General features: G+C 40.9%; 4 protein-coding genes and 1 long non-coding RNA gene across 10 annotated transcripts; 2 read left to right on the top strand and 3 right to left on the bottom strand.

Moving 5' to 3' along the window:
- Positions 1-19,479: 19,479 nt before the first annotated feature.
- Positions 19,480-26,658, bottom strand: socs6a (suppressor of cytokine signaling 6a). Its single transcript, XM_074622522.1, has 3 exons — positions 26,310-26,658; positions 25,795-25,868; positions 19,480-24,617 (listed from the first exon to the last, which is right to left on the bottom strand). Exon 3 carries the CDS (start codon positions 24,489-24,491, stop codon positions 22,881-22,883), a length of 1,611 nt encoding a protein of 536 aa, XP_074478623.1. The 5' UTR covers positions 24,492-24,617; positions 25,795-25,868; positions 26,310-26,658; the 3' UTR covers positions 19,480-22,880.
- A 6,366-nt stretch (positions 26,659-33,024) lies between these two features.
- Positions 33,025-33,685, bottom strand: LOC141759765 (uncharacterized). Its single transcript, XR_012592188.1, has 3 exons — positions 33,608-33,685; positions 33,331-33,501; positions 33,025-33,215 (listed from the first exon to the last, which is right to left on the bottom strand). It is a non-coding gene; the product is annotated as an uncharacterized LOC141759765 (long non-coding RNA).
- A 4,858-nt stretch (positions 33,686-38,543) lies between these two features.
- On the top strand, positions 38,544-74,891 carry rttn (rotatin). 2 transcript variants are annotated; one of them, XM_074622521.1, is made up of 49 exons: positions 38,544-38,730; positions 38,846-39,033; positions 41,216-41,405; positions 41,570-41,668; positions 41,806-41,896; positions 42,102-42,216; positions 43,907-44,057; positions 44,911-45,079; positions 45,695-45,885; positions 46,078-46,193; positions 47,113-47,280; positions 47,385-47,597; positions 47,779-47,891; positions 47,978-48,104; positions 48,441-48,566; positions 48,900-49,016; positions 49,571-49,704; positions 50,367-50,538; positions 50,624-50,723; positions 51,665-51,750; positions 52,361-52,478; positions 53,463-53,559; positions 53,658-53,723; positions 53,829-54,020; positions 55,383-55,625; positions 56,430-56,586; positions 57,549-57,715; positions 58,431-58,650; positions 59,629-59,757; positions 59,933-60,043; positions 61,452-61,610; positions 61,988-62,065; positions 63,292-63,484; positions 63,573-63,670; positions 63,765-63,852; positions 64,130-64,331; positions 64,887-64,977; positions 65,874-66,024; positions 66,254-66,391; positions 67,177-67,379; positions 67,494-67,599; positions 69,131-69,228; positions 69,470-69,547; positions 69,977-70,103; positions 72,307-72,500; positions 72,912-73,203; positions 74,130-74,233; positions 74,543-74,612; positions 74,728-74,891. In XM_074622521.1, exons 1-49 carry the CDS (start codon positions 38,700-38,702, stop codon positions 74,805-74,807), a joined length of 6,747 nt encoding a protein of 2,248 aa, XP_074478622.1. In that variant the 5' UTR covers positions 38,544-38,699; the 3' UTR covers positions 74,808-74,891. The 2 variants fall into 2 exon arrangements, with proteins under 2 accessions (XP_074478622.1, XP_074478621.1); XM_074622520.1 differs by having other exon boundaries at positions 41,216-41,468.
- A 1,667-nt stretch (positions 74,892-76,558) lies between these two features.
- Positions 76,559-86,137, top strand: cd226 (CD226 molecule). 5 transcript variants are annotated; one of them, XM_074622531.1, is made up of 6 exons: positions 76,559-76,755; positions 77,388-77,711; positions 77,876-78,217; positions 78,689-78,791; positions 80,177-80,231; positions 80,588-82,235. In XM_074622531.1, the coding sequence occupies exons 1-6, from the start codon at positions 76,692-76,694 to the stop codon at positions 80,705-80,707; spliced, it is 1,008 nt and encodes a 335-aa protein (XP_074478632.1). In that variant the 5' UTR covers positions 76,559-76,691; the 3' UTR covers positions 80,708-82,235. The 5 variants fall into 5 exon arrangements, with proteins under 5 accessions (XP_074478632.1, XP_074478630.1, XP_074478631.1 ...); XM_074622529.1 differs by having other exon boundaries at positions 76,562-76,755; positions 77,876-78,259; XM_074622530.1 differs by lacking the exon at positions 80,588-82,235 and adding an exon at positions 86,006-86,137 and having other exon boundaries at positions 76,563-76,755; positions 77,876-78,259.
- dok6 (docking protein 6) lies at positions 83,547-132,530 on the bottom strand. The gene is made up of 8 exons (XM_074622535.1): positions 132,183-132,530; positions 107,822-107,929; positions 102,756-102,870; positions 98,993-99,112; positions 96,108-96,297; positions 95,577-95,715; positions 94,362-94,467; positions 83,547-86,194 (listed from the first exon to the last, which is right to left on the bottom strand). The coding sequence occupies exons 1-8, from the start codon at positions 132,246-132,248 to the stop codon at positions 86,046-86,048; spliced, it is 993 nt and encodes a 330-aa protein (XP_074478636.1). The 5' UTR covers positions 132,249-132,530; the 3' UTR covers positions 83,547-86,045.
- Between the last annotated feature and the right edge of the window lie 11,649 nt (positions 132,531-144,179).

Here is a 144,179-nt window from a genome sequence, read left to right as displayed (position 1 = left end):
GAGACAGCGATATACCTCCCTAGCAATCTTCAATCCTTCCAAACAGAATACAGAAAGAGTGCTTTGAATGTCCTCAATACTGTACAAAATTAGCAGATAGAAAAACTACATGCCAGGTGTTTGTTTTAATCCATTTTAGTTGCTATTGCTGAATAACAAACATCAGGTCAAGGTCAGGTTTCAATAGCTTGCTCAAAATAATATTCCATTAATGGATTTCAAAAGTCAAATTCTATCCTTTTTTGACAGCCTCAACTCTATTCAACTCATCTCTATTTTATGCATCATAGCTACGTTTAGTCCTTGACTGACTCACCTCACTAGACAGTAGTTAAAATCCTTCCACCCAGGCAGGTTTGCAGCATTTCACCTGCCACACCCCTTGAATGAAGAAGCTGTTGTTGTCAGCCAGTTAGGAATACGCTATTCTATCATGACTGTTCAGTCTGTGAGGATCTACTTTGCATTCACATCATACTGGATATATCAAGGAAAACACATCACACATGGAAAAATGTGTGATTTGTAATCATGAAACCTGCAAGTACTATCCATCAGAGGTATGGATTCGAGTCACAATGGACTTGAGTCAGACTCGAGACTATTCATTCGCAGCAAGTCGACACTTAATTCCCCAGATCCAGCATCCAATCAAGTTGCAGGAGAAAACCATGAAGAATTAACATTACGTTACTGAGCGCCAGTTGGAAAAAAATTATACCAAAGATAATTTTATTTGCGTACAAAAACTACGCAGTGGTCAACAAAAACAAATTGTAGTATGCAAAACATGCGGGTTGAAAATGACAGACGGAGACGCAAATGGCATTACATTTAGAGAAGAACACATTATGACTTCTTTAGGACTCAAAACTCAAAGTTTAGGACTTGGGACTTGACTTGGGACTTGTCAGTCTTGACTTGGGACTTGACTTGGGACTTGTCAGTTATGACTTGGGAGTTGGGACTTGTCAGTCTTGACTTGTGAATTGACTTGGGACTTGTCAATCTTGGGACTTAATTTGGGACTTGTCAGTCTTGACTTGGAACTTGGGACTTGTCAGTCTTGGGACTTAACTTGGGACTTGTCAGTCTTGACTTGGGACTTGTCAGTTTTGACATGGGAATTGACTTGGGACTTGTCAATCTTGGGACTTAACTTGGGACTTGTCAGTCTTGGGACTTAACTTGGGACTTGATTTGGGACTTGTCAGTTTTGGGACTTAACTTGGGACTTGACTTGGGACTTGTCAATCTTGGGACTTAACTTGGGACTTGTCAGTCTTGGGACTTAACTTGGGACTTGACTTGGGATTTGTCAATCTTGGGACTTAACTTGGGACTTGTCAGTCTTGACAAGGGACTTGACTTGGGACTTGTCAGTCTTGACTTGGGACTTGTCAGTTTTGACATGGTACTTGACTTGGGACTTGTCAGTCTTGACTTGGGACTTGTCAGTTTTGACATAGGACTTGACTTGGGACTTGGCAGTCTTGACTTGGGACTCGAGTGCAAAGACTTAAAACTTACTTGTGACTTGCAAAATAATGACTTGGTCACCATGCTATAGCGGTTAGGGGAGGCTGATTGTCTGTACCAAAGTTCATTGAAATTTACCGAAATGTATCCAACTCACCACCACAATTGTCAAAGTCATGGTGGTGCTCGAAGATAAGTCATGGGATCACCATGAAGTCATTAAAATTCATCGTCTGGAAACCATGATGCCATGATTTCATTGCCATATATCCGATAGTCATATCCGATATTTAATTTGGGCCAAAGTGGTGAATCCCCCGTCCAACCATTACCATCCATAGAGCCCCGTTGCTAGCATGGGTAAAAATAGGTACATTATAAAACCCAATGTCAAGCCAAGCGAGAGAAGATTCTTGCATATTTAGGGGACAAACTACCACAGCTTGTCGCCTCTTAATATCGGCCACCCACTAAGCAGGTGTAACCAGGAACATGGCACACACAAATAAACAACACAGCTTGACCGGGCAAGTCCTTTCCTTGACCCCAAAGCATGTGTTTGACTCTGCAAACATTTTGGGAGAAACTAATGAGAAGTGACATGACAACTAGCAGAAGCAAGATGACACATCTACCCAACATTACTGTGGGCAACATCACTTTTTTTTTTTCTAATATCCTAAAAATACACTTTAAACAGGATGGGGAGTCTGCCAAAGGATCAAACAGGCACAAGTGGTGCACCAGCTGGTACCGTGGAGAATACCTTGGATTCCTGCGGCACAGCGACTGACGTAGCTCTGCACAGGTCAAAGGCTTAGCAGGTTTGTTAGTGACAAAGATGAGTAACAGGAAGGAAGAGGGAAGGTAGAAAGTGAGTTGCTTTTGTTTGAGCTGCTTTCAGCTGCTTCCTTATTGTACTTCAGTAAGAGCTGTACCGAAATATCTGATTAAATATCGGGCTTAAATAAATTAACTTTGCGTTCTTGAATGGGCTGAAAGCAAATGTGTTTAAGGAAGTTCTTTTCCAACAAAATTAAAAGTAAATGAGCAGTAAATGACCATCATAAAAATGTCAAAACATATTTGTGTACTTGCTTGGAGGAGCTCTGTCCTTTCTAGAGCCGAATATAAGTGAGCGTCCCCATGGCTGAATCATGATTCCATAAGCTTATATATATAATAACAGCATGACATGCTACATCTTCTCCTATAATTAGGTTACCATTTCCTGTCCGCAAGGAGCCCAGTGTCAGCTGGATGAATATGGCTTATTATTTCCTTCTTCTGCTCTCCTCTCACTGGATGTCTATCACCACACCTGAACAAATAAGAGCACAGCTCTGTGCATATCACTCCTGCCGGGAAACTCATACTGGCACAAAGACACAGTCAGTTGGCCGGGATTCTCCTTAAGCCCCAGTTTAAAACGGAATCGGCTGTGAGAAAATCCATTGAGATTGTGAATTCATGCTGTGACAGGTCCAAACTGGAATTCTGGGTACACCAAAACGTCTGGTTCATTAAGATTTTGTCACTACATCTTTCAAATGTTTCTGTTGTGCTTTTTTTTCGTCACGATGTTGGAATTGGTTCCATCTGTGATCTGGGTGGTTTTGAAATATTGAGGTTTTTCACAGCATGGATACAAAAGCAAAGCAGCAAAACTGGCATGCAGTTAAAGGTGCAATGTGTAACATGTAGCCACATGCTCCAAGCAAATAGGGGTCAGGATTTCACCTCTACAACTGGGTCCATACATACAATGTAAATTTACAGTCATCGGTTATAAAAAACAAAGCCAACTAGTAACTAGCAGCAGGGCAAGAATACACACAATACACAATTTAAGCAACTCTGAGAGCCTGTCACAATAGCACTGCTATCTTATAATTTTCACACGTGGCATCAGCCTAGGTTTACGCAATAGGCAAGTTATAAATAGACACAAATCCAGTTAAAAGCATGTTAGAGTTAACACCAGTTCATTAAAATATTCAGCAACCGGCACCTAGAAACCTGAATTTATCTCAAATTTCTACATATTAAGATTCTGGTCTTCATCTCTACAACAGTTACTTCAAAAAATGGCATTTGCAGCAGTGTCAATGACAATATCTCTGATGGAGCCACAAATTATACAGTTTGAAAACATCTAATTGAGCATCATTTCATAGAAGCTTGTAATTATGATGTTTCTAATAGCCTATATATAAGTATTCCCTCTTTTGCAGTAAGTAAAATCAGCCCTAACACCTTTTGTGCATGCACATCTGTAGCAGGGTGACACAGTGAATAGAGAAATGTCCTCAGGGTGGAGGACTGAGGTTCATCCTCCGGTCTAGCCCCAGTGCAGCTGCTGAAGGCTGAAGTGTCCCTGAACAAGTCTTTGAATCTCTTCCAGCTCCATGGGCACTGCTGTGTTTCTGACCCTGCTGTGAGGAAGTGGGCAACCAAAAAGAGAAGTTCCCTATAGGGAGACATGGGAGGAGACAGAGGATGGTTGTAGCACTGTCGGGTTTTGACCAGTCAGGAATGAACGGCGGTGGTGTGATCAATATTTTACACGGCTGCTTTCTTCTGAAGCTCGCAGGCAAAGTTCTATAGTGTGCCGCACAGAGACAAAGAAATACAGAGGAAAAAACATAAACAAGTACACATTTGGAGGTAAGAAAATAACATTTCTGATGAGTGTAATATTTGAGTTTAATTATTTATCTTTTATCAATCAATAACTGTGCTACTGGCTGAATTTGGCCTTGCTTTTGCTCTGTATTTCTCTGTGACAGGATGCTGTTCTAAGTAATTTCATAAAGTGAAAAGAGTTTGAACTTTGATTCAGTTGATTTTCTCATTGATATATCACTCCACAGCTACTTTTATAATTCTTTCTAGTAGCCGGTTTTTGACAGTAAAATTCTGATATTGGCAATAGCCAAAGTGATTATGTAGACAGTGGGCATCTCCGGGTCTGAAAAGTGAAGCCAATGCTGAAGTGCCTTAAACATGCATTCTTTCTAATAGCCAGCAGGGGGCGACTCCTCTGGTTGCAAAAATAAGTCTGATTGTATAGAAGTCTATGAGAAAATCACCCTACTTCTCACTTGATTTATTAGTAAACATTGTAAACATGAGTTTATGTTCTCAATCGTTAGTTTCAAGTCTTCTTCAATACAGCATGATGTTCATTTAATAAATTATGGTCCCATTTAGTGTAAAATAGACTATAAAGCAGGGTATGCTTTAGGGCGTGGCTACCTTGTGATTGACAGGTCGCTACCACGGCGTACGCCGGTCTGGGAGTTGTCCGTGTTTTCGTCTTAGAACTTTAACACTTTCACAGTGTGTTTTCAGTTCATCAAAGTTAATTGTAACATTAAAGTCTTCTAAAAATGTCTTTTTCAGCGTTCGGTTGTACTTAGCTCCACCCACGCGTGTCTCTTCTGGTTGCAAAATAACCAAGATGGCGACGGCCAAAATGCCAAACTCGAGGCTTCAAAACGGCAGTCCGCAAACCAATGGGTGACGTCACTTCTTATATACAGTCTATGGTATTAGATCTAAATCTGCATTTACCGATTGGCCAATTGTGGGCAGCTGAAACAAGCTGTAAACACATCATTATTATCACCATTGATATGCTGAACTTGTTAGCAAACAGTTCCCTATTTAAACATCAAGCCGATGAGCAACATTATCATTCATTTCTAGTCGTGTTTCTGGCCACCTGTCAGAAAAACAACGCTAATATAGAGCAGCGAGAGTGAAATGAAGCAATAAAGTTGCCTAATCTGCCTGCTCCTAGGTTGTTTTTCCTTGTTTCATTGTCTTTTCATCCATTCATGTTTTCTGTTTTATTTTGTTATTCACCTCTCCTCTCGTTTCACATCACTTCCTGCCTTTGTGTGTTTTCCCGCCAGTTTTAATCGTCTGCCCCGCCCTGATTGGGTTTCACCTGTCCCTCGTCAGCCCCGCAGAGTCACCAGACATCCTGCTCACCTGTTCCCACTTCCCCCTTAATCACTCAACATATATTTATGTTAGCTGATAATTCCATGTGGGTTCATGCAAGCAACACCTTTCACTTACATGTGATCCATTCTTAATCAAGATATAGCTGCTTTAAAAGACGATTAATTGTGGGGATCCAGAGTCCAGGTCTGCACAAAACAACTAGAGATTTATGGGAGCCAAACATGCTACAACCTCCTCAGTTTTCTCCAATATCTACCCCTCTATAAGAGCAGACCTCGTCCAATACAGGGTAAATGATTTATTGGTGACTCAGTGAAGGATGTGGGTGAATTTTAGAGGTACTGAGTGGATTGGTTGGAACAGGAGGGAGGATGGGTGGAGGGTGATGGTGGATGAAAGGAGATCTAACTAAGAACCCAAGGCTGGACAGGACTTTGGATGGATGCAATGTCTGTGGAGTGGTCCTTCACTGCACCTCCTTGTCCATCATGGCTTCGTAGAGAACATACAGTAGAGTGAGGAGAGAGGATTTTTTTTTTGTATCAGCCCCATTTGCTTCACCTATGATCAACCACTGGGAGTTTACCAGTGCAGTCACAGTCACATAGCAGGTTCATTGGAGCACCTCACTCAGACAAGAGTATTAAATTATCCTTATTGTTGTGCCAAACTGGTTCATATAAAACCCTCTTTCTTCCCTCTTTGACGTGGAGGATGTTATTCTTTCACCAGCCTCTGTAACTACCGCCTTTCAGAACTGCACATTCACTTGAACTACAGGTGAATTCCAGGTTATATCCGCCACTCTTGAGAAAGAAAATCTCCTGTAACTGCTGCAAAATGAACAATGAAAAGTTTCTTTCCTGTTCTCATAAGAGTGGCGTGGCAATAGCAGCCTTGCAAATCCATAATTTTTGGGGTGCTTTTATATTTTTTGAAAGCTCAATTTGAATAATTTGCTGTAAAGTGTTCCTTTATGGCTGCCATTCGTATCCATTCTCTAAAGTGATGAAGGAAAGGTAACTTAAATGAAGGGGATACCACTTTAAACCATTCCTCTTTTGCATGAATGAGACAAACTGTATGTAAACATGCACCCATATGAGTCACAGGTGCGATCATACCCAGCGCAGTGATAATTATAGCGGGTTAAAAACATGTAAACATTTGTGTAATAAAAATATCAACGCTGAGTAGTAGAAGAGAGATATAAAGAGTCAAGGCTAAAGCAAATTAAGCAGCTTGTCCTCCATTTGCTCTGTTTGGATTCATCTTGCGAGAGATAGCTATCAGCTCAGTGATGTAGGTAGGATTTATTTATTTATTTTCACCTTTTATTTATTTATATGTAGTTTTAAATACCACCCACGTCTGCTCCACATTCCTCTTGTCTCCTCACTCGTTAAGATCTAGGCACTGCAGCACCGCAGCTGACAGTCTTTTTACCTTTGTGATTCATAGATCCAACAGCCTTACGTACTGCATATTTACGCCTCTAAACGTGGGTTTACAGACATTTTAGGTCTGACAGGGGCTTTATATATATATAAAATGTGTATATTTGAGGGTGAAAAATCATTTCTCGATTTCTGAAGTAAACAAAATCACCTGCAATGAAAAACAATTGGTCCCCAAGGGTTGTGATTTAGTGATGTGACCTTAAAACTGTCAATAGAAACAAGTTGTTAGTCTTTTCATAATGACTTTAGGCAATAAAAAACTGCCAGGGGCTTTAAAGGTGTTATTGATAACATAGCAACATAAAATTCAGCCACTCTCCTCCGTTCCATTGCATTTACTTCCCAACAAGTGGTTGCCAGAAACAGTCTGTGTTGGCTTGAAACCCAGAATCGCCGCTTGCGGATATTTTTTCATTTTGTTGACATATTAGAGTCAAAGGTTTTTACAGAGAGAATTTGGGATTTCTCTTTTTATCACTCCATCAAATCAAAAAATAATACATTTTTGCCATGTTTTTAGGAATAAAATGTTCTATAAATCAGGTTATGAATGATATATGAACAAAACCCTGTGTAAAAACCTTCAGAATATAGAATGAAACTGGAAGGTTTGGTATTTGTAAGTGCTACTGAAGTGGAAATTTCTGGCTCAGAGTTTTAGAAAAACATTAGGTGAATAGGGTAAAAGACTTCACCATGAAACTTCTTCAGTGGATTACTTACATTAAGAAGTTTTGTTTTGGTTCAAGGTGTAAAATAAATAAAGGATGTATTCTTTCCACTAGTCTGAAAAAAAACATGTTATGGAAGCAAAATAGCCCAAAATCTCTAAATTGATCAGTGCATAAAAAACTATGTTTTTCCTCGGTTGTCTCGCCTTAAGATTGTGTGACAGAAGTCACAGGCAATGATACTTAGACAAAGTTTAAAACAGTTCAGAAAGTTCTATTAAAAAAGGCTTTAATAGCACTCTGCTGAGCCGCAGCAATAATGAATAATCGTGATAATAACTAATCATACCTGCAAGTTAGATCTGTTACAGCCAGTCTGCACAGAAACTGGGGGATTATGATTACATTTTTTTTTTTTGTTTGGATCAACTTGATACTGAACCACAGAAACCCCTGTAGAGGTTACAGAGGAGATGAGTCTGCACCGCAGCGTCCAAAAGGCTTCCCTCTGCAACTCATCCTTATTTAGAACAGCAATAAATGCACGTAACACAGGAGAGAGGCTGTAAAATTTTAAATTGGACCTAACTATGAATCTCACCAAAGGCTCACAAATCATAGACAGCTATATTTATGAAAACTCTTTTGGAGACAGAAAAATAGAGACATAAACAGAAAGAAAAGGAGGAACACATGTTGAAGCCTTTCTTTCAGACATGCATGTGATATTAAGTCAGTATTGTCTCTTACTGAAGGAAATTGATGTATTTTCATTTTATTCTCTGAAACAGAGGTAACATATTTTTAGAACAGTGTCTGAGCAGAATGACTTGCTGAACAAGGACATCTATGGGTCACATAGGATAATGCAAAAATCATGACAGTGATTGGACCTTTTTGTGCTTGATAAAGTACAGTAAAAGGGGGATGAAATTCTACTAATATAATCTTATAATAATCTAAATTTGTCTTCAATAATAAACAACGAAATTTCCTGTTATTTATTTTTACTTTTAATACTAACCTTACCAAAAATAAGTTTATTCATGTGCTATTAGTATACTTCTTTTAAACTTAAAATAAGAGAGTATACTTTTTATGTACTTATGAGAGATATACTTAACAAAAGTATACATAAGTATACTTGGCTCATACTGACAAGTATACAGAAACAGTCTAAGTATACTTGGCTTATACTGACAAGTATACAGAAAAGTCTAAGTATACTTGGCTCATACCAACAAATATACAGAAAAAGTCTAAGTACACTTGGCTCATACTGACAAGTATACAGAAAAGCCTAAGTATACTTGGCTAATACTGACAAGTACAGAAAAGTCTAAGTATACTTGGCTCATACTGACAAGTATACAGAAAAGCCTAAGTATACTTGGCTTATACTGACAAGTACAGAAAAGTCTAAGTATACTTGGCTTAAACTGACAAGTATACAGAAAAGTCTAAGTATACTTGGATAATACTGACAAATATACAGAAAAGCCTAAGTATACTTGGCTTATACTGACAAGTATACAGAAAAGTCTAAGTATACTTGGCTTATACTGACAAGTATACAGACAAGTCTAAGTATACTTGGCTTATACTGACAAGTATACAGACAAGTCTAAGTATACTTGGCTTATACTGACGAGTATACAGAAAAGTCTAAGTATACTTGGCTTATACTGACGAGTATACAGAAAAGTCTAAGTATACTTGGCTCATACTGACAAGTATACAGCAAAGTCTAAGTATACTTGGCTTATACTGACGAGTATACAGAAAAGTCTAAGTATACTTGGCTTATACTGACAAGTATACAGCAAAGTCTAAGTATACTTGGCTTATACTGACGAGTATACAGAAAAGTCTAAGTATACTTGGCTTATACTGACGAGTATACAGAAAAGTCTAAGTATACTTGGCTTATACTGACGAGTATACAGAAAAGTCTAAGTATACTTGGCTTATACTGACGAGTATACAGAAAAGTCTAAGTAAACTTGGCTCATACTGACAAGTATACAGCAAAGTCTAAGTATACTTGGCTCATACTGACAAGTATACAGAAAAGTATAATTAAGTATTCTTGCCTTATAGGCCTACAGAAAGGTATACTTGGCTTGCAGTTATGCTTACTCTTTGATAGAGTAGCCTATTAAAATGTGTATTTATTTGTCACATCTGCAAATGTATGAATGTATAACAAATTGTATACCTGTCAGAATGAAAGCTCCATGAAAAGAGTTGCCATTTTCCATTAAATGCATATAGGTCACGTCCTTCTGTCCCTTCCACTCACGTCCGGCTCACAGCTTGCACGATAGAAATGATTCACATCCTCCAATATAATCTTACACAGAGTGGAGGAAGCAGGGATAGCGAACATTAACCTTACTTAAGCTGCTGTTTTTCTCGAGGGGATTTGGAAAGGATTTTATTACTTAAAATCGAATGGCGCTCTTCAGTAGGAGGAGCAGGACACGCATGGGCTAAAGCTACTTAGTCAAACTGACACACTACACTGAAAAATGTAAACAGTTATGACTGCGCTTTTCTTTGTCTCTGTGATTTATATGTTTTTTTTCCACTCAGAAATTACATCACACACCACAAAAGGCCACTCCATGTCTCTTAAAGCTCTCACTCAAACAGGAAACACTTTTCAGGAGCACTAATTTTCCTCATCATGTTCAATCAGCGCAACATTTAGTGGATTCGATTCTGATTCAAGAGGCTGCTTTGACCTTTTGAGACCTGAGCAAAGAGAGATGAAGGGCTTCTATATTAAATGTTGTATAAAAAAGGTTCAACTATTTGCTGTTGGGCCAAAGAAATCATTTTTGAGTTTATATCTTTATGTGTATCGTAATTAAAGCTGCAATGGGTAGAAAAGGAGCAAATATGATTTTTAAAAAAGTTATTTTTATAAAAACGAGCATGAGACAGGTAATCTGAAAAAAATCACGTGCCTCTGTGTCCTCCGGTGCTCCTAATGGCATCTGCAAGATTTCACAGACTGGAGGAAAACAACCAATCAGAGCCGAGCTGGAGTCTTGCCGTCTCTGAGCAGCTGTCAATCACTCCGACCAAACAGTCAAACTAGGCAACGCTGATCAAATATGAATCAATATTCTGTTACTGTAATGCCTATTTTTCTCGCCTCAAATGTTTGCATCAATGCATCCATGTTGAGAACAGTTGAGTAAATACCAAGCACCGCCCACCAGCCGTAGCACAGCCAATAGCAACGCTCATTATAAACGCTCCCTCTGAAATGACCTGTGATTGGTTAAAGTGTCCCGTGACGGGTTTGATTTTTTAAAGCCTGAAAACAGAGCCATGAGGAGGTGCAGAAGTCTCTCAGAACACTTGAATTACAATATGCTGAAAGGTTATTACCGAATTTTTGCCCAATGATGCCCAAAAATATTCTGCCTACTGCCACTTTAATGATTCTTATACTGAGGTTTGTACGTGCTGAGTCATAAATGCCAAAACCATTTTTGCACCATTATGTACATACACTCAAATTTACATTTCTGTGAGTGTGCCATCAGCAAATTATGTTTCCCATCAAACCTCACTCAAAGCATTTTCTCTTCATTTGCACCCTGACGTTAAGCAAACGTACAAGTCTTTAGAGCCCCTGACAGTTTGTGAGATGAATAAATAAAGGAACACATTCTTTTATCCGAGCACATCCCCCGTAGATGTGTCTAATGACAGCTGTGGATATTTAACCGTCCTGCTCAAACAGAATTATCTCAGTTCTGCTTGAGCCCGTGCTCCCAGTCTTCATTACTATTGCATGGCCCATGGCCACTTTCTACTCATCAACACTGCATTTACATTATTTACAAACTGGAAACAATTGAGGGAGCACTGTATTACTGGACTGGGAGTCACCCATTAAAAAAACGGAATCCTGAATTATGAATGAGTATTTCATTTACTGTGTCATGTTGCATTAAGCATCTTTATATGGTGACGGTGTATTTAAGGGACTTGCCCTTTCTCTCGGGCTGCTGTTTGTTTTTTTGGAAGAAGAGAAGAAGAGGACAGATTCAGGACAACTCTATTTGAGTTGTTCTGGGCAGACGTTGGGCAAAGAAATACTCGCAAAGCCTAATGGGATTGAAGGATTTCGAGCGGGGTCTACGTGGCTGCGGGGATGACAGACGGACGGGCTCAATAAATGGCTGGCTGGAGACAACGTCAGTAAGATTAGCTGATGTAACCAGTGAGGAGATCAACTCAAATGACCTGAGTCATGATTCAGATAATGACTGGGTCTGCCTCGGATCCCATCATACCTCCTAATAGCTTTTGTTCATAGTATCTGACATTAAAGTGCTGATTAATACCCAAACATGAGATGGAAATAACAAGAAATCAGCTGGTGATGAGGAGAGGCACTCGTGCTGTATATCTACAAGTGGGCACTGGCCAATATTCCTCACAATTCCTTCAGTTTGGATCTGATTTTAAAAGACTTCCCTCCAGGCCCACTTTCAAGCCAGCTACCCGTGTGTGCTTGTTCAGATTTACATCAATGTTAGAGATAGAGCCTGCTCCTCTGATCTCCTCCATCAGAGGGGACGAAAGTGTGTACACAGAGGATAAACACCATATTTTAAAGGGCAGGCACAACCAAATCACAAAAAAACAACATATTTTTCCCTCTTATCTCTTGTGTTATCTAGGTGAGAGGGTAACATGTTCATAATGCTTACAAGCTGATGTTAAACAGGTATGTTTCTCATGTTTACCATCTTAGTTTAGAATGTAAGCATGCTAATATTTGCTAATTAGCACTAAACAAAGCTGAGGTTGATGGGAATGTCATTTTTTACGGTATTTACTCATAAACCAAAGGGTTTGAATTTTGACGTATTGATGGCGTTAGATGAAAGGTCAGGGATCAAAGTGATTACACTTCACCGTCTGGGAACCGTGCACATCTCTAACCAAATTGCACAGTAATCCATCCGGTGGTTATTTCAATAAAAACAAAAAATGTCAACCTCATGGTGGCACTAAAAGAAAAGCCAGGGGATCAGCAAAGTCATCAGGATACAGGTTCATCTGGGAGCCATGAATGCCTGTGCCAGTACATTCAGCAGATGTTGAGCTATTTAACAGAATAAGTAAAAAAAAAAAGTTGACCTGCTGGTGGCTCTAGAGGAAAAGTCTGAGGACTACCAAAGTCATTCGAATTTATCGTCCAAGGAGTTTTGAGTGTCTGTAGCAAATTTCATGGCAATCCATCCAATAGTTGTTGAGATATTTCAGTCTGGACCAAAGTGGTAGTTCTTCTGACCGACCAACAGGCCAACATTGCCAACCCTAGAGCCATGCCGTGGTTTAGCATGGCTAAAAACCACAAGTTAAGTTAAGTCAAGTTAAGTTAAGTTTAAGTTTAATACCACAGGGACTTAGAACATTATCTTGAGTATACAGCTGAAGCAATGAAAAAGAGGTAGGGTACCCCCTTATAGATATGAATCATGCAAGTTTTCAGTATCATCCATTGTTTACTATTTCTTGAGATTTTACATTAAAGGTCCAGTGTGTTGCATTTAGCGGAATCTATTCGCAGAAATGGAATATAATAATAATAATAAGTATGTTTTATTTAGTGTATAATCACCTGAAAATAATAATTGTTGTGTTTTTGCTACCTTAGAATGAGCCGTTTATATCTGCATACAGAGCAGGTCCTCTTCACGAAGCCAGCCGCCATGTTTCTACAGTAAACTGGCATTAGATAGGACCATTCACATTTTCACAATTTCGCGTCAACCACCGTAGTTCTCCTACACGCTTGGCACACGGGAGAAGCTTCAGTTGGTTGCAATCTGCAACCTCACCGCTAGATGCCGCCACACTACACACTGCACCTTTAAGGTAAACAAGCTTGTCAAAATTTCAAACCTTTTTCTTGGGTATGTGTAAATGGAACACTAGACAGGCTATGATATATATAAACCATTTACATAGATTATGAAAAGTTGAGGAAAGTATATTCAATAGACTCAGAATGTTCTAATGAATGGGATGCAACAACAAACAACAATATTTTAGTTTTTCCCTACACATTGCTACTCAAAAGCTCTCGTAAGAATTTATTTTTCTTTTGATATTTTGATGAATATCAGCAGCTGATGTACAGCAGCACAATTAGCATACGTCTCAGTGATTAGACTAAATGCAGCTGTCCTGAAGCTGTGACTGAGGAGGTGAAATCTATGAGCCTCGCTGTCACGTAGACTTAAAAATGATGGATACCCATTTTACTTGAGAAAAGATCACATCCAGGATGAGAAATTACAACTCTGGCTTAATTGCGTGGTAGATGTAATCAAATAAAGAACGGATGGCAGCATATACGCAGAGAAAATTAGGGTGCCTTTCTTTCTTACAGCTACAATGGACTGAGGACGCTCGCTGTGTGGCAGGCAGGTGCCGTGTAACCAGAGGTGTGGCGGACTGAGAGATTGAGCTCATCATTGCACCGGAGGTTCAAAAAGGGCCTGAGCTTCTGTATCGCCGACACATTTAGGTGTTGCAGGAGAAAGGATGTGGGGAGAATATTAGAAAGATACGGCTGCAGAGGAGGTGCGGGGCCCTGCTGAGTAATGCACACTTGGAGGTGGGGGTGCTGTTAATTGCCATGCAACATCTCAGTTGAGGGAGCCCTTGTGGAACAGTGGCAGTTCAAAGAGTGGTGGGGAGTGTGACAATACGCAATTCAATCAAAGTACAAAATGACGGCAGCTTGGCCCTTGACCCAAAACAGATTGGAGGCTTGCGTGTCATTAATTACACATTGTCTTCTGTGCAGAGCACTTTATTTGTTCTTTGGTAATATGGATCCATTTTGCAGCAGCCAAAATAATTCAAAACCAGCATTGTACAGTGTAAAGCTCTTTTGTTTCGGATGCAGCGTGACGCCCACTGAGACGTAGCGAGCAGTAGGGTAGGGTAGTCCATGCCGCTCTGTTGGCTGCGCCTCCTCAGATCTACAGGGGAACTCCACTCCTCGTTAAACGACAAACCACCACCTGTTCTCATTTCATCTCTCCCATCCTCGCTGTGCCTCTTGGACCACCGGTGAAGGGCAGACACCCAGGTACTCCGTGAGGAATGGAGGCAAGTTTCCCATTCAAAACATTCCCCATCCATTTCCTGATGGCCGCCACCTGTTCACTCCCCCCTCTTCCCCCCACCACCACGCCGCATCCACACACACACCCCTCTCGCTCTCCAGTGTGAGGGATGGGCAGATTGTTGGGGGATGAGAGTGGATCGTCTGTCACAGGGGGCAAAGGAGGGAAAGGAGGTGTGTTACTCGATGGCCCCCAAGTTCCAGATGTCACTCTTTTTAATGGCATAATTATGACCGTCTCACGGCTCCCCTTGGCCTTCAGTCTGCACTGGAAGCAAACTGCACACACACATAAACACACATTATTCCTGTATTATCATTCAAAGCCTGTGTCTCCATTCGTAATTATAAAGACGTCTTCCTGACAGTCTATAGGTAGCTCATGTTTACATTTCCTCCTGCTGTCAAATAATATCACAAAGAACATAATAGTTGACAAAAATCCGTTATTAATCACACATAAAGTGAAGCACGAAAGAGCCTCACAGTGATTTTCTTGACAGATTATCAATCAAACATCAAACTTGCCAGCTTCTTCTTTGCTGACACCCCCGGAGCTGAGGCCATCTGGATCGGCCATTTTCTGGTCATTAAGCGCGCTCTCTTCTCGAGAATCCCGAAGTGCTTGCTCTTTCCTGAAGGAGCGACTGAGACTGGTAACTATGTGCTCACAGTTTGAACCACTTTGTTTGCTAAATTCTATTTTTGCTTGGTGTGGGAGAGATGTCGCTTTTTAGAGGGAGGGCCGTGATGAAAGGCGTTTTTGATCTGGAGGCATACAGCCTGACAGTGTGAGACATACATAAGTGGTAGCTACCAAGCTGAACTTCAACAAACAGGCACTCCACGAATACATAGGAAACTGTGAAGAATGATCACAAGGAATGCCACGATGAGCTGTTGTTTCAGTGGGGACCTGATAATGATGAAGGCAGTCCCTTCTCTAACAGGGCTAATTGGGGTTCAGAGGTATCTAATGCATGATAGATGGAGAAGGAGAGGGTCTCAGTGGTGCGTGGCACTGCTGGCACGAGATCACAAGCATTAATAGAGCCGCACCTTTCACTCTGGGCCGAAAGACATCTGTTGCCAGCGGGTAACCTCGGCTTTATCATTACCAGCTAGACCCACCGATGTTTCCCTGGCATGACAATTTAAAGCGATATATATGTTTGCCGGCTAATTCAAGCTGTCAACATCATCCCTGTTTGTAGGTGAAAAATGGGTGCACCACGCCGCGCACCAGATGGCGGGAATGCATCATCAATCTGCGACAGCAGACATGTGATGGATGGATTCTCCAGAGTAAACAGTTTCAAACTAAGAGCCACACTGAGAGGAAATTTGCTCACAAATGAGCACTTTTGTGTCGACATTATGCACTGAAAGAAACGCAAATGCTGTCTTTTGACTTTATTCATGTTTTGGACTTACAATTTTTAGGCACGGTGCATGATCCAAATGGAAATAAGAGGCAGTCCCACCACCGAAAATAAACAAGCAGGTCAGATGCCTCCTGTAACAAGGTCGTAAAGCAGCTATAATCAATATTTTTATAATAACAATGTATCAAATGACAATGTGAAAACAGGGGTCGCTTGCAGTGATGAACCTACGGAGAATAAACACCGGGATCTGCAGCTCCCTTCGGCTTTATGGAGCTTTATAGTGAGTTTCAGCTCATTGTTAATCTGTCTGGCCCGCAACTTTACTGTTTAGGTTCACTGTCACCGCTCTCGTAAAGTCCTTCTCTGCCGCAGAAGCCAGCTGTTTTCAGCAACAAAAAAAAAAAGCTTTAAAAACCAACTGCACGCGGTAGTACGTGCTCAGCACCAAACCTGCCCAGACAGACAGCTACTAGCTGGTGAACATAGTGGAGTATTTATTAATAATGATAAACTTTATTTTATACAACCTTTTTCAAAACAAAATTCCAAATTCCTTTACAAGGTTGAAACAGGAACAAAAAAACATTTCAGGACTGCAATGAAATAAAATCAGACAATTACAACAACACAAATTAAAATCGAAATAAAATACCCAAAAGTAATATAAAAAAGTAGAAAGCTATAACATTAAAAAAGTGATTTAAAAGATTGAGTCTCAAATCCTCAGACAGGGAGTTCCAGAGCAGAGGGGCCATTACTGACGGTCACCTTCAGTTTCTTTATTTAAAGAGCCAGATATTTCCCTCGGGAGAAGGTGGGGACCAAAAACAGAGCTAAAAGAGAGTGACTATTATTGGACTTACATTTGCCAGGTGGCCACGGACTGATGTTGACAAATGAATGATGTATAAATATGTTGCACTGTAACCTCTGTATGTATAAGTAAGCAACTGTTTGTTGAGTTCACAATTTGTTTTCTGCAGCCCCAAACAAAGTTATTGCAGGTTTAAAAAAAAGAAATTCAAAATTTGGGGAAATACGCTTATTTGCATTCTTACTGAGAGATAGATAAGATCATTACCCTCCCATGTCTGTATGATAAATATGAAGCTACTCAACTGTCTCTTGGCAAGTCTATATGCGTATTTCCTACTATTCTTTTAAGGTAAAATACAGTCTCCGAAATCCCTATACGTACCTTTTCACATTCAAATAACACTGTATCCAAAGCAGACTGACACAAGACCTACTTCTATATGGCTATAGTTGTTAATAAACATATGTAGGATTTCTTGTCAAAAATCTTTCCTAAGGCCCAGATTTACAGTATGCCAGGACAAACTGTGCATGTCGCATCTCATGAATTGTTAATAAGACTTAAACTGAGGTGACAAAATATGCTGAAATTTTTACTTGTTTCATTTTAATGTTTGCTGAAACAGCAACCGATTTGACATATTGTCACCTGACAGCTTCCCTTCAAAGCCAAGAGAAGCACTCTGGGTAAGTAGGCGACATCCTGGGTACGAAGTGGCAAAGCGAGCCGGCTGAATATCACAATGTTTGCAAATTCAAAACCTGCTGAGATGCCGTGTCACGTCATGACAAGTTGCACTCTCCGAGCAAAGTAAAAATCTCTCCCACTAAATTCGGAGTATAAACAGTTTGAAAAGCTGCAAATTCAAAAAAAGTAACAGTGGAAGGCAAGAGATGAGTCCTTTTATAATGGAGGCATCTCCATATGACATGCGACCACCAGTGTGTGCCATGAATAAATCATCCGGAACCGGGCAGAGAGAGTAAACAGTTGTGTATCTTCACCTCAGATGCCTGGAGAGGCCTGTCAGACACAGTAGTTAACAAAGCCTACCTCCTCATCGCCATGCAGGCCGTGTTTTCAGCAGATCCAAGTCCAAACCTGACACCATTACCCCACCCCCATCTTCTGCTACAGAGCAGGAACTCACCCATGTTTCTCCAGAGTCGACTTAAAGTGAAGTCAAAGCGAGGACGGTAGAAAATGCTGCTAATCTTTCCCCAGAGTCTCCGCTTCACTCGGTTGTATTTAAAGACCGCCTGGATTGTCTCTGTAAATTAGGCAACCTGAGCTCTGGGATTAGCTGCCAATTTGTACCCAATGTGGAGAGAAATTCAATGAGACCTCCATGATTTTGTCTAATAACACGACTGCAAGCATGATCAGGCTCTCGTCGTGTGCATCACTGACTCCAAGCTTTGGCATGGTGAACTCTGCATGCGAGGTGCTTAAGCTAGTGCAATGTGAGTGATGACGGTAACGCTTTTGTCAGTGTGAATGCTGTTCAGAAAAAAACTACTTTCTGTCTAACGAGAATTCATTTCAACTTCCACCATTTGACAGTATTAGTTTATCTTTCAGCTTTTCTAACGAAGTATCTCAGCTCTTAGCTTTTTTTGGGTCATGTATAGTTCAGCTTTCAACTATGCCAGTTTCACAATTCAGTTTTTCAGGAGTGTAGTGCAATGCATTTTAAGTGGGGCTGTCAATCGATTATAATATTTAATGCGATTAATTGCATGATTGTTCATAGTTAATCGCAAATTAATTTTTTTTTCTTAATCTGTTCAAAATGTACTTTAAAGGGAAATTTGTCAAGTATTGAATACTTTTATCAACATGGAAGTCGGCAATTATGCTTGTTTTATGCAAATGTATGTATATATTTATTATTGGCAATCAATTAACACAAAACAATGACAAATATTGTCCAGAAACCCTCACAGTAACTGCATTTAGCATAAAAAAAGATATGCTCAATCATAACATGGCAAACTGAAGCCCAACAACAGCTGTCAGTGTGTCAGTGTGCTGACTTGACTATGACTTGCCCCAAACTGCATGTGATTATCATAAAGTGGGCATGTCTGTAAAGGTAAGACTTGTGTGTACCCATTGAACCCATTTTCATTCACATATCTAGAGGTCAGAGGTCAAGGGACCCTTTTTTTTAAATAACCGTGATAGTTTGGAGCATCATTGAGCTTCCTTTGCGACAAGCTAGTATGACATGGTTGGTACCAGATTCCTTAGGTTTTCTAGTTTCATATGATGGCAGTATCTTTACTCTTGCTTTAAAACTGAGCCCGATACAACCTAAAAATCGCAAGTTGCTTTAATGCGTTAAAAACAATTGTGGCGTTAAAACAAATATGCATAACTTTGACAGCCTTAGTTTTAAGATTTTTGTATTTTGAGCAGTGCTTTGCAATTAATTTCAGCTTTTAGCATTCACACACATTTTCTGCAGGAAATACATTTTCTAGTTTCATATGAGAACATACAAAGTGTACAAAGATTTTTTTTTAGAATATAGTTTTTTTATTTATAATTTATAATTGGCAGATACAAAAAACTCTTGAACTGTATCCAAAGTGTGCAATAAATCACTTGATTTTTTTCCAAAAGAAAAATACAAAAAGACCATCTACTTTGGAAAGTTGACAACCAATGTAAACTGGAGTAAACTGGTAATTCTACAAAGGGTTTTTACGAATCGCTACTAATGCTCTTTTAACCGACTACAGTTGTTAACAAATTACAAATCTGCTTTGCTCTCCCAAGATGTCATTATGTGTACATACATCTACATTGGTGACATTCTATTTTCCCCGTTGTTAAATACAAGAAAAGGCAATCATATCCATAAGCAGCACAAATGTGTATAACACATTAAAAATGAAATAAAAAGATTTTTCAAATTGTACCAAGATGTTCGTGTGAGAGAGAGGGTAAACAAAGAGGGGAAGGGAGGGGCATTTTGAAACATAGTGTTGTAAACAATCACCTTCACTCACGGAGATGCACAAAAAAAAAACGTTGGGAGCTTGTTAAGTGCTAAACAGCTGTTATTAATTCAAAATGCTTCAGCAGTCTGAACAAGCTTCAACCTCTGGAATCAAACATTGAAGGCAATAATGCTCAATAATGAACTAAATAAGTATTGAGAAAAAGTCACAGCAGCAACACCGTATGAAACTGCTTGTCAAAAATCGGATGACAAATTGCAAATTAAAATGGAAATGCAATTAAAAGAACATTGTATTAAAAAGACTAACATTTTACTTTCACATTTCAACTGAAACACATACACACACAGCCCAAAACAAAAAGTCAAATTTACATCCACGTTCCTGCCATGATCCCATTCCTTGACAGCCAATGAGCATTTAGCAGAGGCTTTGATATGATGCTGGTGCCTTACCCTTTATATCCCACAGATATGACAAAAACAATCTTGTTTTAATCTAAACAGTTATATGAACACATAAAAGGACAAATGTGTGACTTTATCTTTTCTTTTCTTTTTTTAAACTGCCATCTGAAGGAAAAACTCTAGGCAGGAAGAGGATCCAAGCATGTCAATGGAGAATTATTCAAGTGCAAAAAATGTGACGTTTTACGATTCTCATGCTTTCTGAAACTGGTCTGCAGGCAGATAAAAATGGATACCTCAAACAAAAGCGTACATTCCTTTTTGTACAGCCCCATCCCCCCAGATGGCAAATGTCACAAAATAAAAAACTCACATAAAAGGATTCTAAAAAGAAAAATACATTTCTTGTACACAGAATGTCGAGCCAATGTTTGTGACAGAAAAAAAAACATCCCTCTACACAGCCAAACGCACGACCTAGATCCTTCATTCCTATACAACTCAAAGCTTTATAAGTCTTTAAAACATGCAACACCATTCAAAGTTCCTATCTAATTTCTGCTGTGCTAGATTCATGGTAACTTCCTCAGACACCGACATTTCCAGCTAACTAAAACTAGAACTATGCGCTAACGACCTACCAAAAGTTGTCCGAGAGACCATTTTCCAAATACTTTTTTTAAAAAGGACACTGATGTCAAAAAAGATGCTCATTCATAATGTGAAAACACAATTCCCTGTCAAAGTATCCATATAAAGCACTTGCGTAGCATACTGTGTGCTCTTCCCTTTACTCTGGCACAAACAGCCAAGTAGAGACAATCTGTGGGGTAGTGCAGCTCTGTGTGGGAACAATGTGAATAAGCAATGGCGAAAAATTGCTTTTTTTAAATGTCCTTGAAACCCATATGACACTAACGATGCCATGCAGCTGTGATGGAACTTTTGTTGTACGCTGAAACCCCTGGCATCACTCCGAGATGGCGAGGAGGACTCAACCCTGGCTTTCCCAAATCCTTTTACCTAAGCTCACACATTTTCTGGGATTCTTTTGATCTGGGTCCGGCTCATTGCAATTGACTAGAGGTCTGTTTTTTTTCAGTTGTAGGTTAACTGAGGGCAATTTTCTTCACTTATTAACAGCCTAAGGTAAATGGTAATTGTGCATTAAACAGCCTTAAACAATACTCTATAACCGTGACATCCTCCCTCATTTAGAGTAACTCTACAGTGCCCTTAATCGACCGTCGTAAAGCCTTTTACTTACTACATGCACATACAAGCATTAGATAGTGACAAAGTTGTTAGGCCTGAGCTGCGGTGCAGTTTTTGTAACATTCCTAATGCAGAAAGATTTAAATTTGAACGGTAAAATAGTTATTTCATACATCAACTTGATGCCGTTTCTATAAACAGCACATTAAAATCCAGCATCGTCAGTACCTTTAGGCTTGCACATTATATAATGGCTACATGCAGCCGTACAATTTAAAGTTACTTTTTCTCTGACCGAACGGTTTAAACCCTCTCACAGACTGGCACATTTTGGACATCTTTTGCAGAAAAATGTTGTTAATGTTGTGGACCTGGTTACTCTGATTTAGTTTTTTATTGATATGGTGCTGAGGTTAGTGTTAAGAGTTTTTTGTTTGACCAATACGCATCCATTTCTATTAATGTCCAAGTTTGTACAACTGAAAGTAGGAAGCATGACAAACTCAAAAATCAAGCCTGCACTAGGCTATGCATACTGATGCACTAATGTATTTGTAGTATGTCAGCTGCATGACATGACAGAATCAGTGACAGAGTCAGATAATACCTGAGGAAGAAACTGCATCCATTGGATAAGGAGTTAAGTTTGTACATTTTTCAAAAATCTGGTTAATATGAAAATCATAGGCTGGCCATCATCACTTGTTACATACGATGAAGCCTAGCTTTGCGATTTGACAAATTGCACAGATTTGCCGAATGCAGTCTGGTCGCGCTGAAAAAGATGGTTCATAATGCACAATCTGACAAGTAATAAAAAGCTAAAGATGATCAAAATTGGTCAGTCTGCAGAGAGCTTAACATCTGATTTACAAACTTCATTGTAGCAATACTTTTCTTCATCTTTTAAAATGTACAATTTGGTGGATAAAAAGTTAAATTAATTTTCAAATTCAGAGTGGAAATTTATTTTTTCCTACAGGCTCAACTTCTGCTCTACTTGCACAGCTGGATGTTACACTTACCATACATCCCAATGCATGTCTAATGTTCTGCACTCAATCTATGCAACTAAGACAACTTGGCTGTATATCTCTTCTATAGATTATTTGCTGGCCTATGTTTCTGGAAGCAGAGCCTCCTGAAACCAGCAAAAACAAACCCAGAACAGTGGAATGGAGGACTTAACAGTGACAGAGTCACCTGGACACAAATCAAGAGCCACCAGAACCAATCGTCTCAAAACTGTGGTTGTCTGTAAACCTTGTTTAAATCTCTTAACTGAACACAAAAGTGCAAATTGCTACCACTGTCCTATCTCTGTGTCCTCAGTAGTGCTTCTCCTGCAGATAATCTTTCATCTTGTTAGGTAAGGGCAGTTTCTGGATCAGGTCTATCCTTGTGTATTGTCTAATGACAAAGCGACAGAGATACTGCAGCGAGCGCACTTGCATAAACCGAGATACTGGGTTGGTTAGTCTGACGGGGTAGGTTGCGGACCCTGGTAAGCGAGACCTGGAATAGCAAAAAGCTCCGTTCTCCGAGTCTCTGATAGAGTGTTCGATTAAGTCAACGATGGACGTGTGTCCCTCCACGTCGGGCTGCTCGTAGAAGCTGAAGCGTCCGTTGGAGTGTTCGATGCGGGTGTGGAGGGTTTTGCCCTGTGACCTGAAACTCAGGCTGAGCAGGTACCTGTCATCTGAGCTGTCTCTGACCAGGAATGAGCCGTCGGCCAAGTTGACCAGCTTTTCCTCCGCCTCCCAGCGCGTGATGGGGCCCCAGTACCAGCCCTGCCTCGCCAGCTTCTTCAGCTCCTCGGTCAGACTGGTGACGACCATGGGCCCGCTGGTCTGGACCGAGTCGTACACCCGACTGACCCCAGGAGCTGTATGCGGGTCAAAGTTGAGGTGGTGTCTTACCCTCTCGGCCATCTGGCTGTCCAAAGAGCTGAACCCTGAAAAAGTCCTCGGAAGAAGTCCATTACTTATCATGGGCGGCAGGAGTGGAGAGAGGGGAGGTGGGACCTCTGCTCTACAGCTTTGGAGCATCAAACCAGCGGAACCGATGAGAAGACTATTAACTGAGGTTTCCATGAAGAGATCTGGAGGCATCCCACTAACCAGTTCATGCTCCTCCTGTCCCTGGTCTGTGTGGAGGGACCCATTGTCTGCTTCAGTCACCACCTCCATAGGAGAGGAGCTGTCCAGGCAGAAGGAGTGGGACCCTTCTGGGTACATTCCCTCATCTAAAGGCATTGTGTACTGGATGTAGTCCTGGGGAGTCAACCCCAGCACCACAGGCACGTCATTTTCATCAATATCTAGATGCAGATCCCCGTTTTGTGTCTGCTGGAGATTCTTGAAGGATTCTGCTTGGTCCGGAAAGAGCCCTTCCATTTGAAAATCATGAAATTCTTTCCGGACACCATTTAAGTTGGGACTCGGGCTGGGAGAGTGAACCATGGCTTTAACTTTTACCTCCATCTTTATGCACGCCTCGTCAGAGTTGACTGACCGCAGAGGCCACGGCGAGGGGCTATAATGGTGACTCCGTAGGGATGCAGATCTAAGGGGTCTCTGGGCTTTCACCTCATTGAAGCTGATGGGCACGGAAGAGGATGAGAAGTTGTCGTCGTCATCCACTGAGCCTATGGCAGAGGAGCTGCCTTTCACTTTTGCCTTCTGCTTAGCAGACAGTCTCCTCTTTAGCGATCCCATCAGGCTCTCGCTCTTTGAGCGGCCCTTATTCTGGCCTCCTTTGTCCTCCTCACCACCAAGGTCGCAGCCAGAGAGCTCTTTGGTGTAGCAGCCCCCAAAAAGTGACTCTTCCTTAGAAAACTCTGTAGTCACCGAGGGCTGCTGGAGCATGACAAAGTCACCCTCCTCTTTGCCCTTTATGCTGAGGGACTTGCGGATGGTCTTAAGGCTTATCTTCTTCATTCTGACAGGCCCTCCAAAGCGGGGGCATGGGTTGGCTCTCCTGGTATCCTGATGAAAGTACTATCCACAGCGTCCTCCCATCAGGCCGCACGAAACAAGTCATGCAAACAGTGGAGCCATCAAACCCTGCAGGAAAAAAAACACAAGATTATAGATAGATTGACTTATGCCCATTAACAACATAATAAAAAATTCAGAAAGTAACACACATCACAGCATACTTAAAAGATTTAACTCAACAACCGTACAGTACATTACAGTCAATTAGTGCAGTCCCCAGGTATTTGGACGGTGAATATTTTTTGCTATATTAACTCTGGTGGGGCTGCAACTAATGATTACTTTCATCATGAATTAATAATGAAAACAAGATCTCAATTAATCATTTGATCGACAAAATATCCGGGGGAAAAAAACAAATGAAAAAAGCAAATTATAATTTCCTGAAGCCCAATGTAAGACCAAAATGTGTCAGTCCAAATATTCACTGACCACACTGTATTAGAATTAGGCTTTTATGAAATCATTCATTGCTTTGTTATCTGTCATAAAAAGGAGCTATGACAGTTCTGTCAAAACCAAGATTAAAACAGTTATCTAGAGACATGTACCATGTATGTTTTGCATCACTGCCCTGCGGCATTGTTTACTATGGACCATACAATAGGGGCTAGAATTCCTACATGGTTTCCCCAATATAGATGTTAACACCTACAAACAGCTTTATAACATAAAGCCAGCACTTAACCCACACAGTCAATATTTCATTATAAATCTAATGTGCTCGGCTGTAGTGCCACACGTTAGAAAAATGTGTCAGTCCAAATATTCACTGACCACACTGTATTAGAATCAGGCTTTTATGAAATAAGATGAACCTTTATTAATCCCTGGAGGGAAATTCAGGTGTCAAAGCAGCAACATCAGCAAAAAGAGTGAAACACAGGAGAGGTAAAGGTATACAAAATTTATAAAAACAATAAGAGATATAAAACATAGAGTGAATGGGTGAACATAGTGTGTACATCAATAAATAAATGTAATATGTACAGTCTATAAAGTGGTATATAGGATGTATAGTGTGGTTTGAGTCCAAGATGGTTGCAGATAGTGCATGTTTAAAGGTCTTAAAGTCCTCATAGTAACAGTAAAGAAATAACATCCATTCATTGCTTTGTCATCTGTCATAAAAAGAGCTGTGACAAACCAACATTAAAACAGTATCTAGAGACCACTTCGACTACTAGAGCACCTAAAATAAAAGCTGCTTGATAATCAAGACAGCTGCAATCTGATTACTCACCATTATGTGCAGGGAAATGGTGACTCAGTTGTGATGGGTCAAGTTCCACTTCCACCACCACCTTTCATTTGATGCTGGGAAAAAAACAAAAGCCAGATCTATTATAAAAAAAAGTTCTTCATGTCTTGATTTTACACTTAATTTTATACAAGAATAACGCATAAAATGTACCTATACAGTCACTTAAACACAAAGTATGTAGAAATAAAGCAAGGTTTGTCCTGACCTGGAGAGGCCTACTGACACAACAGCATGCCTTGTAGCTTAGCTATTTGTCACTTTAATGACTATATTTTGAAACAATCTGCAACAACTACCATTTAACTGGTACATTTTAACTATTAAACCCATAAAAAGCAAAATAAGGATGTTAAATATAACATTTAACTTGCCCTATTTAACATGTGTTGGCTTTGCTTTGTATGCTAACATGCTAGTTTGTTAGCATGTCTACTTTCAAAGTAGCTACAAATCTGTAAACATTGATTAAACATGCACATTATATTGTGTCTTACCAGGTCTGCTCGTCTTATTTTGCAAAATAACCAAGAGGTGTTGGCATGTGTCCTGTAACAACACGAACCTCCTTCACGAGTGTTGGCTAATGTTAGCTTAGCTAGGTCAATCAGCTAGCTTTGTTAGCATCTGCTAGTCGAAAACATCCCCTTCCTCTTTAGTCAGCTCTCTGCTCCCAAACGACAGTGTTATAACATGTTCATGTCAGGCCGGGTTGTTGGTTCTTCTTTCTCTAAACGTGCGGGTTTATGACACAATAAGGTGTCTTCTTTCTGTCCAGGTTGGCTCACACTTTATTGTAGCTCACGGCCTCTTCTTCCTTTCTTCCTTTGTTGCCTGTTGAATTGTGGGAGCAGATTGAGATGCAGCGAATCAGCAGCAGCAGAGGCAAGTTTCTACATCCCAGAGGCAGAGCAACCCTAAAAACACTGAAATCATGGGTTAACTAAATAAATAAATGGGGGGAAAAATACAAAATTTAAACAAAGAATTTAAAAAATAATTTGCAAAATATTTGAGATATAACAAAATAGACAATTAGTTTATTCTGTGCTTTGCACATGTCACAGCTGTTTCTCATCAGTTAATCACCTTGATCCAAATTACAAATCAGGAAAACCACATATGAAATATAAAAAAACATGCAATAATAAAACTGGCAAACATGCATAAAAAACAACATAGGAAATACATGTACACACATGATAAAACCCATAATAATAAATAAACGTGCAATACTGCACTGTAAACAATTGCTGTTAATTTACAGCAGGATTTCAACAGTATTAACCTGTTATTGCTAAAAACAGTGCTTTACTGTTAATACAAAAGAAAACCTGTTAAATTACGCTCATAGGCCATTTTTCAACTGAACTAATGCATTCTTAAAAAACATCACTTCACTGCTGATCAACTGTCTAAAGTATCATCAGCAACAGTTTCATGCAGTATTTCTTTAATTCTGGGACCTGATCTGCACATGTGAGGCTTGTACATTGTACATGATTGTAAAATCAGTGAATTAGCTCTGTTCTTCACTCACATGTTGTTCTGGTTTGCATTCTGTGCTTGTAGCCAGCTAGAGACAGACATTTTTGGAAAAGTGTCAACAAGTCTATTATAGCCTTTTTCCTAACAAGTGCCTTTAATTGTATTTAGTGTGACTATTCCTATGTCTGTAACCTGCTAAGTCTATTCATCTAGGAAAAAAAATAATGTTTATTAAAATGTATGTAAAAAATGCAACCTAAATAGTGCATTAAAACAAATCAGTACGATAATGTAAAAGAAAGGTGAAAAACAGCTATATAATGTATCTTTAAACAGTAAATTAACTGTAAAATACTGTGAAATTAATTAAAAAAAAACAGTTCAAACTGTATTTTTCATTGACAGTACAAAGCTGTAAATTTCAGCAACAGTATAATAATGTTAATTTTACAGTAACATAAAGGCAACCCTGCTGCCAGTTCTTTACTGTTATTTTACTGGGAAATTCTTAACAGTGTGGACACGTACAATTTAAAAAAAAAAGCATGCATTAGCCTTTAACCAAACAACTAATCTATGACATGCATTTTAATGTCAGATACTGTTATCATTTGGAGACATGTGTGGTTGGAATAATGATTTGTACTTAATGACGATAAATAAATATAAAGAGGATATGTAATAAGATAAGATATTCCTTTATTAGTCCCGCAGTGGGGAAATTTGCAGTGTACAGCAGCAAAGAGGATAGTGCAAAAAACAAGATGCATCAGCTAACAGTAAAAAAAAAAAAAGAGCTAAATAAAGTGTAACTAAATAAGAACAAGATCAATAACAATAATAATCAGATCAAAACAACATTTTAGGACAGTGAAGTGTAACTCACCCTTCCCTAAATAACCCACCACTATTGGGCAAAGCATTTCATTATAACTGCTCTAATGGGGCTGCTCAGTGGCCAAAAGTAGAAGGAAGTGGTTGTGCAAGGTGTTGCAAAACACATGCATGTTCTACATCCCAGAGGCAGAGCAACCTAAAAACACTTTGAAATCATGTGCATATGTTAACTACATAAATGGGGGAAAAATACAAACATTTAAACAAACAAAGAATTTCAAAATAATTTGCAAAATATTTGAGATATAAAAAAATAGACAAATAGTATATTCTGTGCTTTGCACATGCAATTAAAAAAAAAAGAAGCATGCATTAGCCTATAACCAAACAACTGATGCATTTTCTTGTCAGATACTGTTATCATTATGCTGTGCAATATGCTGCCATTCCACTGTGTAATGTCTAAAATATGTTAATTATTTATTTAAAAAAAAATGAGAGTTACAAGTTCTTTTAACATGGTCATGGAGCATATACTGTATATTTGTATTCTGGGGGTATCGTTCCTATGCAGAGGGTAGTTTAGTTTATTTATTGACTGCACTGAGGGCGTTTTATATTGTAATAATTTATTTATTTATTGTGTTGAGTTGAATGTGCTACTTATTTTGTACTGTAATTACCTTGTGCCTTTTCCACCTTTTTTCTTTTCTTAAAGCTGACTCGGTGTAAACTGCTCAGAATTCCAATGTACTTATATGCAAATGGAAAATGAAACTCTTGAATCTTGAATCTTGAATGTGGAGACATGTGTGGTTGGAATAACTTAATAATGATAAATAAATATAAAGAGGATATGTAATCAGATCAAAACAACATTTTAGGGCGGTGAAGAGTAACCCACCACTATTGGGCAAAGCATTTCACTATAACTACTCTAATGGGGCTGCTTGGTTGCCAAAAGTAAAAGGAAGTGGTTGTGCAAGGTGTTGCAAAAAAACATGCATGTTCTACTGAAAAAAAAAGTTGAATTAAGAAATAATGAGACATAAATACATGGCCTTAACTGACACTATTGTAGTATTTATTGCCTTTATTGAGTGTCCAAGCACAGAGGATGTAAATATACATGAAAATTCACAAAGGTCTTAAAGGAAATTCAGAAAGGGAAATGAATGTGTTGCATCACAGAAAAAAAGATTTATAAAAAAAAGACTGAACAGGAGATAAACTTTGAACAGGAAGTATAGTTGCAGCAGAAAGTTGCCTATTCATACGCAGTCCCTGAAATAATTTGCATTTGTACAAATGACTGATGATTATTTTTGTTGCTAAGGTGAACTTAATAATGTCAGAATTAAAATAATTATGTTATAGTTAAGAATTTAGGGTTGGCTTGTTTGCTTGCTGTACACCGTGCAGTTTAGTACATAACTTTCCCCCAGTGCAATAATCAAGAGTCTATTTTCCACTATATAAGAGAACTGTAGAAATATCAACCACTACGCTTATTTCCCCTGAAGCCGGCAGTGCTTAGCCTTTATGCAGAAAGATCTTTCTAATTTGTATTCCAGAAACAGCGAGTTGGCTCTCCAAGTGTTTTTTTCAAGTATTTGATACAGCAACTAAAACTTGAACTCTGAAATGATACATTGGTCGCCTAATTAGTGTCAGTATTGTTCTAAAGTAGATTGTGTTTACCACTGCCAGGCTAATTTGATCCATACACTGTACATTACGTTGTTTTTCCACGCTGTCAAGTGTATGGCAGTCCTTCGCCCAACCTGCTTAGGGCAGACCGTGTGCAGACAGGCTCTATGCAAAGACTCTAATTACCAGGCCCTATTAGGGTTGATCAGGCTGCCTTCACTTGATGTGCTGGCACAGGAGGGGAGGGCTGGCGTAGAGGGGTGGAGGAGGAAGGAGGAGGTGGGGTGGCAGCTCTTTAGATATAGCACCAAGGACATTGGGAAGCAAGGATGCAATGTTTCTACGAGCTAAATTAGCCCTGACAAACAAACTTTAGTGTGGTTGATATTTGTTGCCAGACAGGAAAAACAAGGGCTGTGGGCAGCGTGTGTTGTCCTGACAGGACAAACAGTTACTAACAGCGGGCTATTTACATTTTACATGCAATTAAATCTAAGAGTTTAATAGGAATCGAGTATCCGCATGATGTTGTCCAACACCACAGAGCACAACATATGAAGCACTACTCTCTCTCTCTCTCTCTCTCAAGATCAATATCTCCAAAAGGATTTGAATTTATGTATAAGCACGACTCAAAATCTCAATTCAAGACGGAACATTGTACACATGGAGTATAGGCCACACTGTTTAATGAGATATACCTCCACATGTGGGGGGATCTTAATTTTAAATGAACACTGTATCAGCCATAAATTATTTGCACAATATGTCTGCGCCCGCTTCGGTTTGATTCAGTCCTTTTTGACTTGTCTCCTTTGCCGATTGGGGGGTGATTGTCGGGGGGCCCCCCTCGGTGCCCACGCTCATATCCTCAACACTTGCAGTGGAGCGGAAGACGGGTACAGCAGGCATGTCAAACAGTGACAGGGCCGGTGGGACCACTTGGGTTTTTGTCTCAGGGATGACTGTGGAATAACATACAAAGCCTTCAAATACAGTCTGAGCATATACTGTATGGTAAGGGTGATGTCTCACTGTGATTTCAGTAGATTCATTTATTCATTTTCTTCTTTTTGTTGTTGCGATATTTTAAAAATCAATGAGTGCCCCATGGCTGAATCAGTCCATCATATCACTTTTTTTTTAGCCTGCAGGTAAGAGGTCTTCAAATATGGTGCATTAATTACTGTTACACAAGCTGCATCCACATGTAATGTAATGACTCAGCTAGAGACTTGGGCCCAGTCCAAATGGCTGCTTGGTTAAAACAATGAATTAACTGCCCATGCTTGCTTAAGTTCTTCGGGTAACGCCACTCTTGATTATTAATTCTGGAAGTAACTCGTTGTATTTTGTCGCCATATGGGGTATTGAATTTTGGACAATAATAATATTACTAATGAGCTGATTTGACTTTGTGTTATGCATTAACATGCCATGGGAAACAGCTAATCCTTTTGCCCAGCAGCCTTTCGTAAAACATTTGGTGATAGACTAACTGTACGTCAGCTTCCTCACATTTAAATTTACAGTCACGTTTTAATGTGCGTGAATGTGCAAACAGGGACTGTATGAAAATTATTAGAAAGGGTCAAAAAAAAGGGGGAGGATTATGTATTTTTTCATACATTCCCCAATTTGTTGCAATTTTCCTCCATGTTTTTATCTTGTCTGTGGAAAAACTATACATTTATACTGCTTTTCCAGCTACAGTATTTCGTCTCTACCAGTTATCTCCAAAATGAAACATACATCAGCAGTGTCGTGCTCCGTGACCTCTGTCCAGGTTGGACCAATGTGGTCAGGCAGGCACATCATGATTCATGATCAGCTTCTTATTGAGAGTCCAGAGACAGAGATGCTTCGAAAGTAGGCTAAATCTGGCTTCAAAATATTTAAACTGGCATGATTTCCACTCAGACATCAGGCTTACATTCACAGGCATATACATTAACAGCCCGAGGTGGTTTCTGACATATGAGTAATTTCGCCTGAAGTCAAATAAATGACAGATTTTGCATATGATTTATGTAAAAAAAAATCTTTAAATTACATTTGAAAACAAAGGGAATTAAAGGTTGAAAGCACAAAACAGAAAATATTCCTTCAAACGAAATATGTACTTATACAGCTTAGAGCAATGTTTCCCAACCTGGGGCTAAAACGTCACGGGGGGTAGCAAAGCCTTCTGGATTTTAAGGGGTGTAAGACTACTTTTTTTTAAAAATATACAGTATGCATATTTCAGTATTTCATTCATTTCTGTAAAGAAAACTAGATCAAATTGTTATTTTTAAAGTCTGCATTATTATTTAAGATATAAGCAGGATAAGGGCACGGTGAAGACCTGAACACAAGCTATATTTACAGAGCCTTTGCTTTCTGCTAAACAGACTCGTCCTGCATTAGAAAAGTACGCAGTTAAAACGACCAAAGAGCTAATAGAACACTCGCCAAGCGGCATGAAGAAGAAAACATTGAATTTGTCAAAAAAAGAAGCCTACACTGTTAAGAATTTCCCAGTAAAATAACAGTAAAGAGCTGGAAGCAGGGTTGCCATTATTCTACTGTAAAATTAACATTATTATACTGTCGCTGAAATTTACAGCTTTGTACTGTTAATGAAAAATACAGTATATACAGGTTTTTTGATTAATTTCACAGTATTTTATAGTTAATTTACTGTTTAAAGATACATTATATAGCTGTTTTTCCCCTTTCTTTTACATTATCTTACTGATTTGTTTTAATGCACTATTTAGGTTGTATTTTTTACATACATTTTAATAAACATTATTTTTTGCCTATATGAATAGACTTAGCAGGTTACAGACAAAGGAATAGTCACACTAAATACAATTAAAGGCACTTGTTAAGAAAAAGGCTATAATTAAGGCTATGATGCCCAAAATGTCTGTCTATATGGCTACAAGCACAGAATGCAAACCATAAAAACATGTGAGTGAAGAACAGAGCTAATTCACTGCTTTTACAATCATGTACAATGTGTGAGAAAAGAAAATCTACAGCTTATCTTATTGCACTTTACTTTTTATTTTCATATGAAGTTCAACACAGCGCCAACAAAAACCTGACACAGATAACAAACCAAATTTCAGAAGAAATAGCATTTCTGAAGACATCTGTCAATCTTACTAACCTTACTTTGTGGAACAGTTACAGACAGTTGAGCTATATCATAGTTAAAACAAAACTCTCAAATAATATTTTGCCTTATATCATAATGAGCACCAACACCACCAGACATGTGACATCATGTCCAAGTATGAATATTCAGTCTCTAACAAGGCACATGGATAAGTGTGGAAGTCCAAGTATTGGGCGATGGTCGGGGAGTGAGTTAGTGAATGACTTATGGCCCACTCAAAGACACCAGTTCTCTCAATCCAGCCTTGGTAGCCCGCTGACTGTGTGAGAGAGAGATATATGAGTTCCAACACAACTTTCATTGTAACTTCTCACATACAAAATCAGCGTGTGTAGCCCTCATTTCCTCTTATCATGTATGTAATGTAAACTCACCATTTTAAATGAAGTCCCACTCAAGTCCATGAGTCCCATCAGCAGAGTGGATACATGTGGATATACGGTTGTAGTCTTGTCTTGTAGCTCGTGAATTTGCCAGTTTTCTTTGAGAAGACTTTGCCCTGTCCATCCTTGGTGCCTCTCTCAGGGTTTATTCCTACGGTGCACCTGAAAAATGATAGTGTTTCTTCAGGCACTGTGTAAAAATCAAGTTGTGTGAATCACTTAGATTAATGCCACAATAAAAATACAGGTTTTACTGAAAGTATCTAACCTTGAGATTAATTTGAGCGTGCAGGTGTAGAAGGTGGAAAATAATGCAGCAAGCCCCATCGAGAAGGTGGGCTGGATCCCTTCACATATGAAGTGGCCCTCAAGGCTGACCATCCAGCGCCAATAGCTTCCTGCTGTTTCACCTGAAACTTAGAAAGAATTTTCCTCAGTCAACTTCATGGATTTTTAGTCAATGTTTTAAATGAATTGTGTTGAGTGGTGTGCATTACTGGTTGAGAAACCGTTTTTTGATCAATTATGAATATTCTGACCATCTGATCTATAGAACATGTGGTTTTCAGATATCATTCAAAAACACTAGTTAGCTAGTAAATAACCTTGCCTTCAATTTTGTATCTTCTCTGCTGAATTACCACCCAATAACCAACATGCACTGAAGTCTTAATGTTACTTTAAATGTTGAAGGGACTTCCATAGACTGTAAAATGTATACACCGTCGTTATGCATGAATTCACTGGCAAAATACATGTGTCAGCACATTAACTTAGATATTAACTTGAATACATAGATATTAAAATGAGCTCCTTGTGTTGTCCGATTAATATGCAATCATCTGTGAAATTCTAGCTAGCTGTTGAATCCCTCTATCATGACATGCACATATTCTGTAATGCAAACTAACTGGAAACATCACTGATAACCTTTGCACAGATTTATTAATTAAATAACATTACTACTTACCAAATAATCAGTAAGATGGGAATGGATGAAGAAAAGAACGGATCCAGCCTCACATGTGCAGATCAGGTGAAATTGCTCTTCCCAGAATTAAAAAAATACTGCATCAAACTGTTATTCATGATACTTTAGACAGTTGATCAGCAGTAAAGTGCTGTTTTTTAAGAATACATTATAGTTCAGTTAAAAAACGGCCTATGACCATAATTTAACAGATTTTCTTTTGTATTAACAGTAAAGCACTGTTTTTAGCAATAACAGGTTAATACTGTTGAAATTCTGCTGTAAATTAACAGCAATTGTTTACAGTGTATTAAATATGTTTTTAAAATAATAATACACAATACAGACAAAGAATTGTATTAAAAGTTACTAAAAATAACAGGAAACTCATCTCTGATGCAATATTCACAGGAAATAATCTACTAAAAATTCATTCAAATTGATTGTTTTACACAAACTTCCTGCAGTTATTGCGTTCTCTATTTGAGTTAATTGTACAGTTTATCAGTTGCTCTCTACTATTATTGTTATTAATTGAATATAAATTTCCATGAAATATGGCACTTAATCAGGGGTTGTCCGTTTACTCAATAAGGGGTCCCTTAAGGAAAAAGGTTAGGAACCACTGGCTTAGAGTCACAGACATGTTATATGAATAAAGGGATAACTTCAGTTTTTAAGACATGAGGAAAAACATCTGAAAATAAACGCATACCTTATGTATTATGGTCAAAAATACAGGGCTAAAAGACACACCGTAGCCCATGTTTTCAATTATTTAAAGTGAAGATTTGCTTCCTCTCTGTAGCCTATGCCAACAAAAGATCCAAGACACACAGTGGTTGTCAAACAGAAAATGATGTGATGTGATGTTTGAAGCAGACTCAACAGCTATAGAGACCTCCTAGTCTGACCTAGGGCGATGTATTTTCACACCAGGCAAAGAAAACCTCAGCTGTTTGGATGTCAGAGCTCTCACTCTGTATTCTCATTATACAGCTGGAGAAAGTCAACAACATTCATAAAAACTCAGTCATATATACCTACTGTATCAGAGCTCAGGCAAACTGCGATATATATTTTTAACCTCCTCATGACTCATGCTGTGCAGACGATCTCTGTTTCAACCGCACACAACTTTGTTTTAAATTCTGGTCATGGTGCAAAGGTTTCCAACAAGTTTCACACAGAATTACAGGGATGTGAGTATACAATATTGACCATCCATCCAAGCTTTCAGATTTGAATATTTGGCTCAGTGTGCAGTAAATATGATGGATGAAGCTCTGGAACAAGGATATATATGCAGTATGGTGTATCTAAAATTGAAGTTAGTACTTAAAGCAGCAGTGGGTAGAATTGGCGCAAACATGATTAAAAAAAGTGGGTTTTTTTAAGCTGTTACTATAACCTGATAGTAGTGCATGAGACAGGTAATCTGAGAAAAATAATTTGCCTCTGTGTCCTCCGGTGCTCCTAATGGCATCTGCAAGATTTCACAGACCAGAGGAAAACAACCAATCAGAGCCAAGCTGGAGCCTTGCCGTCTCTGAGCAGCTGTCACAAACTCCGATCAAACCAGTCAAACTAGGCAGAGCTGATCAAATATGAATCAACATTCTGTTACAGTAATGCCTATTTCTCGCCTCAAATGTTTTCAGAAACATCTTGTAGTGTACTGTTTAGCTGAAAAAGTTTGTGACCCAGCAGCCATGTTGAGATCAGTTCAGGAAATACGAAGCACCGCCCACCAGCCGGTGGTACAGCTAAACAGTACACTACAAGATGTTTCTGAAAAGATTTTACGTGAGAAATAGGCATTAGAGTAACAGAAGAAAAATTCATATTTGATCAGCGCTCACTGCCAAAAACATTCTGCCTACTGTTGCTTTAAGGATAATATTAGGATATTGGTAAAATGTACCTGAAGTAAAACAGTCCTGGATTATGAAAGCACAAATTATAATTTTCCTTCTACCCCCTAAAGCTCTTCTAGGTGACAGTAGAATATACAGCCAAATTAATTATGGGCTTAAATCCCTCCAGAATTCTCAAAAGCTGTGTCATTACGTTATTATCATATCAAATTACCATTTGCTAAGTTTGTTAATTATCACCCTGTCGGCTGATCATACCCACATCACATCTCAAGTGTGAGATCTCATGCAATTGGATTAACTTACACGCAGAGCATGAAAAGAATTTATGCCTGCACTTGTGTTAAGAGGCGACGCGCATCAACTTTGATTTTTGAGAACATCAGTGTTTGAGAAGATTAATTTAGTGGCAGGATAATGTGGCTGCTGTCAAAACTTCTTTCAATATTTAAGCAATGCAAAAGCCTTCAGTGATTTTGAAACACGCCTTGAAACACTGATGATCCTGCGAGAAAAATTGCTTCAACATATTTCAAAAGATCCGATGAGAGAGATATGCCACAAATTGGCACATCGGTATGTCATGTCACAAACAGTGTTTAAAGAAAGGCCCACCTACAGGACAGGACATGATCTGATCAATTGTGAACTAGGCTATACCGCATGTTAGAGGGTCCTTGCCAAAGACATATTAAGTCCATGTCATAAACTGTAGGCTATATAAGAAGTGGACATAGTCACCGTGACGCCACCCATTGGTTTGTGGGCTGCCGTTTTGAATCCTCAAGTTCGCATTTTGTCCGTCGACATCTTGGTTATTTGCAACCAGAAGTGACATGAGACATCAGTAATAAACCGGAAACTGTCAAGCATGTTCTTATAGAGTGCAACAAATATGACAAAGAAAGAAGGGAATTGCTATCAGGAGTAGATGATGGAAATATTACTATGGGGAATCTGCTAGGAAAGACATCTAAGAAGGTACACAATCTTCTTATTAATTACTTAAAGGGACTATTTGTAACTTTCAGAAATGCTTGTTAACAGCGACACCTGTGGCCGTTAAGTCAACGAAAGTCAGCGTCGGGCTCGTTGCGGAGCCCCGTCACTTCACAAGACAGGGGAAACCTCTGTTGGTCTGGAGGAGCTGCAGCATTTATCTCTGCACACAGGTCCACTGTACATTCACTAGATATTCTCAGAGCTAAACTAACTCTTCTGCAGTGTGTAGTGAGCACGCATTCACGTCTAGAGGTGGAGCGAGACAGCGAGAAACTGCGCGCTGTCTGAGTGAAAGCAAGCAGGCAGGCAGAGGAGCAGAGACTTCAGCCACACACGTGAGCGCGCATATGCGAGCATGCATGTGTCCCGACCCGGTACATTTATACGCTCAAAAAGTTACAAACAGTCCCTTTAAGGCAGGGGTTCTCAACCTTTTGTAACTCGAGGCCCACTTCCGATTGTTCAAAAATTTCCGAGGACCACCTTCCCAAATAAATAACAAACTGGCCTGTAAATATGTGTTATGCCACTGTCAGGTGTAATGACCCACATAGATATTCAGCTTACCCTCACCCATCACTGCCTGTCATTATGATTCCAAAGTATTCAGGGTCATATTTCCTCACCACACACTTTTACTGGTTTCAAAAATTGCTCAATTTTGTGTCACTGCATCTGTGACATACTGTATATGTCTGTAAAGGGGAGACTCGTGGGTACCCATAGAACTTATTTTCATTCACATATCTTTAGGTCAGAGGTCAAGGGACCCCATTGAAAATGGCCATGGCAGTTTTTCCTCACCAAAATTTAGCGTAATTTTGGAGCGTTATTTAGCCTCCTTCCCGACAAGCTAGTATGACATGGTTGGTAACAAAGGATTCATTAGGTTTTTCTAGTTTCATATGATGCCAGTATCTTCACTCTAGCTTTAAAAGTGAGCCCGCTATAACCTCTGAAATACAGAATAGCTGTTAATCTAAACATAAGGGAGCACCTTCGCGGCCCACTGGGTGGCTCTCTGAGGCCCACCACTGGTTGAGAATAGCTGCTTTAAGGGCAACAGGAATAATGGAGAGAATTTGATTATTATTAGTAGTAGTATTATTTTATTTTAGTTAGTTATAATAATATATATATAAAATAATTATTAATTTGTATTTTATTTATTTATTTCCCCCCCCCCCCTGCCAATCTACTGCTCCACACTGCAGTCCAATAGGTGGCGGTAATGCACCTATAAGCTGGTTTGCCAACAGCCAATAAACACCAAAGAAGAAGAAGAAGAAGAAAACACAAAAAAAAGTTTGTCCGACACAAAGTTGTACCTCTTGAACGCACCATGGACCACTACCGGAAGTGGACTGACGTCTGGCGCGTTCGTTGAAAGCAGACGTTGTTGACATGACGACACTGGCTGCAAAAACACACATGAAGTGACCAGCTTTGGTCGTTTATGAAGCTTTTAACCTGTTTTTTTACACACAAAGGAGACGCAGAATACACTGAACATGGAGTTATCTCCTCTCATAAAGAAAATAGGTAGGTTAACTCACTAGCTGTCGAGTAGCTTCAAAACAACACGTTGCTAACTCAGCTGTGTTATGTTTATCATCTCAACTTAATACTGTGTGTTTCTCTTTCTGCAAACCTTTAGGCCACTCTCTGGTGGAGATAAGAGTCCGAGCATTGAAGAGCATCATCTGTAAGCTGGATCACTCCCTCATATCCGTCTCTGACATCGTCCAAGAGAAGATGCTGTTTGTGTTTCTTCTTGAATGGTTCAATTTCCCCGAGGTGCCCATGCAGGAAGAGGTCCTCCAGTTGCTCTCAACTTTATCAAAGGTAGATGCATTTCTTTGCTAAGTTAGATGATGGGTGCATTAGTAGGTGAGTCCTCTGAAGGACAGTGGTTAGAGAGGAGGAGTCTACCTACTGTCAAAATATATTGATAGACTTTAAGTTTCATTTTGGCCAAACCAAACTTTAACCAGTTAATTGAAGTAGGATCAGTATTTGCCTTTTACCAATATATGATGTGATAATGTTTCATGGCATGGCAAGGCAAGGGAAGGCAGCTTTATTTGTATAGCACATTTCAGAAACAGTTTTGCACTTTTACTTGAGTACAATTTCGAGGTACTTGTACTTTACTTGAGTATTTCCATTTAATGCTACTTTATACTTCTACTCCACTACATCCCAGAGAGAAATATTGTTCATTTTACTCCACTACATTTATCTGACAGCTTTAGTTACTTTTGTCGATTCAGATTAATAATACAAAATATAAATCAACTAATAAATGATGATATATCACCATCGATTAAGGCAAGGCAAGGCAGCTTTATTTGTATAGCACATTTCAGCAACAGGGCAATTCAAAGTGCTTTACATAAACATTCAAGAACATTGCCACAAAGTGCAAAAGAACATTAAGACATAATTAAAACAGTTATAAAAACATTAAATATTAGAAAATATAAACAAGCTAAAAAATAAAAGCTAGAATAGAAGCTAAAATAGAATATAACACACAAGAGTAAAAGCTCTAGTGCAGTATAAGATCATTATCTGGTTTAATAAAAGGCAGCAGCAAACAGGACAGTTTTAAGCTTTGATTTAAAAGAACTCAGAGTTGGAGTTGGTCCTGCAGGTTTCTGGGAGCTTGTTCCAAATATTTGGTGCATAAAAACTGAACGCTGCTTCTGCATGTTTAGTTCTGACTCTGGGGACACTGAGCAGACCTGATCCAGATGACCTGAGAGGTCTGGATGGTTCATAACATAGCAGAAGGTTAGAAATGTATTTTGGCCCTAAACCATTTAGTGCTTTGTAAACCAGCAGGAGTATTTTGAAATCAATTCTCTGAGAGAGACAGGGAGCCAGTGTGCCACTCACGGACAGTGGTTAGAGAGGAGGAGTCTACCAACTTTCAAATTATATTGATAGACTTTACATTTTGGCTTCAGCCTTTCTTTAACAAGGCTAACCAAACTTTAACCAGTTAATTGAAGTAGGATCAATATTTGCCTTTTACCAATATAAAAAAGTTCGGAAACTTGTGTTTGGTGGATTATTTCTCTGTTGTTACAATGCTAATTGGCATTGCATTTTACATGGTTGGAAAGCCTGTTTATTTACCTTCACAATGATGTCCAACTTGTAAGGATCATGCATTTGTGGGATGAGCAGCACAGCTGATTATGTGGGTATCGCCCAAGAAAAATTTGCCAAATTGCTCTGCCAATGGTAAACAGTGTATTCTCCTGTTGGTGTTGGTGGTTTGGCCTGGCACCTCCTCCTCATGCTGGTCACCAACCCGGTGTGGCTGCATATGGATCTTCCACCGCTACTGAGGCTCCTGACGTGGTGTATTCAATTAATAAAGTGTAAAATAGTCAATATGTCTTGTTTGTTCCTTGCTACTGATAGAGAGTTCAATCATCCAATCCACCAAACAACTCAAAACAAGAGTCAATACCAACAGGAGAATACACTGTTTAGCATTGGCAGAGCGTTTTGGCAAATGTTTCTCGGGCGCTACCCACATAATCAGCTGTGCTGCTCATCCCACAAATGCATGATCCTTACAAGTTGGACATCATTGTGAAGGTAAATAAACAGGCTTTCCAACGATGTAAAATACAATGCCAATTAGCATTGCAACAACAGAGAAATAATCGACCAAATACAAGTTTCCGAACTTTTTTCCCCCAGTTTATATTGATAGACTTTACATTTTGGCTTTGGCTTCAGTCTTTCTTTAACAAGGCTAACCAAACTTTAACCAATTAATTGAAGTAGGATCAGTATTTGCCTTTTACCAATATATGATGTGATAATGCTTCATGGCAGGTTAAGTTTCCTCCACTTCACACACACAATAGCAAGAGCATACATGCATTGAGATTTGCCCAGTGACATTTTAACATCAAACACCCACGCTGAGTGATTTTACAGTGCTACACTGAACTATAGATTTTTCCATTTCATGCCTATTTATTTTGTCATTTTGTCTTCCAAGCATCCAAGCGCGGCCCAGATGCTAAGAGACGTCGGGGCGGTGGACTTTCTCACTCAACTGTCTCCTAATGTGGAACCCAGACTGCGAGCTGTCATCGACGGAACCCTGGACCAGCTGTTCCAGCTACCGGAGCTACTCCCTAGTCATATAATGGTCTACTCACATGGACGGCGTACTACAACTCCAACAGGTGTTGCAAGTGAAAGCCAAAGGATTGTTTGTTTTGATTCTGTCAGAGAGGTGGAAGAGGATGGTGTGTTGGTTGTCAGTTTGCTTTACACAGATCTCATAACAGTTTGATCAAATAACTGCAGTATGAAGGGTATTTTAACAAATCTGGTGTCTCTGCTGTAGTACCCACAGTTGTTCCACCTGAAGACCATTTTCCTAATATGGGCTACTTCCACAAGAGCGTGCCAAGCCGTACAGATGTACCACCTCAGAAGATAGCAGGTGCCAGTATTTTGAATACTCATCCTTAGATTTCTTAGTGTGCTGGGTCTCATCTTGAATTTTTCGCTTGCACTTTTTGTCTAAAGGCAGCATATAAATTACTTGATTTACATGTTTTATCCGTCTGTGTTTTACAGTGCATGAGTCTGTGAGATGTCTCAAGTTTTCTGTGTTTCCGTGGCTGACTTTGACAAACACAGACAGACACATACTTTCATCCAATGAGAGGTGAGAGACAATATATATCTTAACAAATAATATATGCCGTGTTAGATTAACACAATTTTGATTTAAATCAGGAAACGAGTTATTAAAGAAGACCAGACTAAGAAACAGTCTGTGCCAACTTTTGACAGTTTGAGTTACAAAAAAAGATGAATGTGCAGTGATATTAAATGAGTATTAAACACATACTTTAATTCTTTTGAAACAGTTCTCTGAGGAGCAGCAACCCCAATTTGGTGCGGACGACATGTGAACTGCTGTGTGATGTCATTATGCAAGACTTTCCTGCTGAGATCTTCCTGCAAAGGCCCAGTATTGTACAGGTAGGTGTCATCACATGTCCACATCACCACAAATCACCATGTTCTTGCACTAGTAATAGTATTGTAACTGTGCATACATTTATGCTCAGCTATACTGGTGTATTTTAGAAATATATGAGCGAAAAGATCAAACCCAAAATTGTACCATACAGAAAGTGTGCTGTAGTGGTTGCAGTTCCCATTATATGCCGTCACGGGTTTGATCCCACACTATAACAGGGAATGTCAGAATGACTGCCAGATCTTATCATCTTCAATGGGTTTCTTCTGAATGTTTCAGTGTCGGTGTCAAGTGTAAGGGCATACTGAGTTCAAGTATGTCATTAAAAATATATATATGTCATTAAATTGAATGTTTAATAGTTTCAGCACCTTGAAGAAGAACATTTATGGCTGTCGATGCTATCATTTTTACTCAACAGGATGTATGATTTTTGTCAGTTTCAATGCTTGTGTTTCAAGACAAAAGCCTGTATCTGATTTGACTTAAAAATGCTGGCTTGTTGCTGACCCTAAAATCTCTCGATGCACGATTCAACACGGGTGTCCAAAGAGACAAAATTAAAGATGTTACTGAAGAATTGTTCACAATGTTTAGTATATTCACATCAATTAGATGACATGTCTTGTTTTGAGTGGCTAGCGTGACCATCCCATAATGGAATTTTATGGGATGGTCACTCAAGCCACTGTCAAAATAATAACCTGTCAAATGGTGCCCTTGAACCAAAACACCAATTTATAATTCTATGTCCCTGATCTTATAGGAGGTTGTGGAGGCCTCTGGAGGCTTACTTTGCTTGAGCAGACACTAGATTGCTGTGAGAATATAGTTTGGTCAGGATGCACCTCTTGCAGGGTTTGAGAGACCTTGTAGGAATGTTTTGCTTCTTTCCTCTTAAGGCCTCCTCGAATATCAGAAATTCTGTAAAGCTGGTCGAAGTTGTCTGCAAACTGACCTCGTCCTGGTCTTGCTGGCTTTGGAGGAATGTAAACTGTCCTGTGTTGCAAATGCAAAAGGTCAATGTGCTTGTTAAATTAGTGGTGGCCTGCACTTTTTGCTGTATCATGTCAGCAAATCAAAGTGCATCGGTTATCTGAGCTCTTCATGTCATTGGCATGGACAGAGTGTTGGAGGAGACATCATTTAGCCCTGATGAGCCACACTCTGAACATTACTATTCGGTTAATAAAGTGGTGCATTATGCTACATTGGTCTCAAGGCAGTATTAGCATACTGTCACCCAGCAGTCTCATCATCAAAAAGAAATCATTATGGGAAAGTACTTTTCTATTTGTGGCTTTACACAGCCCTCCTTTGAGTTACTAGAGCTATTAAGCTAAATTAAAAGACTCGGATTTAGAAACATGACATCATTAGCTGCAGAGGGCAGGGAATCTGAACTTGTAACAAATTGTTGCATCAATAATTCAATTCTGCTTGCCCTTTTTATTTAGCGAACGTTATTACAACTTTTCTATCACTGTCTGAGCTTAGGTCCTGTTTTTACACAGTCTCTGTACATCGATTTTTTTTCACCTTGGGCTCAGTTTTTTTTCTGTTTCTACACAGAGCCGTAAACCAATATGTTTGCCCAATTGCAATAATATCCTAATTGGATGTTATTGGGTGTTAATCATGTCCTCAGAAAACCTTTTTACAGTAATAATTCTGCTCTTCTGTTTTCAGAACCTCCTGGCCCTGTTGAGGCTGGGTTCAGGTAAAGGTGAGGCAAGCTACCTCCACTTGCAGGCTCTTTCCTGCCTGCGGCAGCTTTGCGTGGGGCTGAAGAGGAGACTACGCTTTCATCAAGATCCAGGCTTCTACTCTACAAAGCAAGGTAGCACGCCTTATGAGTTGCAGCTGGTGATCAGTAGATTTTGGATGCTTATTCTGTTAGTTTACATGTGTTCCTTCTAGGGCTGTCAATACATTAAAATATTGAATTGCAATTAATCACATGATTGTCCATAGTTTTTATCTGTTCAAAATGTACCTTAAAGGGAGATTTGTCAAGTATTTATTGCTCTTATCAACATGGGAGTGAGCATATGCTTGCTTCATGCAAATGTATGTATATATTTATTATTAGAAATCAATTAACAACACAAAAAAATGACAAATATTGTCCAGAAACCCTCACAGGTACTGCATTTAGCGTTGAGCGTTATTTAACCTCCTTCATGACTAGCTAGTATGACATGGTTGGTACCAATTTCTTAGGTTTTCTGGTTTCAAAAGATACCAGAATCTTCACTCTAGCTTTAAAGCTGAGCCCGCTACAACCTAAAAATCACAAGTTGCGTTAATGCGTTAAAAAAATTATTGGCAAATTTTGCGTTAACGTGTTATTTTTGCGTTAACTTTGACAGCCCTAGTTCCTTCATTACAAAGTATTTTTTTAATTATATATTTCACATGGGCAATTCCCAAATCATATCACATTGTTTTACATTTTTCAAGTGTAGACTCCAAACATTTTGAACTATTCATTGTAGTAGTTTTAATGACCTACAGATTTACTTTTTTCAAATTCAAATCAATTCCATTTAAAAAGATGTAAGGGCTATTGCTATCTAATCCTACTGATTCATTTCTTACAATAAGGCATCTGTACTACCACAACTGTAATCTTCTATTTGCTTTATCATTCAGGGTTTACGTCCTCTTTTTTTCTCTTTGTGGTTGTGTAGATCCAGTGTCCCAGAACTCGTCCTTTTCCTACTCCCAAGAAGTGCGGGGGACCCAGCGTTCCCAGGCCTCGTCCCCAGGGGCAGAGTGCTCTCCTCGGCCCTCCGTGGTGGGACGCACAGGCCAGAGAGCCAGGGGAGATGGCCAAGACGGAGATGCAGCTTCCAACAGGTGTGTGTGTGTGTGTGTGTGTGTGTGTGTGTGTAGGCAAACCCCACTGTGCATTTTAAACAAAGGCTGAAGGAGACAATAGAAGAGACTAAACTACATCGCTTTTGGTACCTCAGTTGTTTCTGTTGGCAGTGAGAGCAGAGATTCACTCAGTTTCACTTCTGAGGCACCACTAGTATTTTGTTAGTCTGTCTCCCTTGCTTGTAGAAATATCTTTTTGATATGATTCAGCATTGTTGTCAATTCTGTTCATCAGACCTTACACTTAACAACAGAGTTTTTATTCTTTTTTTTTTTTTTAAATTTGTGAGCAGTAGGATTTTTTGTTGCTTTGATTATGACAAAATTGCTCGTGACACCAGCAACCCGCACACTAAGATAAAACGATGTGAGAAAGAGACTGTGGAGGATTTTATTATTCTTTTTTTTAAATATGAATAACACCGGGAGCCCTCTAGCGGCTGGTCTAGAGTGTTTTAAAAATCAGTTCTGATTCCCGTCATGGCAGTTTTTATGATCCATCCCTATACAGCTCATACGTCACTCCTTGTATTTGAGTGGTCCAAGTACAGATCATGAATTTACAGTTCCTCTCTTTGTCTGTGAATCATCCAGTGGCAGCTCTCACAGAGGTGGAGTGGCAGTCCAGGCCCCCGGGCAGACGCCCCAGTCGCCTGCAGATGTGGCCAACTTGGAGCTTCCTGACCTGGGTGTGGAGGATGTTCTGGAGCTGCAGTTACAGCAGCTCACCTTGGCTCAGTTCACTGTTGCCACCATGGAACATGCCATACCTCTGCTTAAAACAGGTAGGAGGAAAGATTTTGTACATTACAGTGTCTGTTTTTTGCTTGAGTAGAGATCAGATATTGCACATATCCCCTCACCTGTTTCACTATATTGACTGTGTTCTGTCACTATTTGATCTTGTAGAAGAAAAAAAAAATCTCTCTTGCTCGTACTCAGTATCTCTCTTTCTCTCTTCTTTCTCACTTTCTCAGAGGGTTCGCATGTGCTCCATCGTGTTCTGGAGCTGCTGTGCGACGCCCTCCCCCTGCTCGGGGACAGCGTTTGCGAGCTGGTCTGGGACGAGCGCAGCCTGGTGGGGATGGAGCTGGCAAGTCAAAACACAACTCATGACAGCCTCTTATGTAGATGAATGGATACACTTCACTGAAAGGGGGAACTGGGTTGGCCACCAGACAATTTGCCACAGACACACACACACAAGGCATACGGTACTCAGCTGTCAAGGAGAACTGTAGGCATGTGTCTGAGCTGAATGAATTATATAAGGTTACAAAGGCTTTCTGCTTGTTACAAAAAGCCTCTCACACATATATGTGAATTCCTCTCGTCTGTACCCCCTGGGTTTAAGCACAGGATTGTTGGGTTAGTAAAAGTCTCCATTTACTTTGTGTATAAAGTCCATGCAATGGATTGTGTTAAACTGTTTTGTTTTTACCATGCAGAGTCATTTGTCTTCCCCCCTGACTGTTTAAAGAGTATGTTCCTATGCAGGGGGACTTATACACTTGTCAAGCCCAGGTCCCCCTGGCCCTCTGCTGTTTAATACATGCCCCGAGCCTTGCAGCCTGAGAACTGTTTTGTCATCTTTATGTGGAGAGCAGCTTTTTTGTGCCAGACCTCTAGGTTTTTCCTATGGGAGTGGGCCGAACTGTTCACGCCAGCCACGGCAATGCACAGGGCATCTACTGCCCCCTGCTGGTTCAATTCTCCTATTGTTCCATTTCTCCTCCCTAGAACAAAGTGGCTGAGAATAGATTGTTCCAATTTATTCATGCCGAGATAGGGCGGATCTGTATCTCGTCCCAAAATAACCCTGAAATCTGATTACATTCAATTCCTAACCCCTGGAACGAGCAATTTTTCTCTTGGCCCCCAGCCAGCAGCTGTGCGTCGGTGTGTGTGTACGTGAACACGCACGTGATGCGAGTGCGCGCGTTGCTGCGTTTGTGTGGCATGTGTGCTTTTGTCTACATTTCTGTCTGACTCTCTCTGTGTGTTTTTTTTAGAAGGAGAAGCTGCAAGCCTGCCTGGAACTATTGGGGGATATCCTGAGCTACCATCAGAGCTATTCAACAGACATTCCCCACAGCTCTCAGGTTCATCACAGAGTGGCCTACACAGGCGTTGCTATATTCACCATCAAACTCCTACAGACCATCCTCCCTTCTGAGAAGGTGCGTGTGCGTGTGTGTGACCAAATCACTTTCTTTTCTGATTTTCTGTGATTACTTAAACTCCAAAAATAGTAGAAATTTAAGGTTTTCTTAACCTCACACAGGCTAGTGACAACCTCCCGGAATACACAGCAACAGCTCTTTTCCACCTGTGCTTGGACACGTCATTGGGAAGTTTATTACCCAGCATGCACGAGACAGCGGTGGCCTACTTGGAGCAGGTGAACTCAGACAGCCATGACCTCTACAGGAGGGTGACCCGCATCGCCCTCTGGATGGAATCGACTTGCAACTTCCTCAAGGAAGCACAAGCCGAGGTATGAGCTGCATGTCGCGTAATTACAATATGCAAATAGCAAAAAGGAGAAGCCTACATTTCTTCAATTAAAAACCACTCTGACACAAATGTAACTGTCACTAGCTGTGGCCCTGAGGCCTTGTTTAGCCCATCACTCATATCTGTGTTTTTTGCCTTCATTGATTTATTTCTGCATCAAGGGAGAAAAGAACTGGTTGGAGTTACTGGAGCTGGCAGACCAAGCAATAGACGGCCTCCCGTTTCACCAGCACTTACCCATCATCAAGGAATGTGTTCACATCTGCTCTTACCTGTACGTTAAAAATCACATCACTTATTCTGCTGCATTTATACATTTAGTTTTTTTTTATGCTAATTCTTTTGATTATCCATTTCTAGGTGGAAGTTTGATCAGCCCAGCCCCCTCCTCCAAACAGAGAGCCAGAAACTTCTCCTCAAGCTGCTGTCCCATCCCTCACCGCCTGTCAAGACGGAAACATACGAACGCACTTTAAACCTTGTCAAGGTCAGAGCAAGCCATCTAATATCTGTGTTTAAATGAGAGTGTGCCGGTTCACGGCTAAAAATTATGGCTGCTAAAGGCATAATGCGGGTCTGTTTGGTGGGGCACCCACATATGTTAATACGTAGGCTGAAGATGGATGAATCACACAACTGTGACAGCGTGCTATAAAAAACCCCACTTGACATTTGAAATCAGACTTGCTTTTCATTTTTTTACTAACCACCGTCTAGAGTACATGGCTACATTTAAAGTGAATTGGAACTCCTGTGTGCGAGCGCAAGTGAGAGGATAGTGATAATTTATGATGTGCTTTGGTGTGATTACATACACCCCTAGGACTGCCTCGGCATCCAGAATGTGTCACGACAGGAACCGGCAACCTGCGCTGGAGTCAACTTCCTTACACACCACAGGGTGCTCTATGAAATAAGTGCTTTTGGACTCCAGGATTCTGCAGAGAAGGTAGGCAAACACACACGTTTACTTCGTGTATTCCTTTCGACGCAATTTGACTTTTAGACCTTTTTGAAGCCAGGTCACACTTCTTTAATATGTTAGGTCAAGGTTGAAAAGAATAAATGTAATCAAACACAAGTGTTCATGAGAGTAAAAGTACAAGGAATTATGTGTGTTGTGTTAAGTTATTGTACATTGTTTTAAGGTCCTACTAAACTGTCGGGGTTCACCGGTGTCGTGTCATTTAGACGTTTAAAAATCTGTCACTTACAGGACTTGCTAGTAAATGTTTTGTCAGCAGCGCCTTTGTGAATTCAGCAGTTTACCTGTGATCTATAGGTGAACGTTGCTGCCAAGGATATCCTGCTATTCCTGCTCAAAGGACGATTGATGATGACAGCGTCAACCTGGGACAGATTCAACGAGGCACTTTACCCGGTCATGCCCATATTACAGGTGTTGTGCTCCCCCGTACAGGCTGTGTTGTATTCGCACTTCAGAGCTCATAAAGCGGCATCATGTTTGGAACTTATTACATTATATTTATGGCACGGGGGGGAAGTTGTTCTCCACAATCAAAACGACTATGATCAAAAGTTTAATTTTAGCGCCGCTTTTGGACCACAAAGACTGCATATTGAGCTGCCAGTGAGAAAATGTAGTTATTCTCTCATTTACATATTCTCTGTTATATTGTTCCCCCTTTTTCGGAGGAAAAAAGAGCTTTTATTAATTGTTCAGTTTCAGGCAACAGAAAGCCTGGAAAATTCTTCATGAATATACATGAGATTTTGACTAGGCTGTCAAGTGTGATTTAATTCAAGGAGGCCATTCGGAGATGGGCCCGCCATGTCAACAAGAGACGAAATGAAACCACCCATAATCAAAGCGATGCATATTTTATTTACTGTTGTGCTGCTTAGCTGGAATTCCCCATTGTTCGCTCCATTGTCTGCCAAGGCAGTCTGAGAATTGCATGTGTGTGTGTGTTGTGTGTGTGTGTGTGGCAGGGTTATGCCGGCACTGAAGAATCACTGGGAAACTGTGTCCTGCTGATAAGTGACATGTCGGACGTGGCGAGAGACGACGTGTTTCCAAGCAAGCTGAAAGCGGCGCTCCGACTCCTTTTTACTAAACAACCCACGTGAGTCTGGGTCTTTCTTTTGTCAATGTTTGTGTTTCTCCCTGTTTGTTTGGGTGTTATGTGCCTGCCCAGATGTGTGCGCATGCATATCACAAGATGTGTGTTTGTGTATAATGTGTATGTTTCTTCTGCGTCTTTGCGTGTGGGAAGTTGTTTGATTAGTTTGACGTTGGGTCTCAGGTTTTTTTTGTGAACCAGACAAACTCCCGAGAGTCTAAATATTCTGCTTTACAACATGCAATGTGATGGACACATTACCACTGTCTGTTCCTGTCAGCTCTTATCAAGTCATCTAAGTGCTCTGTGAGGCAGGCATGTGTAAAACAGCTATCCAGTCCCTGCTTATGAATATTGATAGAGATGGAAATCAACACCAGACACTGGCCAGGAGGCAAGCCCTGGTAAATTTGGCAACAGCTGATAGATTTGTCTGCCCTTCCAGCTGTTTTTTGACAACCAATCACGATTTGGATGTTAAAAACCCCCCAAAACTAAGAGGCAGGTAACATTTTCAACCCTGTATCAGTACTCTAATGCAGACAAAAAGCTTGCTTTTCCACCTGAATGGAACTGGTAGTTTTTAATCTGTGTTTTAAACAGTGGAATTTTTAATTAAAATATTCAACTGCAAGCATTGCATTAATTCTGCTCATTATTAACAGGGTGAGAATAGCAGCAGTGCAACAAATCCTGCCCCACTTAACCAGTGATGATGGCGCTAACACAGCCAGACCAGACCTGGATCAACCTGTGATCTCCTCACTCCCCAATCTCTTCTGCCTCAGAAACCCTTTAGACATCACGCTGGACACCAGCAACAAGTCCGTACTTAAGGTATGAATCCACACAGAAGAAGAACTACACACTAAGATACACACATCTGCACAGGTGGATATAATGTAATACTTAATGCGTTTAGGTGGAGTCTGTGGAGAAGCTGTTTTGTATCCTGTCCTCAGACACTGTCGACATCTCCCTGAGAAGATCGGCTGCAGAGCAGCTGTCTGTAGTGCTACAAGGTCAGCTGTAATATACTTTATTTCTTATAAACTCATCTATTGTTTTGAAGGGGACATATCACACTCATTTTCAGGTTTATACTTGTATTTTGGGTTTCTACTAGAACAAAAAAACACATTATTCTTCTCATACTGTCTGTCTGAAACGCTCCGTTTTAGCGCCTGTCTCTTTAAGACCCCCTCCCGAAAAAGCCCAGTCTGCTCTGATTGGCTTGCGAGAGCATTATGCTGCACCTTTGCAATGGCAGTTTTCCAGCTATGGGTGATATATTCCAATGAGCCAGTATGTAACATAGGAAGTGGAGTCTTGTTGAATCACATTTCCTGCTCTAGACAGCCCACACAATAATGACGGTTGTCCTATTTCACACTTTGTGGGTTGATAGACACAAAGATATGATATGTCCCCTTTAATACACCATGCTGAATCCTGGCACTGACAGTTTAATACTTTTAAAACACCTCTTTAAGTCTATCTCTGTGCATTTCTCTCTAATGGCTGAGTGTTATGAGAGTGCTCATGTAGAGGCGTATTTTAATGGGTAACACACTGACTGGTTATACTTTGGGCCCATTCTGTACCCCGCAAGTACTTGCAACTCTGTAAAGGGGGTAATATCACTGCAAAGTGTACAAACAGAATGTAGTTGCCAACAATTCACATCCCCTTAATAGTTGATACGAGAATGATATTGAGTTTAATAATGAAGTAAAGTGCCTGAATTGTCTACCACATAAAAAAAAAAAGGTTCTAGATATACAATTTTATGGACTTTGTAAAATTAAAAAAAACAACTTTAAAAGTTTGTTTGATAACGAGTGCAGCGGAGTGTGTGCCCTCCCACCACCATATGTTTTAGATGAGCGAGAAAAGCAAATAGTTTATGATTATGCAAATGTTTATTGTCAGTATATTGAATTGTTCTCTTACTTCCCTGCAGACACAACAATGCACCCAGTGCTGAAGAATCTTGGAATAACAGACAAAGTCATTTCTTTCATTATGGGGAGTGTAAACGGCAACAAGGTAAAAAAACAAACCTGCTTTGGCAAAGTGATAAATGGATGTGTGTGCTGAATGAATTGCCAAATAAAACAAACCCTGTATCAGTCTTTCGTGTACATGTCCTCGTTTGTATGTGCTCGTGTGAGTACATGAGTTGCCAGCGGATGTGGAGGAAACCCACTGAGGCGTGCATGATAGAAGGATGAAGTGGCCTGTATTAATAGTGTCAGACAGGCCCTGGTCAGCAGTGATTTTTGCCCTCTAGTTACTGCAGTCTGCTGATCATTCCCAGGCCTCGAATCAGAAGCCGCTAACAAGGGTAATCGTCCAGCATGTCTGGCTACATGGAGGTGAAGGAACAGGGCCACAGAGAATGACTTGTCTCACATAACAAGTGTGTGTGTGTATAAGAGGGATGCCTGCAGGTTATATTTGTCCCAACCCATCCATTGCATGCAACCTGAGCAATCACAGAATTTGGGTTCCGCTTATGCGAAGAGACAGTAAAGAGATCCTGCACATTTGAATGTGAGAGACACAGAGCAGGAGGAGACGGAAAAGAGAATATGTGTGTTTGTTTGTGTTTTCCCTGCAATTAAACACTGAGTGCATGTGTTGCTGTTCTCCCCAGAGCTTCGATTGCCTGCTGGAGCCTTGTGTGTGTATCCTGAGGAAGCTGGTGTATGCTGATCCATCTCTGAGGCACAGTCTGGCACGTCGCAACCTCCTGCTCCTCACACTGCTCAGGGGTACATTCACAAGACAACTCATTAAGTAACAGCTATACACGGCGTGTTGTGTAGCTCGGGGGCGCGTTCTGTAAAAAAAAAAAAAAAAAAAAGATGACAAGTCATCCGTTGATGCATAGCTTTTAACCATGTTGTCACACTGCAGTAAGTGGCATATTAGTATGATGCAACTTGTTGCCATGGCGCTCATCTTGGCATAATTAATTAGCAGTTGCTCATTTTGAATTAAGGGACATTTAATTTAAGTTACAACATCTTGATTGTGACTACCTGTACATCTGATTTGGACAGAAATATACGTTATTAAAAGGTTTCATGCAAAAGATATGTGCCAGGTTTTGATACATTACAAATGTAATGGTTGTACAACTCAGTTTGAAGCATGCAGTTGTTGTATTAAAACCTCAGATACCAAATTTCAGTTATCATAATGTAATGTAAGCAAAGCCTGATATGGGGTGGAAGTCTCATTTGGGGTTTCCAAACTTTAACTTTGAAATGAGTCTTTAAAGGAGCAGTGTTTAACATTTCGGGGATCTATTAGCAGAAATGGAATATAATATTCACAATTATGTTTTCTTTAGTGTATAATCACCTGAAACTAAGAAATGTTGTATTTTCATTAGCTAAACTGCGGTAACATGAGCTGCAGAGTGCAAAACCGTGGTACCGCCAGCCGCCGTCTGACTTCCTTTGCTCCTAAAGTAGTGTTATTATGGTAAGAATGGCCTCTGAGCGAGGCGAACGACGTTACCACGGTTTTGCAGTTGGCGACTCACGTTACCGCAGTCTTGGAAAGGGAGGAGTGAGGGGTACTCAGTTGGTTGCAAAATTGCAAACATGTCACTAGATGCCGCCAAATCCTACACACTGTACCTTTTCTGTGTTTTTAACTCTAATGGAATTTCAAATGTTATCATATACATTTATTCTTGAGATTGAGTGATGGTTATGTAAATTGTCTATGTTGTGTCTTCATTATAGCGTCGTTGATATTAAAGGTGAACAAAGGCAATGGAAATGAGATCGCTGTCCTGATGAGTTTACTGCTGTTTGATGAGATTGCCAGCATCGAAATATGGTGAGTTAATTTTTCCTCTATGAGCGTTCCATGTCTCTAAAATAAACGTGAATCCATTCAATATTTTGTTGTATCACCTGCTTTTTGTGTCCTATCAGGTCAGACAAATCCAACACAGATGTGACCCTCACGCCGTTCTCCCTCCCACTGTCAGTAATACGCAGGTAAACTGAGTTGTTAAGTTGTCAACATCGACAGTTAACATTCTAACTTGACACATGGTGTCTTTTAAAGGTCCCCTATAAACAACCATTCACTTTTTTCCCCAGGTACAACATCCCATTCCAGGCAGCGACTCATCACGCTGTCAGCCCGTACTGCTGCGTCCTGCCCCCCTCCTCTGACCTCCTGACCCTGGCACCCGCCCGCCTAGCTCTGCAAGTGGCCTGGAACACTGCATGGCATTCCGGGATAGATAACCTCCTTGACGAGCTGCGTGGCATCTCTACCGATGTTGCAGAGTAAGAACATTAATTAGTTTCTCACTCTTATGCATGCAGTGGCGTGTTAGGATAGTCTTTAGAGCTGTCTTTAGGTGTCAACTACGAAATGAATTGGCAACTATTTTAGTAATTGAATAATCGTTTTGAGTAATTAGAAAAAAATCTCTAATTCCAGCTTCGTAAATGTGAATAGTTTTTTTACTCCTCTATGACAGTAAACTGAATATCTTTGAGATGTGGACAAAACAAGACATTTGAGGACGTCATCTTGGGCTTTGGGAAACACTGATCCACATTTTCTTACCATGTTCTGACATTTTGTAGACCAAACAACTAATTGATTAATCAACAATGAAAATAATCGTTAGTTGCAGCACTACTTATATTATTACTAGACCAAGTTGACCATTGTTTCTGTATCAAGAGAACGTAAGTTGTCCTTCACTGTAGCTGGAAGTATGGTAACTGTTTGTTGGAGAATCTGAACAGAACAATAGTTCCATAGCAGGATAATTTAATCAAAGAAAACTCCTGCCACACATCACTCGTATACATTTATTTATTTTACCTTTATTTAACCAGGACGTCCCTTGAAATAGAAATCTCTTTTCCGAGGAAGCCCTGGCCAAGACGGCACACCAGTTACAGTAAATAGAAATAAAACACAACAGACAGGAGATACAATCATCAAACACGCAAGGAAGAGAGTAAATCCAGCTCAAATAAAACAGTTGCATTTCTCAGTTACATGGACTTTTAACAATTTTCCAAGGGGACTCGATTCTAAAGATATAGTATGCTCTGCAGATTATTTCAAGTCCAGGGAGCAATGTCCTCTCTAGTGGAGAATTGTAGTAAAAAATTAGTTTCAGAGGCTTGGCATCTTGTTTCATCTGTCTTCATTTACTTCTAATGTGACCTCATTCAAAAAAGATGAGAACGTCTCTCACACAGTTTTAACCAGCTTGATTACAGCAAAGACATTTAAAGCACACCATCAATCCACTAAGTTTCATACACTGAAAATTGCTAGGCATCTTCCTTTTTGTGTAAAGTACAACTCTGATGATATTGTTGTGTCTTATTACCACGTTTTTCATATTATTTTGACATCATTTTGACAGTTTTCTTGAGTGTTGATTATAGCTGGTCTGATGCCTGCCTCTGCTTGAATCAGTTGCAAGTAATTCTCAGAAATCATCTCTCTTTGGATGACTCATAAATGTCTCATCCCTCCAGATTGGTGATCAAATATGTTTGTTAATGAAGTCATTAGTATGCCTCTGATGATGCTACTCATGCAACACACTTGTCAGCACATCAATAGTCACGTAGTCCGATATATCTTTTATAACTATTTACATTTTGTCGCCCCCACAGATTTCACCCTGACTTAAAGCTGTCGGAAGCACAGGTTGTGTCGCTGCAGGCAGTGCACCTCCCCGCTGCGCTGCAGGACTGCATCAAGGCCATCGCCACGGCAGCAGGACACAGCTCGGTGACCTCTGCCCTCTCCAGGCTCAGCCTCTATTTACTGATTGACCGACTGGCCCTCCCCCACATCCCCACCCACAGCTGCAGAGACACCCTTCACTCCCTCAGCTGGCAGGCAGCAGTGACCAGGTACGCTGCATACAAATTCAGTTAAATGTACTTTTAGGTTCGACATGCTAATAACCAGCGAATATGTCTTGTTAAGGTTTATAAATTAAGCAAACGATGGGAGGATTTTATGACCTTCCCCAGCAGTATGCCATTATTATCACTGCTGCTGTCGAACAAAACAATACTTGCTGTGAACCAAATGTTTTCCACGGCTCAGCGAGCTCAGTATGGCTTTGTCTTATTTTGAAGAATTGACTTAATAGTGTTAAATGCCCTTTTCTGGTTACAGAGCCTGATTTGAGTATTTAAGCTTCCCTGTGGAAGTGTGACGAACATATATCTTCGACAAAACGTTTGAACAAATGTTTTGACAAATATGTTTATTCTATATTACAATTATGGCTTAAAAAATTATATTTTCTTCCTCTAACTACTCTAATCCTAAAGCTAAACTTAAAAAAATATATCATTAAAATGTGATGCATCAGTAATAATTAAGAAAACAAGAGGAGCCTCCACCAAAGTACATTCAAGCAGTATTTCATTTGATTCCATCAGTTTATCACCACCCCTCTGCCAAAATCTAGGTGTTTCCCTTCTACTATAGCAGCATATGTCTGTCAATACTTGTCATTGGTTTGTGCGATTAATATTTCCACTGTACAATTATGTTTTACGACAGATTAGAATAAAACAAAGAAGAACTTTAGCTTCTTTAGTAATCAGTATTCTAGACAAATAATGAATTTTAAGTGGGGCTTTTCCTTTTAACTACGCTCTCTTCCTCTTGTTGTCATGGCCTGTGTCTCTTCCTCCCTGCAGGTTTCTCCAGGTGCGTCCAGCCTGTGTGGAGGATGAGAGGTTGCTAGTGGGCATTGTTGCATTTTTGAATGCCTACTTCAAACAGACGCACACTGAGTCTGCATCTAACCCAGAGGACAAGGACCTGCGCTGGATTCTGGAGCTGCTTCTCGACCAGGTACAAATAATTCACACTTTCTGGTCAAACAACAAGTAACAAGTAAAACCTCACTACAATAGTCCTGTATTTCTTTTTTAAGGTTTTTGGCTTAAAGGGATGGTTGAGAAGTTAACACAAATCAATATAAGTTACAGTGTGGTTGTGGTATAGATGATATCTTATTAATGTGTGTGTGTGCATCTCTGTTAGCTAGTAATGTGGTTAGACCCTCTCCTCTCCAACACAGAGGGTTCTAATCAAAGCTTGAATAAACCAGACAAGCCAAACATATTACTCTCTCATAACGACAGAAAAACCAGTATCACAGCGTACCACCTCAGACCTGCGGAAGAGATTATATCCTGAGCTCTTAAAACAAAGTTGGATTCATATTTTCTGCCCGAGGAGAAGAATCACCACCACACTGTTTTAGCGGGGAGAGCTACTTTTAGGATTTAATCAGTCTCACCTTGGCTTTCTCATTAGCGTGTGTGTAAACAATAAGCCCTCCCCTGGCAGCTAAAGCAGACTCAGATTGAATGCCTGGTAGGGGTGAGCAGCTCTGTTCTGCTCCGACTTTACTGTAATTACTGAGCTGTTTCAGGAACATCTGTCGCTCTCTACACTTTATCTACTCCATGTGCATCGCTAAATATGAAATCCTGCATGTTTGGTACTTATAGATCTGAGTTTTACAGGGAAAGGGTGGAAGTATTAAGAAGGAGGTGTTTGCTTCAAATACACCTGTCAACCTTTTTTTACATCTTCCCTCCATGGGTCTGTTTGAATTTAGAAAGGTCGGGCAGATAGATTAGATTTCACTATTAATACAAATCTAACTTGATTATCCCCCTGAACAAGGGATGTGTTTTTAAGATGTGTATGCGGTTAACGGAGTACAAGAAGGCATACAAAAGAGCAAACCAGCCAACCTACCAAAAACAAATTAATCTATGTCCATCCATCGATCAATCTTCCAGGAGACCGCATCCCTTCTTAATTTGCTGCTTGGTGTGGAGACCCAGACCTCGACTCAGAGCCCGGGGGAGCCGGAGGAATTGAAGAACCATGTCAGCCAGAGACTGCAGAGAGAACTCACCAGCTTCTTTAACATCTTACTCCTCCGACTTGCACAAACCACTGACAGGTAGGGGGATTTGTTTCACCCAAAAAACGTGTGACACTCCACTGGGAAGTCACAAGACAAGACGGGTCTTTGTGTCTTTTATTGCAATTTACAGTTTTAAATGAAACTGTTTTGTCATTTGAAGTATAGTTTTGAAAGTTAATTGCATTTTTTTTACATTATAATACTAGAATGCGTAGACTTTGGTTTTATCTGCTTATAAAACATACAGCAAAGTACTACATTCTGCATTAACTACAGGTATACAGTATATTTCAGCGCTACGGAGGCACAGTTATTATAAATGCCACAATATTTTTCCACATTTCTTCATGAAAAATGAATGAAAGTGCAATAATGATCACTCTTACTGTATTGTACATTGTATAGAAAAGGGGAGTCACTCTCATGTTAATGCTATTCAGCCTTCCTGTGGGGTTAGAAAAGTGATTAAAATCATCTTGAGGATTAAAAAACACAGTGAAGTGTTCTTCCACTGTAGGGGAAGTGCTTATTTCAGTTCATTTGTGATGGAAATCTGACTAGCTTAGATATTTAGAACATGAAAATGAATGCCAAACACACAAAAAGCCACGGGCTTATGAAAAAGAATTGGAATGCTAATTGTTAACGTTATCTTGTCTTGTTTTTTTTCCCCTCTCTCTTCTGCCTCTTGTCTGCCTGGTTTTGCTCGTGTCTCGCTCTTTCTCACTCCGTCCTTTCCCCGTCTGTCCAGGCTATGTCTGGCATTAGCGGGCCCCTTCAAGAGCCAGCTGGCAGTCCGTTTGCTTCAGAGCCTGCGGGTGTCCGACGCCCCGCGTTTCTATGGCCTTCCCAGCCTGGAGAGGACACTGCAGGGCATGGTCAGCCTGACTGCCCAGCCTGGCTGGAGCTCCCACTGCTCTGACCTGGAGCCCATCTTGCTCTGCTCCAAGTATCTCAGTGGGCTATTAGAGGTGTGTGTGTGTGTGTGTCTGTGTGTGAGAGTATGTGTGCATATGTTCATGTGTTGCATGCAAGCCTCCTCCTATCAGAGCTGAGATTGCCTACAGAAAGGAATAAAAGGGAAAAGCACAGTACTTTCTGAGGAATTAATTAAAACTAAGCAAAGTGCGGTTACAGGACGTGCATTGCAATGAGTAAAAAATCTCATTGATTAGATATGCCACACTGTGAAGATGCTGATGAGATTAATCAACCTTGCCTATTCCATCTGTTCGGTTGTTCAACAGTCCATAAAACAATAGCGTAACACGGTGTAGACCAGCTTGCGCAGCAGTCCTCAGCACAGAAGTGTCCAAACTTTTATTTTTCATTTGGAATGAAGACCCCGGTGGAATAGACCATCCCGTTAACGCAACACCTATGCTTATTCATTTGGTTTGTTTTTAATGGGCAGCGTTCATGGACATGAATTACGATCGCATGAAGACTGAAGGTTAATTTCCCTTTTTCAGTCAAGATCTCTGGTGGCTACTTTCATCTCACTGATAACAATCAGATAGCTAACACTTTCACCCCCCGTCTTCTCAACCCCTCTAACCCACCTCTCACCTGATACTCTCGGCACTGTAGGGCCCTAAAGCTCAGCAGGCCTTGGGCTCGTCTCTCTTCATCTGCTCTTCAGTGCAGTCCCACATCCTGATGGCACATCAAAGCAAAATAATTAGTCTCCGCTGTATTTAGCTTTCCTTTTGGATGCAGTGAGTTGCATGACAAGCATTCAGTAATAATCACTAACTCAGGTACCCTTTGTTCAGTCGTCTTTGCCAGAAACAGGGAGCAACATGTGATAACACCACTTACTGTAAATCCAAATAACTTGCAGTTCTGCCAGCTGTCTTTGCAGGATGAGAATGGATGGGAAACATGCAATAGCACCACAGTGTTCTATAATTCAACACCCCCAATATGATCTGTGTCCTTTTACACAGGTTATCTCCTCATTTTATGTGGAGTGGGGAGGCAACTCCATGTCTTTCATGGGGAAAGGTGTGACTAAGAATGCCGTCATCTGCTTGCTTCACCTGTCCCATGAGATGATGATCGAGAACAAGGACAAGGCAAGTATCAACAATGTTTACACCGCTGTGAGGATGCTGGTTAGAAAGAAATCAGTGAATCGATGCAAGTACTGAAAGTCTGCGCCTTCAACAGCCAGATACCAGACTACACAGTATAAAAATATGTTGGAATGGAACCACAACAGTGTTTTTCTCTCTATTTTGTCTGCATCAGGACTACATATCCCAGTGGTCTTTGGGGAATGAGGCAGCTGCTGAGGAAGCCAGTGCCTCTCAGCTTGGTTTGGCTTGGCTCATTCCACTATGGGTCGACCGCGATCAAGAGGTACGAAGAGTCTCCAGCTTTTCATTCTCTTAAAGGAACAGTGTGTAACATTTAGGGGGATCTATTGGCAGAAAAAGGAATATAATATTAATAAGTATTAGGGCTGTCAATTGATTAAAATATTCAATCGCATGATTGTCCATGATTAATCGGGATTTATCGCAAATCAATCACACATTGTTATATGGTCAAAATGTACCGTAAAGGGAGATTTGTCAAGTGTTTAATACTTTTATCAACATGGGAGTGAACAAATATGCTTGCTTTATGCAAATGTATGTATATATTTATTATTAGTAATCAATTAACAACACAAAACAATGACAGATATTGTTCAGAAACCCTCACAGGTACTGCATTTAGCATAAAAATATATGCTCAAATCATAACATGTCAAACTCGAACACAACAACAGGCAACGACAGCTGTCAGTGTGCTGACTTGACTATGACTAGTCCAAATATGCATGTACTATATGTCATAAAGTGGGCATGTCTGTAAAGGGGAGACTCGTGGGTACCCATAGAACCCATTTATATTCACATATCTTGAGGTCAGAGGTCAAGGGACCCCTTTAAAAATTACAGATTTAGAGTGTTATTTAGCCTCCTTCACGACAAGCTAGTATGGTACTGCTAATGGATTCCTTAGGTTTTCTAGTTTCACATGATGCCAGTATCTTCTCTCTAGCTTTAAAACTGAGCCCGCTACAACCTCCGAGAGTTATCGCATTAACTTTGACAGCCCCAATTAATAAGTATGTTTTCTTTAGTGTGTAATCACCTGAAAATAAGAATGTGTTTTCGTTACCTTAGAATGACAAACCAAACACTGGCTCAAGATTGGGCCCTTCACATTTTTGCGTCCGTCACTGTAGTTCTCCTACACGCTTGGCACACGGGAGAAGTTTCAGTTGCTTGCAATCTGCAACCTCACCGCTGGATGCCGCTAAACCCTACACAATGCAACTTTAAAGTTATAATAACTGAAACAATTAAACGTATGTAAACTATACGTATACATGACACTCAAGTCTTCAGTATTTAGCCGTTCACTGTTCATTCTTCAGCTAAACTTCATAAACTCTTTCTGTCATAAAAATGAAGTTTCTAGATGCTTGACTTTTGGGACAAAATGAAACCCATAAGAGTTGCGCAAGAACTCGCAGACAAAAAGAAGCACATGACAGCTAGTCATACCAAATTCTCTGTCTGTCTCCAAAAATAAGTCCTCACACAAGTCAGTCTAAGAGGGCTCCCTCGACAAGGTAGAAGTCTGTCTGTGCCATCATCAATTTAAAATGCTAGTCTGCTTAGTCTGCCGATGTATATACAGCTACACCATACTCCTTTCCCTCTCTCTTTCCTCACACATCCACCCAAATTTGTGTCTCCCCCTCTCGTTTCAGGTGAGGTTTGCCAGTTTGGGTTTAGGCGCAGCTCTGTCCTCGGTGCCCAGCGGGTGCCAGGCTCTGTGTGCCAGCTGTCAGAACATCAGCGGAGGTCTGTGGGGCACGTTGCTCAACATCCTCCTGGATCAGCAGGAGAGCAGCATGGTCCGCAGAGAGGTACGATGTTAGAGCTGCATCTCTGCTCTACTGTCTGTGCAACCCAGAAACATTGTTTTCCTTATTGCTGCACAGGAGATAAATAACCTCCTTTTGAGGAGTCCTGGGCCAAAATATAGAACAGCAGACTGTTATTGTATTTACAGAGATGATTGACAGAAGCTAACCCCATCTATTGTACATTTTTAAAACTGTTGTTGTTTCCACACACACACACACGAGTAAGAGTAAAGCCAATTTCACTTTTATTTCTTCTATGGTCAGAAAATGTGGCTGGTCTTTTATGTATTACCAGCCAAATACAGGCAGATGGCACTGTTGCTGATGCAGTCTAACTTGACCCAGTGTGTGCATGTCTCTTTTTTTTTTGTGTCCAGGCTGCATTTATCCTGCAGAACTTGATGGTGATGCCCATGCCTGCCAACGCAGAGGAGGCCAAGGACTCCCACTGGCAGGTCAGCAGCTCTGCCAACCAGTTAAAAAGCTTTTATAGACCATGAAATGTTTTCTCTCGCTCCCTCTCTTTCAGTGTCCATTACTAAAATGTATTTATTATCTTTTTAAAGAGAGGCTGAAATCAGGCCACGTAGAAAAAAAAAATTAAAAAGGTAGATGTTGTGATCTCCTTGCAGGGGCTTTTAGAAAAAAATGACAGTCTTGTAAAGTATATTTAAGATTTTAATATTGAAGGTTGAAAATATTTACCTTGCATGGTAGCGGGGTTCTCACAATGTCACAAGATCACACGAGAACCGCAGGATCACATATCACACCAAGTAATGCGTTTGTATCTGGCAAACCAGTGCACCGACCAATCAGCATCCTGAGAAGAGCTACTGGCAGCTTTTTTTATTTATTTTTTTTATTGAAAAAACATTCAAATGTTCATACATGTACTCAACATAATGGTACAGAGAAAGAAGGAAATGAATTTAGAGAAATAAATAGAAATAACAATGATAATTAAAAAAATAGAATTGGGATAAATAAAGTTCAAAAATATAAAATTGTAAGAAAAAAAACATACATTATTCTTCTTTAAAGACCATACATTTTGACAGTTTTTCACTTTTGTTAGTGTTTATAAGTTTTAGAGTGATATATATTCTTTAAAAATCCAGTGAATTTGGGGGCAATTTGAACAGAACTACTGGCAGCTACGGGTCTGGCTTAGGCGTGTGTGAAAACACGTCGAGGCAACTGTTCGTTCTAAACAACAATGGCGGCTCCTGAATAAGTTAGCGTCGATGCTGCATCAGTCATATCACAACTGGAGAGTATTTCTTCATTGATAGAAGAGCAAAGAACGGCACCGAAGGCTTTTCTCGATAGAAAATATGTTTTCACTCTTCTCCCAACTGGTTTTGGCAAGAGTTTGATTGATAGATGGTTCATCCAGTCTGCCAAGTATTTTTTTGAAAGTACCTGCCCTTTTCCAAACAGTTTCCGATGCTGGCTTCTCAGATGGTTCTTTGAAACAAACCATCTGGCAGGTCAGGTTATGAAAATATCTAGTGAAGGGTTCAGACAAAGTTAAGCCCAGCTGGATTTTACCTTCAACCCCTCTGTATTTTGTCCTTTCTCTCACCTCTCTTCCCTTTTGCCCTGTTCTTATCAGTGGAAGTCATATCACAGTCACTCATCTCTGCATCTTCCCCACATTCACACTCTCCTCTTCCAGCACCCGTGTGTCCATGACGAGGTGTCTGGTGTGTCTCTGGTGGGTCTTCCAGCGCTCCAGGCTCTGCTCTACCACTGCCACTACTTCCAACATGTGGCTCTCTCCGCCTCCAAATGTTACCAAGGCAGGTACACGTTCCACCTGCAACCTCGTGCTGCCGCCACCGGTGGACCTCAGGAGAGCAATTCACTGGGTAGGTTTTCAATTCTTGTGTTTCATCATTCATCAATAGTTTTTCCTAGTTTATGTTAACGTGTCATTATGCGTATGTGCTTGTCTAGATTCTGAGAATTCTCTGTGGTTTTGGAGATGCGATCCACCGGCGCCCGCTATCGACTCCAGCAGACCTTCCAGCTCCCTCTCCACATCCAGCACCGTGGTCAGCGATGCACTCGTACCTTCAGACATGCACACGCACTAACACGTTGGAAATAAACAAGTGGATCCTCACAGCTTCATGTTGTCCGTTACAGATCAGAGGTTCGGGGCCACACACCCCTAAGAGTCCCTCACCATTGAGCATCACAGAAGATACTCCTGTCAGCAGACTGATGGCTCAAGGTACTGGTACAGAGAGGAAGAGAGTGTGTGTCTGCGTGCACACATGCGTTAACAGTAATAGTATCACATTTCACAATATTTTCCTTTAGAACCTCCTTTTTTTAAAATTATAAACAAAAACCATTCCCCACATTTGTATATTTATGTTTCCATGTTACATTAGCACATTGCGCTCTGTATTTTACCTCAGTTTCTAGATTATGTGGTCAGAGACAGACTCAGTGTGTGAGCCATTGGGGATGCATCTCTATTAGCTGTCTATTGATGTGTCTCACAGGCCAGAGCGACACGGACACCAGCGACTCGGCGACCTCCCAAGACTCCCGACAGGGCGAGCCCTCGGCCGCGGAGCCCGTCGTCATGGTAACTCCCGACCTCATGACGGCCCACTGTGGCCTGCTGACTAACCTGCTGGCCATCCTGCCAGACTTCACCCTCACTGCCATCCGACACAACCAGCTCCTCCAGGCGCTGGCCAGGTGAGAGGCCACATGCTCCGACCGCATGAACACACTCTCCCCTCCAATGTGTTGAATAAAACTCAGAATGTCTTTATAGTACTCTCAGTAGGAATTCATTACTTGTTATATTCAGTCTGCTGCTGAAATGTTTAGTGTGTAGTTGGTTAAATGAAGAGTCGATTGATCGAATAGAAAAAAAGTAGGCTAGTATGATGGCATGCACTCATATATATATACACACATACAGTACATACATGCCTTTTATATATACATACACCTGTACATACCCAGGGAAAAGAGAGAGATTACATCTTCAAAACTCTTTATAGTTTGATAACTGATTGTTTTAGTAGTCGGTAAAAACATCAAACATTTTGTGTTGCCAGAGACGTTTTACAGTGTAAATAAAAGCCGTAAAATCCACACTGAGCCGTAACATATTTATGTCATTTTTGATAATGATTAAAGATGATTTAAATAAACATGTATATCAGTAGAGAATTCATGTTAATTGTAGCTCTAATCCCCTCTAGCTACTTTCTTACAAACACACACATTTCTTTTCCTCCTCAGTCTGGTAGATGTTGGGCCCATTGAGAAATGTCTGGCTGAGCTGAAGACACCCAACGTCCTACCAGGAGAGAGGGAAGACATCAAGATCCAGGTGAGGAACACTGTGATAGACACTTCTGAAGAGTTTTTCAACTTTTTTTTTTTGTTATGACTTAGCATAAAAAACGTGGGTTGGTACAGTACGCTGCTTCAGTGCAGCGCGAGGTTGTCTGAGGGCACCTCCAGATTTTGGTGTGGGTGGAATATTCAAGCTTATACTCAAAGCATACCACTGTTTTTGCAGCTTGGAAAATTTGCTTTTAAAATAGAATGACTTATTCTTACTGTTAATATGCATCCATTTTCATCAGGACTGTCAATTGATTAAAATATTTAATCGTGATTAATCGTAAATTAATCCTACATTTTTTTATCTGTTCAAATTGTACCTTAAAGGGAGATTTGTAATATAATTATTTAATACTCTTATCAGCATGGTAGGGGGCAAATACAGTATGCTTGCTTTATGCAAATATATGTACGTATTTATTATTGGAAGTCAATTAACAACACAAAACAATGACAGATATTATCCAGAAACCCTCACAGGTACTGCATTTAGCATAAAAAATATGCTCAAATCATAACATGGCAAACTGCAGCCCAGCAGGCAACATCAGCTGTCAGTGTGTCAGTGTGCTGACTTGACTAAGACTTGCCCCAAACTGCATGCGATTATCATAAAGTGAGCATATCTGTAAAGGGGAGACTCGTGGGTACCCTTAGAACCCATTTTCATTCACATATCTTGAGGTCAGAGGTCAAGGGACCCCTTTGAAAATGGCTATGACAGTTTTTCCTCGCCAAAATTTAGCGCAAGTTTGGAGTGTTATTTAACCTCCTTCCTGATGAGCTAGTATGACATGGTTGGTACAATCTGTTTGCATGCATGTGTGGTTAATCTATAAAAAAAAGTCCTCCTTTGTGAATGTGCGTTTGTGTTTCTAGTTTGTCACCCTACTTCAGTTCCTGTCCAGCTTCTCCAAACTGCTGCGCTCGTGTGTCGCAGTAAGCCAGGAGCTGATTGGCCAGATGGACTTCCTGAAACAGCTGTTGACTACTCTGGTGGCAGTGCTCATGCTGGATACCAAAGGATTAGGTCAGAAGCCTGGATGTTAAATTCAAATGGAAGTCGTCATTTTTAGTAATGTCCCATATATACTATTGTGTATGTTACCATTATTGATCAGAAAAAAACATCCAACGATGCTTCAAATACATACTCCTATTCATACAAGTATCCCACTCTCCCTGCAGTGTGATCTGTGTGTGGCTTTGTGGCTGTCTCGTGTCATAAAATTTGTGACTCACTCTTTTTCCCCCCTCAGACGCTGGTACCCGGGACACGGTTTGTGTGTGCTGGGCAGATGTGTTTATGCTCCTGGCTACTCTGGTGAGGAGGGACAGCTCGGCAGCGTACCCATCTGTCTCTGCTGCGCTGGGGAGACGCTGGCGGACGTTTGCAGGTACACAGATTCTCTGCGCTGTATCTGTGTGTGTGTGTGTGCGTGTGCATTATGTTAAAGCGAGAGAGTGAAAGAGACAAAATGAATTATTCTGCTTTAACCTGCAGATTTGCTTTATAAGCATCTATTATGGATAATTTACCACAATTTATAATAATAGATTTCATTTAATTTGAATATCCCACTGTGGTTTAAGAATCAAGATCTTGGTACATGATGAAATCTGGCTGTAAAGTGATTTTTCTCCTCAAATCACAAAGACTGACAATCATCATTAGGGTAATTATGCCGATTGTAGTAACTCACTAAATAACCAGAATTTGCATTTTAGATATAATTCTGGTACAAAAAATAAATAAATTCTATCATAATACCACCTTTGTTGCATCATTACAGTGTGTATTAACTTCCCTGAACAGATGCTGGGATAGGATAATTGCATCCTGTCCTTACACTACCTCTACTCCTCCTACTCATCTTCCTCTGTGATTAATGGCGCAGCAGGGAAATGTGATGAGTCCAGTAAAAGATGAATGCTGAGCCTTTGTGCTTGTATTTATGTCCGTGTGTACTTGTTTATGGCATCTGGGCGTCTGCATACACATTCAAATGATTAGTGTGTTCGCCGCCAGCGCATACTGCCTCAGTCATGGACAAATATCTGTCGGGGATTTAAACAATGGATTTGCCATTTTGTCTTCTCCGTGATTCAGTATGCATTGCAGTGTCATTCATTAAAAGACCAACTCTCTCTTTTTTTATTTGCCCCGTGTGTGTGTCTGCAGGAACATTATCAGTGTGTGTGAATGAGAAGTTCGCAGACTCTCTTCTCCACACGGCGGCTTTGCAGTTCCTCAGTACGATTTTCACAGAGGAGACAAAGAGTCTGGGTGTAGAGGTCACGACCTCGAACTCTAAACACGCTGCTGCTTTGTCTGACATTGTGAGCGGTCCCTCAGCCAGCCAGCTGTGTGAACTGTTACTGCAGGTACGTGTATATGAGGCGAGTGGTAATCTGAATTAACTAAACTTGATTACTTTTTTTCTCTTTGATTATGTGTCATGAATGATCACTGTGTCCCTCTCTGACTGTTGATGCCAGAGTTTTGATAAGAGGACCCATCAGGACCCTTTGAAGAAGCTGACAGCCAGAGCTCTGATGACACTGCTAGCCTGCAGTCCCACAGCTCAAAGCCACGCAGCCAAAGGTAATTCCCCACACCTCAGGCGGCCACCTGTTACAAACTCTTTGAACATTTTAAAATGGGTCACTAGCTTGTTGCCTGGTGGTTCCCCATAAGACACGTGTGACACCGGAAAAGTTTTGAAAACCTCATCCATTACCCAGGTTGTGATTTCCCTCCCTCTGGTCTATATATCCCTGCCTCTGCTAAATCATTTTTTATAACCGGTGGGGACAAAATATGTCCCCCCCCTCATAGTGATTAATGCTACTTCACCAATACCTAAAATAAACATATTTTAAAATATATCTACTGTAAGTAAAGAGCTGCGACATGAGAGCAGTCTAGTACAGTGCAAGCGACAATAAAATCAGAAATGTCAGCGCTTGTGTGACAGTAGAGGTGACACCGCATCTAGGCTACGTGATGAACATCTCCACGCTGAACAGTCTGCTGTTCATCTCAGTAAACAGACCAGGTGTGTCCTCCTTCCCTGTCCGGATATGTGACTAAAAGAGGGGCGACACGCCGCAGATGACCCCTCCACAGGAAAGCAGAAGAAGAAGATAGTCTGTCATCAAAGCTTATTTTTATGTTCACAGCATGTTGTGCTGTTGCATTTTGTGATTATTTTTTTATTAAATATTGTAGTTTATAAAGTGTTTTGGCCAGAGCTGCAACAATTAATAGATTAGCTGTCAACTATTAAATGAATCGCCAACTATTTTGACAATCGATTAATCATTTTGAGTCATTTTTTAAGAAAAAAAAAAGTAAAAATTCTCTGATTCCAGCTTCTTAAATGTGAATATTTTCTGTGATCTTTACTCCTCCATGACAGTAAACTGAACATCTTTGGGTTATGGACAAAACAAGACATTTGAGGACGTCATCTTAGGCTTTGGGAAACACTGATCGACATTTTTTTCTGACATTTTATAGACCAAACAACTAATCAGTTAATCAAGAAAATAATCGACAATGAAAATAATCGTTATTTGCCGCCGTAGTTTTGGCACGCCTGGCTGAGTGGCGCTATCCATGGTACTGAAAGAGGGAATTCATTCTGGCATGTTGAATTAGCATGTAACATTTTCTTTTGTTGTGTATGAACACATCCTCTACTGTATGTGTCCGCATGAGGAAAGGACAAGGCAAGAGAGTGAAAATATGGCGCTACTTGATGAATTGAATTTTAAAAATTGGATTGAAATATTCCTGCAAATCCAGTGGTGAAGTTCAAGACATGAAATTATTGTATTAAAGTTCACAATTATTCTATAAATGTTACTTTTACCAGCTGCAAGAAATAGCCTAACAAGCTTCCTCGTCTATATCGGCCCCAGTATGGTTCGTGATTTATTTTCATGAATAAAAAACAAAAACAATTTTTTTCACAAATCGCACCCTGCCATTACAAGTTAACCTTTCAATCAAGTGTTCAATTTACGACATCATTGAGAGCTATGTTTTTGTCAGTCGTGGTGGATATCTCATTATAACTCTTCATATGATGTCCCACTCTGAACTCTGTCTGTCTGGGTTTTTCCTCCAGCTGGTCTAATTGACAGCTGTGTGGAGCAAATGAAGCAAACTCACTCCCAGCTCCACCTGGAGTCCGTCCGACCCGGCAAGGCTTTGCACCGCAAAAAGGTGAGAAAGAGACTGACTGGAAATTTCCAGTCTCAGCATTTCTTTGCTGTTTTTTTTTTCCTCCATTGGATACAATAACAATCTGAATTCAACATGAGTGAGTTTCTGGATAAATATTCTGACTATATCTGTGGTAGTTCCCAGCAGTTAGTCCGCTTGCTGTTATGGAGCAGTAAAGATGTTTTTCTACTCGAACATTTAAACATATCGGTGTTTGTTTTTGTCTTTTCTGTATTATCAGGAAGAAGGCTATTTAAAGGAAGTCAAGCTGACTGTGGAGATCCTGCGGAGTGCTCTTTACCGCAACGATGAATGCAAAGTGAGCCTCACTGAAGATTCCTCACTGCTAATTGTTTTTTAATGGACCCTCAGAGTACCAATGCTGTGCCTGCAAATGAGATCCACCTAAATGTGCACGGCCCTGCTAACATCTCAGCAACTTCAGCTTCTTAAACCCTGTAATGACATTACTTATAGAGCATATTAGCTGGTTTTCATCTTCTAAGTGGCCTCTCAGTCACTGGTGGTTACCTTGGACTAAATAGCCAGGGAGGCTCTCCTGCCATTATTCTCCTCCCCGTGTGTTTTTCCTGCACACTTAAGAAAATATCGAAACATCTTACGTTGATTGCCGCCATCTGTGTTTGTGCTCGTTGTATAAATCAGGGTTTGCATGCATCTGTAATCATGCACATGCCTTCGTGTGGGTGTGTCTGTGTATAATCCATTTGTATTTGTGTGTGTGTAGGTTGTGGCCACAGATGCTCGCCTAACACTGGCACTCTATGCTCTTTGGCCCTGGCTCCTATTGGACGACCCCACCATGGAGGCGGTGCTGGAGCTTCTGTGCGTCTATACGGCCAACTGCGCCACAGGTCTGTTAGTGTGTGTGTGTGTGTGTGTCTGTAAGTCTTATGTGTTTGTGTAGGCACTGTGCCTGGCCCGTGCTTGCCCGTCGCCTCTTTCTGCAGTTAGCAATCTGACTGAGTCACGCACACTTCCCACTAAGAGCCCCATTGTCCTCTCCAAACGACCACTGAACCGCATTGTGTCTCACTGTATAAGACCAGCGCCTGCTCGCCTGCCAGCCACAATGGGCACAGTGTCGGGATCCGGGGATCAGGCTGCGTGGCCGTCTCTCTGCATGTACGGCGACGGGTTTCAGGCCGGCGGGAGATGATGAGGGGGGGAAGCACAGAGCATCTTCTGTGTCGCCTGAGATATATTCCGTCATGCAAATGTAAGAGCTGTTGAAACTCAGAACAGCAAAAAAAAGACTTGTAGGAAAAAAGCTTTTTGAGTGAGAGGAAAGGCGAGATTCATAGGGAGGAAACAGTAGGGAAATATTACTTTGATAAACGGCTCGTGGTGCCTTTGATCTGTTTGTGTGTGTGTGTGATGTAGTTGTGCAATGGAAATCAGTTTCATCAGTGGAGGAAAGGAAGTTTCATGTGTAACGCTTATGAGTGTGTGTGTGTGTCCCCGTTTGATTGGCATCGCTTCCTCAGTGGGTGCGTGCGCTCTGATCTAAACTCGCTCGCTTTAGACCCCTCATAAGCTCAAGCTGTGAAGCACCAGAAATCAGTGAAGTCAGGGCACAGTATATCCCTAAAGGTTAACTGAACAGCAGGTTGTGTTCAGGCTGCACGCAGCCAGGCTTAGTATTACACCATCCACCCTCAGGCTACCATTTCTTCTCCTGAGACTGCTACATTTTCTACCGAACGTTTCATCTCCAGTCTACCTCCTTCATCCGAGGCTTTGTTTGCACTGCTAGTTTCGAGTCAGATTGTTGGTTTCATCTGCAACACACATATTTTTTTTTTTTTTAACGGATATTTTTGTAGCAGCCCCAAAAACTTGCTCCCACAGACAAGACTGAAAAGTTAAAAAACAACAACATGGAACGATCATACATTTTTTTTAGCAGCAGTGGGAACGCCTTTGACACACATCAGTGAGGTGGATCCATTATAAAAGCAGACCTCCCTCGTCAATTCTGTGATAGACCGGCTTTCTTGACAGGTATTGAGATAACCTCGGGCGAACATCAGCATACGCCTGTTGCTGTATGTTGCCATTCCAGGATTAGCATAACCAACAAGCTGTCATATTCTCCAATAAGCAACATCAATCAGTGTCAGACGAGGCCTCGTCAATGCTCTCTGTCTTAAGCCTGTGATTTTTGTATCTACAGTAATCTCTAGCTGCAGCAATTAGTCACGTCAGTTATACTGATATGAGTGTGGTGCCAAAAGAGAGATATTTGTATGTTACCTATTTGTGTTTACATTTCTTAATGGCCTAAATTGTAAATAAATTGTAGCCATAGCCTAGGGCTAAATAATTCCGCTCCCTGCCAGAGTCAGAGGAGTGTGGTGTTCATCATCAGAGTGCTTTCATGGTGAATGAAGATTAGAAGCCAGAGAGATAAAAACAAAAACGTTCAGAGGTAAAGCTACCTGATTATTCACGTGACACTTCAGTGCTTTGAAACTCTCTTCAGTGTCTGTTTGCTACTCTCTCAGCAGCTACTGTCTTTATTGTTCCCACTAAAGGTGAAGCTAATTCTGTCTTTGTACAAGAGTTCCACTCTTCTTCATCATTGTTGTCATTTTTAGCTAGACAGCTTTTTACAGCGGAACAAGCTGTGCATGCAGCCATGCAGAGATGTTTTGGTGTGTTGAGCAGACAGCCGTGCAGCCCGACGGGTCATTCTTTATTTTTGCGGCAAACCGGTGCTGCCTTGGCTGGACACCTAGCTAGCTTTAAGATAAACAGTAAAGAGGCAACTAGTTCCAACAAGAAGAAAAGAAAAACTTTATTTGTATCAGACGTTTTCTTGGAGAAAAGTGTCTACCATAGCTGCTAACAATATGCAAAACTAACCAAAGTACAATAGAGAGTGCTCCTGCCTACACACATTTTACAGTGGATGCATGTGTGTCTGTTGGTGTGTGAGAGAGGAGAGAATATTGTGAAACCTGAGTTATCTTTGTTTCCTTGAATTTTGACAAAACTCTCAAAAGTCCAGTTAATCAAAAAAAAGGTTGTTTTGTTCTTTTTTTTTCCTTTCAGCGTGCAGTTGTATTTGTGGCGGCGGCCCCAGCGTTGCACCAGGATCTAAAGGCGCCCCTAGTACCTCTCTGATGCACTCTGTCATGAGGCTGGCCTCAGGGGTCGCCCCAGATAACAGCCCCGTCCAGAAGCTAGCCTTCTGTCTGTTGGCTAATCTCGCCATGTCCCGCGACTGCAGAGGCCTCCTGCAAAAGGTACGAGCCCCGGTACACAGTATACCCACTGTGGACAAGCTATAGTGGACACAAATGTAGTGCACAAGACAGTGTCGGATTGCTAAGTCAAAGAATAACAATACACTTAATGGTGATTTGTTTTGTCAGAGTGAGATATGAAGAATGAATTGAACAAATTCAATTTTTACTGGCTGTGAAAAACTAATTTACAAGTTAAGTTAAGTGTGATATGCAGTCTTACAGAATAAAAAAAAAATGCATAGCACTTGCTATAAATAAACATTTATAGCTTCTTTCGCACTTAGTCCGTCCAAAATCTCGCCCTCACACTTACACCATGCTGGCTGGGGAAATAATTATCTAGGCTGGTGAGCAGCTCTTAATGAACTGTTCACATGACACTAAAACTCTCTCTTCTGTCATTCTCAGAATAATTTCCTACAAGCCTTCCTGTCAGTGCCAGTGTCCAAGGCGGGCGGTGGTAAGGCCACGTCCGTGGGTGGTAGTGGTGGTGGTGGTGGTGGTGGTGGGGGCCTACTGGGCCTGTGGCTGAGGCTGCTGGTCAGTCTCTCGTTCGCAGAGGACGGCCAGCAGAGTATCCTGAGGGTGACCGGAGCCCTGGAACTGCTGGCGGACCTGGCAACGCACCGACGCCACGCACTTCTCACCCTGCACAACCTCTGCTTCTGCCCTGCCAACAAGCCACACGTCATTGCTAACGGTATGTAAGTAATGGAAGAGAAGAAGGGCGTTAAATGTATTGAGTCACGCAGGGATATGAAAGTGAAAAATGTACTGTATCAGCGTTTCATGCGTCCACACTGTAAACCAGTAAGTTTACTGGGGGGAGCTGAATCTTTCCACAACTTCTTCTTTCATTTTTTGTTTCTGTAAAAACAACAGACCACAGTGGGAGTTAAGATGCAAGTGTGTGTGTGGCTGTATTTCTGTTAAAAGCCACTCAATATCTGATCGGCAGTCTCATCAAAATGTCATTTTTTATCATCTTGATCGTTCAAGCTGATCTGCTCTGCTGATTTAATGGCAGAGAAAGAAAATCATAGCATTTCATTTCAATTTAGGAAAGTGTAGGAACAATGCTTGCCGGTGTATGAAGGTGATTGATTGTAAGACGCGATACTGTAGATGAAGAAAGGAGAGGAAGTCTGCAGAGAAAGCGTATATGACAGACCCTGCAATGCAAGCTGTAGGTGGGAGTTGTGTAAGACCAGGTGGGTGGAACCTGCTATGTGACATGATTTTTTTGTTTCCTGTGGAAAGATCACATTTCCTGTGTATGTTCGTTGTGCATGTTGCAGGATTTTAATCAATCAATCATCTCACAGGAAATGAGTGATACGACCACATTGCCATTGTCAAATAAAAAAAAAGAAATGCTAAACTTGAAATGACCCAGATCGTGTGAAAACAGTGTGATTTATCAGTTATTTGCACCTAAAACATCAATATGTTGTGTTATCCAGGTCCACAGTTTTCCATATGCTAATGTACTATCTGTGTTTTGATAAGTAGAATCCTCTTAAAGGGTTCAGTTACTTGTCTTGTTTGAATTAAAAGCATATTTTTGTTTCATAGCAGATTGATGTTATCTGACAGTTGCTGATTATCTGCATATCTTTCTTTCAGACAAAGCCATGAAGGTGTTACTAGGCTGTCTGAACAGTAAAGAGATGGAAACCCGCTCTATGGGAGCATCTGCACTTTGGGCATTGCTCCATAACAATCAAAGGGTCGGTATACACACACACACACGCACGCACACAAACACGTGCGTCCAAGCACTAAAACTTTTATTTTAGTGACTGTGCATTTCACTGGCTGAGTTTATTGGTGATACATGTCAAATTAAATCCTGGGGTTTCTTCCCTCTGTCTGGTCCTATCAATAAATCACTTTGAAAGCTTCATTGTCCTCTCACACACACACACACACACACACAGAAGAAATGACCAACCTTTTTTTTATCTCCTGACTATAAACCGGGGAAAAAAAGAACGCTCATCTGCTTCCTAATCCGTCTTTCTAATTTCCCCTCAAAGGCTAAGACTACTTTGAAGTGTCCCTCTGTTCGATTGAGAATTGAGGAGGCACGTACCATCTCTAAGAAGGGTATGCATTTATTCACTTTGATGATCAGTACCTGCCCTGGCTCCCGAATGTGAACATTAGGTCTTGCATGTCGTATTTACAATTGTGCTTTTTTTCTTCTTCTATAAAACCACAGATGCAGAGAACAAGCAGGAGCCTATGAGTGACTACCTGTTGAAGTGCCTTGAAAACCTTTCCCAGCTGCTAAATAACTAATTGTATTTATATTATTTGTATCGTGTTTTATACTTGTCAGATATTAATTAATTTTGATATTAAAGTGCCAAGTGGCAGATTTTAGCTACTGTGTCGTATGGTCTCTTATTTCACTGGAACAAATTGTACACACAGGCATCACACTTTCTGCTTAACACTCATTTCAGGAAGTATCATATGTGGCTTTAAACACAGCTATTGTGGTCGTGGTGGTGTTAAGCTGCTGCTCACATCATACCTGCTGGGGTTAGTCGGTGATAACCGACAGAACTCTGACTCAAAGCTTCCCCAGACGCTGAAAACCATGTGTTTACGGGAAACGACAAGACATGCCCGTGGCTCTGTGAGGCTGTAGAAGCACGGGGGTGCTTTAAACGAATTGCTTACATCAGCATGCTGAGATGAAAATGCTAGCGTGTTGATGTTTAGCAGGTGTAATGTTTCATGTTCACCATCTTAGTTTAGCGAGTTTGCATGCTAAAATGCTAACTAGCACCAAACACAAAGTGATGTGAATGGTACGGAAGCCCTAAACGGACACGATTCAAAGATTTTTTTTAATGTCATCTCGAGATCATGAGTTAATTATGTCGTTAACTCGACATAACGAGATAATTAACTCGTTATCACAAGAAAACAAAAGGTTGTTTTCTTTTATTACTTATAATGTTTGGGTCAAATCAGCCGACGGTAAATGCATTCAAATGGCCCAGATTGAGCTTGACAGTTATGGACTTGGTGAATGTTTTTTCCAGCAACCAAAAATCAAAGAGTAAGGAATTTCCCTCGAAATTTTGTGGCATTTTGTTTTTTAATTTATAAGAGAGGTACCATTTTATACTACTTTATGAATATTATCCATGTAATCTTATTTCCATGTATTGTATGTGCCCTTGTCAACACCTTATTTTGAAAACTGGACGTGTATCCTTCTGCTAACTTCACAAAGTCCATCACTTTCAGCCATGGATGTATACATTCATGCTGTCAGCTCGATCTGGGCTGTTTTGAATGTGCATTTACCGAACTTGACCCAAACATTATAAGTAATAAAAGAAAACAACCTTTTGTTTCCTCGTGATAACGAGTTCAACAAAGCTTATTTTCTTGAGAAAACGACATAATTGACTCGTGATTTTGAGATAACGGCATTAAAAAAAAACGTTTGAATCATGTCCGTTTAGGGCTTCCATAGAATGTCATTAATTTTACAGGGCATAATGAATAAACAGAAATGTTGACAATATGGCGCCAATCATCTGGGGACCATGAAAGTCTTAACCAAATTTCATGGCAATCTATAGTGGAGATATTTCAATAAAAAAACACAAATGTGAACCTCATGGTGGCACTAGAGGAAAAGTCAGGGGATCACTAAAGTCAGTAGGATTCATCATCTGGGAGCCATGAATGCATCTACAAAATTCCATGGCAATCCATGAAATCGGTGATGAGATATTTAAGTCTGGACTAAAGTGGTGGACAGACAAAAAAACCTTCTCACATACCAAATTGTATTTCAAAGATTTGCATCTTTCAATCATGCTTTATAAAATGCCAAAGAATACTCAAAAGTCTTAATTGAAGGATGAAAATGATTGTGTACAGGGATGAAAACCATGTGTAGAATTTCAGGTAGCGATTTGGAAAACCGGCAGTATGGATCCCACCGTGCCACATTATGCCATACGCTCGCCTCCCATTCCCAGCCCTGGTGATAAAGTGCCCCTCTGTGTGCAATGAGCTAACAGTGGGCTCCCATGAAGTGCCCCAGTTGCTGGAGTGTTTCTCTGTAGCCAGAGAGCTAGCAGGCAGGAAGTGCAGCTCGGGCGCCTCTCCACTCCTCTCATCAATGCAGCTTTCATTCTCCCTCGGTGGGGCAAGATGGAAGCTGTACAAAAGGACCACTGGTACTTCGTGGTACTCATCTTTCTTCCATTTCTTAAAGGTATGGAGTTGAGATCTTTATTTTTTTTAAAGAATGGCAATGTATCATAGGACAACACTTTTATTGACTGTTGAAAAGTGGCATTCACTTTTGTTTTCTCGGTACTCTGAAAAAGTTTGAAGTAGTTTCATCACTTTCTTTCTTTCATTTATCATCAGTGATTAAAACTAAACATGTCTTTATTCCATAATTAGTTTTTTTATTTTAAATTGGCTGTGAAGATGATAGGGAAGCTTGTTATTGTGAGTTTTTTTGCGAGACATTGTTATTCTACAACCCTGCCAGAACTCTCCCAAGAGCATCGCTGGACTTGAAATCAGTTGTCATTCAGCTTCGGATAAAAGGCTTTGAAAACTTGGAAGCTTGATCACCAACTATTGTCGGTTGTGTTTTTGTGTAGTCTCGGCTCAAATTAGCCTAATTACCATGAACCGAGGGATGGCCTCAAAGCTGTGAATGGCTGTGTGAATCTTCAAGTGGGGGGAGATTTAGGGGGGAAAACATGGCCCTTTTTTTTTGCCATGTGAGGTGTAAACATAAGTACTTCTAAAAATATAAAATATCAGTTTGCACCTTTTATAAAAGTGGTGATTTCTAGATTGTGAATGAACAGAAAAATGCACTCTTTCCAGTTGCTGTCCAGCAGATGGAGGCTGTTACAGTCCGTCTGGAGGAAGGGATGGTTCTCGACTGTTTGTGTCCCTGGGACGGCAACCTCAGCATGGTGTCCTGGACCAAAGTGCCAGACAAGGATCCGGTAGCCGTTTTCCATCCGGAGTTTGGAGTGGCCTTTTCTCACCATTACCGGGAGAGGATAGAGTTCCTGAGGACCATGCCTATGGATGGAAGTATTTCCATGAGGAACGTCACTCACCAGGACATCGGGCTTTACCACTGCTCCGTTCAGACCTTCCCCCAGGGCCCCTGGACGAGGAACATTCAGGTGGAAGATTTAGGTAAAAAGACGTGGCAGAAAAATGCTGAGTGGAAATGTTGAGCTGTGTTAAATCACTGCGCCTCCAACTGAATGATGGAAATTAAACTTGATAGATTCTTTCATTTCCATCACGCATTTCTTTCTTTCTTTGACAAGCTATTTCCTGTGTGTCCTCCTTCACAGATGAGCCCCCAGAAGATGACAACAACAGCACAGAGCCCCCCACCCCAGAGGTGATCACGACAGACACGGAGTTGGTGGCTGAGCTCGACAACAACCTGAACATCAGCTGTAACCATGAGCACAACGGCACCGTTTACCAGGTCATTTTGGAGAAGATGCCGCACGGAAAGCCCTGGGGCATCATCGGAGTGTGCAAGAAGGTGGAGGGAGGCCTGGTGGGCGAGGACTACAGCGACAGAGGCACGGTCAACTGTGCAGACAGCCTGGACGTCAGTCTGCACCTGGCGGGTGTGGTGCACGAAGACAGCGGTTTCTACCGCTGCACTTTCAGCACGGATGCAGGTGTGCGGACCACCACCGTGCTGCTCACTGTGCCTCCTCCAGGTACAAAGACAGACATCATGCAGTAGTTAACATACACATATATATATATATGGCCTTATGGCTGGATGATGAATCATTTCCCATACTTAAAAAATTATTTATGGATACAAATATGCCACTGGGATTGATGACACATAATTAATACAGTAAAACAATGCTTGTGAAGTTAATCTCTCAGCAGACTCACACCTGCTGAAACCACAACATCCTGTGGCACATTTCTGAGTACTGTTACTAGGGACATGTGTGTGTCTGCACACTACATTTAATGTGAGGTGTCTGTGAGTCATGAGCAAACAATGAGTGTGAATGTATGTCATTCACCACAAATACAAATAAAACCACACTTGTTCTCTTGAAGAGGAAACCATTGCTTTCAGGCTGTTATGGTATTTATTTTTTTGTTTCATTATTTGATCTCATTTTCAGGTGGATTCAGCCTATCCGTGTACATGATGTATATTTACATCGGGGCTGGAGCTGCTGGGCTTATTCTACTCATCGCCATCATCATACTAGCAGTGAAGCGCAGGTGAGATCCCACAGTGTGGTTTCATATATCTTCCAAATCCAAATCTGGATTTTATGATATGGGTTCTTTGAAGTTTGAAACAAAAGAGCTGAGTCGACATAATATATGTACCAGATTTCATAGTAATCCATCCAGTAGACATTTCAGTCAAAACCACAACTGTCAATGGTGGGGCTAGGGGAAAAGTCATGGGAGGTTTTGAAGGATTATCACCCATGAATGTCTGAAACAAATTTTGTGCCAATCTTTCAAGTAGCTGTTGGGATTTGTCAGTGGATAAGTGAGGGGATCACCAAAGTCATTAAGATATATGTACCAAATTTAATTTCAATAAAAACACAAAAATAGCAACTTCATGGTGTTGCTAGAGCAGCAGTTCCAAAACTGTTTAGCCTGTGGCCTCTTAAAATGAAGCCACGTCTACAGTCTACAACCTCAACCTATTTGTTTTTTTCTTGTTTTATTTAAAGGTTCCATATCATGCTCATTTTCAGGTTCATACTTGTATTTTGGGTTTCTACTAGAACATGCTTACATGTTCAAAAAACCCTTTATTTTCCTCATACTGTCTGCCTGAATATGCCTGTATTTACCCTCCTGTCTGAAATGCTCCGTTTAAGCACATTTCAATGGAATTGCAACAGAATTGCGTTGCTAGACAACAGCTTGGGTCCATGTTTACCTCCTATCAGCTGATGTCATTCACATACACTGCAACAGGAAATAAACTGGTACACATTTAGAATGTTTACGTTTAAAACTATATATATATATTGTGTATTTGTGACATCACAAAATTACTGAAATCCTGACAACTTGTTTAAAGGCACAGTTTGTGAATACGGACTGTGTGTATTTTTCTCTATGGATTGAGCGTTTCAATACTTTCACAGTATTTATATAGCTCTTAAACCTGCTTTTATAATAAGAAAAGACATGAAAATCTCCCTTTTTACAATATGGGACCTTTAAATAATTTCTATACAACGAAAGCGGTAAAATTATTGAGTACCTGTAATTCACAAGAAAAAGCAGAGATTAGAAATGTGTTTTTTTCTGGTCCTCTGATTTATCGGACTCATCCTATGGGGACCATGAATGGGGTAACATTTCATAGTAATCCATCCAATAGTTGTTTCAGTCTGAACCAAAGTGGTGCTCTGACCAACAGACCGATACAGTCATCCTTAGAGCAACTAGCTTCCAGCTTGGCTAAAAATGGGACTCCATTCTTTGATTATTGGTGCTTTCAGAAGAAACGTACACAAAAGAACTTATCAGAAAAGTGTGAAGATGCATCTGAAATTGCCCACTTTTGAAAAACCATGCGTTTTTATTCTTTTGTTGCACCTCCAGTGTAATTTGTTTACTTTTGTCCAACACAGGAAGAGGAACAGGAGAGAGGAGTACCGAGTCAAACTGCACCCATCTCAGAGACAGGTGAGCCTCACACTAGTCATCATATCTACTCTCGTCTTTACACTTGACACGTTTAAGGCCCTCCCTTACCTTCTCTTCAGGCATGCACTTAATTATAAACCCGTTACTATTAATTATGTTTGATACAGCACATCCTGTCATCATGTAACCTGATTCACTTTATGCTTTCTGACTTAACTAATGCTGCTTTACAATAACTGACGTGATAATGTGTAATGTAATGAGGTCATTTTATATCATAAAAAGCATATTTCAGCCCATTTTAGATGGACATTTTCTTACTTTTTTGCCAGTCATCTGTCACATGTCCTCATCTAACACTTCATATACTAACAAAATCTACCTCATATTCACAGCCAAACATCTATGAGAACGTCTCTATGTGTCCCAGGATGGCAAAGAAGTCCAGACAGATAAAAAGTTGCCCGGTCTATGCCAACCTACAGACCGTACGGTCTCACAAAACCAGACGTTAGCTTCACGATAAATGAGTGTACATCAATGTGACATCCTGCGTAATGTGAATGTGTGGTTTTTCCACAAACGAAGCAGATTCATTGTACTTTGTACACACTTTATTGGGTTATAGATGTCATTTTCGCCCATCAATTTACACCCAACAACACATAATGACAAAGTGAAAACATGTTTTAAGAATTTTTTTCAAATGTATTATTTACATAAGCATTCAGACCCTTTGCTGTGCTGTTCAAACTGTGGTCAGGTGCTTCCTATTTGCTTTAATTATCCTTGAGGTGTGTCTACAACTTGACTGGAGTCTACCTGTGGCAAATTGAATTGATTGGACATACACCTGTGTATATAAGCTCCCCAATTCACTCTGCATGTCACATCTACAACACAATAAATAGTGCAAAAAGTGAATACTTTCCGAAGCGCCTCGTACGAGCAGCGCTGATTCTAATTGTTATAATTTTTTTAATAAGATGCAGGCATCACACTGACACTGATTAATACTCACACTGTGGTTTGAAATGAGTTAACAAGCTGCTGCTCGTGTAAGTCTCAGAGAGCTGACGGGTTTGTTTGTGTCCAACCCTGCTCCCGCTAATTAAATGTAGTATGTACTTCATAATCACTGTTGAGGAAATATTTGTTTGGGGCAAAACAATATTTGACAGTAACCCATCACGCAGAAAAAAGCATAACAAAAGCCTGCATAATCAGTCTTTTCACTTCCCTAACCCCCGAGTAAAACGATTGACAAAAGCCTGTGTAATTGCTCTCCTTTTACTTTCATCCCTCCTGGTTTCCATTCAAAGCTTGACAATGGTGTCTAATCATCTAACGGTGAAGAAAAGCAGTCACTCAGCACTGTACCATCACTTGAGACTGTTTCTTTCCCCCAAAGGGGCTCTCTGTCTAGGATGGCTGCATTCTATTTACAGCGCGCTCGTATTATGAAAGCTAAACTCTAATTAGATAATCCAGCGCTTTAGTTTACAGCTCCTTATACTTTGTCTATCTACTGTTTATTGATGAATGTGTTTTTCACTCTTGCGTTTTTGAAAATGTTAATTAAAAAAACATTTTTATGATAAGCTGTCACAAGTTTTCCAAGTTGTATTTATATTTTTTTTCATGATTTCTATAAGCTCGCCTTTTTGTAAATCAATAAGGTTTATGGTAGTGCCATTAAACTGTGTGTTGTTTATGTGTAATGTGATTCATTTATCTCCATAGAAATGGAGGCAGTGGCAGAGGCAGTAATGGATATGCAGGCTATCCTGCTAGGAAACAAGACAAATGTGGACAAGCTAGAAATGTGGAACATAAAAGGGACAATATAGTTTGGAATCACAAGTTTTTTTGCCTTCATTCTCTCGTCTCGCTGTTTCCGGCAAAACAGCAGAAGCTGCGACTGTACGTTTGACTGTGATACTTGTGATGCTGTGTGTGTGCGTGGCCGGCGATACCGAAACTGATGTGTGTGACTGTAAATGACACCCATGTGATATAAATAAAACAATGCCATAGCCACTACCTCGGTGATTTCCTGTGAAGTGGGAGGGTGAGAAGACGAAACTAAACAGAAAGAATCCTTAGAGCGATGACTGGAAATTATTTCTAGTCAACCAAATGATCTTCAAGTTTGTGCTTGAATTCTTCAAGGAATAGTTTGACATTTTTGGCAATTTGCATATTCACTTTCTTGCTGAAAGTTAAATGAGAAGATTGATACCACTCACCCAAAAAAAAACTTTATTTTCCTCATACTGTCTGCCTGGATATTCCTGTATTTACCCTCAGTCTGAAACGCTCCGTTTTAGCACATTTCAATGGAATTGCGTTGCTCGGCAACAGCTTGGGTCCATGTTTACTTCCTGTCAGCTGATGTCATTCACATACACTGCAACTGGAAATAAATAGTGCCTTCAAACGAAACTCGTGAGATCGTGTTTTGGACGATATGTTGGGCGTTCAAGTGGTTAAGTCGTGAGAAGACCGCTGCTAAGCAACGGCAATATTAGCAAGGGGGTAACATAATGCAGGATATGCAAAGGCGTGATGACAGAGGAAAAAGATGAGGCCGTTGGGAATTTCAGCATTACCCCCAGACATAATTATAAAATTATAAAGAAAAACAATATATGACTAAAATTACACTATATTAACGTACTATGCACCGAAAAATGTACTTCCTTGGCCTCCGCCATTTCTGACAACGTCAACAAACACGTCACAACGTGTGTACTCAAAGCTCTCTTATGAGGTCGTGAATACCACAAGAGGGGGGCGTTCATATGGACTCTTCTCGTAAACACGGTAAACACGACCCCATTTGAAGGCACCATATATATTGTATATTTGTGACATCACAAAATTACAGAAATTCTTTCAGTTCATTTAAAGGCACAGTTTCTGAATACAGGCTGTGTCTATTTCTCCACGGACTGAGCGTTTCGATACTTTCACAGTATTTATAGCCCTTATACCTGCTTTATAATAAGGATATAAAAATCTCACTTTTTACAATATGGGACCTTTAACTATTTGAGGTCAATGCCTAACCAACCATCTCTCGAGAGTTTCGCAATTTGCATGTTACCTTCTAGACACAAATCTATTGAAAAACTATTGATGGATTTACCTTTGGAGAGGGCCAGGCTAGTTGTTTGCCCTAAAGGTAAGCTAACTGGACTGGCTCTATAGCTTCATATTTACATAAGAGTAGTATAAATCTTCTTATTTAACTCTCCACAAAAGCAAAGCGTATTTCCCAAAAAGAAATTCCTAAAATGTTACTTACCTTACATTCAACATTCCTGTTAGCATAAAAAAAATATGCCGGTACATGATAGAACATTCAATTTATTACTTTTTTTTATCATCAAAAACATTACATATGTACATTTAGTGAAAACTGTAGTCCTACACTCAATGTATTCAAAGTGCTATTAACATATAATCTGACAGTAACGGAACACAAAACGTGATGGACACAAACACAATCATATACTGTATAACAATAACAGAAATTTGACACGTCATACCTACAAACAAGTGAATGGCTACAATAAACAACACAAATTTGCAAATGATACACATAGTCAACTAGAACTTTCTCCAGTCTTCTCCAGTTAGTACCCTACTGCTTTAATGCTCCAGATGTAGTGGAACAATTATAAATACATTTATCAACCACACTTGAGCTAAGACTCAGGACAACTAGAAATGTGGCCAGATATGTCAACAACTGTCCATCTACATACTGTTGCTATGGGCTCTGGGATGCAGACACATGTAGATGGGCACTTAGTTTGAGGCTCAAATTAATATGAAGTTCTTTTAAATACAATATACAAAATAAAGTGACTAAACTCCAACACAAATAAATGCTTGTATCTCCAGTTCTACAGGAATCTTTTGACAACAAAACACATTCAAATAAGTGATTAAGTTTGACATTAAAGGACTGCTTTGCTGCCTCAAACTGATTGTCACTGGAATTTAATTTCATAGTTGTTGCTGGAATTTCTGGATCCGTGCCTTTATTTAACGTAACAAAAAAGCACTACCACTTTTTACCACAAATATCTAACGAGATGAATGAAGTGTCTGCTGACGGCCACCAACAGGCAAAAAGTGTCTTTCTCATCTTTTTCTAAAAGAGCTCTGGTTAGGTTTTGCTAAGTGGTTAAGGTGTGACACGGCATTTCACAGCTGGGTCGACAGTTTATATAAGAGGAATTTAAGACTTTTCAAAAATGTGTTGAAGTTAGGCTACAGAGCTAAACTCAAAGCCCAAAGAAGGATGCTTTGGTTTACATGTAGGTCTCACACTCTGCGGTCTGTGTCGGAAGGCACTTCTTACTCGAGGAGGACAATGCAGAGAACATTATCGTCACAGCAGTCGTGTACTACTCAGGGATAAATGTCACTCACATGCCACAGAAGGATTCACTGAAAAGATTTGTCTGCTAATATAATTGTTTTCTAGTTTCTATATTGTTGTTAATGGATGGAAAACAAAAAATGTATCTTTGGACACTATGGGAAATACACTTTTTTTGTTTTCTTGACAGGAGTTAGATGAGAAGATTTATACCGCTCTTACATAAGTGAGTGGTATCAATCTTCTCGTCTAACTCTCACCAAGAAAACAAATAAGTGCATTTCCCAAAATATTAAACTATTAATAAGTGCATTTCCCAAAATGTGCACTAATTAACATTTTGTCCTACAGATAAGAGAGTGGTATCAATCTTCTCGTCTAACTCTCAGCAAAAAAAAGCAAATGAGTGCATTTCCCAAAAATGTTAAACTTTTCCTTTAATGACTTTTGCCTGCTTTTGTATATTTTACTGAGCACAGATTTTTCTCAGTGAAATATATGGATGCTAATATTCTCTTCTAAATTTGAACTTGTATATGAACATAACATACCAGCAGGGCAAAAAAATGAACATGATGTTTCATCGCAAATGATCCACATCTGAGTCCCATGATGCCGTGATGTACTTCTGCTTTGCATAACTCGCCCCATCTGGTCACCAACATTTCACTTCTCTCCTTCTTTTGCTAATGAACCAGTTATCAGATATACTGTCTATATTATGAGGCTGGAGAGGAGCTGGGAAGCTATTAAAATCAAATTGCTCTGCTTTGTGTAACGTAGGGTTGGCAGTTTAAAAGTAGAGGCTGTGAGAAGCATTGTATTATACCATTTCTGACATGAGAGTCCACTCCTATATCGTTGAATTACATTTTCTGGATGACTTTTGTTGGTTGTAACCGATTAAGGGCTTTAGCTGATTCATCACTGCCAGCTGTTTTCTGTGTAAGGCATTGATCAATTTCACATTCTAGAGAGGGAGCGAAGTACAGTAAATTTGGGGAGGATTATGTGTTGAAAATGATATAGTTTCTCTTAAAGTGGTTGCCGAGGCTGCACATTGTTGAATGTGTGATTTCATCAATTGCAGAAAAGCCTTTTTTTAACATTGTTTTAGTGGGCCTTGATGTGTTTGTACCTCTAACTTCTTGTAAAGTGTAATGCAGTGATTTTAAAAAGTGGGTCCTTCTGGCTCCAACAGCATAATGACAACATAAAAACACATCAAAACTACACTTACAGGATTTTTTGGTGCAATCTTTGACGCTACTGCTGCTGTCACACACCACACGGGTCCTTTTCAGGATCCTTTTTCATCATGTACCACTCGCTCTACAGTTGACACTATTGTTGAAGTATCACCAGGAAATGATATATTACACATGTCACTATACATATTTCTACATCCTCTCTACAGTGGTGGGGAAAGTGTCCAGTTTTGGTGGAGCAATTCTCTGTCATTGAAGGGGTCTCAGGCTGCAACTTGATTCACGGCCACTAGAGGGCGACGGTGCCTGTTCCTGGTGCTGGCTCTCCTCCTGTTCATCAGACAGAAAGCTGGGGAACGTCTGTGCTCGAGGGATAAAAGTCATTGTCAGGCCGCTTCCTGTGGGGGAAAAAAAAGAGAGAAGAGAAAGGGTCATTGGAGCGCTTCTTTTTTAGCCGAATTAAAAAATTTATCTGTTTCACTTAAAGCTGCAGTGGGTTAGAAATGGAGCAAATATGATTTAAAAAAAGTTATTTTTATAAAAAAAGGTCACTATATCCTGACAGTAGTGCATCAGACAGGTAACAAATCTTGTGCCTCTGTGTCCTCCGGTGTTCCTAATGGCATCTGCAAGATTTCACAGACCGGAGGAAAACAACCAATCAGAGCCGAGCTGGAGCTTTGCCGTCTGAGCAGCTGTCAGTCACTCACAAACTCTGATCAAACGGTCAAACAAGGCAGCGCTTCCATATTCGTCCATATTATGGAATTGTTGCCCAATGATGCCAAAAAAACATTCTGCCTACTGCCACTTTAACTGAACCTTACGTCAAAAAGATAAGTTTTCAATATATTTATGGTGCAACTGTTGCTTAGCTACTGGCCATGCTGATATCTTTATATATATACAAATGAAGATCACAAGAATAATCCTGGCATTCTTCATTTACGTAAAAATTATCTTCTTTTAAAGCCTTGTGACGCAGATAACACAAAAGTTGTACAATAGTGTGATGGACATGTGATGGAAAATCAACCCTCAAATAAACACCTTCATTTCAGAGTGATGAACACCGTCTCATCATTTTTTGGACTGTCTCCCCTCTCTTCCCCCCCCCCCCGCTCTCTCTGCCTCTCCACCTTAATTTAAATTAATTGGACCAATTTGTTCTGCAGTTCATATTGGTTAACTGCGCTGTGAGGGAGTAATGGATACTTGTGGGTGGAGGGCTGTTCTGTGCAACTGTGAGACCATTAATAATATATTAGAATGCTGTTTGGAGACGTGCACGGCGAGGTAGGTTGAGGATAAAGTGGCTGGCAGGCTGCTGATCATGCACCGAACAAGGAGGAAGTGGCCAGTGATTAATATTTCAGGGGGTGCAAAACCTCAACACAACACTGTTATCAACTCTAACCTATAGCATATATATGGTGCCTATACTGATACAGCTGGCTATAAGAGAAGCTGCTGCACGTCAATACGCTTCCGATCGATTTACCTGCAGAGGTTAATTGAAATTTGATTAAGAAATTAAAATTTGACTTTGTTTTCCGTCTTCTTCCAAGGCCACATCGACAAAAATCGACAAAGAGATCATTTTCTCTTCTGCTGCTGGTGCTGAAGGGCCTATTAACAAGTATGATTTTAAGCTGTGCAAATCATTCATAATATAGCAAACGCATACATACACAGACTTTTCTGTGTGTGTGTGTGTGTGTGTGTGTGTAGCCAGCAGCACCATGCAGTCACGCTGCCACCAAAGGGAGCCGGGCTCAGACCGTGAGACGCACTGCCAGCTCACCACGACTTGGAATATAAAACATGACCCAGTCAGCCTGGCGATCAATGTCAAGTGTCTGTGTGTCAGAGTCTAACGGAAATGTGTGTGAAGAGAGAATGATGCACAAGTGAAGGAAGACAACGAGAAGGAAAAAAAGCTTTTTTTAAGGGAACAGCTTGCAGGAGGAAGCACAGAGGGTGCTGGTGTGGGTGTGAGGATGAGACCACAACAGTACCAGCCGTAACAGGTGAGTCATACACACAATAGTCTTTCCCTTCTACCACTCCCCGGAAATAAAGAAAAACGAGATAAGGCTCCGGCTTAAGGTTTTAAATGTTCTAGAAAAAGAAAACACTGCAGGTTAAAAAAAGGGGGGACACTTTTTTTCTCTTCTCCACTAATAGATTGCTGAGACGACTGGTGCGCAACCAGGCATATCCTCTTCACATCTTTGCCAAGACAATCCCCATCCAAAAAAAACCAAGGCCAATTTGGGGCTGGAGGAAAAAAAAAAAAAAGAGGCAGGGAGCCCAGCGCAGACAGAGAGGGCGAAGCAGATCTCATCATCTCCTCGGTCGTAAACAGCGGCGTTTGTTGTGCGATGCCAGACCCCCGACGAGAGCCACGCTTTTTGGACGCGAATGAAGACAAAAAAAATAGTAATAAAAACACAGAGGAGGTGGTGTCGGCAGCATCCCTCCTCCTCTCTTATCCCTATGAGAAGCAGACAGTGATTTGTCAGTGCCTTTTCATTACCAGGGAAGGTCATGTCATCCTATCTGGCCTGGGGTGGCAGCTGCTGGGCCGGAGCAGACAGGACAAGGCGGCGAGGGCACTCACACACACACACACTGGCAGATACAATGGCGGACCCCGGACACACACAAGCAGTTATTCATGCATGCTTGTACACACACACACACACCTGTCTGCACCTTGCTTCCTCACACAGTGCGATAACCCAGATGGCATCCTAGTAACAGCTGTAACCAGAGAAAGAGAGGCTGCGAGTAACACCAACTCTGGATTATGCAATGCTGCTGACATCCAGCTTTTGTGTGGTGGACCAGCAACAGGAGCAACAATAAAAGATCAATCCAATGCAGCCCAAATATTGGCTCAGTTAATTGCAAATAATGCAAGCTGATGACAGAGATTAAAAACTTCCCAAGCGTCAGCTGAGAAAGAGAGGCTGCGTGTACAACCAACTCTGGATTATACAAAACTGCTGACATCCGGTTTTTGTGTGGTGGACCAGCAACAGGAGCAACGATAAAATGCCAATCCAATGCAGCCTAAAGATTGGGTCAGTTAATTTGAAATAATGCAAGCTGATGACTGAGATTAAAAACTATGCAAGCATCACCTGAGAAAGAGAGGCTGTGTGTACAACCAACTCTGGATTATGCAAAACTGCTGACATCAAGTTTTGTGTTTTTTGTGTGGTAAACCAGCAACAGAAGCAACAATAAAATATCAATCCAATGCAGCCCAAAGACTGGGTCAGTTCATTTCAAATTATGCAAGTTGATGACTGAAATTAAATACTTCCCAAGAGTCACCTGACTGTACCACTAACTCTGGATTAGGCAAAACTGCTGACATCCATCTTTTGTGTGGTGGACCAGCAACAGGAGCAACAAAAAAAGCCCAATTCAATGCAGCCCAAAGATTGGGTCAGTTAATTTCAAATAATGCACGCTGATGACTGAGATTAAAAACTTCTAAAGCTGAGTTGAACTCAGTTTTACCTGGCTGCAATGAATTTTTTATGAGATTCACTTTTTTTTTTTGCATCTACATCTACTATGTTCCTCGTCGCCTGTTGCAGATAAGATAGCGCTATCATCCTGTTCTGCTATCGTCTTGTCCCTGCGCCTTTGATACTTGCTCCCTCTCTGTAAAAATCCTCCTCGTATCACTCCCAGCCGATCAAACTAAGAAAAGCGCTCCATTCCATTAGAATTGCTAATGCTACGGCCCTAAACTGCGGAGCACAAGGAAATGCAAGAGAGAGAGAGAGAGAGAGAGAGAGAGAGAAAGAGAGATAGTGAAATGGCAAAAGATTACATAAAATGGATCCAAGAAGAAATACAAGCATTCTTGTCCCTTTTCCATTCCAATATTAGAGTTGGTAATTGAACCACTTCCGACAGGCGTGGCGCCTTGCTTTTTCAAGACGCGAAACTTTAAAGTGCACTTATTTCTATGCATCAGCAAGCTCAGAGAACACAGCAGTATCACTGAAATGCAAAAGAGTGAATAACATTAGGAGACTAGAGGTGGAACGCAGTAGAAAGTCTTCGTGTATAGTTTCTGGAGATTAAACATCTTTGGTTTTATTTTAAAAAGATGAATACTATTGTTTTTTTTTTTGTTTCATATAGCAAGATGATCAAAGCTGAGTGTTATTTTTCCTACACCACATCCCTCTGTTTCTTTTAAACAAAACACATTTGACGAATATTACTTTCAATTATGGCAAACAAGGCTTTTGGGATGTATTTTTGAGACATTTCCAGACAAATGAAAAGCAGATGTGAAATATATTAAAATAAAGAAGTACTTCACTGCCAGGTCCCCCATTAACCGAGGCAAAGAAATAAACAAATAGGTGGGTAAACCTCGACGGGACGGGAAACCGTGTTCCTTAATTATTCCCCGAGACCCGCAGGGTATTTGAAAGCAACCCGAGCATGACTCAGCAAATTGACTGTGCTGATTGGATATTCATCAGGCACGCAATGATACAGCCGAGGAGCAAAGGCAGCCAGCCACCGTGTTCTAAATTCCTCATTTCTTACCTCTGTTTGCACCCAAATCCTTTTTTTCTAATATCGCCATTACATAAAAATAGGTTGATGTATCTATATGTCTGCTGTTGAAGCAAAAACCCACTACTTATATTAAACATTTTAATTTCACATGTGGCGTTCATTCAAGTTGTATTTCCTTGAAGAAATCTGCTACTATATAATTTACTAAATATGTGCATGTGTCTGAAGTCTAAGGATGTGACGTAAAGCTACTATCTGTATGTTTATTTAACAACAATATCCGTCTATCTAGGCCCCGTTCCCCAACATTAACAGTGTTTTTGTGTCTGCTTGGTTATTAATTTCAGGCCAATGTTTCAGTTTATTTGATAAAGTTGAGTTCACCCTATTGTGTGATTTTCTTAGTTGTTGTTCTGCTTGGGAGGTTAGGGTAGATCAGCAGCTCCATCAAGGAGAGTGCAAACAGGTTTACCTCATTATGTCCTCTGAGCAGAGACAGCTAGGCCTGTTAAGGTGTAGGAAGATAGGTAAGGTAGTTCTGCAGTGAATTACATTTTACATATTTTGGTATGCTCATTGGTATATATGGGTGCCCACAGATACATTGTGATGTCAGCAGTAACCAAGAAATCATGCTGAAATGCTTTGTTTTTTCTCATACATTTGAGACTTTAATGTCAGAATATCCGAGTTTTTCTCTCATAAATGTACAACTTTAATCTTGATTGTTATTTTTCTTTTTAACTACAATGGCCCTAATATACCTCGTAGCTTTATCCTGCACTGCACAACGAATCTGGTGAAAAGTGATGGAAGTTATTTTGGATGAACCTCAATGAATGTTGCACTGTACAGACAACAGTCACCTGGCTTACTGATTCTGATGAGTTTTCAGATATGATTTTTAAACAGATTTATGGAAATGCATCCTCTATGGACAGTATAAATTGTTGTAGCAGTCCCCTCATTCTTTGGTACCTGCTATCATTTCCCTTTCCCAATTCATTTTAGCTGAATGTCACAATTCTCCGGAGTTGATTGGAGGGTTATTCAGATCACCTGTTGCTCAGGGTGTTGGTGTGAGGGACTGATGGCTCCTAATTCAGAATTGAGAGCAGTTTGGTGCATTTCCTCTCATCATTTTAGCATTGTTAGCCAGAAACTCTTCAGTCTCTTTAAGACTTCATCTTAACTTCTCTGATTGATGCCGATTTTGAGCATTCAGAAACTTAGCTGGAGTGAATATTAAAGAACACCTTTCCACTAGGTTATTGCTATTTGTGCAAGAGTTTGTGCTTGACATACGATAACCTGAGAAAAAACCTGGACTCTGTTCAGAATACAATATCTGCTTATATGTGAATAATGTATTCACAATCCCTGCTAAAGACGCTGTGTGTATTTAGTGTTGTTACAACATATATGAGGTTATGTTTAGAGTGCAGAGAGCAGCACACAGAGCTAGATGATATAAAAGAGCTCCAGGGAGGTGGAGACCTTCTGCCAATGAAGACATCAATGCAATTACTCTGTATGGCTCCCCACATCTTAAGACTGGCTCGCAGCCATGTTAAAAGCAGCACCAGCGCCCAACAACAACGTGTGTGAGCTTCTCCCAACATGCCTTTCACCGTCCAAACATCCCCGTGTCACAACAGGAGTTAAACTCCCGTCGCTCCCCAGAATCACCTTGTCGCCTCCCTTGTCTGACGAGACCTTTTCTCCGCGTCCTCAAACACACTGATGCATTCAATTTATTCATGGGGAAAGGAGGGGGGGAGATAACGTCGGCGCTGAATGTGTATGAGCAGGAGAAGGTGTTCTGCATCGGACAGACACGCGGAGAAAGTGTGGGAGGACCAGCGGAGATGCCAGGGTGATGGATGAGAGAGGGGCTCCTCTGCTCACCGGAGTATGGAGAGGAAGAGTTTTTAAAAAAGGAGACTGGGCCTAGAAATAATGACCCTGAGGTGGAAGCTCCTCTGTTTAGTGTAAATGAGTAAAAAACATGTTGATGTTTGGAATGGAAGACATGTTTTTGCTTTTAAGCTTATCGGGCCACAATTAAATGATAATGAAAAAAAACAACTAAATCCAGCCTTAGGTTTTCAAAAGAAAATGATGACGTCGGAGCCACTTTCATCTTCGCCCAGCTTTCTGTTTTGCTCTATCAGTGAAAGCCAAAAGGCCCATAATCCTCAGATAAGTCTACTAATCAACTAATACCATGGACAGAGCGTAATCTCATCAGCTCACTAATCACCTTTTATGCCTCTGGTCTACGTCGAGACGTCAACACACCCACACAAACTAACACACTCTTTCTATGTGTACATTAAGTGCATACAGGGGACACACAGTGCTGGATACTATAGAGCACCTATAGAGCACCTGCTGCAACAACATTAATGAAATGTATCTCTCTCCCTCTCATACACATATAGACATAAGGGGGGTAAGAAAATATTGAAACACTTGAGTATCGTGATATGTTTTGTGATACTGTATTAATTCTCAAAAACACTATCGATTTTTAATTAATAGTACAGCGGTTGAATATGACAAATACAATGAAGCCTCATCTTTATTCTATGACAGTTTTCTTATAATTAGATTTTAAAAATCACAATATATAGCCTTGCTTACTATATCGCAATATATTGAATCAGAACCCACAAATAATTTTCGTATTAATGAGCCTGTGTGTCTCTGTTTTTATAATTTATCACAGAAAAAAACACTGGTCTGACTCAGTTCGAAACAATTTCCTTCTTCTATTCTTTTATGACTGAAACTAAGAATCTGTACTGGTTCATTATGAGATAAATCTAGACTTCAAAGCTGAACACATTTAATTTGGAATTCAGAGGTTATTTTTGTGCATTATTTATTTTTTTCCACCCCAAGAGTGTTAAGCCTAGTCCCGCCCTGCTGTGTTGTGATTGGCTAGTACTACTGTGCTGTGATTAGTTAGTACTCGTTGTCTCGACTGCTCATTTTGAACATGGGAGAAGTTTGCCTTCAGGGCTTTCTGCCAGGAAAAAAAAATGGGTTTCAAAAGACTGTTTCCTGCAAAATAATAAGTACACTGTAACAGCATTTTTTATGTTAAGTAGACCTACTTTAATTTTACTTAATTCTCAGGAAATAATATAGAATAATTCACCCCTCTGGTGTGAATCTTTGGCTAAAATTAAACTAATAGGCTTTTCATTCATTCATTTCATTCATTAATTTTTTAACAACTTGAGTATCTCTTTCTCTTGGTACTCTTTAATTTCTCTCTCCGTCTCTCACTCACTGAAGGCCCTTTCAGACACAATGCGACAACAACACCACTGCGCTCTGAGAACCCATTATTTCCAATGGCTTGTGCCGCGCCCTGATGGCTTTTCTCTGCGTCAAGCAAAGCCCAACTTTGGGGGCGCTGCACGCTGTGACCCAGCGGCGAGCTCGGCTCAATGTTGTGTCACGAGCAGCTCTCTTCCATTTAAAAATAACATCAGGTGTAGCTGTGTTGTTGTCCCTATACACGCTGCGCAGTGCCAGAAACGGGTTCAGACGAAGAAAAGGAGTGGAGATCTGTCACAAATCTGGGAAGAATTTGTAAGGAAACTGGGAGAGGGCGATGAAAAACGGGAGTCTCCTGGGAAAAGTGGGAGGGTTGGCAAGTATAAAAACCAGTGTAGCATGAAAGTGGAATTAGCAAGTTAGATAGCTAACTGGCCAACTGCAAATGAAATATTAGCAACTTCATCGCTTCACAAGCCAATCACAGAACAATAGGGCGAGACTAGCTGGAACACTTGGGACAAAAAAAAACACTTTTTGTACGAATGACGGCCCATGTGTGGTAGATTTATTCCTCCGCCTTCCTGTTTCTCCACCTCGTCTTTCCTCCACCTCCTCCCATCCAGTGTGCTCCACACGTTCCCACTGACACAAGCAGGTAAAGAAATAGCAGCAACACCGTGTGTATGATAATTAGATACTTCATGCCTGCACCTTGGTAACTGTAGAGATCTCCCACGCTGTTCTGACGCGTGATGTGCTGCCAGTAGGCGCTGCGTGGCAGGGAGATGGACTTGGTTAGCGTCTCTCTGGGGTGGATCTGAAACAGACAAGAGAAAGCTCACAGTGTCTCTCACTTCCTGTCACTCTCAGTCAGTCACTCACAGCGGGGGGGATTGCTCTGGGTATGTCAGTAAACAAAGAGCGTTCATATCGAGTGTTGAATGGCATGTTTCCACTCTGAATGGCTGTTTGGCGGGCGAGATGAGGATTCATTTGGGATTGCGATGTTGTCGTGCCACTGGATGATGTGTTTTTTGGATTTTTGATTTGCAGTGAAACTAAAGGCTCCATCTTTAGAGCCAGACTACTGCTGGAAATATATGAAATACGTCAATATTCTACAGACGTGAACTGACTTGCAGAATGGGTGAAACTAAAGAAAATGCAGATTTACTGCATTTTCTTTAGTTTCACCCATTCTGCAAGTGTTTTTTTGTGTGTGGCTATCCGTGTGATTTATAGAGCTGAGGGTTAAATGCCGCATTTGGAAATGTTCCCAAATGGTGGGGTCCAAGAGCATGGCCATATGGTCAAGGCTCATCAAACACTAGGCAGGCCTACATAAATAAAGAATACAGATGATCGCGGGGAGGAAGGACGGAAGGAGGGAGGAAGGAAGGGATGGACGGGTGTTGTGATGGAAGGAGGGAGCGGAGGCCAAGACCGTCGGGGGGTCAAGAGGCCTCCTGGTCCAAAGGCAGCTCTTTGGGGAGAAACCAGGCAGCTATACCTTGAGAGAAATGTGTATTTGTGTGGGTGTCTTGTGTGAAAATCATTTATTGCCTTTGTGTTCGTTAGTTTCTAAAAATACTTCTGAGAACAACCTCCGTGACATTGCTAGTTTGATCACTCTAAATCAAACAGACAGTGAAGAAATAATAGAGGAACAAGGCATTTTTATACTAAAACATATTTTTACGTGCACAGACGCAGTCTTTGTACAAACTATTCTTCTAGGTGGATGAAAGTGATGCACACTATGCATGCATTAAGTAATTATATTCCCGGAACAACGGCGTGCTGACACTTGCACTCATTATGAGCTGTTTTGTACCATTGGCAGTGTACTAGAATAAAAAGTGATGGCCTCATTGCGAGCTGCTGCGGGCAAATCCGATAAACAAAAGCGAAAATGTAAAAATGTACCTGGGAGCTCTTCTCCATCTCCTCCATCATCCTCTCATGCTGCTGGGCGATGGCCAGCGTGGCCGAGTGGACCCGCTGGTAGATCATCTCCCCCTCCCGCGTCTGGAACGTGAACAAACCCTCTCCTGTGTCACACATCCTGCGCCAGGAACACACACACAGAGACAGAGAGAAGTGCACACGCTTTGATCGCGCTCGCTCTTGGATTGCTGATTTACAAAAAAAGAAAATGCATGGTTGAATGTGCACTTACAGAGGGGCGCATTGATATAATAGCCCACTGAAGTCAAACACACACACACACACATGCGTGAGTAGATACAGTACACAAACAAAGACGCATATTCACAGAGACACCTGTCACTTCAATGCCTTGCTCTGCGGCATAATGCTGATATCCTGGGATGTTTGGATATCCAAAGTTGCTTTGTTGAAGTTTTTATGACATTTCCAGAACTTTGTTTTTTTCCCTCCCACCGCTAACATTTCAATCACACGCACACAAGCATTTATCTTCATGCGCACACACACCTTCCGGACTCAAAAGTGAACCAGGTGGAGTCTCGTCCGTATCGGCGCAGGGAGCTGAGGGGCCACATGACGAGTTTGAGGCGAGCGTTGTGAATGTCCCACAGGTAGATGTTTTCGTGGGTGATCTGCATGGTGCACTCCCCGTAGATGTCCAGGTTCGGCGTGGGCATCAGGTACACGTTGAAACGTTCTGGAAAGATTAAAAAGCTGATTGATAAATGGATCACAAACAATGGCAAACCAGAATAACCACCTCGTGGTTGTATGCCTCCGTCAACCAGTCAAGTTTACATCCACGTCTGTCCAAAATGTCATCATTTTCACTTATATCTGGCATATCTTCCCAAGAGCTTGTCTCTTTCTTCCTCCCATGGAATCCAACCTTCAGCTTCTACAGCCGATGCTGTCAGAAGTGAAGTCGGGCAACCCGTGGAATTCACCTTCGGGTTCACAGCCAATGTTTGTCAGAAGCAAAGAAGTCATGAAGTTGAGCCTTCAAGTATTAATTCCCAACAAGACAGAGGCAGAAAGAGACACTCAAAACATGAGGTCATGAATCCACAGACAAAACACGGTGTGTTTAAGGACACCTGTCAAAGTATCTTTATCTGAACTTCATTCAGTGTCTCTGGCTCTTCCCAGGACGGCGTGGTGGGAGATCCGCATTCGCAAATATGAACCTTACTTATTGTGATAAAAATCCAAAAGACAGATGCTCTCTGTGGATTGATGTTTAATAGTCTATAAAGAGGAAATAATTCCACCACAATCCTAATAGACATTTGTGTGAAATTGTCATAATCAGCATTTGAATTCTTGAGTTATGTCGAGGTTACAGTGACCTTGACCTTTTGACCACTGAATTCTAATCCCTTCATCGCTGAGTCTATGTGGACGTTTGTGCCAAATTTGAAGGCGTTCCTGAGATATCACGTTCACGAGAATGGGAATGTGCATGAGGTCACAGTGACCTTTGACCTCCAAAATCAGTTCATCCTATTCTTTTATGCACGACTAGAAAGCATTTCAGATTTTTAAGGGCATCCAAATATCCCAATTTGTAAGAATTTGAAAAATGCTGCAGTCTACAAGACAAAACTTGTAGAGATTACTCTTCCTTAAAGATTCCTTATTCTAGCTGTAATTTATCAGATGTTGTTTTTTTATTTAATGAAAAATAGTAACCAGAAGTAAAGTTAAAGTCTAGCCATTTAAATGGATTATTCTGGGGTGTTGCTTTACATCTTAAAAGGGGTTGCAGAGAGCTTGATTAAGATACTGGATCAGTTCTTATCAAGTGATGGATTATTTGTCACTCCGCTATGTGAATAATGTAAGATAAAAGAGAGTTGCAGGGATGGAAAAGTTAGTTTTTTCTTTGTTTCTGAGGCTGGAAGCATGAAACAAAAAATCGAATTCTTATACAATATAAGCATTGTGCATGCAGAAACAAATAAGTGGGGTGTGCCTCACCATTTTGGGTCGATTCAGCTATTTTCTATGCAATTTTCCAATCAGTATCTACAATAAAACATAGTAAGAATACACTAAATTGACTGTACTTAGCTCTGACTCACTCTCACTTGTGTTTTTTTATCCGACGTGGCAGAAGTAGAGTTCAAAAACCCTTAAAAATGGTATTTTAAATAGCACTTTATTTACCTACAGTGGGTCTAACTAACCACCCAGTGAGCTGGACTGGGATCAAGGAGCTAAATCTGCCGGTTCACATTAAACTAACTCTCTGAGGCAGACGGGAGAGAGGAAGAGAGACAGGACAGAGAGGGAGCGAGCTCTCCATAATCTAAATTAGTTCTCACTAATTACGCTTAATGATTCAAAATAAGCCATGTGTCTGCGGTGGATAGAAAATGGCAATGTCATAGCGTGGCGTATTTTTAGGGACAGTGAAAATGAACTCTGATCTAATTATCGGCCCCTGCTGTTTGGGGAGGGCCACTAATTGAAACGTGGTCGCAGGCCCGAGTCCTCTTGTTTTGTTCACTCATACAGCAGAGAGGCGCTGGTATCAGTCTGTCTCCATAACACACTGCCGCAACTTTTTGTATGAGCACAAAACTTCTGCAGTAGTGAGAGGAGATTTGTTGTTACAGTTCAGTCAAAAACTTCTATATTGATAGCTTTAAAAAAAAAAAAAAAAAAATGAGGCCACGTTATGTTGAAGAATGCAATTTCACTTCACGGCCGCAGTGAAATGGGCTGAAATGACGGCAGATTCTTTTCAATTACTCGCCCCTTTTACAACTTTAAACTGCTCTTCTTTGCCTGTTGCCTTTTCAATTTCCTCCGCGAGTTTACAAATTACACAGAGAATGAGTTCCACTGCGATAGCGGCAGCCCTGTTGTCTCCTCTCTCTCTTCTCTTTTCCCATTTCCATTTCCTGTGAGTGGAATATGTGGGGAAGCACATTTATTTCACATGGCTTTAGGAGCCATAATCTCATCCATCTCTGTGACAAGCTTCATTATGAGGGAAGCCAGTGATGCACAGCACTTCTCATTAGGGCTGGAACAGAGCCCCGACCACAGCCTGTGACCTGTGAGCTCGAACTCACACACACACACACCGGTTCCTTTCGACACACACACACACACATCCGAAACGTACTTCTGAAGTTGAACCAACAGTGTGCTAATGTAACTAAAAACTGTTACAGGGTATCAGATATTGACAAAAATATGGCCCTTATTAGCCAGGCCTAATTGGACAGTGGCTGTTCTGCTCCTCTAACCCTCTGAGGACTCAGTTGCATTAACACATAGGGGCCCGCACTGCGACCGCTAACTGCTCGGTGGCGAGGCCCTGTGTGAGAGATTGACCCCGAATGGCTGTCTGTGGTAGCGGGGACTAATTGGGCACTCACCGTTCTGCTCCCGCTGCACCCCCGCTGCTAACAGGTCTGGCTCTCCCAGGCTGATGTCGTTGAGACGGCTGCCCAGGCACTCCACGCACAGCAGCTTACACCACTCCTCTGCATCCAGCTCTGCACACAGCGGCACGGCGTTAAGGCACAAATCAAACACACAACATCCATATCCAACACTGCAGATATAACAAAACACAGATCACACTATACCACTATGTGCTGCCTTTTAGTGTGTTGTTTAAGCATGCACATGCACATAATAAATCAGCCCAGGAATTTCACAATAAAATGCTGCATGTACAGGACATGACAGGAGGGAGAGAAATCAATCTGATCGATTGGATGCAGATTAAAAGAAGGGGTGGGTTCGGCCTCAGCCAACGACAGATGAAAGCTAGCTTTCTCCCCCCCTCCTTTGCCAATACTCACTTCCAAGGCTGTACAATATAAGTAGCTCTGCTGGAAGAATATGGCCACAGTCACAACTGGAACTGGTGATCATCTATTCAGACAATCAATAAGCTATTTTCCCAAATTGAAGCTGTAGCTTGTTAATTGGAAAGGAAATGTACGCATGAAAAAGAAAAAGAATATTTCAACGGAAGGAATAAGCAGACTTGTTTGCTTACTTTTCGAAAGTTACAAGAGAAAATTGATACCACTCTCATGTACGTACAAAACGTTTTATATGAGGCTAGTGCCTGATGCTGTTAGTTTAGCTTAGCACAAAGACAGGAAACGGGAGGGAAACCAGAGGGAAACCTCCGGTTTTGAAAAGGGAAGCCAATGCGGAAGTGCCTTAAACTTGCATTCTTTCTAACAGCCAGCAGGGGGCGACTCCTCTGGTTGCAAAAAGAAGTCTGATTGTATAGAAGTCTATGAGAAGATGAGCCTACTTCTTACATGATTTATTACCTCAGTAAAAATTATAAACATGAGTTTATGGCCTCAATCGCTAGTTTGAAGTCTTCTTCAATACAGCATGATGTTCATTTAGTAAATTATGGTCCAATTTAGAGTGAAATAGACCATAAAGCAGGGGATGCTTTAAGGCGTGGCTAACTTGTGATTGAAAGGTCGCTACCACAGCATTGTCCGGTCTGGTTTGTTTTTCAAAAATCTTAGAAATTTTGGGCACCCTGGACTTCTAACCCCCAAAAGGCACAACTACACCACACTGTCAACCATCATACCAAATTTGAAGTTCCTAAGTTAAATAGTTTCTGAGTTCTGCTCCGGAAACGAAAGTGTGACACGCGGACAAAAGGATGGAAGGACACGCGGAGCGCTATATAACCCTGACTACGTTGTCGCGTGGGTATAAGAAAGGGGGATTAGGGGCTGTTGGCAGTAGCTGCATATCTACGTACATGTAGACATGAGCGTGGTATCGATCTCATCAAACTCTCAGCAAGAAAGCAAATACAGCAATGTGGAACTATTCCTTTAATGGTTCACTGTATTTTGTAATAAATCAAATATTCAAAGCAGCAGTCTTGGTTTTTAGGAGCTGAGTTCTGTGTACTGTAGGGAGTTATATCTACAACATGTGACAGCTGGCACCTAAAGGGGGGAGGGCATTCATTGTAATTTTTTAATTGGAGACTAAGTGGAGACAAATGATTCCATGAATCAAATCTAGAAGTCTGTGTGGCAATCTGTTGTTTGTGAATACCAAATTCATCTTCCTGTTAAGTCAGGGGAAAAAAAACAGTGTTTACAATGGAGAAGATTTTCCAATTGTCTTATGTGAGCTTTGGGTGAGAGTTACTGAGGTATGAAATGAGGCAAATGCCGGAGTTGGTTATCTTTCTGAAGCTCCTTAACTCCAGGCCCCGTTGAATTCTGGGATATGTAACTATGGCCAGCGACGTGTACAGAGACACATTTTTGGAGGTGCGGGAACAGCATTGTGTTTCTGTGTCTATTAATCAAATCAGCCCGTTTGTCAGATCAGCTGTAGTGTCCAATGGGACAGATCTACACAACTTTTGCAGGGTGAAGGAAAGGTCTGCCGCTGCCTGAAGCACTTCATTCACACACAACAGAAAGCAGAAATACAGATGTACACACACACATAGCTCCTTTGCTCATGCCTCCCCAGATTCAGCTTCTTCTCATTCAGAGTTACCCTGGCCTCTGAGTGCCTCTAAACTCCCACACTTTTTAAGGCCACTGAGTGGAAAATCGGCTAAACAAACACTTCATCAGCAAGAGAGTCTATGTGCCATGCATGAAGGAATCCGGTAGGAGGATGTCTTTGTGTGTGCGGAGGTGTAGGTGTGTGATGGAATAAGATGGAGAAGCGTGTTTTTTTTGTTGTTTGAAAAAAAACAGGATGAGGTTGGAGTGAGAGAATATGTGAGAAATCGAATCAGAAGATCCTTTGTCTTTCTTGATTTCAGACGAAAATAATATTATTTGTGGAATACGAAGAGTTGACGCATTAATCAATCTGCAGGTCACACTCTCTCTCTCTTTATCTCTTTATGGCGCATATTTGACGGATGCACCCAAAACACACATCTGTCACAAAATGTAAGATCTGTCACCGTCTTTTGTTCATTGCCTGGATGGATGGAGGCATCAAAGGGTTATTTTTAAAAATAAAATATCAGGAGATCATCATGAGGCCTAATTTACTCTTTTTTCAAAAACAGTGAACACTTCCTAGCTTCAAATAAGTTTGAGATTTGCTTTACACCTGCCAGGTACGGTTTTCAGATCCAAACTCCCATTGACATCGCGCAGTAGTGGGAAGACTGCACGCCAAATTAGCATCCAATGTAGGTAACCTGACCCAGCTGGACCTGGCAATCAATTCAGATCTGGGATATTTGTACTTTTTCACTGTAATCTCATAAAAATACCTATTTTACTACTAAAGTGGATGGCAATTTCCTTTTCATATATGTATTTCTTCATACTGTATATTTTGTATATATGCCCACACAAGGTACTGGGGAGTGAGGGGTGTATATGTAAGGGGGGTTCCAGGAAGTGAAGGACTATGGGAGGTCATGGTCACAGGGTGATGGAGACATCCATATGGTGGTGTGAGAGGGGGAAACATAGGCATGGAAATGAGCCAAGAGAGAGAGAGAGAGAGAGGGGGAGAAGTGATCATGGGAAATAGAGTAAAGGCAAGAGAGAGTTCAACGCTCAAGTTCAATATCTCCCATGAGGTTTACTGCTGCACACGTGTGCACACGCATCCACAAGGTTTTGAGTTAAGATGGAGATCCTCGCTTGTTTAGCGGTATAGCACATTAAAGTGCATCCACCTTATATATATCCAGCCCCTGGCTTTCTATAGCTCCATTTAATTGCACCTAAAGCACAGACTGTTGAATCTCCAACCAACCGTCCATGTGCCTCTTTTGGCTTCCTGTCCACGTATTAGAGGCAATCTCCATTGTTACAGTCCATAATTGGGTTGCAACACACTGCGAATGATGCCCAATATAGTTTTTTCATACCTGCAGTATGAAAATCAATATTTCGGAACAGATCCTCCCACTTCTTAATATAGCGGCAAATGAGCATCACTTGGCTAAACTCCCGATTCTCCACCGCCTCTTTCACCTCTCTGCCTCTCACTGAAGTTGAATCTTCCTCCGCTTCTTGACAAACTTTTCACAAACCACCCCTCATGCAAAAAATAAAATATGAAAACAAACACTAGTACTTTCCTATCTCCCCTGCTCTACTGTAGCTAAAAAAGACTAATTTGAATTTGGAGGGTGGATAAGGCACTTACCTGATTCACAGGCGAACGTCTTGGATGTGTCGTCACAGAAGATGATCGCCACAGCATGCTTTTTAGTCTCCCGCGGCATCCGGGTAATGTTCTTGATGTTATGGAGCTCAGTGATCTAAAAGAGGAAGGAGAGAGTGGCAGCAGCACATTACTTTGAATGAACACAGCCAGGAGCACCAGCAGCAGCGCCAGCAAAAGGCTTAATTGCCATCTTGCACCGACTTCGCTGAAAGTCCAATAGCAGTTAGAGGCTTAGCGTATAACGGATGGCGAAGTGAAACAGAAAATGCGGGGCGATCTTAAGGGATAGATAAATAATGACAGTATTTTCCGCTGATTACAAAAAGCTCTTTTTAAAAAGTCTAAGAAATCATCCTCAGTGTCAGCTCGCCGCAGCACGGCGACTGCTGCGGTATAGTGTAGTATGTAATGCATTACTAAAAGCACTGTGTGAATAAATGCGACCTGACGCTCACACTGTGTATCCGCCGTTCAAGTGCCTCTCCCCTCGAAACTGCATTTCCAGTCAGTGCGATCAAAAGCATCGAAATCACTTTACCAGGAGATTGATCGAGAATGGGGGAAAAAAACAGAGAAGATTACATTTAATTGAATATCACCCGCGTTTACAGGCCATTTTGTTCAACAGTCTTCTCTGTGTTCACTCTGCCTGGGAGATAAGGCCCATTACATTATTGTAGTCCATTGTGCGCTAACTGTGGGCCCTTTGCCAGACTGTTGGGAATGAATTAGCTGGGCTCAGTGCCCGTATAGTAAAGCCTGACTGTTTAAGGTTAAAAGAGCAGACTTAATAAAGCACACAACATATGTGAGCTACAGATTTCTTTGCTCAATAACATTACATATAGTAAATCCCCCCTCTATTTTCTGATATTCTCTGCTCAGAGAGATTTTTAAAAGCAAGGGAATAAAACAAGAAGAGAAAGGGGAGAAGAGGCTATGGATATTGAAAGTTTGCAGATATTTTCCATCTGTAATTTCTTATCCCTCTTAAAGATAGTATCTTAATATTTTATATAAGATGAGCTGATTCTTTTTTTTTTTTTTTATTCCTGTGAGGATACAGTATGTATTTTTTGTCCTCGGGCGGACCATTCATACATATATAACTGACACAAAGCAAAGCATCAACTGTGGGAATTTCTGAGCCATGAATTCCACAAGCCTCTCATCTCTTTCTCTGTTTGTGTAACTGTGCATGTTTTAGTCTCTCCCTTAGACACATGGCTTCACACACACACACACACACGGAGAGAGATTTGGGTGCATTCCCAGCCCGAGGCGCGAGAGTCCGAGCAAAGTGAATCACTCGTGATGAGACCTATTCCTCATCTCCTCTCCTCTTCTTCTTCCCTCTCCATCTTTCTTCTCGTTCGTATCAAGAAGACTTAAGGCTGCATTCAAACCAAATCACGCCTTGGGCCAAAAAACGCCAGTGCTCTCATTCATTTGAATGTGGGTAGAGCAAGTTTGGGCTGCGGTGGTGGGGGACTAGAGATAAGAGGATGACGGGACAAAAAAATGCAGCAAAGATTTGAAACAGAATCAACTTTTGAAAGCAACACCCGACGTCAAAGCTGCGGTGGCCAATCTCGTAACTGGTGATCAATGGGCCAATGTGTCACTCAAATGGGCAATTTAAGTGGCACCCCCACACCGCCAGACAAACCCTGCGCTAATCGCTGCCATGCCTGATTTGGTGTGAATGCAGCCTAAGAGTCTACAGCTATAGCAGCTCTGTGAGGCTGTACTTGAGCACAGGAGTGCTTACAGTTATATGTGAATGTCAGCTTGCTAACATGCTGACAATGACAATGCGAACATGCTGATGTTTAGCAAGTAATATTTACAATGCTGAGTCTCTTATGGTACTTGTCCACATGGGCGTTTTTGGACGCGAGGGATCACCTCGTTGATTGGACGAATACTTTCCCTCATGGGCTGCTGCTTCCAGCCGATACCGAGTACCGATCCGATACCAGTGTTTAATTAATAAACTGCAAGCCTCACTGTGTGGAAGTAACTGAGATGATTCTTTTACGTCTAAGGCAAGATCAAGCTTGACTTAAACATTGCTTTCCTAACTTTGTACAACAAAACGTGACTAATGAATACATAGATATACATTTTTTTAGTTGTTATTTATAATTAAAATAATAAATCGTACACCAGCAACTGGTTAAAACTTAAAACAGGATTTAAAATGACAGTACATAATGTATATGGTATATAAAAATAAAACTGAATTGAAAAGATTGGCCCAATTGTCACCGATATCTGATCCGCCTATTTGAGTCAGTATCGGCCCGATATCTGATCCGGTATCAGTGCATCCCTCGAAATAAGTCATGCAGTTGCCTGAATCTGTCTTCATTTTAGATCGACAAGGTAAGTTTAACAGTTTCTATGGAGTTTCCAGAGGCAGCGAGTAGCGCTGGACGCCCCCGGTTTGCATAAAATAGCCTAGACCTCAACTTTATGCAAATGAGGAGTTGGCAACGTGGCGGTCCATCTCTCAAAACGCAACGCTACGCTACCAGAATGCATTGCACGGGCTGCTTACGTAGACAATGAATGTGAAGCGTGGAAAGGACGGATCCTGTGGACACGTACCGTTAGTTTAGTGTGTTAGCATGCTGACATTTGATAATTAGCACAAAATACTAAGGTTGATGGAAATAGTATTTCGTAATAAAGTATTGGACGCATTTTGAGCTGATGATGGTGCTAGATAAAAAGTTTAGGGGTCACAATACATTCTGAATGTCAAATTTCATGCCAATCCCTCCAATAGTTGATGAGACATGTCACTTAAAAAGGCATAAATGTCAACCTCATGGTGGCGCTGGAGGAGAAGTCAGGGGGACCATCATGGCCGTTAATATTCATCATCTGGGGACCATGAACGTCTGTACTAAATTTAACGTCCAACAGTTACTAAAGTGGTGGACCAACCAAGCGACTGCGTTAAAACCATCCACTTCCATATGCACATACTGCGTTTAACCATTTAAAATACGGCTCCATCCCTCCACTTTCGCTGCCTCTGTCAGGAGCTCAGGAGAGCTGGAGAAGTGTGGCACACACATACTTTTCACAGAGCTAGAAATACTGCTAAAAATATTCAGGGATTGTTTTACTGTGTGGACCAGCGCTTCTAAGATGGAGAAAAAGGCTCAGGGAAAGAGAGAGAGAGAGAGAGATAGATAGAGGGAGAGAAGGTGGGAGTAGGGGATGGGGATATGGAGAGAGCAAGAAAAAAAGTGGTATAGAAAGCCAATCCCCTTTGTGTTGATTCTGTAAATCAGCCACCAGTGCAGCCTATTTCCTCCCAAAGCACTGCAGCGTTGAATGAAGCCCTCAGACGGGACCTTTCTTGATCTTTGTGGCGATGCATTACCAGGTGCACTGGTGCATGCGTGCGCTCATCGCTCACTCCGGCGCTCGGTGTACGAGATGCCTCTGGGAGAGGTTTTTTTTACAGCCACACAGGACGCCCCGTGTGACAGCATGATGCAGTAGGCAGGGAGACGCTTCATTCACAATACATGGCTGAATCTGTAGCAGCCAGGGACGCTAACGAAGTGGATCTAAACATCTACTGAGCCAGTGCTTGCATGCATTGTGGGTCATTTTTGGGGGGTTTTGTGAAAGCCCCAACCCTAATTCATAATTACATGGTAGTAGACAGGCTTGTTCCAAACTACAGCCACGTAGGAAGCCCAGTGTCAAAGTCCCCCTATCATCTGCTCTTATCTCCTCTCATTACTATAAAACTCTGTTCACGGTGCTACTCCTTTAACATCATCTCCTCTCACCATGATAATGAGCCATAATTGGAGAATTTCAAAGAGCTTAAGAGGCGGGGAGAGATGTATTGTATACTGGATTATTGCTTTCAAAAGGGAGGGGAAAAGGCCCCAGAGGACAAGATAAAGTTGCAAAATGTGTCTTAATGGATCCTTAACTCCATCATCTGTGGCCAATGGACAGAAAATCTTATATGAAGATGATAACGAGGTTCTTGGTAGGAATATGTAAGACGGCTTAGTACTCTTAGTACTGGTGCATCGCTTTCTTAAAGATCAATTCATATCACTGGAACATGTTTTCTGATGTTTTAAGAGAATACATCTATAAATACAACGCCAGGCTCCTCATTTATGGTGGGCGACCATCGGCGTCAGATTTTATCAGCTGAAGCTAATTAATTCCACCTGTTGGCCAAATTGCAAAATGAAACTCTTGGCTGTTGTCTGATGAATGTGCTCTGCATGTCGATCAGTCAGTAGCATTTAGATCCGGCCAGAGCTTGTTCCCTCCCTGAGGAGTGACACACCAGGTTTTAATCTCCTTTTGGTATTCAAGACGACAAACATTAAGATTCAAGATCCTCTAGGGACCATGAATACGTACGATATTGAATATCATATATGGTTTTAAATATTGGTGTCATTACCAGACTTAACGGTGGCGTTAGACAAAAGGTCAGGGTGTCAACAAATAATTAGGAATCACTCAAGAGGTTTATGAATATTGATTTGTAATTTCATGGCAATCTGGTCACTGCATGTTGCATTATCTTGATTGACCAAAGGACTGACTGACATCAGTACCCTGAGGCCTCACCGCTAGCAACACAAAATGTAAATTTAAACCCTTTGCTTAGTGAATCATGGCTTGTACACACAGAATAAATATCCTGCTAAATATCCTTTTTTAAAGCTGTGGGAGACATTTTCAAAATATTCTTTGATGTTTTTTTTAAGATTTTTTTTTATTCATTTATCTTATTTTTATTTAAGATGTCACCTTGGACTGTGATTGCATTATCAATATTGAAAATACTAGTTGCAGCAATAGATTGGTCATAAAAGTAGTTGCAGAATGAAGATGAATCGTCTGTCAATTCACTAATTAAATATTTGACATCATTTCATCTCTAATAATGTTGTGACTGTAATGCTGTGCAGTACGGAAAAAAAGGTAAATCAATAGATTAAGACAAACTGAATGTCATCTATAATGTGTTTGTGTGTGTATACCTTGTGGAAGCTCCTGAAGTAGGCTGCCTTCTCGTCCGGGTACTTCTCTAACCGCCGGGGTCCTTTACTCGAAGCCTTCTTGAACACCAGCCAACACCTCCGGAAGATCTGACAACAGAGAACGATGGCAGCCCCGTTACTGATACACAACTCTCCTTGAGCAAAGACATGCATTATAGTAACTGGAGGCAATACAGACAACAGCAAAAAACAAACTGACTGTGCAGAGAGGTCGACCCCCTGTAACCACAAAATAATAGACCAGGAGAACTCAACCTGACATCGTATTAACAGGACAGAAAAACCAACTCCTGCTCTACCAAAGCAGACAGCAGAGGAATCAATGCCAGCCACCACCCTAGAACTCAAGCTTATTAATAACTACTAAAATCCACCTCAGCAAAATGCCCAAACAATGTTTTCCCATTGATCAAAATATAGATTGGACTCAGGGTTCATTAATGTCGTTTACCAATGGAAAGCACTGACATAAAGTACATTAAAGTGATTCTCACCCTGATACTTGAGCACCAAACAGAAGACTTGGGAGAGGAAATGAAACCATTATGCCCCATGAATCAAATACATGTGAAAATGCATTTTTGGGCTGTATCTCATTCAAATGTTATGATCTCATTATTAATGCATTTAGACAATAAACTGGTCTGTCTATGACAGCTGGTTGTGGCATTATCACAGTTTTGGGACTTGAGTAAATGCTTTCATTTTGGTCAATGGCAACTCCAATTACTCTTCCTTTGATTGTATGCATGGGGTTTGGTAATGCTGAAGTATTGCACCTACTACAGTACATAAAAAACCTGTTGTTCTCAGTCCTCTAACAAATAACTTTGATGAGATGAAGGATTAGGAGAAATACTTCATTGATTGTTTATGTTGAAGTTTGCAGGGATCTCAGTATTTAAAGAAACCATTTCCCAAGGCATGTAAAGGATATTTTGACAGTGAAAGAAGTAGGATACCATATAGAGACACTACTTCACTATATGATTGCTCAACGCATTATTGGTTGAGAATTTGGTTTGATTTCCTAAAAGTGTCTGTCAATGGCAGAATCCTCACCAGTGTCCTGATTCTTAGAACTTAAAGCTACACCCATCAATACTGCCTTGCAGCATATGCTACAAGGAATATAAAAAATAAAGAGTACACGAGAGAAATGGATATTTAATTTATATTTTGCTGGGAGGGAATAACGGGTTAGTAAAAAAAATAATTTGATTTATTTACAGACTTTTCTTTTTAGTTATTAATTAGTATCCCAAATTCTAGATACTTTATTGATTCAGTCATTCATTTATTCATATATTTCCCAATTTCTCTGTGAATTCACTAGTTTATTTATTATCAATAGGGCAGAAATGGGCTGCAACCGCAGACATTAAACTGCATTTCAGAATATGTGCACACACAAACAAATACTGTTCCAGAATTGAAATTAGAGCAAGTGTTCAAACATCTCAAATTCACCAAATAACTCGTATTCCCCTGATGCATTGAGCAAACTACAGTCTGCTGTTACAAGCTCAACAATTTAGTTTCAACCTGGAGTAATGTGCTTCCATTTATTACAGGCTGTGGAGCACACAGTCAGTTTCTCTTTCTTGCCACACAATGTGAAAGCACACTCACACTAATGCCCATAAAGCCTCTCTCTCGCTCTCTCTCTGGTGCAGCAGATTACTGTACATTGTATTGATTACTGGACCACAGTCTGGGCCGTCCACCGGCTGAAAATGGCAGGATGTTGTATATCGGACTGCTTCAAGGTCAAATCATGAAAAGGGACACAAATGAACACATGCAAACACACGTATGCACACAAAATCACTAAAATATACAAGATTTCCCTCTGCAATTTCATTTTTTTTTTCACAACGGTCTGACGTTCTTATCACAGTCTGCACATGCTTGTTTGAACATCTGTCATTGTAACCCCATATATCATGGCAGTCCTGTGCAAACCATGTAATCATCATTCATGAGCTAAGAAATGGCCTTTTGTTCTGCTTTGATACAACACATTTCCAGCTAATACAATGGGTTTTTAAATGGTTTAGAAGAAATTCTTCAACCCATAAAAACACTTCATCCCTCAGTTTATATGAAAAATTAAAATTTCTTTGGACAGCAAGATCCCGGCGGAACAATAAAACAAGCTGTTAATATCACTCCACTATATTACCCCACAGCAATATTTTGGAAAAGCCAAAATTCCAAAACATAACCTTCCTCTTTACACAGACGGTGTCAAGGTGTAAGAAGCCAATACAGACACAACAGTGCAGTTGAGAGGCAGAATAAGTGTGATGGCCAATAGCTTATGAGTCCTATGTGGTTGCCTATCTTTAATAGTGGGACCCTTCTATTTCCTGGTGCAGACAGCCTCTATCACTCTGCCTGATGTATGATTGCCCTGGGCTGCATGCTTGTGTTGGGGAACCATGGATGTACGATTAATTTGTTTACTCAGCCGGTGTACTTCATAAAAGGCCCACTGAGTTGAACTTGGCACTTTGCAGTAATTGACTAGAGTGGATCCCTAGGTCCTTATCGGTCTGCCTTGATGGGCCTCCATTCTAGTTAAGTGTTGCCCAGGCCCATTATAAACAGCAAACAACACAAAATACAGTACTGCACAACGCTCACTCTAATGCACAGTGGATCATTCTCTACACCCACCCACCATCCATAAAACGCTTTAAAGAAGTAAGGAAACAAAGGGGTGATAAAAATCTTACTCAAAAATTGAACATACTGTATTTATTTCTATAATAACGCCTATTAAAACAAAACAAAACTGCAGCTTTGACAGAAAAACAAGCAACGATGTGAATCCCTTTTGACATTGGCCATTACCACATTTGCCACTTTTAAACAGTAAAATTAAAGCTAGCCTCTATTCCCCTTTGGGAGCTTGAGTCAAAGCAATGCTGCCTGCTTGCCGCACACAAAGTAATTCACCCTAGGAGTGCTCAGATTAAGTAATTATACCAGCACAAAAGCAAGCTCAGTGAGATAGCTTGTGCATAATAAGAACTAGGGGGTATGAATGGAGAGGGCTTAATTTTGCCTGTTCCACAGTTGTCAATGCTTTGTCATGGCAGTCCTATTCTGGGGCTGCTGGTGGGTCTTATTCAGAGACACTCTAACACTGATTGTAATTACACAGACGTGAATGAGACACTCTGCTGGTTTGGTGCAACTCATTTAATACCAGAACAGTGTAGAGTACACTGCTCGGCACTGAAATCCAACCCACCAGTTCCAGAAAAAACAAAGTAAGGATGAAGAGGACAGTTCTGAAAATAAAATCATCATAGTTTTTGCTTTGAGTTGACATCTGATTACTGTTGATTGAACGCAAAGTGACCACAAAGCAATGCTGCCTTTGCTCCCACAGCCTCTGTAATTTTGATAATGTCATAGACATTGCCATGTGTTTGATTGCAGAAATAAACATTGATTTACCCACAAGTTTTGAGATGTAGTTCCTAGTCAAAGATAATGCCAACGTCTCTTTACCTGTTTGCTAGGAGTAAATCTTAAAGAATAAAATGTCATGGTCAGTTCTCTCTCAACCTTGGAGCCTATAACTTACAGTTCAGTTTTATCCCATAAATCTGGTGAGCTGTAAAGGTTTTGTGACAGGCACTAAAATACCTCTAAAAGGAGCATCAATTGGTCCTGTGTCATCAGGAGACACAGCCACATAAAGCAGTGTATCATCAGCCACATAAAGCAGGGTATCATCAGCATATGGGAAGAGATACAATGTCTCCACCAGAGGGTACGTCCATAGATTAAAAAGTACTTGTCCTAAAACAGATTCATTAGGATCCCCACAAGTGATTTTTGAGTGTTTTGAGAAATAATACTCTATTGAAAATCTGCAAGAGAAATACGTATAGTAGGAGACACTTACAGCTAAGTCTTTGGTAGTTAAAAGAATCTGATGATCAACTGTGCTGTGATGATCAAGAGCAGCACTCAGATCAAGTACAAGATTGATTGGCAGGTCTCAGTCTGATTAATGTGAGCGAGATGCTCATTAAATGTTTGCCAAAGAAGGCTGTCTCATCTGCACACAAACACACACATTCCTCACTTAACATGTACCTGCTTAGAAACACACAAACACACAATTACCCCCATCTCAGCAGCACTTCTCCACAATGATGATTCAAATTTAGCCTCGATATGAAAGCCTCAATATGAAGACAAATTGTTAATTATTATCAAGTGATCCACTGGTCAAAATGGTGCTTTCAGTGAACGTCAAAATTCAGCAGGTCACAAGAATAAAAAAGAAGTAATTTTATTGTGTATTCATTAGATTCTGGGAGGTGGGATGAACCCACGGGGCCACAGGAATCCATATGAGATTGGGTCATTAAAATTTAACACTTCATTAACACAATCTTAGAATGATTTATTAAAGAAAATTATTTTTTCAACACAAGTCGCCCACGATTGTGTGTGGTGTGTATGTGTGTGGTGTGTATGTGTGTGTGTGTGTGTGTGTGTGTGTGCATGTGTGTCTCTGTCCTCTTCATTAATAGGTTAACAGACCAGAAACGGAAATGAATGCGAGGTAAACAAATAACAATCCTTTGCCTTCTCTTTATGGTTTAAAATAGCCTAGATGTTTGTGCGTCTGTGTGTTTGTATGTGAATTATTTACAATACCACCATATTCAAACTTTCATTAATAAATTTAACAATAAACTAAAAGTAAAAAAAGTTGTATTTACCCAATACTTATTCAATCGCTTAGCAGTGATGAGAGTCAAAACTTTGGGTTTAACTTGTGATTTGTTCAACTGATTGGATTGGATTCAGAAGAAAACATTTTTCCGAATCATGACAGTGCAGGTTAAATACATGTTGCACAGCAGACAAGTGATGTTTTTGTTTAACCATTGCAATTTTGGAAAGTGTGCCGGCAAATTGTTTTAGTAATGTCAACCAGGACAACCAAGTGTGGCAAGGGGATCGACATTTTCAACAGCAGATATGGAGAGCATCTTCAGCCACAATATAATGTACAGTGTGTGCAGGTTTCTGTGTTTTATAATACTATATTGAACTGAACCATACGAATGGGCATTCTAATACAAATATTAGTTAAAAAATATAACATGTGTACAGTATGAGTGGCCAGAAGGAAGCCACTTCTGATAAAAGGCACATGACAACAAGTCAAGAGTTTGCAAATAAGGCAGATGAAACAAAGACTGGACTCTTCGGTTCTAATGCAAAACTCTGTATCTAGAAAAAACAAGGCTAAGCTCATAATCCATGTAAGCGCTCTTCCATGAAGAACAGTGGTAGTGACATCAGTTGTAGGAACTGGAAGACTTGTAAGGATATGGGAAAGAATGAATGGAGTTGTTGATGAGAACCTGTGATCAAGTGCAATCAACACTGAAATAGATGTGGAGTGGACCAACTGAAGCCTCAATTTGAATTCTGATGACATTTTCAAATTGTTTTTCACTTTTTTTTGCACTACCAATTCAATTTGACTGACATTGAGCAAATGTGGAAATTTAAATGGGACAAATACCAAACCTTCCAAGAGCATGTTTTCATTTTGTCATAATTTTGTATTTTGTGTAGGCTGTCACTAAAAATGTAGGACATCAACCTGTGATGGCAAAAGCATTGAGAAAAGTCAACCGGGTTGAATACATTCTGAAAACAAGATAAGAATAAGATACTCTTCCTTCAGTTCTCAAAGTGCATCTCTGTTAGGGATGTCACAAGAACCGATACTTCGGTACCAAGTCGATGCGAAATTTCTGAAATGTGACGGTACAGTACAGGTAACAGTTAATGTATGGAAGTTGTGTTACATTATGATGTGTTCAAGCTTTATTCAGTAAAAATGAGTATTGCTTGAAGGTAAATTATAAGATTATCATGATGTGTTCAAATGTCACCTTGTAAAATGTGTTTTTTGGCGAGAAACTTGAGGTTTTAGTGTTTTTCTTTTGTTGTTCTTTACCGTGGTATTGAATTGGGTATCAAGAATCATATAATTTCACTCGTATTGGTATCAACTACTAAATTCCTGGTATCGTGACATCCCTAAAGTCTGTATGATTCTACACTATCAAAAAAGAATGAGTACATCGCCACACACAGCAAGGCATTGAGTAAACTAGGCAGCAGCAAAAGCAACGAGCTGGAGAGAACATTTCAAGGGCAATCCCTTCATTTTTAGGCAGGTCTGTCTGTGGCAAGGAAAACACTTCAGGAGGTACTTGACAAGGTTCAGCGGGTTCATCAACACCAGCTACTACGACAACCACACTGAGACTAGAAGAAGGATTAGAGCCAAAATCTGATCACAGACAGACAGATGGAAGCAGACTGTTAGATGGGCTCTTATAAATGGTTTGAAAGGACACTGGGTCTGTCTACATATAAAATAACCTTGCTTTATAGTGTAGTGACATTTAATGTAACAGTAAATGGAAGTTTAACTTGGGTTCCTGACAGGTGGTATTGTCAGACGAAAGAGTGTGCAAAACCTTGACTGAGGATTTAGGAAGCCAGACACCTCATGGACCTCGGTAATGAGCCATCTTTGAAGCCTGAGTCATTTTCTGTGAGTGGCCTCAAACACAAAGTCCATTCACTTCACGGAGCATTATCAAACTTCTGGCATTATTAAAGAGCTGTCTCGCCTCTCAATAAAATATGGGGCCCTACTTCCCCCACAGGCAAAATCACTTGTCATTTGGATGAACTGAGGAACTGTCTGAAGACATGAAAACGATTTCCAATGACAGCCTGCTTCAGGTAAATGACTAATCACATGGCGGAATAAAAATAGCCGTCTGTTGGATTCTCGGGAGTGAATGTTCAAACAATCATAATACCTCAGAGGCGCACATGCATTCATTATTTCTAAGATATTTTTTTTTAAAAAGTGGACAAATGTGGGAAGGGTTTGTAACCTCTCCATGATTCATGTGTCCTACAAACTATGATTTAAAGATGATTGCTGCTGCTGCACTCACTGGCAATACAAGACATGAGAGCACTTCAATCAAGGTAGTCCTGCAACACTCAGACATGATGATAACAGACCGGATTTAGCCGGCACTTAGCATGTTGAATACTGAGTTATTCCTTAACAGTGCTTGCAACAAAACACGTTTAACCTTGTAATAACAAAAAAAAAAGACATCTGATTTTTCCTGTCTAGTGTGGAGTCGTCCTCCTCATTCTGCATAAGGTGTAGTGTTCCCCTGGTGATAATGACGCCTGATGGACTATGACAGACCGGGGCCCGACAATATCAGCTCCTGGTGCTGGCAATCAATTTCAGACGGCGGCGGGGTCTGTGCCGCGGTGTCCATCTTTATAATTTGATTTGTTATTCCGTCGGACAGTTGTTACAGCAATCACTTCGGCGATCACTCCGCCAGCCGCGACCCCAGACGCCCCCCTCCCCAAATCCTCCCATGACTGTTACACCATTTCAATAATCCTCCGCCAAATGCGACGACTAAAAAACGCTCTCCTTAATTGCACCGCTGCTCCCTCTGTCATTCTCTTCCCCCAGTCGCCGGCTGTCACCTTTGACTTGATACACTCATCCCCACTCAACCTTCTCCCCCCCCGTCCCCTGTACGGAAATATATTTCCCGCCGCATCTAAAATGTTTGGACATCCCATAATTTTGTAATTCGCCCCTGACTACAGCTGTTGGCAGGGTGGCGAGCCAGCCGCGTCCCAGTTAATCATAGATTACTTTATCTGGGCCATTCCAAATCCTCATGTGTAATGCAGTGCTACCTCAGCAGCAAGTAATCACTGCCCCCCCACTCCATCCCAAACACACACACTCCCCCTCCTCACTTTCTCTCCAAGACGGATTCGTCTCTGTCTCTCCTCCTGCTGCCCTCCTGTCGTCACCCTCTCTCTTCTAAATGTCTCCTCTCCCATTCCTCATCTCTTTCTTGTGTCTATGCATGATTGGACATTCTCATCAAACATGCAGGAGCCGAACTGGTCCCGAAATGTGATATTACGGTATTAGTAACCCTTATTTTCACGTGTGATGGAACTCGTCCGTGGCCGGGTGGCGTTACACGTGAAGTATTCATAGCTAAAAACTGGCATGAAATATGAAAGACAACAGGTTACAGCTGATTCATCACCCAAAAGCAAAGAGTCCGTCAACCCGTTCTCACTCCCAACTCGTCAAATACCAACGTTTGGTAAGTGCCCCTCGGCATCAGAAACCGGCGCATGGAGGTACCCTTTGCAGGGATGCACCGATCCGACTTTTCCAGTCCCGATACAGATAGCGTTACCTGGGCGTTGGGTATCAGCCGATACAGAGTACCGATCCGATACCAGGCCTGACTTAAACATTGCTTTACTAACTTTGTAAAACAAAATGTAACAAATAAATACACAGATATAAATGTACTGAATTATTATTTAATGAAATAATGGTATTCGATACTAGATCGGCCTATTATCATAGTCCGATACCCGATACAGGTATTTGAGTCAGTATCCGACCGATATCAGTATCGACGCATCTCTAACCCTATAGCAACAGTATGTGACGAACCAGGCTTTCAAGAAACTCCAATGTAAACCCACCCGCGGCGTTATTCGACAGTCGGAGCAAGGGTTAATCACGTGACTCGTTAGTATCATCAGTCCTGTGAGTCACTGAAGTTAACGTCAACCACAACCGTTTCATAACCCTTGCTAAGTGGTTGTGTTGCCTAAACATCCTGTTAAAAACGGAAGTTTATTTTGAAAGAACTAGGGCCGTCACAGTTTATGCGATAATAACGCGTTAACACCAAATCGTTTTGACTCCACTAAATTCTTTAACGCCTTTAACGCAATCGATCTTTCGGAGGTTGTAGCAGGCTCCGTTTTAAAGCTAGAGTGAAGATACTGGTATCCTATGAAACTAGAAAACCTAAAGAATCCATTGGTATCACATCATTTGGTGAGGAAAAACTGTCATGGCCATTTTCAAAGGGTTCCCTTGATCTCTGACCTCATGATATGACAGCTGTTGTTGCCTGTTGGGCTTGAGTTCGCCATGTTATGATTTGAGCATATTTTCATGCTAAATGCAGTACCTGTGAGGGTTTCTGGACAATATTTGTCATTGTTTTGTGTTGTTAATTCATTTCCACTAATAAATATATACATACATTTGCATAAAGCAAGCATATCTGCCCACTCCCATATTGGTGAGAGTGTTAAATACTTGACAAATCTCCCTTTAAGGTACATTTTGAACAGAAAAAAAACTTGTGATTGATTTGCGATTAATCATGGAAAATCGTGTGATTAATCACGAATATATATTTTAATCGACTGGAAAGAACACCGTGCATGTAAAGAGCGAATCTTAACACGCCATCCGTGGTCTGTTCAAAAGTAGCACAAGAGGGGTACCCTGAGTATTTGACGAGTTGGGAGTGAGTATGTGTTGGCAGGTGATATTAAAATTGGCAATGTAAGAGACAGAGGGCCAGCAAGAGATTTAGAGAAAGCCGAGAAGAATGAAAAAGAAAGATAGTTTGCTTAGGAGAAAGGTTGGAGATGTGAAAATGATCATGAGGTAGTGAGAGATGAAAAAGTAGTGTGTCGGAATAGGCCAGAGCTCCGACTGGCTGCGGCCCTCCGTTAGGATTCACGATGAATAATGCTTGGACTTGTTCATAAGAAACTCAGAATTTCAGGCACAACACCTCGGAAAGCTACAAGCAGAGTCTTTTTTGTGCTTCTGATTATCATGCAAATAACATTGTTGAGTGCTGGGAAAGTATTTCTACTGTTGTTTCTTATTACTGTGTGTGTAGCGGGTGGGGGGGGGAGAGACGAGGGAGATTATTTGACCCACGCTGGGCAACGCAGCCTTGAGCAGGAAAACATTAGTTAAAATGTCACACACTGTGCTGAATCCAGCCATCACAGCTACTGTAGCGGGGCTTCTTCTTCTCTTTTTTTTTAAAGCACAGCACAAAAATAGCAGCCAAATTATTCTGAAGGAGATGTAGGTCAATATTGAAGTTTCTCTCTCAGGTGTGAGGGAGCGAAGAGGAGTAGAGAGGGAATTTTTTTTTTTTATGTTGTGTAAACAGGGCGGCATATTGCTTGCGTCGGCCTCACCAGCATCCATCCCGGAGTATTGGGGCCGAGTCAAACTGACAAAAAGCTAGGACAAAGGATTACACCGCAATCATAATCCCATAATACACCAATCCAGTTTTATAATGCCGCTTACTTCAGTTATTCCATCGTATATTTCAGCCACTATTGATTCCGGTGACACTGAGGTTGGCAAGCACTGCTGGCTACAGTACACAAGGCAGTGCATGTGTAAAACATTTTTACAACGGCGGGGCAATTTTGCTTTAAGTCATCATTATGACAATTGCCTGCTCTTTAAACCATCCCTCATCCAAACCTCTTTATGTATTACAGCTTTAGTCAGCAATCCTCTGCGCACACACAAATTTCCATTTAATCCATGTACAAGGCTGAAGCGTTTCACAGACAATAACACGCAGACAAAGACGGATTTGACTATGGCAGAATACTCTCGCCGACAAGCAGACTGAGACCAGCGTGGACAGAAAGCAACAATGCAGAGCAGTGTTATTCTCTTTATGAGGATGGAATGAGTTGTCCGGCACCGTGTATCCTCGAGCCAGGCTGAATGTTAAACTAAATCCATAAATGAAGAGGAACACGGTCTGCATGCACAAAACTCCCCTTTAGGTCTAGTTGTAATGTAGGCAAAGCCTTATTTTCACTTTAGTATGTTGGTGCTCGTGTCGCCGGCGGCTTCCAGATGAGCAAAATTAGCATCCAGGCAGGTGAGGGGCTGTTACATGGAAACCAAACAGTGCCTCAGAAGTGGCCGACTAGCCTCTGTGGGAGAATATAAAGTGAGAGGATGAAAGGAGCTCTCTTGCCCACAACCATGATGCAACTCCACTAATTACCATTAGCTGACCGCTTAATTATCATATCAATAAAGACTGTGAAATCAAATGAGGCACAGACCACTGCGAGGTGTTCCAGTAAATAATACTTGGATATTATGAAACACAGTTTTCCAGGACACTTTTGTGCAAGCGTTTTTTTTGTTATTTGAATTTCATCAGAAGCCCTAAAAGCAGTAATCCTCATGCATTGGTGCAGTCATTCCCCCCCGAGGATTAATTCTAAAGAGGTACTCGCTCTCACTGATGTTCGGGCTGCTTCTCTGATATGGTTAGCCGGGAAAAGCAGCGGGCTCTGTGTCTGCGACGACTATTCCCCTCACAACCAGAAAAGCAGGAGATTTGTGCTCCCCGGAACTAACTTGACTCAGCCACATTTTGGTCTGCGAATCAGAGGGGGGGGGGGGGTGACGCTAGGGAAATAAACACGTTTGGGAAATGTGGAAGCGCACTTCCGAGTCAAAAGAACGAGGTCCGATGTTGTTTTTGTCTCATTTCCTCCCAAAGAACACACTCCCTTGGAATAAGTGGGCCGTGATTCGGTGTCACTGTGTGTCTCAGCATGAAATCATGGAGGAATGCAATTATCACTTCGCTCAACAGACATTTCTCTGAGATGTGAGCGAACAACTGGGAACATTAAGAGGGCAGCGAGAGGGAGGGAGGCGAGGTGTGTGTGGGTAACACCAGTTAATGCTGACCCCAATGTGTGCTCTCAACTTCCAAACTTCCTTCCGTTACAAAGTCCTAATCTGCTGGCGTACTCGCGATTCATGACGGGTCAAAAGTTTGCCATAGAAACTCCTCTTTCTTCTATTACTCCTACAACCTCTTGTTTTCGATTGTTTTATGACTTTTAAGAGCCATTATTTTCTCCATTATGACCTTTAAATTATACGCCCAAAGCGCCACTGCCAAGGCTACTATTGTGTGCTCCATTTCCCTTGGCAGACCTTATCCAAAATTCATTCCCCGAACAATAATTCTTGGGGAAATATTAAAAGCTGTTTGATAGAAAGGGGGATCAGATTACCTTGGCCTACACTCGAGGTCATTTCGACTCATTAGAATGGAGTGCGAATTTAAAAAAAGCTTTGCGTGCAACTTGGGAGCGAGTCAGCTGTAGCGTTTTCAAGAGAGCTGGGCAGGTACCAAACTGTCACCCCCAGTGCTCAGCGAGAGGCAAACTGTCACCTCCTTACTATTAAAAGAACTCCCCTGAGAAAGAAAGAGGGGGGGAAGGGAGAGTGGAGTGTACAAACTCATCTCCAAACAAACACAGACGGGTGACATGAACTGGCTGCTTTTTTTTTTCTCCCCCCACATACACAAGGTCAAGTTTCTTTTTTAACAACGCATTAATAATACAGAGCCTGACAATTAGTGCCACATGAAAAAAAAGGCTTGTTTACTCGACAGCTAGGGCTAATTAACATCATCCAACAAGGCTATTTGCTTGCATTTAAAGCAGATCAGGTGTAATATTTCATTATTTATTTTTTTCTCTAGCAAGGCCGTAACAATGTTTACCTATGTGCCGCGTTGAGTAAATTAAGAACACAGACAAAGACAGGCCTCTTAACACACGTAGACACACAGCTGAGGCTATCTTTGGCTGCGCACTGTACTGAATGTGCTTGGCAAGCAGGCTGATGAAAGGTAACAGCAGGAGAAGAACTCATTATAGATCGTGATTCAAATTTAAAAAGGTAGCTGGGACTTTATTCCTTCTAAGAATAACTTCATCCGGTCCACTTTTTTTAGACAGTATTTACAAATCTGAATGTCAGACAACTCGTCGTAGGAGACCCGATTTGGAACAACTCCTCTGAATTGAATTTGGAAGCACTTTGAGACGGACTTTTACCATAAGACTACCATGATGGATTTTTCTATGATTTTTAGTCCTAAATTTAAAGTCACAGAAATAAAAAACGCTCTAGAAACTGTATTTTCACATATCTGACAAATGAAAGCACCGGTGCATGCACATAATATGCAAATCCACATACATACACACAATGCCCACATACTGTATGCACACACACGCAAAGTGAAAGTGAGCTTAGCTGCAGAGTAGAGCCCCCGAGGGCCGGTCTGTTGATTAATGAGGGGAGGAAGGCGAGGAGAGGAGGATGAAGCAGAAGTGTTAATGGAGCTATGATAGATTCCTCTAGGCCTGGTGTTTTATAGGTGAGTCTCCAGTGTATCCGCACAATCTAGCAATACAGTGTACCACAGAGAACCGTAAAGCCTGAGCCCTGCGTGGGAGGTGAAATATGTGGATCAGATGGACTTGAAAATCACCTTTTTAAATCACACAGCTAACATTAATAAGGGAATTCATTTAACTGTGAGGGAACATTATTAGAATACTGTAAGTTTTTTTTTTCTCAGCCACAAGATAGATCGAAATATAATTAATTTCACCAACTTTATTGCAAACACCTTTACCCAAAGTCGAAAAAAGGAGCAAAGATTCTCTTGTAAAACACTACAGAGAGAACCAACTTTCTGACAACAGTGACAGCGCGATTTTACAGGAGGAGCATCCAATTTGTTCATGACTGTCACATCGCTGGAATGTAATATTTAACAGCTTGAATAAATATTCTGAGTCAACAGTCTTCAGTTCATTGTCAGGGAGGCAGGTGGAGGAGAATCTCTCAGTGAGTGACATCACATCACAGATAGTATAGAAATAGTCTTAGTCTTTCCTAAATAACTACTCACATATGTATATGTGAGTATATGTATAGTAGTATGTATATGTATATGATGATATACATCGTCAAAACGATATAAAAATGTCTAACGTATTTATTTTTCGATATCGTTTCTATCGCTATATAGGCTAGGCAAAAATGTATTTCATTTTTCTCTATAATATCACTTAAAACTGTTTTGTTCATTTTGCACTTAAGTTCTTAAAATGAGAAAATACTCAGTACTTTTCATTTGTCAGGCATTTACTTCACACGGGAGTATACAAAATAGGCTTTAACATGTGGTTATTTCATATAGACTATTTATTTATTTATTGAATTACCAGAAAACATGCTATATCGTGATAAATGTCATTATCAAGATATGAAATAACCTATATTGTGATAGATTTTGGCCATATCGCCGAGCCCTAGCCTTTATTTTTTGTTAATATGTTAAGAAAGCTTTTGGTTTGTAGCATTTTGCAATATTGTATAAATCTGCAATAATGTTTTGGGCAACTTGGAGGCAGCAGAAACGAGCATAAACACGCCACTAACATATCACTTTTTTTTAAGTTGATATAGCAAACTTGTTAGCACACAGTTGCCTATTTACAAATTCTGCAGATAGAGGGCAACACTAGCATTTATTTGGAGTCATGTTTTTTGCCACCTGGTGAATGTCAGTCCAATGTTAACTCTACTTTTAGCTCCGATTTTGGTCTCTACCAATCTCCCGAAGGAAATATCTGGCTCTTAAGCTGCTAAATGCTCCACTATAGCTAGTTTCCAACTTTGTCTGTCGTTGAGTGCAGGGCAGGTAGTGTACAGTCCATTTTTTTAGATTTTCACTAATGACAAAGATGCTGTTGAGAGCGATGAGAGTGAGCCAAAACAGTAAAGTTGCCAGCCATAAAACCAAAACAATGAGCTGAAAGTCGCTATAAAGCTCCGTAGAGCTGGGTTCATTGCTATGAGCAACCCCTTTCACATACAAATCCTCATATGATTGATTATCATTAAAGAAATATTGATAAAGCCGCTTTAAATGATATGCTGTGTGACTTTTCTACACTTGACATACAAATAGAATGATTGAAAGTGGAACAACAATTGAAATGTGGTTGGATAATATGCTTGTTCCCCCTACTTGTTTTTATGGTGTTGAATCAAGTGTCTCGTCTGTTGTCAGGGGGCAGAGTCTGCAGGGATTGGAAAGATTAAATAGCCATGAAGAGAGTCCTTTTCCACTGAGCTGTGACTTCTCCCCCCAATGGGATTAGAGAACTTTGCACTTTACAAAGCAGCTCATCAGAAAACATTGGGAACACAAAGCCGTTATGGACAGCAGCAGCTTGGTGTGACATGTGTTTGTGTACGGATTTCAGGCAGAGAGACAGAGGAGACGGCGAGAGAGGGAACAAGTTGCTGGGATTGAAAGAAGAGTCCTGTCTGGTATTTTTGAGAGCGTGACACTGAGCGAAGGCAAGAAAAGAGAGTGTTGATACAATAGGGCAGTATTAGCAACCAGACTCTTTATGGCGCATTACTTAATCAATTGGGCTTTAGACATTACGAACTACTAATAACAGCGTTCTGTCACGACAAAAAGCTTTTTTGATAATTAGGAACAACGGGAATCAATGATGTGAAATGTTCAAGTGGGGTCCGGGCAGAGATTTATTTATGAAAGCGACTATATAATAGAGGCACATTTTTCACCATGAATAACGACTGTTGGACTGTTGTTCCCACATCCTGCTGGAGATGCAATTCATCAGGGCCAATAAGAGCTGGTAATTTGTCTTCAGGTCTTTTGTCTGATGGAGGAAGCTGATGAAAACCAAAGGAAATGACCACACGATGTATAGCCCTGCATATCTGTGAATTAATGCACCGAGTCGAAAAGCATCCATCACAGGAAGAGCTGAAAATAGGCTACATGCACCCACAAGGCACAAATAAAAATCATAAACAAAACAAGGAAAAATCCTCTATCTGCTACAGTTTCAATTTCTATTTGGCAATCAGAAAGATGGAGTGGGAAACACGGCTAATTGTGGCCACTGGACGTTAGAATCTAATCATTCGCTAATTGATATAATCTGATTTCTTTGCCCAAGCCCAGTCACATTTATCCGTGTTGTTTGGAAGTCTCAATTCCTAGCTGTCTTTTCTACGCTCCACTGATGAGTACAGTTCCTTGGGTGAAAAATCTCCTGACATCCACCATTCTGGACGGCCTGTCATTGTTAATAGTGAGTGCATGGAAGTGGCAAGATCCTATCTCAAATGGCTGTGCCATCTTAGACAATAGATCCATTGTTCTCCACTTCTTCTTGCGTCTGCTTTGGTGGGTGCTCGAGCGCCAACAAGGGGGAACATACCCACACACCATTACAATACACGCTGTCCACGTAAAGGCCACTGGTCACTGAACACAAATGCTCACTTGTTAGACAAAAAAAAACAGCTGAGTGAGACAAAAGAGGGATAAAACTGTTAATAACTGTTTTATCTGTAGACAGAAATGGTAGGAGCGCACCATGGGTCCAAGAAAGTACTTTAAGAGTAATAACTCTTGATTTTGTCCTGATATTAATGGGTACAAAATGCTTTATTTGCACCATTAATGGCTTTTTCAGTGTAAACTGCAAGCTTAGCATCAGACTCAGGTCTCAAAGGTCTGCAAAACCGAACATTTTGAGATTTTGTATTAGTTTCTAAATAGATGTTTTGCCCAACCAACACTAAAACCCCAACATATTCAGTTTACAGAGCTATAAAATCCTCACATTTCAGAACCTAGAACCATTTTTGGCTTGTTTGCTAAAAAAAAAAAATGACTGAAACGATTGGTCAGTTATCAAAATATTGCTCTGAATGGAATTATTCTTCAACTGTAGTATTTACATGCTTAATTTCTTCCCCAATAGAGCAAAGGTGGAAAGATACATGCATTTCACATTTATCTCATGAGTAAATATTCATAAATAGTGCCTAACCACAGAGCCAGTATAGCTGGTAGGGGTATTACACCATGTCATTTTGATTTGTTAACAACAAGCATTCCTTACTGTGAGCTTTTGCTGTATTATGGCACGAGCCTCTGTAACACAAGTACTGTAGATTGATACACATTAAACTTCCCTCAAACATTCCCACAAGACCCAAATGTGATGAGGTTCCAATAAGTACTGAGCTACAGTAGTTGTTGCTTGTTTTTTCACTCCCTAAATTACAGAGGGTTATTTGCCCCAAAACAAACTGTATACATTCCCAAGATTGGGAAATGGTTCTCTCGTAAAAAAGTAATTTCAAGAGCCCAAATCACTTCTGTAAATCTATAAACAGGAGAGTAACCCATCTTTTTGCAAATGATATCCTTGTGTTTGGATGATGAATAACTTAAACTCTCAGTCTGCAGCCCCGATTATTGGTTTACTGATTATTTGTTTACGTCCACACTTTTGGCTGATTGTATTTTCACTCCTCCTCATTCTGGACCAGACATAATGCATTTTTAATGTGTTTTCTGCTTTGACATTTCTGGTTTGACCAAGGCATTCTCATAACTGCACTTTGATGGCAGTAGAGTACAACTTTGTCCTCTCTAATTTTATTCTTGCTATATTGAATTACATCAGCAGTCTATCAAACATATTATACAGTGTGTATCTTTGTCAAATCTAAGTTAGTTTGTTGGTTTCAATCTTATTTGGGCTTGAGTGTTAGACCAACTGTGCAGACCAGCACAATGAAGGTACACTTTTTGATTTTAAGATGCCCAACAGCAACTCCGGAGCTCAAAAATGTATTCCAGCTCACTGTTGACGTTTTTAAAAAATCAACACAGTCAAGTTTCATATCAACAGTGAGCTGGAAGGGGAATTTGGGGATTTGGGCTGCTATTTGGCACCAAAACAAAATCAGGGAGAGTGCAAGGTAAGGTGGTTTAGCCTCCGAAAATATGATCATCATCATATTTTTAAAGCTGCTATAACTAATATTTTTATAAAAACAATTGATCAAATGACTGTGTGTAATGTGAGAAGGGCTCACATGTTGTCACGTACCCACAGAGACCTCTGCAGTTACCCTCAGCTCTTTGGAGCTTAATAGCTAATTTCCCTTTTAACTCTGAGTTTGGTCTCCACCAACTCCTGTGGGAAATAAATAGCTCTTTAGCTGCTAAATCCTCCATTTTCTTTACCAGGTAAATATTAATTTTGTCTGTGTGCCGTTTGGTGTTGGGCAGGTAGTGCACAGGGGGGATTTTAGAGCTTTGTTTTTGTTGCAGTGTCTGAAAACAGCATGAGAGTGAACCAAAATAGTAAAGTTATGGGCTGTAAAACTAAGCTAAATGTCACTATAACTGCAAGAGTCGGGTTATAATTCTCTGTGGGTTTGTCACATGCAGCCCATTCGCATGAAAAAGGCATATGAATGACACAATAATGTGCAAGGCATTTAGCGTGCAATAAGAACCCCTTTCTTGCTTTTGCCGTGTTATTTGTACGCCATGTATTCTGTACTGACAGCAATGTAAACACCTCCACGTAAATATGCTATGCTCAGAGCTAGTGACGTGGAATAAATAGCGAGAAAGGCCGCTTATGGTGGGCGGATGGGGAGGTGGATGTGTCCAACAAATACATGACTTTTAACCAGGAGACTGGGTTTTTGTTTTGTAAGTTACATTAGTGACGTTTGTCACGTGAAGATTGTCACGTGTTTTTTGGTGAAGTTTTTTCCGTAGTTATGTTATGTTGTTTCTGTACGTATTTTACCTAGTTTACATACTTATTTTAAGGCCAAACATGTCTTTCCCAAACCTAACTAAGTGGTTTTGTTGCCTAAACCTAACTGTAGACGTTGCCATAGTTTTGTTGCGTGGCGTAAAAATGACATGAGAATGTCCATGTAATGTTGTGCTATTTATACGCCTTCCCGTAAGACCGACCCATTTCCATTGTTAATATACAAATGTTAATTATAGCCACTTTAAATATCAGGAATGAAGTAAAACAACAATATATTGGTTCTATTCTTGCTGCATATGCTTGTATGTAAAAGAAGGTAATGTTGAGATTATTGCAGGTATTTGTTTTGTTGGTGTTGATGTGGTGGGAAATGAAATTTTAACAAGAATAATCGAAGTGTGAAAGCTATGTGTGAAGTGCTCTGCGTTCTCTTAAAATATAACATATTTTTACCTCTGGGCCAACATCTGATCTACAGCTCCTTTTGAAGTGTCAAAACATGTTTGTGAATGGAGAGACTGAATAGCAGACAGACCCACCAGCAGCAAACTGAAATTGACCATTTTTGTCAAAAGCTTGAAGAAATGTTGGACAGACGAGTGGAAAATTTTCACAGAACAGCTGACCTTTACTATTTACCACAGCGATGCTTAACCCGGGAAACATGTAACCTGGTCTGAGACTGACGCACAAATTGCTCAAAGGTCATGTTATTCACCTCGTCAAGAGGAGTCCATCCCACTGATAGCATCTCTGAAGGGCAGAAAGAAGGCGCTGCATGAGTGTCGGGCCAGATTTGATGTTTTTCTCAGTGCAGGGACACTTGTTTTTGGCGCTTGTCAACATTTAGTTTGTCTTTATGTTGTAAAAAGAACTGTATGGTACAAAGCCACAGGATTAAAATTAATTGAGAATCCACACACTGTTCTCTGGCAGCAGATTGTTTACTTGTTTGTCGGGTGCATGTGTGTGCCAATTCTTCAATGTTGAACCAAGCCAGTTTGTGTGTATGTGCGTGCGTGCCTTTGCACTGTGTCAGGGAGAATAGCCTGTTGGGGTTATGGAGGGTGCAGCGTGGGGGTGATGAATAGGATGCTTTTGTGCTCAGTCTCTCAGCTGTCTGCAAACGGGCGAAGGAGAGAATAGCGAGAGAGAAAGGGGGGATGAGGTGAGGGAGATAGCCAGATAAAGGGGAAGAAAAGAGGAAGGGAGATAAAATAGAGGGGGGGAGGGATGGAGATGAGAGAGACACTGTGAAGTGTGGGGAGTACAGGTGAGACGCGAGGTGAGAGAATGGGTGGAGAGGTGAGGAAGAGGAGGGGGAATGTGAGAAAGGGAAGGAGAGAGAGAGACTACTTGTGCATTCAAGAACACTGCACCGTTGTCTCTTCAGCCAACAAAGAGACAAAGAAGTTGGCTAATGTAGGAAATCGTTGCCATTCATGTCAGTGGAAAAAGAAAACAAATGTCCCAGGAAAAAAAAAAGAGAGTAAAAAGTGAAGAGAAAGTGCCCCGGTTGGTAATTTTGATCACTCGGCAGAACACAGATCTGACCTCATGGCCTCAACCTTCACACATGACGGGGTTTGGAAATGAGCCAATCATATTGACAGATGCTGATGAGTTCAGGCGAAGCTGTTGGGGTGGCCACTTTAATATCGCATAAAGAGAACCATTCGACTGTACTACTTTCTAATAAAAAATAATGTATAATGCATTTTAAATGGCACAGCATTACAATAGAGACCTGGGCGGGAGCATTAGAAGGTCAACTGTGATGCAAAGTCTTGATATGTGATATTTGAAAGACCTTTTTAAAGCACACAAAAAAAAACATTAAAAAATCATCACATGAAGGGTGAAAACAGCCAGGACCTTTCTGTCCTAAAACCTAGAAGGTACATCCAGTTGCTCTGACAGGTAGGGCAGAGTGTCGAACCAAAGTACTTTTCTGTACCAAGTGAAATGTGTCTGTAGCGCTTAATATCAAAAACTGTCAGAAAAAAAAGAAAGCTGGCATCAAAAGCTTAGTCGTATTGTAAACTGAATATCTCTGTGTTTTTTTATCTGATAGACAAAACAAATGATTTGAAGATGTCACCTTGGGCTTTAGGAAATTGTGACAGTAGAAAAAAAAAAAGGCAAACAATTAATTAATCATGAAAAGCAGATAAATATTCAGCAGAATAATCGGTAATGACAATAATTGTTAGTTGCAGCCAGTGGGCAACCTCCGGGTCTGAAAAGTGAAGCCATTGAGGAAGTGCCTTAAACTTGCATTCCTTCTAATAGCCAGCAGGGGGCGACTCCTCTGGTTGCAAAAAGAAGTCAGATTGTATAGAAGTCTATGAGAAAATGAGCCTACTTCTCACTTGATTTATTACCTCAGTAAACATTGTAAACATGATGTTTATGGTCTCAATCTCTAGTTTCAAGTCTTCTTCAATACAGCATGATGTTCATTTAGTAAATTATGGTCCCATTTAGAGTCAAATAGACCATAAAGTAGGGTATGCTTTAGGGCGTGGTTACCTTGTGATTGACAGGTCGCTACCACATCGTTGGGAGTTGTCCACGTTTTTGTCTCATGAAAGTTAATTGCAACATCTTAGTCGCCTAAAATTGTCTTAATCAGCGTTCGATTGTAATTAGCTCCATGCTCTCGTGTCTTGCAAATAACCAAGATTGCGACGGCCAAAAAACAAGATAGTGACGGCCAAAATGCCGAATTCAAGGCTTCAAAATGGCAGTCCACAAACCAATGGGTGATGTCACAGTGACTATACGTTCACTTCTAATATACAGTCTATGGTTGCAGCTCTACTGGCATCAAATGTTTGGCCAGACTTCTGATCTTGTTTACTCATCATTTGAGAAGATAGTTCCTTATTTGAATCAGAATATTTTTTCAGACACATTAAACCTTCAAGAACTTTTGTTCAAGCGCATAATAAATGAATCAATAAGTTGATCAGTAGACGGACGGTAAACTTATCTGCAACAATTTTGATGATCAATTAACAATTGTCAAGCAAAAAATGCCTAAAATGCACTGGTTTCAGCTTGTCAAATGTGAAGATTTGCCTTATATAAGAGTATTATTTTGGGGTTATTTTTTTATTATTTTGAGGTATTGGACTGTTTGTTTGGATAAAACAAACAATTTTGAAGATGTCTTCCTGTGCTTTGGGAAACATAAATAAACTGGCGTATCATATCAGAGAGAATTGAAAGATTTCAAACTATATCAGCCCTAGCAACATGATAGACCACTGGATGGAGGTCTACAGTATGTTGCACGTATGGCTGCATTTTAGTGATGAGGAAAAGCAAAGAGGCCTGTGGATGTCCATATTACTAAATCTGAGTCTAGTATCCTTCTGTTCATAGACATTATTGAGGTGTTGAGTCAAAAAATGAGACAAAGAATCAAATAAAATATGATGTTTGAGATCATCCTGCAAAATAGCTACAAAATAACCCTCACACATCCAAATAACCATCCCTTCCAAAACAGATGTGTGTCTTTCCAGTCAGCCCACGCACATGTCACACATTTGGATTTCCATCTCCCTCAAAACACTTGAAATTAAGCCATTTAGCACTGATGAGGCATTTTTCCCCCACAGAAAAAAACAAGAAGAAGAGGAATCATCCCAGAGATGCCCTCCATCAGTGCCTGTTGATTCAGGCATACAGATACCTTATTTCTGCTTCATTTCATTGTTTCTCTCTCTCTCTCTAACTGATTCAGAATGAGAATACTAGCGTGGACAGATAAATACTTTCTGTCTACCCACACCGGGGTCCTCTGAGGCCATCGCAGCATGGCTTTTCTATGATGAAACAGCAGCGAGCGGTGGAGGGCTGAGGGAGTGGGCGATCAGGACACAAACTGTTTTTCTCCACAAACAGCAGGATGAGACGTGGAGCTGGCAGAGATATGGCATCCATACCTCAAGCGCAGCCAACGCAGCGTGCGTCCCTCGCTTGCTTTGCAAAGTCATACACACTCTGTTCCTCTGAACACACACACTCTGTTCCTCTGAACGCATCCAGCTAATAGCATATGCAAGAAGTAAATAAACTGAGGCCAACTGTATGTGTGTGTGAGCTTATTTGCATGTTAACAACAACAAATGCCATTTGTTATATCAAGCTTGTGTTGTGCAAGTAAAAGGTTTCTCTTACTCGACAATCACTCTTAAAGAGCAATCAAAAGGTAAGCTCGATGGCGGGCGAACAATAGTAGGGTAATGTTGATGAAGCCAGGTGATGATGTGAGGAGGCAGACATCATTAGCCTCCATCATCACACTTCATCAAAAGGAGAGGGAGTGTGCCCGCTCTGTTTTGGCGTAATGAGCTGGAAGCATGAACAAAAGCAGATGGCTTCATGAGTCAGACAATAAGGCGCTCATAATTGAATATATATCATTCATTTTCAATTTAAGCGGTCGAAGCCATTTTTTTTCCTCCAATGGAAATCCATTATCAGGGCACATTATTGAGGGGACTGCCATCACACACCGAATCAGCTGGATTTCAATGAGACTTTTTCAATGCTGGGAGCAATTCATCATGACTGAAAGAGAGTTAAAGTGCGGTGACTAATAATAGGCTGATGACAAATGGTATCCCTAGTACTATGTTGTACATCCTAGAATCCATAAAATGTTAATTAGCATTATGATAAAGATACCTGTGGTGCACAGTTGTAATTGACCTTATTATAGAGTTAGTTATGGTGTGGTTAATGTATGTCATAATACTTTTACATAGCTTTTTATGGTTAGTTTATAACTACAGTTCTGCTTGAAAAAAGTGTGATCTGTCAATGTTTGCAACCTAACACATCTGTGCAACTTCAAACGTCTGTTGAAAGCTGCTCAGCTCTGTACTCACTGATCTTTATGTCATGGTCTTCATGACTTGCTTTTACTTGACAAGCATACTTTGTGATGTGCTATTGTGTGTAGCTGTGTATCGTGCGTTTTGTATGTTCTTTCTTTGTATGACTGTAGTATGTTTCTTTGTTTTGACCTGCCAAGGGACTTACAGATGTGAATTATCTTAAAGCTATAATCTGGTATACGGTGCATCAAATGGTGCCATTTATGTTTTAAACTGTACATGGTCCCTTTTAAATAAAATAATAATAAATACATTTTAAAAAAAAGTCAGAAAACTACATAACTTTCTCAATGACAATAAAGGCTGACACCCAGCTGTCAATCATCTCCTCTTATGCCAACAACATCTCAGTATGTTTTTGCACAATGCACACTATGAGAGAAACTCAGCTCTAATCAGTTTTTCCTCTTGAAGACCTAGTACTATGTTGTACATCCTAGAATCCATAAAACATTAATTAGCATTATGATAAAGATCCTTATAGCCTGTGGTGCTCAAGTTGTAAGTGACCTTATTATAGAGTTAGTTATGATGTGGTTAATGTATGTCATAACACTTTTACATAGCTTTTTTATGGTTAGTTTACCTTTTTTTCCTCTAATATGACTACAGTTCTGCATGAAAAAGTGTTATCTGTCCATGTTGACTACACACAGCATAACTTTCTCAATGAGGCTGACACCAGCTGTCAATCATCTCCTCTTATGCCAACAACATCTCAGTATGTTTTTGCACAATGCACACTGAGAGAGAAACTCAGCTCTAATCTGTTTTTTCCTCTTGAGGAGCTTCACAGCAGGACTTGCAGCCTATGGAGCAATTAAAGCCTCTTTCTTAATCCAGAACAACTGGAACTCCTCTTCCTCTTCCTCTTCCTCCTCCTCCACCAGCAGCAGCAGCAGCAGCAGCGCTAGTATCTAGACAGCAAGTGCAACAGTATATATACTCACCCCCAGTTTCTTACTCCGTATCCTCACGTATCCCTGTTTGACTATGTCGTTGAAGTTGGAAGCCATGGTAAAGGAGGAGGTGAGGAGGGGATAGGGGAGAGGGTATAGCTTCCTGCCCGAAACTCTTCTTTCTTTCTGGGTAAATGCTTTACTCGCTCGGTCGGTGAGACATCCAGCAGGCTATAGGAGAGAAGAAGCGAGGCGGTGGTGGGGCAACCTGCGTCCTGTGTCAGCGCTCAGGCTGCCCGGCTTCAGCGGCGCGATCCATCCGCCAGAGAGGAGGGAGATACCATTCAGTCAGCTGATTCACTGGAGAGAGGAGAGGAGAGGAGAGGAGGAGGAGGAGAGAGGCGCGCTTCCTGGACCACACCATCCCCAAAACAGCGAGGGGGGTGTGGGGGATAACTGCTGCTGCGGAGGGGGTGGACCTATCTTTAATTCAAGGGGGGGGGATACCAGACTTTTTTTTTTTATTATTACTCTAAAATTGTCAGAACTGTTGCTGACAACCATTCATTTCCCCATATATAGTGGAAAACTATCTTATTATAGTTGTGGATTAGTCGTCTTGCATCTTGGTCGACTACTGGAACCTGATTAGTCATTTTATAAGAAATGAGCTCAGTCATGTTATCATGGTCACATCACTGGAATAAAATAATGGCGTATTCAAAAATATGGGTTTGATCTTAAAAGGACACTATGTAATCATTAATTTATTCATTCATTCATTCTCACTGTGCAATATCATTTTCCACTTGTGCAATTTTGTTAATAGTCTGTTTATTGTGAATACTGTATATACTGCTCCTTTTATTATACTTCCTTCTATTTAAATGGTTCATATTTTGTTACACTTTGTTTAGCTCTTTTTTACTGTGTTAGCTGATGCATCTTGTTTTTTGCACTATCCCCTTTGCTGCTGTACACTGCAATTTTCCCCACTGCGGGACTAATAAAGGAATATCTTATCTTATCTTCTAACTTTTAAACGAAGAAATAGAAAAATAAATATTCTTCCTCCTACAGATGAAAAGGAAACGTATTAAAGGTGCTGTTGATAACATTCAGCCACTAGATGTCGCATTCTCCCTCCCTCCGTTCCATTGCATTCACTTCACAACAAGTGGTTGCCAGGCACTTACCGTCAATCTCAGCCATTTATCTGTTTTTTTCCCACACTGACGACCCAGAGATACCACGTGATACCGACGTTGTTTTTCTAGTGGCTCACAAGCATTTCAAGTTTTCGCGTCGGCCACTGTAGTTCTCCTGCACACTTGGCACACTGGAGAAGCTTCAGATGGTTGCAATCTGCAACCGCACCACTAGATGACGCCAGGTCCCACACACTGCACCTTTAAAATTCATTGTCAACTATTTTGATAATTGATTCATCAATTTAAAATTTTAAAAAATTGAGATTTTTAAACCATTCTCTGACATTTTATAGATCATTAAGGAAACTATAATCAGCATATTTATCAATGATGAAAATAACCATTAGTTGCAGCCTTAATATTTTAGACACTATGAGTTGTGACTGTAAAGCGCAACAATAAGTTGACAGTATTTTTTTTATTTTGCATGGTTATATATGGGGTTAACAGGACACAAGGACCTGGAGTCAATCTGTAACAGCATTATATGTTCATGTTTCTCTATAGCCTATACAGTAGAGGCCAGGGCTGGTCATTCATCATTTTGATCACTAACATAATGTATAAGCAAGTGGTCAAGGTCAAGATCGAGGTGCTCCTCTTGGTCATTTGTATCACTCAACATCTTTCATAAGCCTACTCGTTTAGTGAATTTCGATGTAACTTTTGAAATCTGTAGTAACCATTCAAATTCTGGCCTCCCCTTTTCCCCTTCAACAATACGTTCAAAGAAAATATGCAAATGTAACCAGAGCCTAGTGTTCAGGCTAATTTGCAACAGGCTTTTTTTTTTTACCTTGCCTTTGGGTCATTATTACCTGTTCTGAGTATGAATATCATTTCCATATTTTTGACCAGACTAATAAGGAAATACAATTGCCAGTGTGTGAGCACCACGTTTCGTCATTATTAGGTGGCCTTGAATTGATGCTGTTTGATTTGTCGAATAATAAAAACCAGCTAGCCCAGTAAAGGATCAAATAAATTGTGAGCAAACCAGACTGTACAAAGTCTACAGCCGCCGCCTGCAGCTTGTATATATTGTAGATACAATGCTGCAGATTGGCAATCAAAAAGCCCTGAAAATAAAAGCACAGAAACAAATTTTGATCCCTGCCAAAAGCTATAATCCTGATGGGGATGTAGTGAGAGGCGTAGCTCCGGTTGTGCAATCGCAGAGAGTGAAATCCTCGGTATAAGGGAGCAGATGGCTCAGGTATATTGATATGAGGGGCCACCATTACTTATGTTGATTAAAATGTGGAGAAGAGAGATGGCTTGTGTAACAGGCGTTATATAAACAACGTTATGATTAAGTGAAGATCACTTCCAGAACACCTCTTCCTTTATTTTACATTCTTCTATCTAACAATAAGAAAGCACCATAGATTAATGTGACAATATCAGAAAAACAGATAAATGAGGACGCAAATGTATCTTTTTCTAGCTCTGCACAATTACCCTATTGCTCATACTAATGTATTATTTGTTGTGTTGCACCGAAAGAAAACGTCCTCTGATGCTTTGTTCAGACGGCTGCCACTTTGAGAAGTGCTATTCTGTCAAGTGTCAGCTTTTGAGGTAAAACTCAATGTCTGTATTTTCCGTTCATGGCGTTCAGCGAGCCGCCGCCCCTCCGACAAAACAGCTCGACTTTGATAGTCTTCATATCTCCCTGGAAGTGTCCTCAAATTTCAGACTTGTCAAAGTTGTTTTGTCTTCGTAATCCTCTTTGTACAACATGGCCTCGTTCCATTTCCGCTGCCTTGTCATCCTCTCTCTAAGAAACCAACGCTGACAGCAACAATGTCTTTTCATTGCACTAAATATTGTGCTCTGGTGCCATTACAGAGAGAGATGTCCTAGTTTTTGAAGGGAAGTAATTGCCTGCCGTGATACGAGACCAACTACCGGTTTGGCCTCAGTTGGTCGCAGGTAGAGAGGCTCGGCGTGCGGGCCGCCACATGGCTCTGACATACATGAACGGCCGCCAACAGGGTCAGAATCTATGCGGAGAGTCGCTTAAGAGCGGAGAGACCTTCGTCAAGGTCATGTGGCGAAGCGGCCGATATCTACTGAGCTGTAGAAAACAACTCTCTGTCCAATATGGTCAATTTATCAGGTATTGACCTCATAATCATCACCATTTTTCATAGGCGTTCCGCATCACGTATCTAAATCCCTTCACGTCTGTGATGATTAATACCGGGAAGACTGAGCTGCTCCATGCCATCCATTAAAGCACTTAAGCATTCCTTTAAAAAAACAAAAAACCCTGAATTGTTTATTTAGTCGCAGCCGAGGCGAAAGCAAACTTTAGACAGGTTTGATGGTCTGGTGAAATATTAAAATTGCCTTTGCATTGGATGCTTAGTTCGTCTCAGTGCTATTTGGCGGACGTTCACGAACACGAGCGGCTAAATAATTAACACATTCTAAAAAGATAAGCAGGGGTGAATGAAGGGAAGAGAGAGGGGGAGAAATGCCTCCACGCTTAGTTGTTTGCCAGGTAAGCATTTTTACACGTGGGCGGAGGAGAGAAAATAGAGATCACACAGGCAGAGTTATGGTAATGTTCTGCTCCGGGTTCCTGTACTCAAGCTTTTTACAGCAACCCGTATCAGCCTGATATGTTAATAGGCACAATGGGATTTGGGTTTGATTAAATGTCAATGCCTGGAGGAGGAGGAGGAGGAGGGGGAAAAAAGCGAGTGTAGAAAGAGAGAGAGAGAAAAAAAGTCAATTTCTCAGAATAAGAGATGCAGGCTGTTCTGGGCTCAGTGGGTCCTTGGCCATCCAAGGAGGACATTGGTTAGTCACACAATATAGGACAGCTAAGGTTGTGCATAGTCCCCGAGGATCAGGCCATGACATGTTTGTGATTTACTCCATAACAGCTAGAAAAAGGGAAGTGGTTGGAGGGCCTCTCTGTCCTTCTCGAGAAGGTGAGTCATGAAAGTGGGAGAATCAAGAGGGTCTTTTTCTTCAATCACAAATGAGCGTACAAGTAGAGAGAATAAGCCTATTACAAGGCTTCCAAATGAACCAAAAAATGTTATCAGAAGAGCCGAGGATAAGATTAAATGTGCGGCAGCGTGTCTGCTTTAATAAAGCACATACACCTTTTCATGATTGTCCGTTTTTTTTAATTCTGGCTTATCTGCAACGAGATAAAGTGCGCATTTGCATCCGGAAGAAGATTTATAATTGTAAATGAGTGCATGACTCAGAAAAAAATGAACTTTAGAAGTAAACTGTGTAGGTGCACTAATGATCATTATGGTAATGGGGGAGGATGAATGGCGAGGAAAGTGAGGATACAGATGAGGGTGAAGCAGCAGGGGAAAATACAAAAATAGGAAAGAAGAGAGTGAAGAGCATGGTCACAGTGAATAGAAAAAGGGAATGGCTCACTCTCGGGGAAAGGCTATACCTCCTGCTGGTTTGACCCAGGCTTTGTGTCCTAAATTGGGGTCCATCTTATGTCACAGCGAGGCTGAACCCCGGGTTGGATCTCTGGAGACGTAGCAGTTCTGCTGCTGTGGCGTTTCTGGAAAACAACCTGGGGGAGGCTGAATCCACAGTTCATCACACTCAGCTCCTCTTGGAGGACAAGAGGAGTAAAATAGGTGCCTCCCTCCACTCCCACAAGAGTGATGAGATGCCTGTTTTCCTTCCTCTTCCTTTTATTTTTAAGCCACACAGCTAATTTGGAGACCAGAGGCTGAATTCATCAACTTTCTATAAGTGAAGGAGCGACTGGTCTCGGATCACTGACCATGCCCTTCATGTGACCGTCTCGTTCATTGTAATCATCTTTCATAGTCAGAGACACTTGATGAATTAGAATCAGTCTTCATAATACTGTTTTTAATTCAATTTTACATTATTAAAACGATTATTTTCGTTGTCAACACATTCATTTGAAGTTACAAGATGACATCCTGTTTGTTGTCCTCCTTTTAAAGCTTCAGTAGGCAGAACATTTTTGGCATCATTGGGCAAAAAAATCCATAATAACCTCTCAGCATATTGTAACTCAAGTGTTCTGAGAGAGACTTCTGCACCTCCTCATGGCTCTGTTTTCAAGCTTTAAAACAAAAGACTTTGGCCAATCACAGGTCATTTCTGAGAGAGTGTTCCTATTGGCTGTGCTCCGGCTGGTGGGCGGTGCTTGGTATTTCTTCAACTGATCTCAACATGGCAGCTAAACAGCACACTACAAGATGTTTCTGAAACCATTTGATGCGAGAAATAGGCATTACAGTAACAGAATATTGATTCATATTTGATCAGCGCTGCGTAGTTTGACCGTTTGATCAGAGTTTGTGAGTGATTGACAGCTGCTCAGAGACGACAAGGCTTCAGCTCGGCTCTGATTGGTTGTTTTCCTTTGGTCTGTGAAATCTTGCAGATGCCATTAGGAGCACTGGAGGACACAGAGGCACATGATTTTTTTCAGATTACCTGTCTCATGCACTACTGTCAAGATTTTTTAAAAATAATTTGTTTAATCATATTTGCTCCATTTCTACCCACTGCACCTTTAAATAGTATTCTGGATTTGTTAATTTCCTCACTTTCTCCTACGCCCTCCACACAGAGGGTCAACTACAGAAGACATGAAGCTAGTATGGATTCATGCTGAAGGCAGAAGCTAAATGTCAAGAGGGTGTAATCCAGGGGTTTTGATCTCACGCTGCCGCCCTGTAGCCGCTGACCCTTGAACTCTCTGTGTAATTATACATTCATCAACACACTTGCTGCTGTGTCTCTTTAACTCATCATAGCCTCTGAGTGGAGACAGACAAGCGTGACTAATATGTATGCCCTGTAGAGGGCAATATTGTCTGCGGCGTTAGGGGGAGTACTTTGAAAAGGGCTGTTTAAATGTCTTCATGTTTCTACGCTATGATAATGAGATCTCTGTACTTGTTCAATAATGTAATAAGGTGATGAATGAGCAGCATAAAAGTTGTGTAGCAGGAGGTTTATCTTGCTGCAGAAAAACTAAAATCTGTCAAGTGATTTAACACAAATTGCATTACCCCAAATCAAGATGCTCTGTGGTTTGTTGTTGCTGGAATACAGAAGACGATTTTATCACCGTGCATCTCATTCAATATGCAGCAAATAATCAGGTGCAGATTCATGAATTTCTTTGCAAGAAGGTGTCTGTCCCTCAACTCAGTGTGAAAACAGTTTGAACGAGTGTGATCAGAGGGGTCAAACTTGGCTCAAACTGCACCCTGAGAGCTGCAGGTTATTGGCTTCCTTATTTAATCTGACAGATTTAATATAAAACAGGTGACCCTTGTGCTTTCCTCTCAATGGCCGTGGCTTGTGGGTCCTCCTTTCGGGATTGGCAGAAGCACACGACTCCAGCACTGCACCGTCCAGGTCGGGGACAAAGCTACTCTTTTACCCTGCAGGGCCCGCTTCACAACGGCCCGTGTGTGAGCATGGAAAAAGAGTGGAAATGAAACCTCCTCTGTAAATACGCGAAAGGTCAGCGATGACGTCGGAGTCCGGGGACGGCCTCCAACGTGATTTTGCGGCCCCGTCGCCGGCGCCTTATTCGTTGTACCTCTTTATATGTTGCACTCTTTGCTCCCTGACCATGATCCCAATATAAATACACTCCTGTCATAGAATTGTGTTTGGTGAGTCGCCCGCTCGCTCATGAGTCTATCTACTGTACCACAGTGCAGGCAGCTACAAAAGGAAGAGTCATTTTTGCTGACTCGTACAAAAACTTGAAAACAAACTTATTCTGGGATTCCTTTTGATGTAGTTTACTATGAACTATGAGTCTTCTCCCACTACCCCTGGGCCCTCTAGGCCTCGGCCCAAGACGCTCCCACTTCCTTCTTCTTGTATTATGATTGACTGCAAAGGAGTGTGTGTGCCCATCTACCGTGCATGGCCTTATTGTTCGCCCCATGACCTTCAACGGCGCCGTATGTAGCTTTTCAGCCTTGTTGTCCTGCCAGCTTCTTATACTCGGTTCCTGTTCCTCCTCAACATTTATTTTCCTTTCCTTTGCAAACAAGTGTTTGTTTTACACGCGGGTTGTCTGATTGCGCCTTGGATAGGCAGCTTTGAAACTCCATTTCCTCTATCATCCATGGCTTTGTGTGTGATGAGTGATGCCACATTCCTGAGCTGTAGTTTTGTTATTATTCTTATCATTAATTCAATCACATCTGGAGGATAAACAGGAAAGCTCCGCTAGACAGCTCACTTGTAGAAATGTGCTATGAAACATTGATAAATGATCCGCAGATAAAGTGGTAGGCTTAAAATTCGGTCCGGGCGATAAGACTTACACTCCTTCAAAGAGAAGATGTATGAATTGGTTTCTGTTAAGTGTCCAGATGATGTGGACCGCCATTATTTATTCTGAGGGATAGATCTAACAGCAGTGCAGTCTGGGAGGCAGCCAGCCCCTCCTGGAGAGGTACTGTAGGCACAACTTTCCCTTCTTCCACGGTGCCTGTTTTTTGGAAAGGCTTTTTACATGTGGCCCACATCTGCATCCAGGGCATAAAACTGCTTCACTGACACCTATTTATACAGGAACAAATGTCAGTGTTAGTGTCTTATGTGTGCAAATTGTTGACAATAAATCATCCAATGTGCAGGGTTTTTTTCCACCCTTCGGTAATAAAGTGTTTCGGTAGTCCTGCCTGTCACAACAGAAGTTAAGATGAATGTATGTTCATCATGGTATGCATACAAAGATGCCTGTGTACAAGAGGGAGACAGTGAGAGACAGCACAATTGTGTTTAGCATCATCTGTGAGGAGTAACCAGATGTTTCTTGATTGGACTTTCTACCTGCAACCAAAATAATCTCGCAGGACCAAAAGCTCCCATGTTTCTTAATTTCCTATCAAACAAAGGAGCCTTTTCTACTCGGAAAACCTCATTTATTTGTGTTGGACTGAAGAAAGGAGGGAGAGTATTTGATCTGTTAAAGCCTCCTGCAATTAACCTGGTACAACACATTGGCAAAGTCTGAGTCGCTGACATCTCTCCAATGGCACTATTTTGTTCCAGGATTCAATGAAAAAGCTCACTTTACAGATATTTTTACCAGCATACCATGACCACGCATGTGAAGGTAACCATTGGTTTGACAGTATTAGGTCACGCTGCTCACATCTCAGTAAAACAGTCCAATAAGGGAACATATTTCTTTGCAGTTTGAGAGGTTTTAAAGGAACAGTATGTAACATTTATGGGGATCTATTGGTAGAAATTGAATATAACATGAACAAGTATGTTTTCTTTAGTGTGTCGCCTGAAACTAAGAATTGTTGTGTTCTCGTTTGCTTACAATGAGCCGTTTATATCATAGGGAGTGGATCCTCTTCACGGAGCCCGCCGTGTTGCACCCCCATGTTTACAGTAGCCCAGAATGGCTTTGGTCGAAGTCGATAACGTTACTCGCTCCCGTCGCCGCCGCTCTCTCTCTCTTGCTTCACCACTCACTTCCCTCATACAAACACACACACACTTACTGGCTCTGCTCCAAATGACCTACGCTACTCTTACAACAAATCGAGCGTAGCGTTAGTTCATGCAGGCCATGATGTCAAGCTCTGCTCATACGATGGCGATCAGCTGATAACAGCTGATCTTAAGCCAGCCCAATCAGCTGATGCATCAGCTGACAGATCAGCTGATTCCTCTCTATGCATTCATTGGTCAATTTCATACAGGGCACCTTATTTAAGCTGCTTCAGCCGGCCTACCGTTGCTGCTTCCTCTACAAGCCGCTCGCAACCCACCTCCACCCCACCACCTCCTTTTAATACTGTTTCTAGGGCTGGGCGGTATGGCCTAGGATAATATCGCGATATTTTAGGCTATATCGCAATATTTTCAAATATCCTCTAAGCACGGTGGTGCAGTGGTTAGCACTGGCGCCTCACAGCTAGAGGGTTGCAGGTTCGAATCCGGCTTGGGACCCTTCTGTGTGGAGTTTGCATGTTCTCCCCGTGTTAGCGTGGGTTTTCTCCGGGTACTCCGGTTTCCTCCCACAGTCCAAAGACATGCAGGTTAGGTTAATTGTGGACTCTAAATTGCCCGAAGGTGTGAGTGTGAGTGTGAATGGTTGTCTGTCTCTATGTGTCAGCCCTGCGATGGACTGGCGACCTGTCCAGGGTGTATCCTGCCTTCGCCCAATGTCGGCTGGGATCGGCTCCAGCCCCCCCGCGACCCCTAACGGGATAAGCGGTTGCAGATGGATGGATGGATCCTCTAAGCACTTCATAAATGCTCAATTTAACCCTTTGATGCATACAATCACACCAATATTATGATCTTGTAGTCCCTGCAGTATATGTCTGCATTAAAATCTTGATATTCATTAGTGGTTCTTTGGAACAATTTTAATCTTTCATACAAAAAGGGTTGGCTTGGAAACATTACATGACAATTTGTGTTCGATGTTCGCGATGTAGTCGTTTTCTGTACCGCAGGGGGACAAGCCGCGATACATCGACTATATTCGATGTGTCGCCCACCCCTAACTGTTTATGACTTAATCAATGTCAATTCTGTTGTCATTGATTCCGGCTCTGTTCTGCACCCAGGGGGTCTTTGCTGCTGCTCTCCCTGCCTTTGGCTTTCCATGTGTGCACATGGAAGGGCAAGGAGGAGTGCTCTCCTTGCCTCATGCTACCACGTAGGCTCGTGGATCCACGTATGCGCGTGGATGGCCAGGGAGGTCCCAGAGCAGAGCCATACCGCCAAATATAATGTATATATTACTGCAATGTAATAGTGTCTTTGACTAAAGTGGTCCTGACTGAACTGGCTCTAAAGAAGGCCATTCGCGTTTTTGCGCCGGCCACCGTAGCAATCCTACACGCTGGGCACACGGGAGAGGCTTCAGTTGGTTGCAATCTCAACCTCGCCGCTAGATACCGCCAGATCCTACACACTGTTCCTTCATGACAACCTTTTTTATCACGCTTCACAAAAGCACAGGCAAGAAAATATATACACAAAACACATTTAACAAATCTTTATTACACGGCTTTGTTGAATACTCGATTCTGATTGGTCAATTAAGCGTTTTTATGATCTGTTATTTCTTTATAGCAGACCACTACTATGTATAAGAAACTGCTGCTATGGACGCAGTTCTGATATCAGATACTGGCGGACCATTTATGTGTCAAATTATTGATTTCTGGAGTAAGTAGCCTTGTAATAAGTGATATAATGTACAGCTAGCAGGAAATAAACCCCTTCAGGGCGATGCATCTGGTCGGGTAGTCGCATCATCCTGTCAGGGTTTATTTCACAACAATGACCAAGTTGTACATTATTCCGTTATCAGTCATCCATTGTTTGCCCCTGATTGAATATCTTGTATTCCAGTACTGACTGAATGGTCTTGAGCACCAATTTGACTGAAAGATTTTCAATTTCAGTCAAGTGGTTGGGTGGGTTGGTCACACGAGAGCCAGTTGGTAATGAACGGTTATTATAAATCAAATGTCTACGATTTGTCAGAGGTTTGTTTTAAAAGCGCGGAGGCCTAAAATAACTCAATAATTATATGAGTCACCTTGCCACTCAGGAAAAACTCATTTTTTTTCTCCACCAAAGTACCCACTCCATCTTTGCAAAAACACATTCACAGTGTGGCTATGTACATGTAATATTTTTGGATCATGAGGGGAAAAAAAAGCCCCACTCCCTGTCAGATTTTATGTTTTGTTCATCTGCCAAAGTAAAGGCTTGACAAGAAGGAACACAGTCATTACCATTGGCAGCCATAACTTTTCACCTCGGCGCTGACGGCTTCCCTGACTGCATCGCTGCTATCTGATTCCCATCCAACCATATAGTGGGACAGGCGGCACAGACATAGCACATAAACAAACAAGGTGAGCGCGTGAAAAAATACAATTAAACCCAAATATACAGCACATGCACACACACCGCAAACACATGCAGAAGCACATTCAAACTCTTTCCCTCTCCTCAGGTGTATATGGTCTCTTTGACACAGTCTGCCAGTCTGCTGCCATGCAGCGCCACATTTAGCTCCGCGAGAAGCGCCAGACTGCAGCTGAGCAGAGCACAGTGAGGAGGTTATTAATGGCCTTCCTTATTTTAAACGACAGTCTGAAAACACTGGTGGCACCATGCAGACCCTGCGAGCTGCAAGCTTGTCTTTCATCCCATCTGTCTTCGCGGCGCTCAGTCTCCTTGGTCCTAATGGGCCTGTGGCTGTCGCTCTGTCAGTTTGCTCCTAATGCACCCTTGTCTGTCTGGTGGGTCGCACATGAAGGCACACAACCATCTATCACCATCAACTGATGTGTTGCACCCTCTTCCTTAATTATTTGAAGACATGCAGCATTTTTTTAACTAACAGTGTCCGACACTGCACATGCAAAACTCTATTTCATGAAATTTTGTTGTTCTTATAGACTCTAAAAGTTCGGGAAAGGTGAGAAATTCTGCAGATGTCATGCTCGTGAAGGTGCCAGAGAATCAAACCGTCACGCTGTTTGCAGCCTTCAACTTATCTCTCTGCCCTTTCCCTCTGTCCCCCCACTTTCTCCCTTCTCTCACTCTCCTCATCCTCTTGCCTTTCATTCTTCAGAGCCACCCATCACCACACCCCGCTGTGAGTTTTGACACCTGTCTGATGTATGCCTCTCTTTTTCTCTCGCAGGAGTCTGGGTGCACATGGACGGCCTATCAATCACTCACACGGCCCCCTTTTTCCTGCAGAGCTCAGCCAATCACAAGTGATTGGGTTTAAGCTAAACGTGATGTGTCAGGGCGTAAATGAGGGCGTGCATGA

This window comes from Sebastes fasciatus, chromosome 21 (genome assembly GCF_043250625.1).
Source record: "Sebastes fasciatus isolate fSebFas1 chromosome 21, fSebFas1.pri, whole genome shotgun sequence".
Taxonomy (NCBI): domain Eukaryota; kingdom Metazoa; phylum Chordata; class Actinopteri; order Perciformes; family Sebastidae; genus Sebastes; species Sebastes fasciatus.
This window is presented reverse-complemented; position numbering and strand designations above follow the sequence as displayed.

What these genes read in the sequence shown, in the direction of transcription:
- socs6a (XM_074622522.1), bottom strand. Translation starts at nt 24,491, where the DNA reads ATGAAGAAGATAAGCCTTAAGACCATCCGCAAGTCCCTCAGCATAAAG.
- rttn (XM_074622520.1), top strand. Translation starts at nt 38,700, where the DNA reads ATGGAGTTATCTCCTCTCATAAAGAAAATAG. An exon ending in ATCTCAGTGGGCTATTAGAG is followed by an intron (nt 58,651 to 59,628) that starts GTGTGTGTGTGT and finishes CCTTTTACACAG; the next exon opens with GTTATCTCCTCATTTTATGT. An exon ending in TCAGGAGAGCAATTCACTGG is followed by an intron (nt 63,485 to 63,572) that starts GTAGGTTTTCAA and finishes GTGCTTGTCTAG; the next exon opens with ATTCTGAGAATTCTCTGTGG.
- cd226 (XM_074622529.1), top strand. Translation starts at nt 76,692, where the DNA reads ATGGAAGCTGTACAAAAGGACCACTGGTACTTCGTGGTACTCATCTTT. An exon ending in CATTCAGGTGGAAGATTTAG is followed by an intron (nt 77,712 to 77,875) that starts GTAAAAAGACGT and finishes CCTCCTTCACAG; the next exon opens with ATGAGCCCCCAGAAGATGAC. An exon ending in GCTCACTGTGCCTCCTCCAG is followed by an intron (nt 78,260 to 78,688) that starts GTACAAAGACAG and finishes TCTCATTTTCAG; the next exon opens with GTGGATTCAGCCTATCCGTG.
- dok6 (XM_074622535.1), bottom strand. Translation starts at nt 132,248, where the DNA reads ATGGCTTCCAACTTCAACGACATAGTCAAACAGGGATACGTGAGGATA. An exon ending in TACGGAGTAAGAAACTGGGG is followed by an intron (nt 107,930 to 132,182) that starts GTGAGTATATAT and finishes CTCTGTTGTCAG; the next exon opens with ATCTTCCGGAGGTGTTGGCT. An exon ending in TTCACTTTTGAGTCCGGAAG is followed by an intron (nt 95,716 to 96,107) that starts GTGTGTGTGCGC and finishes TTCCTGGCGCAG; the next exon opens with GATGTGTGACACAGGAGAGG.